Here is a 143,361-nt window from a genome sequence, read left to right as displayed (position 1 = left end):
GATGCAGTGAAGAGACGCAGCGGTTTGCTTGTTGGGCAGGCAGCGAAGAAACACAGCAGTCTGCTTGTTTGTGAGACAGCCAACATCCACAGTGGTCAGTTATTGTGCGAGGCAGCGAATGACTGCAGAGCAAATCACTTTGTCCCTTCGCCGCCTCGCTGCCTAGCAAAGCATCGTCTCCCTTCGGCGCCTAGGAAAGCTCCGTGTGCCGTCGCCGTCAAGCAAAGCGCCATGTTCTTTTTTCGCCTAGCAAAGAAGTGCCTGCGTTTGGCGCCTCGCCGCATCACAGCCTAGCAAAGCGCTGCGTGCCTTCGGCGGCTGGCAAAGCCGTGCGTGCCTTCGCCACCTCGCACACTGCTGCGTGCCTTCGCCGCCTGGCAGAGCAGCGCGTGCCTTCACCGCCTCGCCGCCTGAGAAAGCGCTGTGTGCCTTCTCGCCCTCGCCGCCTAGCAAAGCGCCATATCCCTTCGCTGCCTTGCCGTCTAGCAAAGCTCCACGTCCTGTCGCCACCAAGCAAAGCGCCGTGTTCCTTCGGCGCCTAGCAAAGCAGCGCGTGCCTTCGCCACCTCGCTGCCTAGGAAAGCGCTGCGTCCCTTTTCGCCCTCGCCGCCTAACAAAGCGCCGTGTCCCTTCACCGCCTTCCGAATTGCTTCGTCCCTTTACCGCCTCACTGCCTCACACAGCACTGTGTCCCTCCCTCCCACCGCCCGGCAAATGCCTGCCTCCTTCGGCGCCTCAGCGCCTCGCCGCTTCGCCACCTAGCAAAGCGCTGCTTGCCTTCGCCGCCTCACACACCGCTGCGTACCTTCGCCGCCTCACCGCTTAGCAAACGCCGTAGTAGCGCTGAAGGAACACCGCGCTTTTCTAGGCAGTGAAGGCACGTGGCACTTTGCTAAGGCACGAGGCAGCGAAGCCATGAAGCAATTTGGTAGTCGTTGACGGCATACAGTGCCTTGCTAGGCGTTGAGGAGTCGAAGGCTTTGCTAGGAGCCGAAGGAACACGGCGCTTTGCTTGTTGGCCACAGTATGCGGAGCTTTGCTAGGCGGTGAAGGGAGACAACGCTTTGCTAGGCAGCGAGGCAGCGAAGGCACGCAGCGCTTTGCTAGGTGCTGAAGGAACACGGCGCTTTGCTAGGCGAGGATAGGAGGCGGAGCTCTGCTAGACGGCCAGGCTGCAAAGGGACTGGGCCCTTTGCTAGGCGGAGAAAGGAGACGGCGCTTTGCTAGGTGGCGAGGCGGTGAAGGCACGCAGTGCTTTGGTAGGCAGCAAAGGAACACGGCACTTTGCTTGGCAGCAACAGGACGCGGAGCTTTGCTAGGCAGCGAGGCGGCAACGGGATGCGGCGCTTTGTTTGACGGTGAGGGTGAAAAGGGACGCATTGCTTTCTTAGGCGGCAAGGCGGCGAAGGCCCGCACTGCTTTACTAGGCGGTGAAGGGACGCAGCGATGTGCGAGGTGGCGAGAGCGCAGAGTGCTTTGCCAGGTGGCGAGGGGACACGGCGCTTTGCTTGGAGGCGAGTTGGCAAAGGCACTCAGCGCTTTACCAGGCGGCGAAGGGACGCAGCGGTGTGCAAGGCAGTGAGGGCACACAGTGTTTTGCCAGGAGGCGAGGGGACATGGCGCTTTGCCTGGCGGCGAGGCGGCAAAGGCAGGCAGTGCTATGCCAGGCGGCGAAGGGATGCAGCGGTGTGCGAGGCAGCGAGGGCACACAGTGCTTTGCTAGGCAGTGACTGCACGTGGAGCTTTGCTAGGCAGCGAAGGGTGACGATGCTTTGCTAGGCGGCGAAGGGACGAAGCGATTTGGGAGGCAGCAAAGGGACACAGTGCTTTGGTAGGCAGTGAGGCGGCGAAGGGACACGGTGCTTTGCTAGGCGGCGAGGGCGAAAAGGGACGCAGCACTTTCTTAGGCGGCAAGGCGGCGAAGGCACGCGCTGCTTTGCTAGGCGGCGAAGGGACGCAGCGTTTCCTTAGTTTGCCAGGCAGCGAACAGCTATGGTGGTTTGCTTGTTGGTCAGGCAGGGAACAGCCGCCGTGCTTTGCTTTCTGCCAGTCAGCGAATACACGCAGCGGTCTGCTTTTTTGCGAGGCACTGAACACATGCAGCATTTAGTTTGCGAGGCAGCGAAGAGATGCAGCAGCCTGCTTGTTTGCCAGGCAGCGTGCAGATGTATGGGCTAGTTAGTTTGCCAGGCCGGGAAGAGACTCAGTGGTTAGTTAGGTTGTGATGTGGCGAACAGACGCAGTGGTCTGCGTGTTGCCAGGTAGCGAAGAGACGCAGCGTTTCGTTATTTGTGAGGCAGCGAACAGACTCGACGGTTTGCTTTTTCGCAATGCAGTGAACAGGCACAGGTATTTGCTTGTTTGCGAGGCAGTGAACAGGCGCAGCGGATTTTATGTTCGTGAGGCGGTGAACAGATATAGCGGTTTGCTTTTTCACGAGGCAGTGAAAAGGCGCAGTGGTATGCTTGTTCGCCAGAGAGCAAACTGGTTCATTAATCTGCTTGTTTGTGAGACAGCGAACATCCTAAATGGTTACTCATTCCGTGAGGCAGCGAAGAGATGCAGCACTTTGCTCGTCCACCAGGTGGCATAGTGGCATCGTGGTTTGCTTTTTTGCGTGGAAGTGAAGCGAGGCAGCACTTTGCTAGCTGGCGAGGCAGTGAACAGATGTGGAGGTCAGTAAGTTTGCGAGGCAGCAAAGAGACCAGCGGTTTGTATTTTCAGGAGGCGGTGAAGAGATGGAGCGGTGTGCTTGTTTGTGAGACAGCCAACATCCACAGTGGTTAGTTATTCTGCGAGGCAGCGAATCACCGCATAGCAAATCGCTTTGTCCGTTCACCCCCTGGCAGCCTAGCAAAGCGCTGCCTCACTTCACCGCCTCGCTGCCTAGCAAAGCGCCGTCTCCTTTCGCCGCCTAGGAAAACTCCCCGTCCTGTCACCGCCAAGCAAAGCACTGCATACCTTCGTTGCCTAGCAAAGAACTGCATGCATTTGCTACCTCCCCGCCAAGCAAAGCGCCTTGTCCTTTGCCACCTAGCAAAGCAAAGTGTCCCTTTGCCACCTCACCTCCTAGCAAATCGCCGCGTCCCTTTGCCGCCGACCAAATTGCTGCATGCTTTCGTCACTTCCCACTTAGCAAAGCGCCCTGTCCTTTCACCTCCTCGCCGCCAACAAAGCCCCGTCTCCCTTCGCCGCCTCACCTTCTAGCAAAGCGCCGAGTCCCTTCGCTGCCTCCCAAATCGCTTCATCCTTTTGCCGCCTCACTGCCTAGCAGAGCATCGTCTCCCTTCGCCGACTAGCAAAGCTCCGTGTCCCGTCACTGCCAAGGAAAGCACCGTGTTCCTTCGGCACCTAGCAAAGAACTGCCTGCGTTCGATGCCTCGCCGCCTAGCAAAGCCCTGCGTGCCTTCGCTGCCTCGACACCTAGAAAAGCGCTGCGTCTGGTTGGTGCCTCAGCGCCTCGGCGCCTAGCACACCGCTGTGTCCCTTTTCCCCCTCTCCATCTAGCAAAGCACTGAGAGCCTTTGACGCCTTGCTGCCTAGCAAAGCACCATCTCCCTTGGCCGCCTCGCTGCCTAGGAAAGCTCCGTGTCATGTCACTGCCTAGCACAACGCTTAGGGTGTGACGTGGGTGGTTTGAAAGTGATGCTTGTGTGACGTGGGAAAATCGAAGGTGACATGGGTGTGACGTGGGTGTGACGTGGGAAATTCGAACATCACGTGGGTGTGACGTGGGTGGTTTCGAGGTGGAGTAGGTGTGCCACCCTGCTGCAGATGCTCCCCCACCCACCAGGGCTCAGAGGCAAGAACACTGGGAAGGCAGAGCTTGCCTCTGCATGCCTAGGGCAGTCCCTCCACAAGTGCCTGGCTCCCTTGCCTCCCCTCCCCAAGCCTACACCAGGTGTCCTCACACCTTAGCACTAGGACTGTGATGCTGCTGCAAGGGACAACTGTGATTGTGTCGTGGGTGATTCGAAGGTGACGTGGGGGTGACGTGGGTGGTTCAAAGGCGATGTGCATGTGCTGTGGGTGATTCGAAGGTGATGTGGGTGTGACGTGGGAAATTTGAACGTGGCTTGAGTGTGACATAGGCGATTCGAACGTGATGTGGGTGTGATGTGGGTGATTCGAACGTGACGTGGGTGTGACCTGGGAAATTCGAAGGTGCCGTGGGTGTGCCGTGGGTGATTCGAGCAAGACGTGGGTGTGATGTGGGAAATTCAAACGTCACGTGGTTTTGACGTGGGTGTGACGTGGGTGGTTCGAAGGTGACGAGGGTGTGCCACCCTACTGCAAATGTTCCCCCACCAACCAGGGCTCAGAGGCAAGAGCACTGGGAAGGCAGAGCTTGCTTCCGCATGCCTAGGGCAGCCCCACAACAAGTGCACGGCTCTCTTGCCTTACCTCCACAGGCCTACACCAGGTGTCCTCACACCTTACCACTAGGACTGTCATGCTGCTGCAAGGAAGGATGGTGGTGTGATGTGGTTGATTTGAACGTGACATGGGAAATTCGAACGTGATGTGAGTGTGATGTGGGTGTGACGTGGGTGTTTCAAACGAGTCGTGGGTGTGACATTGGAAATTCAAATGTGTTGTGGGTGTGACGTGGGAAATTTGAACTTGATGGGGGTGTTACGTGGCTGTTTCAAATGTGCTCTGGCAGCTCTCTACTGTGAGGGCCACAGCTTTGAAAGCTTTGATGCAAGTCCATAGGCAGAAGGGATTTCCCTAAGTGCTCAGAAAGACCCAGGGAGGACTTATGGATGCCAAGAGAAACCCATCCCACCCACACCAAACCCACTGCTCTTCCCAGTGACCTTCCTGGACCCTTTGGCTGGGAGCTGGAGGGGTCATAGGGGCACTGCCACATCCCAGATTTGCCTCCATTAGGCCTTCATTGTAATCACTGATTACAGGTAGACAGAGGAAATGTGCAGGTGGCTCTGATGCCATGTAAAGCCTTCATGTGTTTTATCAAGCAAAAAAGCCAAGCGCTGACACCAGGCCCCTGGGAAAGGAGACCCTTTGCCCCATGCGTTGCCCAAGGCTCCTCCTGAGGGCAGTGTGAGGGTGGGGACGTGCAGTGCCAAGTGCAGGACAATGATATGACACCTCTCAGGGCCCCCTGGGGGGCCAGGGGTCAATGAGGCCCCCCCCAGTGTGTACTCGTAGGCCTCGGTGGCAGAGACAACAGCCATAGCCAAGAGCACAGAGACCTCAGTTCTGTCAGGACCCTTCAGCCTTGGCAGTGCCCTTTGGCCGTCTCCACTCCCCCACTGCCTGGCCCCTAGCCCTCCCCAAACATTGTATCCGTCTTCAAGAAGGACAGGAAAGAGGATCTGGGGAATGACAGGCTGGTCAGCATCACCTCGGTCCCTGGGAAGCAAATCTTCCCGGAAGCTAGTTCCAGCCACATGAAGGGGTTGGGAACAGGCAGCAGGAAGTCATCAAGGGCACGTTGTGCCTGACCAACCTGACTGCCTTCTGTGATGGGATGACTCCAGAAATGGGGACATAAGGGGGCTGAAGGGAAATCTCTCTGCTCTTTCTCTGGACCTTCCATCTCCATGGCAGTGACCAACTGAGACCCCAGATGGCATGAGATGAGGTCACAGTGGGATGTGCCGCATCACAAGGAGGTCTCCCTGCTGCTGCAGTGATGCCCTCCCTTCCCACAGCTGCCCTTTGGAGCTGCTCCACGGCAAGCAGTGGGGACAGGAGGCAGCAGGGCCACACTGTGGCCCCTCGCCAACACGCACAGCAGCAGGAGCATGTCTGAGAGCAGTTTTGGGTGATGAGATGGGAAGAGCATCCTTCTTCCCCAGCTGGAGAGGCAAGACAAGGGCAAAGGGGCAAGCAAGATGGAGGACTGCTGGACCCATACCATCAGCCTGGACAGCAGTTCCTTGTTCCCAGTGCTCGTGCGGCTCTCCACCAAGGGTAAGGGCTTCGGGAGCTCCTTCCCGAGGTGTCGCACAGAGACTGTTAACTGCAAAAACTGCTGTGGTTCCCGGGCTGTGGGGGTGGCTGGACAGGGCTGGGGCTGCTGCGAGAGCCCTGCCTGAGGGTCCCCTCTGGCTCGGGGGACGATGTGGCAGCTGGGACTCCTGGGTCGTGGGGCTGGGGCTGCCCTGAGCCCCAAGGCTTCTGTGGCGTTGGGGGCAATCCATAGCCAGGTTTCCCTGGGAATGGGTCCCCCTTTGGGATGTGGCTCTGGGAGGAAAGGGGCCTGCATCCCAGAGGCTGGGGTGTCCTGCAGCCAAGCGGGGCTCTCCAGAGCCTGCTGCAAATGCCTTTGTTGGAAAGGGATTCTTCACCTTGTAAAGAAGAGCCCCCAAGCGGGGCAGGAGGGGTGAGAGGACACTGCCCTGCCCTGGGGGCAGCAGGACGCTGCCTGCGGGCTCCGGCGCCCCGGCCATGCCCAGGGCCCCCACGCCGGCACCAGGGCTGCCACCAGCACAGGCCCCAGCGCTGCCCCCCCCCACGCCCGCCACGGCCCCCAGGGCGCAGGGCAGCGAGCAGCCCCGCAGGGCCCCTGCGGGAGATCCCAGCCCCGGCGGAGCAGCAGTTGCGCCCCGGGGCCCCGCACTGCCCGGCCACATGGCGCCGCACTGCCCCCAGGCCCCGCCATGCCCCGGCCCCGCGCTGCTGCCCACAAGATGGCGCCCGACCGCGGGGGGAGGGGGCAGAGAGGGCCGCCAGGGCAGGAGGGCCCAGCGTTGCCATGGCACCGCCCAGTGCAGCCCTTGGCTGCCTATTGGCTGGCATGAGGAGGAGGGCGGGGATGGATTTCACTGATGGCTCTGCCAGCCAATTGGAGCCCACCATGGGAAAAAAAAGCGACGTGAAAGAGGAGCGGGAGCAAAGCAGGCGAGAGGCGAGCGGGAGAGAGAGCGGTGGCGAGGGCGTTTGGTGGGGGCTGCGGGCGCGTTCAGCTGCTGGCGGATGCCACGGTGCTGGTGACGGGGCTGCTTTGCTGCAGGAGCTGCATCAGGGGCTGGTGGGGCCGTGAGCATGGCACAGAGCGACCTGGGCCAGAGGGGGGAGCTGCCCTGCAGCCAGAGGTGCTGGCCTGCCGCGAGCAGCTGGGCCGGGGTGGCTCGGTGGGGTTCGGGGTGCAGGAACCTTTGGCCCTGTGGTGGGTCTGGGATCCATGTTAAAGTGTTTCCCTGAGCTGCTGCTGCCACCGCAGCCCCAGGTGCTGCTGCGAGCTGCGTTTGGGAGCTGCTGGGCCAAGTGTGAGCAGGCTGCTGGTGTCGTCACGAGGTGCCCTTCCCAAGGGCGTCTTTTGTTCTGAAAAGTGCACTTCCGAGTGGCTCTGAGAGAGGCTGTCCCGCGTGTGATGCCGTGCCTTAGCCGTTGTTTTTGCTGCAGGCCTCTTGCTTCGCCCCGAGACCTGTGAGCCTGGCAGCAGCCTGAAGGGTGTTTCGAGAACAGCTCTGTAAGTGTGAGCTGTTTTGCTTGTGAAGGGCCTTGAAAGTTGATGAACGACCAGTGCTTGCACTTGCCATTGTTGTTTCCGTACTGCTAGGTCAGGGTGAAGAGTTGGTGAATTGTGGCTTTGCTGGTTTCCCCAAGCCGGGCCAGGATGCCCTGGCCTGAGTCCTTCCGCATGTCTCAAGCTGTCAGGGCATAAAATAGGAGCATGCTGGTTGTCCTCGACGCCCTCGACACGTAGAGGATTTTCTGGGTTTGTTCAGCACTGGGGAAGGAGCTAGACTTCTGGGTTGCAGGAAGTCTTCTCCCTCTGACTGGGCCATGAGGCCCTGCTGTCTTCAGGTTCGTAATTGCTGCTCTCATGCAATCCTGCCACTAGAAAATGTTGCTAAGAATTACTGGTAGGCCTTTCTGCCATTCCTAAGTGTCCTAGACTAGGTGTAGGTGTCACCTAGGCCAAAGCTCATCTTTTTTTGGGGTAGAAACTGGTCCGTAATGGGTGTTTTGCTGCACTATGAGCATTGAGAGGAGCACGAAGTGAGTGAGGGTGGCCATTCAGTAGGTGGCTCAGCCTTGGGGGAGGGCATGGGGAGCTGCAGGTGGCAACAGGCACATGGTCAGGGTGTGGGTAGTGAGGTCATGGGTGTCTATGAGAGCCATGCCAGAAAATCCCCAGTGTCAAATGAATTCTGTGTAAAAGTTGCCGATAGGCCTGGAGGAGGCACGTGAGTCGGCCATTGCTGATGAGGTCACTTCTGCCAGAGTACGTGATAGGGCAGCTGGAGGAACAAGGCTTGGCTGTTGATTATGAGGTCCCTTCTGACTGCTGAACCGATTGGAGAGCAGCAGAGATGTGGCTGGAAAGGTGACTGTGAGGTCATTCCTGCCTGAGCAGTTGATAGGGCAGCAGCAGGTCCGTGGCTGGGATCTGTGTTTTTGAGCTTATTTGTGCATGAGGTGCTTGCTGCTAAGGCAGGATTTGTCTCATGGCTGGGGAAGTTCTAGTGAGGCAATTTCTGTCTTAGAGGCTTCTAGGCCAGTGACAGAGACATGTCCGTGAAGGTGAGTGTGAGGTCCTGTCTTTCTGAGTCCCTGCTAGGCCAGCAGCAGGCAGTTAGGCACGGGCGTTGATTGTGAGGTCCCTTTTGTCAGAGTGCCTGGTAGGCCAGCAGTAGCTGATGGCTGGGGAAGTTACTTTGCGGAAACTTCTGCCTCTGAAGCCCATAGGCCAGCAGCAGGCACTTGGTGGGGGCATGCACTTGGTGAGGTCACCTCGATGTGAGCAGCTGCTGGGTGAGGAGAAGACACATGGCTTGGATGCTGGTGGTGAGGTCACTTCTGGGTTTGCTGAGTGTGCTCAGAGGAGGGCTTGACCCCTGCAGAGCTCTACAGCAATACAGAAATGCAACTAATCAATCAAGCAGGAGTAGATGTTTCACGTCATCTGGCACAAATTTTCTTCCACTCCTTCATCATGAGTTAGTACTGCTCCATTGAAAATGCGGCTGATGTTCTGTGGTGAACACGGGCATGGAGTTGGCCTTTCCACTTGTTGCTAAGTAGAAGCTTGCAGCCTCCTGCCGGTCAGCTCGGGAGTGCAAGCAGCCTTTTTCGGCTGCTAAATTCATCTAGCGCTGGTGTGAGCAGTGGTGTTAGTAATCTGTTATTGCCAGGAGGTGTGTGCTTTAGAAATTGCCCCTGTCAAAAGAGCAGGGAGCTTGTGAGATTTTCCTGCAAGGTCTGAATGCTGTGTCTGTCTTTGAGGTGTCCACCTGCTTTTATGACACGTTAGGAAGTGTACCATGTTAGAGGTCTCTGATTTTCTGTCCGCGTACGCAGTCATTGGAGAATGGGTGCAACGGCTGTTGGAGGAGACAGAAGGAATGTCACTCTGCCAGAAATGGTATGTGCTACGTTTTCCAAGAGATTTCTTGTGCAGAGAAGTTGAGGCACAAGTGAGAAGCAAGAGCTGGCCTGATGAGCCGCTCTGAGGGCACTTCTTGTCTGCTTCCTGGAGGTGGGAAGTGAGCAGGCCCCAGGCTGTGAGTGGATGTTCAGAGGCAGTGCCTGTTGCAAGGCCTTGGAGGCCTAGAAGGGAATGGAGGGGCTGGAGAGTTGGGCTTTGTGCGTTGTGGGGCGCTTGGGGTGCCCTGTGTGCTGCCATGTGTAGTGCTGTGGCCTGTGTGTGGCTGATGCAGAGGCACGTGTTGGCTGCGAAGGCTCTGTGAGGTGCGGGGGTAGCGGCGTGTTGCAGTGCGAGATGCCCTGTGGTGGAGCCAGGTGGTGGCGCCAGTGTTTTGCTGCTCAGCATGGGAGGAGGTGGCTGGAGAGAGCAGTGCTCTGCTCCTAGAGCCCAGCATGCCATCACAGTGTCCTTCTGGGAGACGTGGGTGAGGACTGTTGGTGACCGTGTTCCCTCCTTGGAGCATGCTCGTGTGAGCCAGAGACGCTCGCAGTTTGGTCGTTTCTGTTAGCTGAGTTTCAAGCTTGGAGTTTCTGAAGGTCTTGACGCTTCTGTGAGTCTTTGGGATTTTACTGACTGCCCTGGAGAAAGTTGTCTTCTCCCTGCTTAAAGGCTTTCTGTTGAAGCTGGACCGTCATTGCATCTTCCCACCTCAGACCCTAATGCATTCCGATCCCTCAGAGAGATGGGTAGTTAATCAAAGCGGTCAGAGGCATTTCTGCAGTTTGTGTCTACGCAGAGCCTTGCAGAGAGGGGAGATGCCACCTCACAAGAAGTCAGGCCCCTGAGGACGATGGGTGGCTCTGAGACAGCTGTCCTTGGTCAGCAGTGGAGGGGGCAGCTGTAGAGCCGCTGGCGCCTTTGGAAAGAGTCTCAGAATAGCAGATTCCTTGAGGCTGCGATGGGGGAGACATGTGGAGGTAAGGCTCCAACGCCCTGGTCAAAGCAGGTCGCAATAGAGGAGGTATCTCTGGGCCTTTTGCAGTGCAGTTTTGATTATCTCCAGTCTTTGATTATCTTGGAGATTTCAGAAGCCTCTCTGGATCCCTGTGCCATGGTGCGGCCACCGTCCCAGAGAAAAAGGTTTCTTCTTAACATCGAAGAAGAATTTCCCATTGTGCAATTTGTCCCGGTTGCCTCTCATGCTATTAGTGTGCACCTCCAAGAAAATCCGGCTCCGTCTTCTCTGTACCCTCCATAAGGTAGCTGTGCACAGCATGAAGATCCCCGTTGGCCTTCTCTTGTCTAGGCTGAACAAACCCAGCTCTCGCAGCCTCTCCTTATAGGCCCCACACCGCAGCCCCTGACCATCTTGGTGTCCCTGTGCTGGACTCCCTGCAGTGTGTTAGTGCCTGTGCAGAATTGGAGAGCCCAAATGGGACCTGGTATACAGACATGGTGTCACCTGTGCCAAAAAGAGGGGTAGAACGTCTCGGTGGCCCTGCTGGCTGTGCTCTCACCAATACAGCTCAGCATCGAGGGGAGACATTTGCTGCTGACTGTCACGACTATGTAAGACCAGCAGAACTGATAGTAACACTCCGGTTCTCTCTTTCTCTCTCTCTTTCTCTCTCTCTTTCTCTCTCTCTCTTTCTCTCTCTCTCTTTCTCTCTCTCTCTTTCTCTCTCTCTCTTTCTCTCTCTCTCTCTTTCTCTCTCTCTCTCTTTCTCTCTCTCTCTCTTTCTAGGTTGCTGCACTCATGGAGGCTCCCAGTGCAGTCCTAGAGCCGCTGAGGCTGGAGGCAAGATGCCAGGATGTGTCCGTGTACCTGTCAACATCTTTACCAGCATCGTGAGCCCTCTGTGAAAGCAGCTGCAAGTGAATGAGATGAAGCTACGTGTGGATGCAAAGGCTTCCATAAATGCACCTGGCTTCCATGGGTGACTTGGGGTGTGGCTTCACCTCCCGGTACCTCTGCTGTGCTGCAAATTCCTCCTCCCGCAACTGTTGTTCCTGCCAGCCCGCTCAGCAAATGCTCTTGTGCCCCGTGCTTTTCCTAGGAGGTTGTGGGGCCATATAGGACGAGTGCAGGACCCTTATACTAAATGCCAGCATGTCTTGAGGGCCTTTGTGTGAGCGCTTGTGTGAGTGTGAGTAGCTTGACCGGAGGAAGTCTCAGAGCTCTTGGGCTGCTGGCTCTGCGAGGGGTGAAGATGTGCCCAGGGCCAGGTTGCCTGTGGCACCCAGCCCTCAGTGCTCTGTGAAGCCAGCGGTGGAGCCCGGAGGGCTGCTGCAGAGCCTGCGCAGGCAGGACAGCTGTCATTTCAGCAGATGTCCAGTCTGGGGCTGTCTCATTGCTTGGGTCTCATGTCAAAGCCTCTGCACACTTTTCCCCTTCACAGGGGCTCCTTGTGCAAGTAACTAAAGGAAAGGAAGGGAGGTTACTTTGGGCTCAGGAGGCCTTCAGGATTCTCAAATGATTCTACATTGTATGTGTACCTTTTGTATTACTAAACAGAATCCCCATCCCTAGCTGGAGGTTCCTGAGGGGATGGAGGTGGAAAGAAGCAGCCTGCTGTGCCCAAAGAAAGCAGGATGCTTCCCTCTGAAAAGAGCAGCATCGCGCAAGGAGCCAGCTAAGTGCCTGACCTTGTGCTGCTCATTTGCACAGACCTTGTGAGCCTCGAGTGCCTTGGCCACCTTGTGGTGTTACCGCAAGAGCTTGCCTGTGTGTCTAGGTTGAGGAGCCAAGAGATGGCATCGAGCAGAGCAGTGGCTGGGGAGTGTGCAAGTGGCGAGTGTCCTGCAGGCATCTGTTCTTGCTGGCACTTGGTTGTATCTAGCAGAAGAGGCAGCTGTGTGGGGCAGAGGCAGTGTGTTTGTAGAGCAGGTGGCAGAGCAGAGGTCTGGCATCAGGTTGATGGCTGGTGCAGTGCCGAGTTGATCTGAGAGTGTCAGAAAGCCTTTGCAGTGCAGCTGCTCCCTCAGCTGATCTCTGTCCCTAGAAATGCACTAGAAATGGAAGTGGCATCCTGCTGCCATTGTGTAGGTGCTGCAGTGCAAAGGCTCCCAGCTCGGACTTGATAGTACTAAAGGAAAAGCGAGACCAATTGTTCCCTTTTGTGATTTGTGCGCAGGGTGACAGAGTGGCGCTGTGCCATGATCTGGAGAGAGTCTTGCCAGGAGATGAAAGCTGTTTGCAGAAGACTGTTCTGTATGGAGTGATAACAGCGTAATCAAGGGATGTGAGAGTGGCCCAGGTGAGCTTGCACTTTTCAGATCCCTTGTGACTCGGTCCCAGATAGGGCAGCAGCAGGCATGTCGATGCCATTTGTGCTTGTGAGGTGAGTTGTGCCTCTGAAGCTGGTAGGCCAACAGCATGCCCATAGGTTTGGTGATGCTGGTGAGGTCCCTTGTGTCTCACTACCCCATAAAGCGGGAGCAGGCCCTTTGCTGCTGTTTGTGCTTTTGCGGTCAGTTGTGCATCAGTATGTGACTGGTGATCAGCATGCACATTGCTGCTGTTTGTGCTTGTTTAGGACAATTGTGCCTCAGTCCCTAAGAGGCCAGGAGCAGATATATGGCTTCATGGCTGCCTGTGAGGTCACTTCAGCCTGAGCACCTGACAGTCCAGCTCGATGCATATTGCTGCTGTTTGTGTTTGTGGAGTCATTCGGCCTGAGTATCTGCTAGGCCACGAGCAGCCACAGTGCTCATTTTTGTACTTGTGAGGTGAAGTTGCTTCAGTACCTGATTAGACAGCATCAAGCACATTGCTGCTTTTGTGCTTGTGAGGTCACATATGCCTCAATGCCTGATAGGCCAGTGCTGGTCATGTGGCTGCTGTTAGTGGTTGTGAGGTCACTTGTTCCTCAGGGCCTGATAGGCCAGTGTTAGGCCCATGTCTGCAGTTTGTGGTTGTGAGGACAGTTCTGCTTCAGTGCCTAATAGGCCAGTGCTGGTCATGTGGGTGCAGTTTGTGGTTGTGAGGTCACTTGTGCCTCAGTACCTGATAGGCCAGTGCTGACAATGTGGCTGCAGTTTGTGGTTGTGAGGTCACTTGTGGCTCAGTGCCTGATAGGTCAGGGCTGTTCTTGTGGCTGGTGCTTGTGGTTGTGATGTCACTTGTGCCTCAGGACCTGATAGGCCAGTGCTGGTCATGTGGCTGCAGTTTCTGATTATGAGGTCACTTGTGCCTCAGGACCTGATAGGCCAGTGCTGGTCATGTGGCTGCTGTTAGTGGTTGTGAGGTCACTTCTGCCTCATAATGAGAAACTGCAGGCACACCACCAGCACTCGTCTATCAGGCAGAGAGGCACGCGTGACCTCACAACCACAACCTGCAGTCACATCACCAGTACTGTCCTATTGTTACCAAAAGGCCCCAGACAAGAAAGAGTCTCAAAGGGGTGGGGGGAATGGGGGAACTGTTACCAGCTCGGACAAGAAGGAGTCTCAACAGGCGCCTCAGGTAAACATACCCAAGGACACAGGTGCAGCTGGGACTGATACATTCTGAGAAAGTACAGATAAACCAGCAGAAGCCAGTTGGAGCCAAAATTAGGACCAAGACAGCTTTTCTCAAACAAGGAAGCAAGCCAAGCTGAGACCATGTATGGAAAAATAGAGCAAAGTTCATGGCAAGATGCTGAGTGACACCTCTTCTGACACCACGAGGGACCACCAGAGACCACCAGAGACCCCCACAGAAGACCCCCCCCGAGACTCAGACCACATGCGTAATGATTATGTAAATGTAATAATTAGTTCTAGGAAATAGAATGAATATGTATAATCATTCCTGGAAATTTAATGCATATGTATGTGATAGAGCAATATAAACTTTAGATGATGTGACACATGGTGTGCACATTGGGTGGAGCTTTACCCTGTGCACCCGGCGCCATAATAAAGAGAATGCCTGCTTCTTAATGCTCCATTGGTGTTAAGGAGTTTTTCTCCCGATTTCAGTGACAAAACGATCTCCAAACCCGAACAATAGTGGGCCCTTGCAAACCATTGGGCCTTGCTTTTCAGCAAAGGAAAAACTCCCTTTGCTGAAATGGGATTGTTTCTAATGTAAATGCACGTTCTGTGGGTATACTGTCTCTTTTCTCTGCAAAAGAGTATTTTACCAGGAGACAAAACAAGGACTAGAACCGAGCTGGAATCTGATGGACTTTACCCAAAAATTCTTCCCCGGGCAAAGGCTGCAGCAGCAATGGGGGCTGCTGAAAGCAGGTTTTGGCTCTTGGAGTCCTGTGAAGTGGAAAATGCCAGAGGAACGGGGTTGCACTGTGCTTTAAAGATGGGAGTGCAGGGAAAGGTTTGTGTTGTTTGCCCCCAGGAACCGGGATTGCTCTCTTGCTTCAGGGCTTCCCTTCCGCTGTTCCTGCGGGGCCAGGTTCACACAACTGCTGCTTTATCCTCTGCTCATGTTTTGTCAAGAAAGCAATGTACTCACAGCAGCTGAAATATGTATACCAAAGCACATTTTTGACAATGGGGAGTTCCAGGTCCTGTGATGTTTTCTCATGTCGGTTATACAGCTAGTTCTGTTGTCCCCAGTCGGGGATTCGTTACACGGTGTGCAGAAAATCAAGCTACACACAGAGTCTAGATACCGTTTTTATTTTGAGATAGCGCGAAGTCGGGTGCTAGGTGGTAAATCCACAAAGCTAGCACACCAGGTATTTCTTTATCATTCCATTTATACAGCTTTTCTCAGCCAAGAGCTGCCTCTTGTTCCGCCCCTATTACATGATTGGTTAAATTATTTGCATATTACTTACACTGCAATTCTCACTTCTGCATGCCCAGTGGGGAAGGGTCTCCCCACAATTAGGGGTCTTCAACCTAGGGGTGTGATTTTTAGCATTATAATGATATTATAATGAAGATAGATTACTCTCAGTCAGAGCTAGTTATTCTTTTTTTGCTGACTGATTAGCTATATACATGTTCCCAGGATGTTCCGAACTTGAAGGAGGAACATCGTCTCCGACACTGACTAGGAATTCCTCCTTGCTCATTCTTGGCAACTTGAAGGATAGGTCCCCCGGTCCTAAATCTTAACCATTAAAATTCCTTCCAAAGTAAAATTTGCAGGTTCAGTTAATAATTTCTCCTAATTCAGATAACAGGAAGGGTGTGAGCTGCAGGTCGAGGCAGGTGTTCCTTCCCCTGTGCTCAGCACTGATGAGGCCACCTCTGGAGTGCTTTGCCCCGTTCCGGCCTTCCCAGCAGAACAAAAAGGCATGGGCCTAGTGGAGCGAGCCCAGCCACCAAAGGTGACTGATTAAGGGCTTGGGGCATGTGTCATATGGCGAGAGGCTGAGCAAGCTGGAATTGTTCAACCTGGAGAAGAGAAGGCTCGGGGCAGGGGCAGGGGCAGGGGATCTTATCAATGTGTAGAACATCTGATGGTGTTATCTGAGTTAGGAGAATTATTAACTGAGCTTGCGAATTTTTACTTCAGAAGGAATTTTAATGTTTAAGCCTTAGCTAAGAGGCAGCTTTTGGCTGAGAAAGACTGTATAAATAGAATAAGAGAGAAATACTTGGTGTGCTAGCTTTGTGGATTTACCACCTAGAACCCCATTTTGCGCAATCTGGACATAAAAAATGATATCTTGACTCTGTGTGTAGCTTGACTTGTTGCACACCGGTAACGAATTCCAGATTTGGGACAACATTTTCTGGCGACCCAGGTGGGACTAGCCTTGCCCGGCTTGACTCGCTGCGCTTGCCAGGGAGCCCAAGAGCTGCGTGGACTCCAGCGCACACCGACCTTTTGATTGGGGACTCCGGTGGCTCGGGCTCCGCGGCTGGACGGTGAGCGACACAGTGGTGCAACGCTGGAAGAGAGATATCGATAGAGGGAACAAAGGGGAGATCGATGAGTAGGAAAATTTGTTTCTGTAGCTCTACATAAGTCGCCCCATTGAAGGACCGCAGCAGTAGCATAAATTGGCTTCTACCCATAGACGCGGAGGAAGGAGAAGCAGGAGGCTCTCTTCCTAAATAGCCGAGTGTATGAAGTCTTGGTTAAGGAATTCTGGAAAATAATTATCCCATGGGGTCGGCTTCCTTCACTGAGATACTCCCCTTGTTCTCCCTTAGGATGCATTGTGGAAAACTGGAAAAAAATTGGTGGGGATCCACTAATGAAAATACAGTTGAAACGGTATTGTAACCAATGGTGGCCCATGTATAAATTAGATTATGAGGAAAATGGCCTGAAAATGGAACTTTGAATTATAATACTATTTTGCAGTTAATGTTGTTTTGTAGAAGGTTGGGAAAATGAGATGAAGTACCATATGTGGATTTGTTTCTCACTTTACGAAACGATTATGAGGCGAGAAAAAAAATGTAAATTGATGGATAATGACTCTAATGGTAGATATGTCTTGGCTGAAAAGGGGCAGAAGAAACGGAGACCGGAATGTTGTTCTGCATGTGACATTGTGCACGTGCCTTTTACAACCTCAGCTTTGCTAAATTGGAAGCAATCTGTAGGGTCTTATCGAGAAAACGTATCAATTGTTAGAAACAATTATGCTTACGCATAATCCAAATTGGAGCAATGTCCAGGCCTTACTAAATACTTTCTTCTCCACGGAGGAGAAACGTTTAATATTGGAAAAGGCTAGGGAGGAAAATGAATGGCAAAGTGTTGATAATAAGCCTGAAAGACACATGCCCAAACCAGAACCAGAATGGGATCCTAATAGCAGTGCTGGGAAAGCAATGATTAAACAATATCAACGATTGATCCTGTATGGAGTACAACACGGGGTAATGTACTTGCTAAGGAAGTGGAGGACTGGCAAGGTAGGAATCCTTCTGTTACTTTGTTGCAGTATGTGGATGATATACTATTGGGATCTGAGAGAAAACGAGAATGTAAAATGGCTACTATAGACCCGCTGAATTTCTTGGGATTAGCCAGATATTGGGTGTCCAGGAGAAAGCTCAGGTGGTGCAGCTTACGGTAACTTATCTAGGTTTTGAAATGTCTCAAGGAAAAAGAAAATTGGGGATGGAAAGAAAAGAAGCCATATGTAGAATTGCTCTGCCGACCTCAAAACGAGAATTGAGAGGCTTCCTAGGAATGGCCGGATGGTGCCAGCTGTGGATACCAAATTTCAGTCTGACTGCTAAACCATTGTACGATGCTATGAAGGGACCTGGAGAGGTCTTAGAATGGACCCCTGAGTGCCGTAAAAGTTTTGGCACTATAAAGACTGAATTAATGAGAGCGCCCGCGTTGGGCTTGCCAAAGCTGAATAAGCCTTTCTCATTAGATGTGCATGAGCAACAACATGCAGCATTAGGAGTTCTGACACAGACCTTGGGAGAATGGAAGAGACCAGCAGCCTACTTTTCTAAACAACCAGATGATGTGAGTAAAGGATGGCCAGCATGCCTCAGAGCAGTCGGTGCAACAGTATTATTGATTAAAGAGGCACGGAAATTGCCCTTAGGACAACCCATCACCGTATAGGTACCTCATGCCGTTTTAGCAGTATTAGAACAAAAAGGACATCCCTGGCTTTCACCAAGTAGATTGATTCAATACCAAGCCGCCTTCATTGAACAGGATGATGGTTCTTTAAAGGTATCTTCCGTTTTGAATCCTGCTACATTGCTCCCGACAAACCAGGAAGGAAAATTGGAACATGAGCGTTGGCAGGTTATTGAGCAAGTTTATTCCAGCCGGCCTGACCTGAAAGAGGAGCCCCTGACAAATCCTGAATGGGAACTGTTTACGGATGGAAGCAGCTTTGCAGTAAGGGGAGAACGGAAGGCCGGATATGCAGTGGTGACTTTGCAAGGAGAGATATTTGAATGAAAGAGCTCCTGTACCTCTGGACACCCCGGTGCATTCATTTCGGCCAGGAGACACGGTTCTTATCTGAACATGGAAGGATGAACCTTGAAAGGAACGCTGGAAGGGACCTTATCTAGTATTGTTGACTACTTGTACTGCTGCTAAGGTTCGAGGTGTGAACTCCTGAATTCACTATACCCGAGTAAAATTTGCTCCAAAAGGGAACTGGATATCTGAGGAAGTCCATTAAAACTGAAGATTTCCAGAAGCTAACTAATGCGGTGCAGTCTGGCTGTACCAGAAACATACTTTGAACTAGACTGTAAACAAGGACTTGTTGTACTAGTGTTAATAGGATGATTATTTTGTTCAGCATCACTGTTTTGTTTATGCCGATGTACTGATTACCTGAAGTCAAAACATGGGAGTCCGAGGGAAGGTAATACCCCTTTGGTACTTGTTAATTCACTTACGAACTGAAGATACTAACCTAGTATTGAAACGAATCCAGTCATTTGGGAGAATTCACAATTCAAGTAGTATTACTGCCTGTCTCCCCTTACCTAAATCAGCTGAAAATCTGATAGACTGGGGAGTTTTAACAATAGACTTGAATGAAACTTTGGCATCAATGGTTAGCCAAACGGGAGTATTAATTATGAAATATAATAAAACAAAGGTGGTAGGCCATGGACATTGGACACCCAAACAAATGGGATATTGCCACGTAGAAGAAAGAGGGGAAAAGACTCTAACTATAAAGCCACAAGAGGGATGTGAAAATTTCCCCTGGGGTGAAACCCTCCCTTTGATATGGAAGGAATCTGTTGACAGAAGGTGGACGCATGTTCAACCCACTTCCTGGTGCATTTCATGGAATGGTACAAAGACAGGCGGAATTGACGACAAGTTGAAATTATTACGAGATGTAACTGATTCTGGGAAAGTAAATAGGATGCCCCAATGGAATTGTACCCGGATATTTGATTGCCAATCAACTGAAAAATCAATACAGGTTTTGGCTCCGGTCGCACGAGCGTTAAGGCTTGGGTGTACGTGCAGGAATCTGACTAGTAGTATAAAGAATACCTGGACGGGGAGAACCGTTGAAGATCTGATAGATGGACTCGATTGTGAGACACTTGCCCTACCTACTATGGATCATTTAGTTTGGGTAAGCGAAGACGGAGACTGGACAACTGAACTGCGCGTAGCAGGTAAAATCAAACAAGGGACTTTGGGAATGTTAACCTTATGTCCTCTATGGAGAAAGAGACCTCTGGACGGTAACTGGTGGGGGAAATTAAAAAAACAAGATAATTCAGATCCTTCAATCCAGATTCTCCCTGACTGGTTGGCTAGCTAGCTTATTACAATCCCTAATTGTTGTAACAATAATCCTCATTATAATATGTATCACTTTAAGTTGTGTAAAAAATTTAGCTATTCATACTTTAAGTAAGTACTGAATGGCGAGACTTGTGAAGATATGTATATATATTTCTCATGTCTCAAAGGGGGGAATTGTTATCTGAGTTAGGAGAATTATTAACTGAGCTCGCAAGTTTTTACTTTGGAAGGAATTTTAATGTTTAAGACTTAGGGCCAGATGACCTATCCTTGAAGTTGCCAAGAATGAGCAGGGGAGGAACTCCTAATCAGTGTTTGGCAACGATGTTCATCCTCAAGTTAGGAACATCCTGGAAATATGTATATATCTAATCAGTCAGCAAAAAACAGTAACGAGCTCTACCCTAAAGTCTACTATCCTCATTATAATACTAAAAATCACACCCGCTAGGCTGAAGACCCCTAATTGTGGGGAGACCCTTCCCCACTGGGCATGCAGAAGTGAGAATTGCAGTGTAAGCAATATGCAAATAATTTAACCAATCATGTAATAGGGGTGGAACAAGAGGCAGCTCTCAGGCAACTGTTACCAGGGGCCTCAGGCAGCTTTTCAAAAGGGGGTGGGAAAGGGGGGAACTGTTACCAGGATCTTCAGACAAGAGTGCACCCAAGGACACAATTCTCGCAACTGTAACTGATGCATCCTAAAGGAGTACAGAGAAACCTGCAGAAACCAGGTAAAACCAAGGTTAGGAGGAAGACAGCTTTCTCAAGCAAAGAAATGAACCAAGCCAAGACCATATATGGAAAAGGAGCTCAGAGTTCATGGAAAAGGCATCTCTTCAGCAACCACTACGGACCACCAGGGACCACCAGTGACCCCCATAGAAGCCTCCTGGAGACTCAGACCGCATGCGTAATGACTATGTAAATATGATAATTAGTTCCAGGAAATAGAATGAATATGTTTAATCATTCCAGGAAATTTAATGCATATGTATGCAACAAAGCAATATAAACTTTGGCTAATGCAACAGACAGCATGCATGTTGGGAGGAGTGTTTCCCCATGCATCTGGTGCCGTAATAAAGAGAATGCCTGCTTCTTAATGCTACATTGGTGTTAAGGAGTTTTACTCCCAATTTTGGTGACAGTTTTGGCGACCCAGGTGGGACTCTGCTTCTGAATCTCGACAGATCTGCGGGACCGCAGGACCTCCAGCCGGCACCGAGGTATTCTAAGGGAGAACCTCCGATCCCCAGACCAAAGAGCTCTGAACAAGACCCCTGGGAAGGTAAAGGCATTCCTTTCTTAAATTAAAAAAATAATAATAATTAAAAAAAAAAAAGCAACCTTACAGGCTAGGGGCTAAGCAGCTGGAAAGCAGCTCAGCAGAGAAAGACCTGGGGGTCCTGGGGGAGAGCAAGTGGCCAGGAGTCATCAATGTGCCCTTGTGGCGCAGAAGGCTGCCAGCATCCCAGGCTGCATTAGGAATGTTGTCCCAAATCAGGGATTCGTTACCCGGTGTGCCACAAGTCAATCCACACACCCAGTCGAGATGTCACCGAAATCGGGAGTAAAACTCCTTAATACTAATGTAGTATTAAGAAGCAGGCATTCTCTTCAGCCCTGCCGCTCTCTCCAGCACGGGCACGGGCACGGGCAGAGTAACCTTGGGTGCGCTCACCGCTCGGTGGGAGCCCCGCGGGGCTGCGGCAGGCTGCGGTTCACACGCGTGAGGCGTCTGGCTGCAGTGCCGCGCCACGAGCACGTGAGGGCGCCATTGCGGGTCTCGCCTCGCTCCTGCTCCCGCTGCCCTCCCCTCGCTCTCCCCACCCCCCCGCCCCTCCCAGTCGATCTGGTCTGTAGCCAATGCATGCGCGGTGCTCGAGCGCCGGGCCGCCGCTGCGGCCACGCTCCGTTCGCGGCCAGCGCATGCGCGGTGGCAGGGAGCAGCATGGCGGCAAGCAGGGTCGACGTTTTCGCTCCGTGGCGGCCCGGTCCTTTAGGGCCCTGGTTCCTCCCCAGCACGGGCTGGGGCGTGCGCTCGCCCCTGCGGATGTGGCCTGGAGGAGTGGGGAGGCGGGCGGGCCCCGGAGCAGGGTTGTGGCATGGTGTCGGCGGAAGGACGGCTCCTGCTGTGGCAGGCACGCCCGAGAGTGCTGGTAAGTCACGAGGAGGTTTAAAACCACTGGACCAAGCAGATTGAAGGTCACTTTGAGTCAGGTACGATTAGTGCAGCCCCAGGTTATTTGCTTGAGAACTGTGGCTAGGCAAGCAAGAAGACGGATAGAAGAATGACGCTCCCAGGCACCTGGAGGCCTCCCCCACCCCCAGGCACAGACTGTGGGCACCAGCCAACGCGGGCACCAGTTGACTGAAAGCCCCGCTGAGCCCTGCTCCCTCCTGTACAGCTGCCCCAAAGCCATGGGCTTCCCCACTGCGGTATGTGGTGATGGGACCTCCGTTGCCTCTGACATCTCCCCAGGCACAGGGGAGCTGCGCATATGCTGCACAGAGGTCTGGATGTCTCCAGCAGTGGCACAGCAGCCTGATGTTCCCTAGCCCCAAACAATCCTAAAACCACTCCCAGACCCAGTGCCCACAGCAGTGAGGTGTTCTAATAAATATGGGGGGTGATCTGTGTCTCCCCTTTGACTCAGTCCCACTTTAGAGAAAAGGGAATTTACAGCACTTCTTGGTGAAGAATGTTGATGGGTGGGTGCGCAGATGACAAACAGACTTTTCTCTCTTTTCTTCTGAGCCATCTCTTAGAAGCCTCTGTGCGTGCAAGAGGACTCTGTTAATGCGGTTGGTCTCGGATAATTGTGCTGTGCACAGTGCTTAAGGGGAACGTTAACATAAAATTGCAGGCTAAGGAATAACCTAAAAAAAATACAGGGCTTGGGAAGAGCCTAAGAGAACACTGGTGGGCTATGGGAAGCCCCAGTGATGCTACTACAGAAAACAGCATGGCTTTTAGGCACCTCCTCAGAGCAGGAGAAATGACTTACTCCAGCCCATAGGACAATGGATGCTCTTAATTCCCACCTTTAATTACCAAAAGCATTGTGATAGCAGAAGGGACTAGAGATGATGTGTAGCAGGTTATGGACTACATGTAAAGTTTCAACAAACAGCAATCCCATCTTAAAATAGAAACAGCAACCTGAGTATTTCCTTTGCCTACCTGTAATCAGTGATTACAGTTTTCTGCTCCAATCGGGTCCTGTGGAGCCTTTGTTGCTAATGGCCCTCAGTGGGACCCGGTAATGCTCTATGAACCTTTGGGGTTTACTTCTGACTTTGACTTCTTCGATGTTTTGTTCACTTTCCTCTCAGTAGCTGAGGTTCATGGACTCAGCACCAAATACACCATGGGGCTCATTAAAATGCAAAAAGCCCTGACAAACCATGTCTCTACCTATAATTTTCTTCAAGTCTTGCATGGCTAATTGGAGAGGTTTGGGGAGCGTAGCTGAAAGATGGAGACTTCAGTAATATACAGGTATTTTTGCTTTTAAAGGGTATTATTATTATTATTATTAACATTATTCAGCTACAGCATAAGTGCTAATTGCATAGCACAGAAGTTGCCAAAGAAATTTAGCAAAGCGTACCCCACTAAGTATTTGTCGATCAGCTGCTTTCATTAGTTCAGTGAAGACTCTATCATGCGTCAATTCTCCAGCACTAAGTTCGTCACAGAGGGCAAAAGGAGAGAGCAGCCCCGTTCTTGGGAAAGCCTTCTGGAGGGAGAAAGTCAAAGCATGCACGCCATGATGAGGACGCACGCTAATACTAACGCGTAGTAGCGTCAGGCTTTTCTGCTAATTCCTGGAGACAGGTGAGCTTGTGCCGAAGCTCCCAGAATGACTTAAAAGTTTTCTGGAGTTCCAAGGTCTTCACGCAGGCTTGCTCGTAAGGGCTGTTGAAGGGCTGTGTTTCTCTGGTGCCAGTATTGCAAAATCAGCCAATTGCTTTCCCTCCTGTCCTTGACAGAATTCCTTGAGAAGGGCCCTGTAGGACAGCAGGTGGTGTGCTCTACAAGTCTTTGGGACAGAGTGGCGGACACCAGAAGAGGGCAGAAGACACCCCGCGCCAACGTGAACATGCCAGCGCAAACTGCCCAACAGGTACGGTGTCAGCAGCATGCCTTTTTTTCTTAGTAGGCTGCTTCTGCCTGGGAAGGAGGCGTGAGCTGTGCTGGCGGAAGCACAGCCCCCGCCCCCGCCACGAGTGGGGCAGCGCAGCGGCCGCAGGCTGCGGAGGGTGCCCGGCGGTCCCTGGCGCCAGGGGAGCGCATCTCCGCCGCGGCCTCGCGTCATAAAGGGGGCAGGGCCCCAGCAGCCGCCCATCACAGACACTCTGCGATCCGATTGGCTGTGCCACATCAGGACCGGCCCACTCGACTGCTATGAGCCTCCTCATTGGCCGAGCTGCCCGCCATCACAATGGCCCGCAGGGCTGGGGTCACTCTCCGGCAGAGAGGGCGGCGGCGCAGCAGCTGCTCGCGCGCTCTCTGCCCGGGCGCTCGCGGACGCGCTGGCGGGAGCGAGCGTGGGCTGAGCGAGCCTTCTGGATAGCTGGGCTCATTCCTTTTCCACTTGGAATTGTATGTGCCAAAAATGGAGTCACGCTCTGCAAGCTGGGGTCGGGTACCACCTGCAGGAGCTGGCCGAGAAAGGAGCTCCTCCTGTGAGTAAAGACTTCAAGAGTAAAGGGTAACTTTGTGACTCCCCGAAGGCAGCGGAAGTGGCTAGTGTTTGTTGCAAGGCTGACTTTCGATAGGTTGACAGGCTCTGGTGGATGCTGGGGAGTTTTCTGGTAATACAGAGACTTCTGCAGGTGTGCACGACACTTGAAGACTACATTGCCTAGAAAAAGACCTGATCCTGGGAGGGCTGCTGGCTTCTTTGGGGGTCTTTGTTCTTCCCTTTATTACCATGTAATTGCAAGTCTAAGGGTAAGGGTTAAGGTTAGGATGAGGAGAAAGAACCGAATAATTGCACTGCCGGATGAGCGCCTCGAGATGGAAGGGACTCAGCAGCAGTTCCTGAAGGCCGGGTAGTAATTGTTGCCCATGAGAAAAAGCAAAGCAGAGGAATAAACTCTTCTTCCCCAACCGTGCGCTGGCCAGCCAACATGAGCGGCAGCCTTCGTGGGCCGTCTCTACTATGTACTTGTGTTCTCCAGGGCAGCTGGTTCTTGTGGGGGCTGCTCTCCAGAACGCTGCCTCTGAAACCTGCGTTCCTAAAACAAAGGCAGGCAGTCTCTTTTACGATCTGATTTCCTTGCAGTCATTGCCGATGGAATTGCTCCGCCACAAAGGATTCTTTTCCCACCCGAGAAGATTTCTGTGGCTTGGCGGCAAGGGCAAGGTGTCGGAGCTGGACTCTGCAACCTGGGCAATACGTGTTTCCTCAACTCTGTTCTACAGTGTTTGACCTACACTCCCCCTCTGGCCAATTACCTGCTTTCCGGGGAACACAGCCAGTCGTGTGAGTACTTGTGAACATGTTGCTTGCAACCTCCTGGACAGCTCTGCAGGTGAAAGAACAAGAATGGCTCTGTGAAGCAAACTCTGAGTTTTCCTATTTTCCCTGTGGGGGCTGGCTTTTAAACGCGCGTTCACAGCAGGCTCAGGATAGCTGGTGGAGTGCTTGCTTTCATTTAATGCCCTGCGCTCAGATGTCAAAGAAGGGTTCTTTCTTCCCTCATGTGAATGATCAAGGGCATTGGGAAGTAAGGCACTTCATGAAAATTTGGCCCGTGGCTTTCCAGCTGGTAGGAAGAGGATAAAATTTTGGAGGAGGGCATCACAGGTTCTCAGTGTTCCTTCACAGCCGGGTTTCCCTAATGCACGACCGCTGTGAGAACTGATATGGTCACTGTTGAACCGTGAGAAGAGTAAAAGTCCCGAAGAGCACCGTGAAAGCAGTATGAGCTGGTCTGGCTACTCCTGTGCACCTCCCTGCAAAAGAGGGCTTGGCAGTAGTCCTTCAGGAGTTTCATCAGAAATTGCGTGCCAGTACAGACTGAGTGGTTAATGCTTATGCACACGGGCTGGGCTGTTGGCACCTTTGGAGAAGAGAGCGTGGAATGGAGAGCAGAGACTGCACTTACAACTTCAAGACTGCTGTTGCTTCAGGTTTTCCACAGGTACGTAGGTGTCTTTCACTAGGCTGAGGTGGTTTCTTCCTTGACTCTTGACAGGTTGCGAGCAAGGCTTCTGCATGCTGTGTACGATGGAAACCCACCTTAAGCAGGTCCTGTTCTGCTCTGCCAGTGCCGTCGAGCCTACAGCTGTCTTCAGTAACCTTAGACGTAAGTCATTTCAGGTGGCGTTCTTTGCAGAAATGTCTGAATTTTCAGAGGGTTATTTCATGGGTGCAAAGGGTTTGGAGAGTTTAATTTTTTAAGGAAGAGAGCTTTCAGAAAAGTACGCTTTCTGTCCCTTCTTATGAGATAAGCGTTGTACCCTTTGTATTTCTTAGGAATAGGGGAGCATTTCTGTTTTGGCAGACAGGAAGATGCTCACGAATTCTTACGTTACACCGTGGCCGCTATGCAGACAGCTTGTTTGAATGGAAGCTCCGAGTAAGCAGAACCACGTTAACCTTTAAGTGTTCTCTAGCACGTTTGACGCCTTCGTTTCCTACCCTACGTGAAAACCTTTGTCCAGGGTTTTCGTAGAAAAGAAAAGCTCTTTGTTCAAAGAGCTAACTCTCTGCCTCAGCTCTTCTGAGCGCTGATGATCATTTGTTTCCAGCTTGGACGCACCGTCGCAAGCCACCACGGTCATTCACCAAATATTTGGAGGATTTCTAAGATCCAGAGGTACTTTTTAGAACTATTACCGTCCTTAGAACTGATCTGTGCCTTTGTGTCCATTTGTCGCAAAGAGCTTGCAGTGTGACTGTAGTGGGTCTCAGTAATGTCAAGGGGTGAAGTGAGTCTCCTTCGCATTTTGTGACGTGCTTCTGTTTGGATTCCAGTAACATGCTTGAGCTGCCAAGCAGTTTCAGAGTCCTATGAGGGGTTCCTCGATATCCCTTTGGAGATAGAGGTAAGACATTTTGGAACTGTGGCCAAAGATGCGGTTGAAGGTGCCGAGCTTTTGGGGTTTGTTCTTTCTTCTTGTGGCTTCCTAAGCTCGACGGAGTTCACCTAGGAATGTATGCTGTTCACAGCAAAAACGCTTGGTGGTGGCTGGCAAGTGGATTGGACTCGGTCCTCCTCTGGAAGCCCTGTGAATGGTCTCCATGTATGCATGGGGTTTAAGCTGGAGAGAGGTCAATTAGCATATCTCCACACGCATGTTCAGCCTATGATACTTCCCAGTTTTGGACTACCTCGATACACTTCTGATCGGGATACGATGGCTCTTTTTGCTTTTGTTATTTATGAGACGGCATACCACAGATAACTTAATTGTGCGCTACCGCAGACAGGCAGCTCTTTGTATCAGAGTCCAATCATTTTCAAACAAGGTCGGTGCTCAGCATGCTCAGCTTCTGCCTCTTTCTTCATGGTGTTTGCGGCTTCGCAGTACGTCTCCCACGTGTGAACGAGGGAGGCCCTGCAGCAAAAGAGTAGTCGTGGGTCGGGATTTGCGTTTCCAGGAACTCAGTGTCCTCCTTTCTTCCTCATTCAGGCCGCCTCCTCTGTCCCCGGAGCGCTAGAAGGATTTGCGAGACCTGAGCTGCTGGATGGTGAAAATTGCTACAAATGTAGCAAGTAAGATTCTTCCTAATGCCATCTGAATAGGAGATACTGGCTGAACCTATTGCCTGTCTCAGAGCAGAAGTTATCCTTTGACTAAATTCAGAAAGACAAACGAGACAACGAGACGCAGCTTTTTGTTGTGCAGCCGATAGCCTGAAGTCACCCAAAGCCTGGAGTAGAGCGCATGCGCTTCTAAGAGCGGGATCTTTGTCATTCTGTTCAACTAGTTGGAAATCTTTGATAAGAAGCGCAGACGCTAGCTCGCAGGCAAATTTTATTCCTAGTGTTGTCTTCCCTGGGGGTGGTCAGCCTTGCTAACTGTGAAGCTGCGCACCGACCTATTCCTACGGCCAGAAGTTAAAAGCCGTGTCCTCTGTGCTTGAGCAGTGAGCTCAAGCAGGAAGGAGCTGTGCACAAGGATTTGGGGTGGGAGGCCACAACAGCTTCCGGAAGGTCCTCGTGTTCCCTGTGGAGCGCACCTGTGGGCCTAGGTGACTCTCAGCTGGCTCGCTGGTAATGAATGTTAGCAAGCTCTGCTGGCTCACTAGCAGAACATCTTGCGCAGTTCTTGAATTGTAAAAACTGCAGCTAGGCATTCTGTTGACGGGTTTGGAACTCTCTGCCTTGTATTTTGACCTCGGAACTGGGGAGGAGGCTATTTCAAATAGCTCTTTCCACTTAGTAGCTATCAACAGTCTTTTTCCTGATGAGCTAAGCCAACACCTTTCAGGGTGCATCTGTCACATATCCTTTGTGATAGCAGTTGAATGTCACTGGCTACCCTGTATGTCCTGCCTTTGAGCGGGCCATGGAGCAAGTTTACAGTGAACCAGTTCATTTCCAAGGATTTCAGCTGGTTCAGTCTCTTTCCAGGTGACTGTTGGCATCTTGTATTTTTGATGCTGATAACTGATCCATTTGTGAAGTTCTTTGTCGTTCCTAGTCCTGAGGACTGAGGCTCCCTTTTTCCAGCTCTCTTTCAGTGTTGGCACTCCAGCAGAAAGCGGGTAGCCAGGCCATGAGTTGGAAATAGCCACTTCTGCGTACCGGGAGACATCACCCTTGTGTTGCATTCTGGAACCGTGCTCTTGTGAGAGAGTCAGGTTCCGGCTGCCTTACGAGTTGTTGGCAAGCCTTACTTTTGGGCACAGCTCAGGCATTTGTTTGGCTACCAAAAGACAACGCTCCCAACCCGTATCGAGCTGCCCTCATACATCCTGCTACGTTCTCTGCACGAGCAAGGCTGAAATGCGGTGTGCGGCTTTAAGAAAAGAAGCACCGCCTTAGGCAAGGAAATCGCGTTCAGCTAGGATGAGCGTTGTGAGAGACATGGAAACTCGTCTGACTTTGGCGTGAGGAGGGAGGGGGAAAGATGCCTTGAAACAATTGCCTGTGCTTGCTTTGAAGGTGTGAAAAGATGGTTGCTGCATCCAAGAGGTTTACAATACATCGCTCTTCCAATGTTCTCACCATAGCCCTGAAAAGATTTGCCGATTTCACTGGTGGAAAGATTAGCAAGGTATCTATGCAACTGCCATGCCTTCTTGGGAAGGGAGATTTCCCAAGGCAGAACACTCTTTTAAAAGTTGTTAATGTCCGTCAACTGTAACCGTAGTGACGGAAGATGTCTGGGAAAAATCAGCACAAGAAGTAGGTCTTACTCTTTTTCTTACGGTAACAGCCAAGTTCCCGTGTGACGCTAAGCGTATGCTCTGCTCTTAAAGAGCTGATTTTGCACTGAGCAGTTCTCTGCAACTGAAATGATTAAATGTTGTCTCTGGGAAGACCAATTTCTGAGGAAGCAAAAAATGTCTGTCTAAACTTCCAGCCCATGTTCTTAGAAGTGTTTTTCTCGGGCTCTTTCATAAAGTGTTCCCAGTTGAGTTTTGAATCCTCTTGCTCTGTCTTCAGGATGTGAAATATCCAGAGTATTTGAACCTTCGAACATACATGTCTCAGTCAGTCGGAGAACCAGTCCTCTACGCCTTATATGCGGTCCTGGTGCACAGAGGTGACAGCGGTCATGCAGGACACTATTTCTGCTTCACCAAAGTAAGCATCAGCTTCATTTCTTGCAGGGTAAAATCTGCGCTGGTGAAGAGAAGCTTGCCCCAGTACATTACTGGCAACCACTGTTTTTAAGGGGAGAGGACTCGTTACATGTCTCCTTTGACTAGTCTCGGTGTATCCTTTGTCTGGCAGTGTTCTGTCTGGGTTTTCCTGTGGAAAGCATGCAGCTGCTCTAAAGACCTCGTTGCCTTTATTTGCAGGCCAGTAATGGACTGTGGTATGAGATGAATGATGCCTCGGTAGCCCTTTGCAACATCAAAACTGTTCTCAGCCAGCAGGCGTATTTACTTTTCTATATCAGGTAAGAGCAAGTATTGAGATGGGTTCAGGCTACATTTCCTTTTTGCGCTACTGAAACTTCTCTTCTTCTCCTCTGACGTGTTTTTCTTTCTGTGCTGGGAGGAAAGGGCTATTGGTAGAATTCATTTCTGTCCAATCTGGAATTCCCCATGTCGTGTATTGTCTTTCATTGCTTGGCCTTCACCTGCTGCACTTGCGTAACTTGTTATGTGCGTGCTCTCTGTAGCTGGCGAACGCGGAAGAGAGGAGAAATTTAGGCCAGAGGTGGTGTAAGGATGAGTTCTTGCTATGAAAGGGACAGCCGTGGTAGGGAGACCAGTATCTGTTTTTCAGCTTGTAGTCTTGGTTACATTTTCAGTAAGGCGTATCAGCTGCTCCTAGAAAATGGTAGGATGGGATTCAGCCCAAGAGGAGGCTGAGAGAACATGTCTCAACTGAGGTCACTGTTGTTTCCCAAGGTGCTATGATGAGACACTTGGAGAACGCTCTTCTTACGCGCCCGTGCCATCTTATCCCCCTTCGTTCCTTGGTCAGCAGGGGGCTGATAATAAGCAGGCTGGATTTCTGGGACCACAGCATCCTCCTCATATGATGAAAGTAAGTGTGTGTGGGGGGGGGGGAGGGAGAGGAGGGGAAGAGAGGGAAGGATAAAGGCACCAAATTGAGAGCGGGATTTTTCTTTTTCTTCCTTTTTTTTGGGGGGGGGCAGTAGTGTCTGCATCGTATTTTCCCTCCCACACTGCAGCTTTCTTCACAGCTCTCCTGCTGCAGCCAGAATCCTTCAAACAGTGGCTAATGCTAAATTGTGTGCAGCCCTGCTGCTTCTTTAGTTGCAGCTCAGCTTCCTGAAGCACTGCGAGACATTGGAAGTAGAGCCTAGTCATGCTCAAATCATGAAAGAAAAGGAAAGATTGCTTAGTTTATTTTTAGTGCTGTCACTTTAGCTGAGACAGCAAAACCGGAGTGGCTTATTCGTGAGCACTGGAACAATTATGTCTGGAATTACAGGGACAGTTTAAAGGGGAAAAATGAACACACATACATATGTACATATGTAAAGAGAGAGAGATATATATATATAGAGAGAGAGAGAGAGAGAGAGAGAGAGAGATCTGGGACCATCTTTAGCCTGTGCTCAGCTGTTTAGATGGGCTTTCAAAAATGATGCTCATTTGCTTCCAATAGACCAAAACCCAAAAGTAGGAATGAAAAACACTTGCTGGCCTTGCACTTAGAATTAAAGCAGAGTGTTGTTTTTTTTTTTTCTGTTCAGCTCCTGAGACAATTTGTGGGACTACGCGGTAGGAGGGGTTTGTGTTTGGAGCTTTTCAAAGCTGTGTGTTTGCATATAGCCACCTTAGAATCTCTTCTTTTGAAATACAGAGCTCAAGTCATTTAAAGAGAAATGGAGCCCTGAAAGAGGATCCAAAGGCCATTGGTATCACAGAAATGGGCGATCATTCTCACAAGAAGAGGTGCTGTCGCAGGCTGGAAAGAAACAAGCAAAACTGCCGTCAGCAGCAGTATTGTAATGGCAGCAGGTGCCCATCTTCCTGTAGTGACAGAAACTGCCCGGATAAGGGCAGAAGCTCTGAAAAAAGTCCTCATTACCGATCCCAAAACAGAGGACGAACAGAGCAAGACAGGTCACATGAGCATTCTTGCAAAAGCAGGTGGCTCCACCTGTCGCCACTCTCCAGAGGGGAAGATGGGCATCACTTCAGCAGCCACCGAGCAAACTCGTGCTGCCGTTCAGTACCGGAGCAGCAGTCTGAAAAATATTCTCATCAAAGACGAGCACCTTTAGCTGTATCAGTTCCTTCCGGTCTTGAGGGCTCTTCCTGGAAGACTGAAAAGCAAAGAAACAGAAAAAGAGGACATCCCCATGCAGAAGGGAGCGACAACAAAATAGAAGGGAAACGGAGAAAGATGGAGAAAAGAGATTTCAGCAGTTTGCTCCTCGTTCTTCTCTGGCTGTTCCTCTTGTCCGCCCAGTTGGCTTTAAAGAGCTCTCAATGATGTGGAGTCTGACTGGAGAGCACATGGTTAGGTTGATCAAGTGAAGATAGGAAAGATACTGCTGAATTGTGTTAGAACTTCAGAACGGGACTGTTAATGGTGCTGACACTTGGAATACACAGAGGTAGAAGACACCACTCTGGAATAAAGTTATTAGATGTTTATTGCCTTGAAATCCCTGAACTGCAAGGGGAACCCAGGAACCTTGCGGACAGGTGACTGGGCTGTCCCAGGCACTGTGGAGCATTGACCCACAGCGAGGTTCAGGGGGGTGTGGTGGATGAATGGCACGGACACAGGAGGATTTGCGTCCTGAGACCTTTATTGTTTATTTCTGAGCATATTTAAAAAGTTAGCTGCTTCAGTGGTTTCACAGATACACTTTGCTAGGCCAATCACCATGCAGATTATGTCACAGGTAGCCAATCATTACACCGATCACGCACGCAGCGATCATGCCTTGTACCTTGCTACTTGTTTAGAAAAGCTGTCTTGCCTTAACCTTGGTTCCCACTGGCTTCTGCTAGTTTATCTGTACTTTCTCAGGATGTATCATTCCCAGCTGCACCGGTGTCCTTGGGTACGTTTGTCTGAGGCTCCTGTTGCTTGCTACTTGCAACTTTCCACCAGTTTAACCCTGTCATGACCCTCCACATCTCCCCCTTCTTTTAATAATTGAAGGGCTAAGGCTGTATGGATCTGCAGGGTCATGACTTGCTTCATACTCGGTCAATCATTCTTCGCACACAGCTCAACAAGCATGGTACACAGATTAGTATTGCAACAAACATAAAAATTACAATAAGTCCTAGAATCAGTATGCGTTTTAACCAAGGCCCTATAGCAAGCATATTCAACCAATCAAACAGTCCCCACAAGTTTTCACCATCGTCTTCTTGCAGTTGTTTTGTTAATTCCTTCAATTTTGTAATGCTTGTATGTACTGACTCAGAATGATCACTCAGGTTCATACAACACATTCCCTCAAAGTCCTGACAGCCATGGCCTTGGGCCAGTAGCAGAAAGTCAATTGCAGCCCGATTTTGTAAGGTGGCGTATCTAATTGAATCTACGTCTGTTAATCAGGTGCTTAAAGCAGTACTAGTAGCATTTGCTTCTTTTGCAAGCCAGAATCCTAATCTGTTAAGTTGTGATAAAGCATGAGCAGTCCCTATTCCTGCAAAAATACTACTCAAGATACGTTTTGCTGGATTCCAAAATTCTACGTTACTATCGCAACCTGACGTAAAGCCGTGGGTGGACGGCTTTGTTTAAGTGTGGACAGTTCCGTTAACTAAGAATTTTTTGGGATGAAACATCATCAAAAGTCCAAAGATACATGGTCCCCCCACAGCTTTACCCGGTATGCCCTTCCAGGCTCTCTGATCACAAATTAAGAATATTTTAGCAGCCAACCCTATGGGTTGTGGTCCAGGTGTTATTTGACCTGAGGTGGTGTGATTACACCATACAGATGTATTGGCATAAATGCCTGAGAGAGATACATCAACGTCACCCTCTTTGGTAGGTGCCCTCGCAGTATAATTTAGATAAAAGCAGACTGCAGTCTGTGTAATTCCCAATAAGTCAAGTTCTTGCGGCTGCAGTGGCAAGGCAGGAAAATTGTGTACATTGTGCATATTGTTATACCACGTGGAAATATTCCGTTCCTGTGTCTCCATTCTGCATCGCACCACCATTTGGGCTGAAGTGTACCTGGTGCACTACAATTTGCTAACACAGTATCATTGTAAAGAGACCCCCATGCACTGTATATAAAGAAGAAGTCCGGTCAAGCAAGTGCGGAAAGGGTCTGATGGCGTCGCCATTGATAAGCACAGGGTGTCTGTATTGGTTTCATTCGCAAGAGTCACCCAGACGTTGCCACGTTTCCAGGTGCCTGGTCTGACGGGTGTACTTGTTGCTCCGAGGATGAGGCAACATAAGGTCATACACGTCGCGACGGCACCCATCGTAACCGAGTTCCTGTAGAAACACAAGCATTTTCCCTCCCCCAGGTTATCAGTTCCGTTGGTCCCACCCGTTGGCCGGAAACCAAGTCTTTGACCAAACCTGGGGGCTTTTGTATTGATCTTATGTCTGTGGCTTGCTGACGTTTGGAATTATTACGACCTGTTTCATCACAATTCAAAAAATTAAGGACATATAACGCTTTGTGTAGTCATTCTTGTGGGGTGAGCAGTGTCTGCCCCTTTTTTTTGTTTTTGTAGCATGTCTTTCAGGCTGCGATGCGACCGCTCAACAATGGCTTGGCCGGTTGGGGAGCGGGGTATGCCTGTTACATGAGAGATGCCCCAGGCATTGAGGAATTGACGTACATGGCCTGAGCAATAGGCTGGGCTGTTGTCCGTTTTGATGGTTATTGGCACCCCCAAGACCTCAAAGCAGGCAAGCCAATGACGAGTCACATCCCTAGCCTTTTCACCAGTGTGGGCAGTGGCCCACAAAAATCGAGAATGGGTGTCGACTGTGACATGTACATATTTGAGATGTCCAAATTCTAAAATAGGCGTAACATCTGTTTGCCACAGTTCATTAGCCTTAAACCTCTAGGGTTCACCCCTTCCTTCGAAGGCATTGGGGCGAACTACTGACAGTCTGAACAAAACAAAATAATGTCTCTGGCCTGCTGGATGGGTAGTTGAAATTGCCTCTTCAGTGAGCGGGCGTTTTGATGAAAGAAGGAGTGAGACAGTCTGGCTTGTTCTAGAAGGTTGGGTACCACCGCTGGCATGGCTGCAGCATCAGCGCGTCGATTTCCCTCAGCAATGGGTCCGACGAGGTCCGTATGTGAGCGTACATGTAAAACATAAAAGTCATGCTTTCTGTGATTAATAAGAGTCCAAAGAGCATAAAGTTCTGCAAAGAGCAATGGATTGGAGACCTCATGGAGAAAGGAGGCCTCTAACCTTTGCACAAGGCCCGCGGCATAACAGGAATCAGTAACAACATTTACAGGTTCATTGGCACAAAGTTCAAAAGCCATATGGACGGCCACCATCTCCAATACCTGTACCGACCTTGTTCCTGTGTATGTACTGTTGTTTTCCATTGTTGTGTGACAGGGTCCTGCCACGTGATAGCAGCCCTTTTAGATCTGCCCGAAGCATCGGTGAAGACAGTTAAACCAGGAACCGGGACAGGGCGACAGCGGCACCGAGTGACTAGGGATAGGCTGCCGGCCTCTGCCCATAACTTACGTTGAGGATAATGAATGGAAAGTTGTCCTGTGAAATCAGCAAGGGCTACTTGAAAACCCCAATCTTCTGAAATTAACCAGTTCAAGTTGTCTATAGTGGCTGGGATATAAATAACTTCAGGGTCACAGCCATTCATGGTTTGCAGTCTCTCCCGTCCCTTAACGATAAGCTTAGAATACATTTCTGTAAGAGTCCATAAGGTTTTCGGTGGAGTATGTTACAGAAAAATCCATTCCAAAATGTGCAAGGGATCTTTGTCTCTTAGGTCCCATTGAAATAATACTGAAAAAGGCTGGAAGCAGTTAGCAATCAGAGCTAAATAAAAAGGCAATGAGAAATCATGTCGCCAACTCTGGCGTTCCTCCAGAGCGTGGGCACATAACTGGAGTGCCTTTCTCGCTTCAGGTGTCAAAGTTCGAGTGGAGGTTAGGGAGGTGTCCCCTTTGAGCATTTCAAAAAGGGGCTGTAGCAGTTCCATGGAAAGTCCTAGCACTGGTCGGAGCCAATTAATGGCTCCTAATATTTTTTGTAGGTCATTAAGCATGACAATATCGTTTAATTGCAGTTGGACTGGCTGCAATTACAACAAGAAGTGAAGGAAGAGAATTAGAGCCATTATCTCTGAGGGTCATAGTCAAAAGGTTGTAGCATTACTTTGAATTTGAGGTCGGTGAGCAGATCAAGCACCAGGATCTGCTCGTGCTTAGCCCGAGCCCCGGCGGCCGGCATCTCGCTCACTTGCTATCGTGGGGGGGGCGGGGGAGGAGCGGGAGGGGGAGGCGGGGAGGCCGGGCGGCGGCTCGGTGCTGGTGCCGGCGCTGAGGGGCGGCCGCCACCTTGCACACCCCCCCCGCCCCCCGCGGTGCTGCCCCACAACGGAAACATGCTTTTTTCTTTTTTGTTTCCCCTTGCTCGTACATCTGAGCAGCCAGGGCAGCGGCAAGGGATTCGGTGTTGTGGTGTATAGAGCCTACGTTTTGACAAGCCCGCACCATCTCTGCAATAGTGCAAGTTGCTCGGTTCTTAATCGCCTGCAAGGCTCTCGCACAGTCAGCATTAGCATTCTCAAAAGCAAGCTGCCTCAACAACAGTGCCCGAGCCTCCTCATTCTCAATCTGTCGCTCAGTTGCTGCATATAACCGATCAACAAACGCAGGGTATGGTTCTGTAGGTCCCTGCAATACTTTCGCAAAGGACAAACTTGAATCGGCATTTGTACCTGTCAGTCCGCGCAAGGCTTGTAAAACGAACTTTGCAATCCTCTCATATGTTTCTCTATTATATTCTGTCTGGGTTGCCGGATCCGCATGCAGCCCCTCTCCAGCGAATTGGTTATAGCCTACTCCTCGTCCGTTATTCAGGTTATCAACCGCCTGTACAGTACATTTGTCTCGAAAGTCCGAAAGCCACACAGCATACTGAGTGTTAGTCAAAACCATTTTCATTAACGCTTTCCAGTCATAGGGGGTCATCACATACGTAGTAGAAAGCGCTTCTAGGAATGTGATAGTATGAGTAGATTGAACTCCGCTTTCCTTTACCAATTTCCGCAATTCCTTGACTATCTCATAATTAAAACTCTGATAAGCCAGATGTTCCCCTGGTTTATAGATGACAGGGAATGCAGTAATAGCTTGGAAGTCCCCTGCTAGTAAGGCTTCCTGACGGCACTTGACCCATTTATCTTTCCCTTTTCCTGCCCGTAGCCCCTGCTCGCCAGCAAGGGGGTCCACAAATCCCGGATCAAAGGAATCACCACCTTCATCAGGACCGTCAGTTTCAGAGGGTAGGGTCAGTTTGCAAATACCCCTCTCGCCTTCCCTGTTCCCCGATTCAGGGATCAATTGGGCAGGATCCAGGTTGTGGGGGGATGCCACGACTACCAGGGGTGGCTCCTCAAGGGAAGGTGCCAAGGGTAAAGACGTATCAGAGGCGAGGGGAGCAGGAGGCAAACTTTTTTGCGTGGCTTTAAGAGTACTCATAATCGTCCCCCATGTAGCCAGATGCTTCCAAACTGCAACATCTCCAGTCCCTACTTCTTCATGTAATCTTTGACCTATTTTCACCCATTCATCAAGTTGAAATATCCCATTTACAGAGAAGTCAGGTACATTTCTCGTAATCCAGTCCAAAAATGTGAATAATTTGCTGTCTGAAAGGACCCAATTCTGTCTGTCCAGAAGCCGTCTCAATACATCGAGACTTTGTTTCTGTTCTAGGGATAACCTTCCCCTTTTGTTCAATATCTTAACTAAAATATGCACGATCGCCTGTTCCTCTGTAGATATCTGCGATCCCATTTTCCGTTCCCGCGTTCCCAGCCGCTCACCTTAAAATCGGTGCTTAATTTGTCCGCATCCGGACTGCAGCTCTCTGGTCCGCTGTGCAGCTCTCTAGTCCCGGGTCCCGCTGCTCCCTAATACGTTCGGCTGGGCTCCACCACCGATCGCTCTGTTTACCGTGATTCTCACCCCACGTTGGGCGCCATTTGTGGCGGATGAATGGCACAGACTCAGGGGAGTTTGTGTCCTGAGACCTTTATTGTTTATTTCTGAGCATATTTAAAAAGTTAGCTGCTTCAGTGGTTTCACAGATACACTTTGCTAGGCCAATCACCATGCAGATTATGTCACAGGTAGCCAATCATTACACCGATCACGCACGCAGCGATCATGCCTTGTACCTTGCTACTTGTTTAGAAAAGCTGTCTTGCCTTAACCTTGGTTCCCACTGGCTTCTGCTAGTTTATCTGTACTTTCTCAGGATGTATCATTCCCAGCTGCACCGGTGTCCTTGGGTACGTTTGTCTGAGGCTCCTGTTGCTTGCTACTTGCAACTTTCCACCAGTTTAACCCTGTCATGACCTTCCACAGGTGCGTGCACCAAGTGCTATGGAAATAAATAGATGAGGTGCAGCCTGTGGTCCCCAATTCCGCTCACTGTTGCTATTCCAAATTACTCCATTAATCTCCAGGAATGCTGAGGGAAATAAGTAGAAAGATGTGTCATGAGTAATGTATCATCAGTGAGCTCCAGTTGCTGGTAAATAACCATTCCTTACCTGTCAAGTGTTTATCAGTAGGTACCGTCACAGTGCAGGTGCTCTCCAGCAGTAGTAACCGTACACGTTACAGCTTACAGTGCCAGCATAGCCCCACACTTGTAAACCTCAGGAATGCTTCAGGACAACCAAGGTAGAGATTTGAAGAAATTAAGCTTCTGAAAGGGTCTGATCTGGATAAGTAGGAACGACAACAACAAATCCTAACACCCGCCTGACCCCCAGGAGGGGTGGGGAAATCTCATCCCTGAAAGCAGTTGACGTAGGAAAGAGCACAGGCAGGGTCATTTCTTGGTATTCTTGGCCAGAATACGAATGCACCATTAGGCCAAAAACTTAGATCTGAGCTTACAGAAAAGCTTATTAGGGCGTGAAGTAGGCAAGCACTTCCCATAAAGACCTAGCTCTCTCCTAGTGATAGCAGCCACCAAAAACAACTCTTCGCTGAAAGGCGCAGGTGGGAGCAGGCTGCCATAGGTTTTTAAGTGTTGATCCACCAGTGAGCTCAGCACAGTAAGGGAAAAGAAAGGAAAACTTCCTAAGGAATCTTATGCTGGTAGGTGAGAATACCCTCTGCAGATTCAGGATTCAAATGGTTGAAGGGACACCTGCATCAGTTCGCTTCAGGAAAAAAAGGAAGAGCGACGAGCACAGGCAGGACACTCTCAGGAAAAGACTGGCAGCAGGAAGGCGAGCCACTCTTGCATGCGGCCACATTGCTCTGTCCCGGGTAAGGCTCTCTACTATTGATCACGCTGCTTTAATAGGGCCTCACGCTGTTGAGCAGGTGGCTCTGGTTTCTAGAGCCTTAAACATTTGGCCCGTGAGCTGAGGAAGGCCAAGGCTGGGGTAATGACTGACCTGCGTGCACTTGAGCAGCTCCAGGAACCGCGTGCGAGTCCTGGGATGTGCAGGAACAGGCACGTCACAGCCACACTTTTGCTTGACCTTCAGGGGGACTTTTATATGAGGTAGGCTCACAGGTAAAACATACATAAAACTTACCTGGTAATCAAACACGTATCTACCCTTCATTAGCCATGAATGATGATGGAGTCCATCTGCTACCACGTTCGAGTCTTCGGTCAGAAAACATGGCAGCATTATATGAAGTAGTCGAACAAAAATTTCTACTGATCCATTGCTTCCCACCACGGAGAGGCTGTCACTGCTCAGATACAGAGTCGCTAGTGCCACCGAGCGCGCAGCGGGTGGGAGACACAGGTATGCTGTTCTTCCCACTCCAAGCTCCAGGCTATGGAGGGCAAGGCGGGTTTCTGCAAGGGATCGGCACTGCTGCGTGCCGAGACTGCTGCAGTGGCTTTCCTGCTCCGGGACATATGCATCTGCTATCCTCAGCCCAGATGGCAGAGGGAGCATTTGAAAGGGCTTCCTCTCAGTGATACTGTTGAGGATGTCATATAGGGAGCTTTGGGTTGCTTGAGAAATAACAAGTTCATCGGCTGATGCCCAGATGACCGTGCTGTCCAAAGCCAAATCTGCATTAACCAGGCGAAGCCAGCCTTACGCTGCACGTTTAACTCGCTGCAGGAGCAATGGGACGTGCCACGGTACCTGCTGCACGGAGGCCAGCCTGCATTACAGAGCAGGACACACGATGGTCCTGTGAACTCCTCACGGAAGACTAGGCCTAAGGTCTGGCGAAAGAGGCAGTTTGGTCAACTAAAATTGATTGTCTCGTTTCAGAAATACCTGCCTGCCAGCTGAACTGCTCCAGACAACTACACTGTTTTGCCCACATTACTCAGACATTTTCTAACACTGGAATAGCTTCCTGATTAACGCTGGTGCTGATGCTCCGATTAGCGAGGAAGGATGGAGTGCACGAATAAAGAATGAGTTCCTTTCCTTGGCCTTTCCAGGTTTGGAGTTCTGCCGTCCAGAGGTCAACACAGAGAGGTATTTTATTCCTCCACCTCTCACCCCTCTTGAAGAATACGCAATCCCTTTTTCCCTAGAACAGAGCGGCACCAAGTGTTCCCATTCTTTTCTTTTTTGGGGGGTTTGTTTATGATGACGGAAATGTCAGCAGGACAGCATACCTTCTTCAGCTCCTAACAAATTACAGAGCACTCAACAGCCTGTGCAGGCCAAGCGTAACCGACAGCCTACAACAACGTGCACCAGGACGGGGGGGAAAAAAAGGTGTTTGCCTGCGCACGGCAGGGGCAGCAATACCAACCTGAGTACTGCTGAAGCTAAAAAATTATTCAGTTTGCAGTGCTTGTGCATTCAATGCACATGTAGGCAAGCACTTTAAGGAGAAACTGAGCCTTAAAAATTTGGGGACAAGGACAGAGAGAGGCAGACAGAGCCAGAGAGGCAGACAGAGAGAACAGGGGCAGCATTGCATGACATGAAAACTTACGCCTAGATTTCACACACAGGATCAAAACTCAAATGGAGGATGGGACCTTACCGAGTGACTATTTCCTGCTGCTGACAGGTACCTTGGGATTTTCATTCCCTGGGAAATGTTTGTTCTATTCATGTTTGTCTTTGGGGGGGGGGAGAAGGGGGAGGAATGGGAAAAGAAGACGTAATATTTCACTTCTCTTGCAGCTCTTCCCTCCCTGTAAGACCCAACGTTGTCTTCAGAACCGCTGCTTATGAAAGCAAAATGCTCAGTGGGGACCACAGCTGCATCTCAAAACACATCAGGAAAGAGAATAAGTAGGTGGTCGGTCCTGTCACAGGATCTTCTTGCTATGACCAGTAACTAGAAAAGACGGGACCTAGCAAATGACAAAAATGAAAAGGAACATGCTGGATAAAAACAAACACATGTAGGGGCTAATCCCCTGCCAATGAGATGAGGTGGAAAAGAAAACGTTCTGAATACAGTAGGACTTTGGTTTTGTTATGAGTTATTTGCTTCCGGCATTGGAACTGGCAAATTCAGGAGAGGCACCTTGAGCCAGCTTTCTGCAGCAGGAGAGAAGAGATGAATTCTCTACTCACTGACTTCTCAAAATAGGATTTACATGAGCTGTGACAAAGATACTTATAAGTATTTTACTATTAAAACAATTAATTTTGTAAGAAATTAAGACTATCAGAGAAGTGAGAAGTTTCTATGAATGGCTTTTATAGTGGATGGGGTAAAAATGAGGGGTTCAAAAGCACTGTGAAAAATAGAAATTTATCTTCATATTTACTATGGCAAGAAATTCGGTAGGAAAGAATGAAGACATAAAGATGAGGATTTCTGTGATCCTCGGGGAGAATTAAGAAAGGGAAGAAAAACATGATTTCAGCTTTGCATTTGAAACAACTTAAAGCATATTTTTTTCAGACTCTTCATAAGGAGAAAAATAATTACACTGGCTCCAGCTGAGTAGCAATAACACTGGAAAAAAAATCAAAAAGGCAAACCAAGGAGGTGAAGAAATTGTGTCAATGACAGTGATGGAGTTTCTTTGATTTGCTCAGAAAAACAAAAAAAAAACAGGCTTGAACCTGTCCCACTTGTTTTCCCGTAGATTTTAAGTGCAATCACCTGAAATGTGCATGGTAAGTAAAAGCACCTGTCAGTTCATGCTACATCCTCATTACAGGCAAGCTTAAGGCATTCTGAATTTTTCAGCCGTTGCATGTTCATTTAATCAGCGAAACAAAAACTAAATAAAAATATTATCAATAAAACCTTCATGTTATATTCCACGCTGCTTGTGACTGCAGAATTGACGTTAGCCACTTTCAGTATAAAATTAGGCCTGGTGTACCTTTGACCTGGTGTACCTTTGTAGCCACTTTCAGTATAAAATTAGGCCTGGTGTACCTTTGTAGAGTGCTGAGCACACAATTCTCTCATTCGCACTGCTATAACATAATATAAATATCAAACAATGATTGAAAAGAGACAAAGGACAGAGTCAAAAAATGTGCAGCTAGTAATAAATTGTATGCATTTTGAAGATGAGAAAAAAAACAATGACAAACATTTCCAGGAACATGAAACACTTTGGCAGCTGTAATACATTAGCATAACCAAGTGGTTGACTTCAAATACAGTTTTTCTCTGGTTTGAAAATGTCGTTGAATTCATGTCTGCTAAATACAGTTAGCAGGCTTCCTAATCAATTGAAATACCCTCTGATGCACCACCCTTTGTCTCCCCTTTGAAGCGTAACTATACATCTTTCACAGAGCTTCTAAGTAAGTTTTTAATTTGTGTAAAATGGGTAAGACAAAAATACAGAGCTATAATATATTACACCGCTTCTTTTAGGATGCTGTTAGAAGCAAGTTATTCAATGCTTATCAAAAGGTGATTTAATTAAATTATAATGAGCAGATATAGACACTTGATACTCACCTTAACAGGTTTTATTGACCTGGTAAGTAGAAAGTAATGTTCATCTAATAAGAAGTTGGTGTGTGTATGGTTACACATGTTCCAGGCATTTTCAGTTAGTATCTAGCAATCTTCCTATTTTAGCCTCACTTGCAAAACAGCAAGTTTGTTCTTTTAAAAAGAATATTCTGAAAGGGAAAAATTCTTCTAAACGGTTGCAACAAACGAGGGTATTTTTATTTGTGTATTCAGTCTGCCTGGCTAAGGTTATCTCAGATCTCAGTAACAGACTTTATAGGAAAAAGATTACTGCGTGTGTAACTCTACTCAAGCAAACACCAGACAACGTTCCTCGTGTATGAAAATAATATACCTTTAATTTATTTACAAGGCTGACAAACTGGATGAAGCGGCTGTACTTCAGACGCACTGCAAGAGCTTTCCTTATGAGCTATGTTGCTATTCATATGTCTGTATTTTCTTTCTATCAGTTATAAAACATACAACCAAAAAAGAATCAGGAAAGGACTGTGGAGTGAGATAAAAGGAACGTACACAGTTATTAGAAGTTAAGAGGAAAAAACAATGAGGATCTTTCTATACCCAGTTTTGAAAATGTCATTTTAAAAGGTGAAGATCATTTTTTCACTACTTAGTAATATGAAGGGGCTGATTTTTTTGACCTGTCAAGAGAGGGTGATTCAAAATATTGCAAAATGTTAACATCTACAGTAAAAGCCGGTATGTCTCAAATTTGCACGCTAGCTAGTAACGTCTGTCAATTGTACAGAAGTTTAATACATATTGAGTTCTTTAGGGAGCTTTAACATCGCTTAGCCGTAAAACACATTTGACATTAAGATAAGTAAATGTAAACTATAGAGAAAACCTGCACTTCACATTTGTTACCTTCTGGTCAGCAATTTGCAACACCAAATTAAGAGGCTGTTACTGTTTTCTATCATCATTTTATATCTCCCATAAAAGTGCATGTAAAAAAGTTCACAGAGGTGCTAGGTAGCATACAATTACAAAAAAAAGTCTGTGTTTCTGATACATTCAAGTTGCTAAATTTATGCACTAAAATGAAAGATACGATGCAGACGTGGTATCAGTTCTTTATCTTTGGTAACATCTTTTCATTTGATTATAGCCATATTTGCTCTGATATCCATTTTGTGCATGGTCTGCTATTATTTAAGCCAACAGGAAGCATTTAAATGGATTTAAACAGCATCAGCATATTATTTAGTACATTCATGACTTTCTTCGTACATTCTTTGAGAATGTTGCTAGAATATGGGGAAAATGAGCAAATGCTACTATCTATTATAATCTACTCCTGCTTTAACATAACACACTTCTGCTAATTCTTGTCATTAGGAAAAAATGTTTTGCTTTTTGGTTTTTTTAAAAGGAGGGATCAATATGATTCTAAGAACAATAAATTCTAAAAATCCGAAGTAAAAATACCAACTATTTTGTACTTCCTTACAAATGCTAAAATAGAAAATTACACTGGAGCTGACTTAAAATTTGATACTATGAGCCATCTAAGTAAACAAAAAAAAAAGGACCACAGAGAACATCAACAATTGCTCCAAGGCTTTCCAGAGACGGTGTTAAGCAATCACTGTCTTTACTGACCTAAAAGTGAAGGCCTGACTCTCTCTCACCATATACATCAGTATAAAAAGAAGAGGAAAACTAATTTTTAAGCAGCACTCTCCAGTGAATAAATCATACAGCAAAGTCACACTGGCTTCCTGGTGGTCTTGGTTATGCGCAAACATATTAAGGATGTAAACTTGATCACGTGAACCTAAGTTATGCTGTTATGCCTCCACATACCTATTAATTGCACTGAATCAATTTGGATAAAGGAAGGAGTTCACATATCCCTAGACCTGAAAAATCCAGAGAGTGCTGCATTTATGCAAAGAATGAGTTACATTACCATAGCTCGTAAGTGGGGACCCTGCAACACTTCATTTCATCACAAAAACAATCTTTGCGTGTACTTCTTACATAAATTAAATATTAATACTGGAAACCTTTGGAATAGTAATTTTGATAGAGAGCAAGGTCTAATTTTTTTTTAAGTTCTTGTTTCAAGTCTTTTGGTTTTTTTTGTTGTCTCTGCTATTTTACAAATAGAGTGACCAGCAGGCAATGGCACTACCTTCCATGGCTATAGGCTTGGGGGTGCTCTGCTAGCTTTGCCCAGACAAGCCATCCTTAATTGTGCCAGCAGTGATGCTGAACACAACAAAATAAAAATCACGGGGGCAGGATTAAGCTTGTGGTGTCAATGCAGAAGAACATTTACATTGTGTCTATTCTCAAGTCTCAGTTCATAACTATAATAGTTCATTTCTTATTTATAGAAATAAAACATGGGTAACAGTTAAAAACGGAAAGTATACCATTCTGACCCATTTTTGACACAGTATTATTATTTTCAGTATCTCAGTATCATCAAGAACAAAAATAGCGTATAGCTGCAATTACTGTAGAAGCAAAGACTGCTATTCCAATGAACATGGCACTTTCAAAAACCGTGAAACTTGTAAATTTAAATGAAGGTTAAACTTCAAACTTTCAATTCACTAACATGCCTGTTTTATAAGGGTATAATGAAAAACTGCCCCTGAAGAGCACAATGATGTAGTTAAAAAAAAAAAAAAAACTTTGTTATTAGAAAGTGATAAAAAAGGAAGATGCAGAAATGGGGAGTGGACTAATACAGTTTTAATACATGTATTTGCACCAGTGAAAGTCATGTTCTTAATGAGTCATGAATAGCTCTATCACTGATGACTTATGATCTTTACCCATGCACAAACGTAGTAAGCCACTTCCCACTGCTGCAGTGCCCATGTATATGCGACACACACACACATTAACAAGCAATAATCTTAGTGCCTAACTGTCCTAGCTGCTGAGCGCCCTCAGCTCCCGACAGGCCCCTCAGGGAGGTCTAAAACAAAGTGTAATCCTGACAAATAATTTAGTGGTCAAAGTCTTAGGAATTTCAAGAGCCAGTCACTTTCTTGCTTTCTTTGCCGCCTTCAGTATATCACCCTTTTTCCTGTTAGGATGCCGGCATCTTTCATCAATGCTCGGTATACATTCGTAACGCCACACTTCTTCCTTTTTCTCCACGGGGTAAACTGCTTCCACGTAATGACAGATCAGTCTCAGTCTGATGGGATCGAGTTGTTTTTTGTTACAAGCACCTGAGTGGTTATATTGCAGTCTGAGATTCTCTGGAGTAAAGAGTTCTGGAAAGAGTCTTACCAGAAGCCGGGCAGCGAAGTTTCCAACTGAAAGGCTCTGCTGTGCTATCTCTTTTACCTCCTTATCAGACAGCAAATACGGAGAAGGCACAGGGAAGTCTGGATTAGGAGCTTCTTCCTGCTCTTTATCCTCAATAAAATGAGAGGATTCTACCTGTTCAGTCTCATAAAAACTGGATGATTGCACATTCTGTTGACTATTTTCCATCTCCCTTTTGGCCCAAAATCTATGGAAAAAATCACTGACTTGAGGCAAACACTCCACATGCCACACAGCTGTGTTCTTCACAGAAGGATAACAAACTTCCACATAGTTACGGATAAGCTGCAGATGAAGAGAATCAAGTTTCCTTCTGTTGAGGAAGCCGCACGCACTGCAGTTTCTGTTGAATTCATCATCGTTGAAGAGCTGCACTAGCAACCGGCAGGCTAAGTCTCCACCTGATGTGCTTTGATCCATCATTTGTTTGAGCTCTGCAGAAGTCAGCCGGTACTCAGGAGGAGGCTTGAACTCTGCGACAGACTCTGCTGGACTGACTTGCTTCTTAATTCGGCTGACCTCCAGAGACAACAGGTCAACTTTGCTGTGAAGCTGGCTCACATTGGAATTGAGGGTGTTAAGTGTGTAAAACATTTTCGGTATCAAAGAATATATATTTGGATCGGAATCTGTGGTGGCAGCTGTCACAGCAATGGTTGCAGCAGAGTCTCTTGTGCGCTGATCGTTCAAAGTTTGAAGATGCGAGGGACTGCTGGGACTGATTTTTTCAAACAAATCGTAAGAAGCAAACTGCTATGTTCCTGGTGGGTTCTTCTTCTCTGTAATTTTGTGTGAGATGCCATAGAGAGGTTTTTTATAAGATGGAGTGCTTATGTCACTGAAGGCTTCTTCTTCACAGAGCCGTGCTGTATTAGGATTCTTGTTCTTGTTTGGCTGCTCTGTATTTACCTGAGTGGGTGAGCCAGTGTCTCTGTTCTTCATGTTTGAATGGGGGCCCTTTGAATGAATAAATACTGTATTAGCAAAACTGCCTTAAAAATATTAGCTATAAATGCGTGCCTCTTAAGCAGGTATCATTACATAAATATGCACTGCCAAATTTTCTCCAGAGGACTTAATTGTGTTACATATATCAAATTAATAAATGCATTAGAAAAAAAATCAATTAAAAATACAGTAAAGTATTATTTAGGGGTTTTTTTGTTTTGTTTCATTTCATTGTTTTTTGTGTTGGTTCATGGCTTTCCCCATAGTATAGAAATGCAATTGTAATCCTAAACACTTTTACCCCACAGAGCTCTAAATACTCTCCCAAATTAAGTGGCATTATCCTCCACCTTGCATATGAGGATCTTGGGCTGCAGAGAACTTGGGTGGCAACAAGTCAGCAACAGAGCCAAGAACAGAATCCAGATTTTCTGACTCCTAGTCCTGTGACCTTGCCACTGCCTCCACCAACTGCATTTAATGTTTCAACATTCTCTTTAGGTTAGCTTTTGAAAACACTGCCAAGGCTATCAGACACCAAAATTATGCTTATTCTCTTCTTTCTGATGTGAAAGGTTTATATAGCTATTTTTATCTTTGCAACGTTGTACAACTCCTGAACAGGTTTCTGAGAATGAGTAAAATTAAAATATTATTCAATTCAAACAATAAAAACCTAAAAACATAGTATCTTGATACTGTCTTTTTAAAAAGGGGAGTCTAAGATTTCTTTAATTCTGAAAGGCAAGGAAGTGTAGGTTCACTGGATTTCTCATCTTCTAAATGGTTTCTATAAAAAACAGCACTAAGTTCTTAAGAAACTCATGTTCTCAATCATTTTCTAACTCTTCCTCATTGTTTGAAATCTGAAGCAAGCATTTTATCAACTTACAGTAAATATTTACAGTAAATATTTACAGTGATTTTTCTTTTTTTTTTCTTTTTTTTTTTGCAAACACATGGATATTGCAAATAATTCTTAGGAAGTAGATACAACAAAATCAAAATCCAACATATAGAATTCAAACATGAGAGGTGAAACACTAGAATAGGATAACTGAAAAGATTATGGACTCTCCTTCACTGGTTAGACAAATGTCTGGATTGTCACAGCTGGGATGTTGCACCAGTTCAGAAGTTGTAATACCTTCCATTCTTATCTGTTGAAATCTTCTGCATGCCTGCATTTTTATCTTTCAGTCAATATGTACATTCATACCTGCCTCACTGACATCAAAATCCGTTCATAGATGGCAAAGTTACAGCCCTATTTCTCCCACTGAATAGCCAAGGACTGTGTGACATGAGAGGGGCTATAATCAGTCAAACTTAGTTAATCCAAACCACTACCTGTTCCTATGTTCTATGAAAAGCAACAAAAAAACTTCCAAATGAGTAAATGAACCTATAAATGTGTTTCATAAATATGACAGCTCCCACATCATTTAAAGAAATAGCCAGACAAGTAATGTGTGCAGATTGTGTCAAGATTAGCTATACTTGACTCTAACTCATTACTAATGTAAAACTAGTTAAGTGACTTGCATTTTGCCTGTAACAGCAATAAATTTAGCCTACAAGATGCAAACAGAAAAATCAGAGCTGTGTATAGAGAAGTCATCTCTTGTGCAAAGCGTCTTTTCTTCACACTGGGTAAGACATCTTGCTGGCTCCCTGAACCATCACAACCAAGCAAGGTCTGTTTCTGTTTGTTGGATTCCTGTAGGCAACCAACTGCGCCATCCAGCGAGTGTTCCTCAGAAGATCTGGGTGTTACCGAGAAGTCTAGAGCTTCATCTTCATTTTCTGTTTCTACTTTCACAATATCTTTCCTAGGAATTTCTACTGGAAAAAGAGAAGGTTTAGAATGATAAAGCACTCTCTCCAGAAAACCATGATACCCTTAAAACAATATCTTTTGTGCTTTGTTTCTTTTTATGAAAATGTATTTTGAACAACATAACTCTTTTTTATCACTTATATAATAAGTGCATGTTAAGGCCACCCCAAAGTCAATTTTTTATTATGCAAGGAACCATAAAAACATCTAGTAAATGCCATTTTCTTCCCCGAAGAAAAGCTGAAAGTATAAATAAATAAAGTTACGGTAGGAAGAAGGGTTTTTTGGAGTGGGAGGAAGGAAATAGAGGAGAAAATACCATGAACAAAAAAAAAATAGTAGGATGTTTTAGATAGCTTTTCAAAAATCATTAATACAATTTTCCTTGATGCAGCTGCATTCTTCATCAGGTTATGAAAGTTTTCATTCAATAGATATTTTTGCCTGATTATAAATTACACAAAGTGTAACATTTTACCTTCATCATCATCAGTGATTTCAGCTGAGTTCATCTTCCATCTCACTAAAGAACAAAACAAAAACAAAGTGGTATCAGCACCTTCTGAAATCAGGACGTATATTTTTATAACTATTTTTAATCTACAGCCACTGGTCATTAACAGCCCATCGGTGATTTCCAGTCTGAACTTTTGCACTAGCCAGCTATTTTAATGACTTTCTCAGCCATCTATAGTCCTATCAAGCATGTAAACTATACTGCGAACAATGTAAGATAGCCAGGAACTTGTTTAAAACTGTACATCTTTTTCTGATAAGGAGAAAAAATAAAAGTCATTTAACCTTCTCCAGAATAATAAACTACCTTGGCAAGATATAGATGGAAGTTGTCTGCATTAAATTCTCCACCCTGTACTAAGTGCCTACTTCTTATTACAGTCAAACGCTTTTATATTATCATTGTGGGTCATAATCTAAAGTCATCACAGAAGCAGAACTCACTGTAAAGTGCAATATACGTGCTGGAATAAATTTTCAGTTAAAAACCCTGTCTTTTGATATGGATTGCATTAATTCAAAACAGAGGAATCTGTAGATTTGCATTAACACTCATTTTTTTCTTACTGGCAGCCAACAGCCTCTAAACAACACAAACATGCTTTTTGTAAGGAAAAAAACAAATATTTGTTTTATTATAGCATGATTTTAGCCTTACCTCTCCTATAAAAGACCGAGTTGTATTTCTGTTTCCCTGAAAACTGATTTTGCAAATTACTTGAGATAAACATCTGTGGACATGTCCATAAAAAGATATTTTAAATCTGTTGGGGATCTACAAAGCAAACACCCCGATCAGATCTCACTGGCCATCATGAGTACACAGCTGCAAACTGACGCTTACAATTGATAAACTGTCACATGCTGATTATGTTCATCTACACCCAGCATTATGTTTACTTGGCCCCAGAATATTTTACATTTTCCACAGTTACATTCCTTTTTCAAATAGCTTTCGTTCAACTCTTCGTGCCTATCCTTTAGCCAAGGTCTGAAATTTGTCAATGTTACTAAAAAAGACGGGCCTGGTTCTGTCCGGAGCTAGAGAATAAGGCAACTAATCTATCAAAACTGTACTTACAGCGTCCGTGTGGGAATTGTGATGAAATAAAAGAGAGAGAGAATCTGTACTGGAAAAAATAAAAAATTTAGTCTTAGTCTTCCTTTCTAATACTGTTGTATAGAAATTTATTTAAAATAATCTCAAAATATTGTTAAAAAACCCTGCAAACACTTGAATACTGAGTAGCTGTGACTTCTTTCACATTCAGGGTAAGATTTTGTACTACAGCACCACGACAGGTAGCACATACATCCAGACAAAGCAAAACATGGATGGAGTTATAAAAGCTGCTCATACTGGACCATTTGAGGAGCCAAAATAGCCTCTGACACGTTCATCTTCAGTATAGCCCCAATACATAGCCTTGCAAACAGCATCCTTAAGAGAACTGCCTTCACCATTTTGCCACCGGAAAATCTCCTTCAGGTGGACGTAGAGCCACTATAAACGCCTTAGATATCTACTCCTTTTATCCCACATAATTCCTTCCTTCAGGATTTGCATTTATGAATTGATCTACATATAAATTATGGCAGCTTAACAGTTCTAAAAATCACTTCGCTTAAACTTGTGCAAACTCTGTAAAGACATACCAATGTGAAACCTAACTGGCCCACACCAACCTGTAAACCACCCGATAAGTACTGGCGAAGGTCAATACCCAGTGTTACTAACTCAATACTACTTATGAACTTAGGTTAAGCCATTACAGTTCTTTACGAAAAATCCCAAGAAGATAGTGTATTTCCTACTGCGTCATCAGAAAGCTATGTTATACTTTAAGAAAAGTATGTAACACTAAATGTCATATTTTGCCCTGATATCCCATATACACTGATAGTCAATTTTTGGATCTTAGACTTTACTACACCGTATCAGGCTTAGCTCTAAGGGGTGTGGCACAAAATGCGGACATGCACAAGACACACAATCCTTTCGTGCCTGAGGTGCAAGTAAGCAAATCAGCTGATCCTACTACAGAATATTTTCAAATGGAAATCAAAATGTTTAGGTTTTCAAGCCAATTCCTATACTGCAGAATTGGAGCAAACCACTAGAAGCTGGTAAACTAGTAATTACAGAGCCAGAAGGGAAGAAAATAAGGGGGAGCAGGGGACAACACAAAATATCTAAGTGGGGATATACAACAGAATTTTTTTTTTTTTCCCTCCTTTTCACTACTCAGCGCTACTACTGCTACTCAGATTGGAAGAATGCTTTAGGAGAATTCCTCTAAGGTAAGACAAGCAAGCTGGAAGGAAAAGATAAAGGAAGATCTGAATAATCATTCCTTAATAAAAACTGGAGAAAAGTGAAAACTGAAGCTCAGAACATATCTTGGTTAACAGCTAACTTTCTAAAAGATGCAACATCAGGAAAACCAAAGCTATCCCAGACTCAGGTCAAATAAGATGAAATTAAAACATTTTGTTTCACACCTTTGAAACAAAGAGTTATTATTTTGGAATTATGTTTTTGATTTGAAAACTGCCAGCATGCAATTAAAAGCAAATGGTCCAATGAGCATCAGAACTAATGAAGCTTCGAAATACCGGATTTTATATTTGGTGCCAAATAAAAACACAATACAAAGACGAGAGGTCTTGCTGATGATACATAATAAAAAGAATCTTGTGATCAAGGCAATTCTCTGCCCCTGCAATCATTCTTTAAGAAAGTCTGACTGATCATTTTCAAGTTACAACTATTTATATACATATATACCTACTTATATATGACTATTATATATAAGTATACATATATTTATATACTTGTAAAAGTACAAAAGTGCATACATACCACATACAGAATACAATTCCATTTTCACAACAGAAGCGTATTATAATTACAAATTAAAATGAATCATTATCTTAACTAATATACTGTAATATAATAAAAAATACTGTTACCAGTTTTATAGAAGGATTTGTTATTCAGTAATTTAAACGCTTGCACAAGATGGTATTGTTCAGTTCGTTAACGCATGGATAAGTGTGTAGCTGCTGTTTCTTGAATGCAGATTATCTACGAAAAACTTTAATATTAATATGTTCATGAAGGCTGGAAGAAATGTCTCTAATTCTTCATTATCAACTGTAAGAACCTGCTATTAAAAATACATGCTTTTAGACATTACGCATTATGAGATGTTTATTCCTTTTATACCTTCATGGTGGTACATTGCTTCCTATATAAAACTCACAGGCCTCAGTGAAAAGTATTCTACTTGATTTTTTTGTGTGTCTGATGAGGTGAACTGTTCCCTACATTTTGGCCAAAAGATAAGATACGTGTGTTTGCTAGTAACATTAAATATTCCGTAGAGTACAGGGAAAAAAAGTTCAATCTCCTCACTTTCAGCACGCAGTGAAAGACACACAGCAATTTCTTTGAAGTAAAGGTAACCTAGTAAAGCTAAGTAAATGATGAGAACACCAAAAAAGCTGCTGTTCTAAGGAGATAATATTGGCTAAATTTCACAAGCTCTGTGTATCGAACTGCTGTTATTTTACTTCATACTTAAGAATAACATGAAAAAGTCGCTCCTTCTCTTACACATGCCCTCCCGTAACACAATGTTAGCAGAACAAAATGACAATATTATTACACTAGATAATTAAAGCATAGTCCGCCCTCAGTCAACCGTAATTATTGTCTGTTTATTAATCTTTAGCAGAGGATGACGACTAATTAATCTAGCAGATAGGACACTCACCGGACAGTAGAGTGTCCGCGGTTCTGCTCCTCGCCTACAGGTCTCCGCCGTACGTCACGTGAAATGTACCGGGCCAAGCACCAAGTGCCCGATCCTTCCGCCTCCCCAGCCGTAACTGACTCCCTCCAGCCTTCTGAATTCCCACGTCTTTGCATCACAGCAGCCAGGTTCCGAGGGGGAGCCCAAGGGCAGCCGTGGGCAGGTGGGAGCAGTGACGGCAGGTGGGGGCACCTCTAGCCGGGAAACTTTGTCCTGCACGATGTTTTAGAAGAAGGACCCCCCCACATACATAAAGGCATTGAAATAATGAGCGCAAACTCCCGTTCTCAAGAGGATCCCACCAGCCCTTTCGGGCCCGGAAGGAGAGCGGACCATAGGCACACCCCTGTTTTCAGCCTGTCCAGCAGCTGCCCGTTGCTCGGGGAACACGATGCTTTCCAGGGTGTCTGGCTCTGCTGCTGGACGGCAGAAGGGAACCTAGAGAACCAAGAAGTCTGGGTTGTCCGTTGGGAGCCAACTAACTTAGATCTTTTCCTTCCTAGCTTCAGTGCCGGATTCGGCAACTTCAGAATTACACTTATCATTACGATATATGACATTCCCCCCATTTGTAAAAAAACACTGCAACTCAAATTCAATTCAACAGAACTACCACATATATACTACTCCAAAACGGAGCCTTAAAATGCATTTATTAGAGCCAATGTTTGCTTTCTGCTCAGTTCAATGGGATAGTGACTTGACTTTAATTATTGTAGAAGATCTCCTCAAATAAAACCCAAAACAATGCAAATAATTTTTCCGGACTTCCTGGTATTGTTATTAACATCCTTATTTTCTATTTAAGTATCCTTTTATTGTTGAAAACCTCATCACCATACTCATTACGATCATACTCACAATCTTTAGAATAAGCAAATAACTAGAAAGGGTCACTGTCAGTGTACTGCACTTCTGCCTGAAACATCTTCACCGACTAATGCTACAAAGTAACACCTAAACCTATTATAACACACAGAAATAATAATAATAAAAAAATCTGTATTATTTGTTTTGTACACCTCACCGCTTTGTATATATTCAGTCAGATATCCTTACAAATTGTGATTTTTTTTTTTCCCCTAGAGAAACATTTTTTAAAAGGGTTGTGAAGTTACTTGAACTTGAGAGGTTGAGGTAGCAGGTTAAGGAAGTTAAGTCTGGTACCTGAAACCACCTTAATTAAAAAAGAAGAGAAAATAATATTTGATTTCCAATCGACTGTGCATCTTAAGAAACTCTGAAATAAGAATGTTGCTTCAGTTGTCTGAACAAAGAGCAAAATGCAAGAAGACAGCACGAAGAATAGCACAAAAAGCATGTTTTCTATTCTATCAATCAATTTTAATACAGCAGGGTGCTGCTAGCGACCCAGCAATGGAGTTTTTGAATAAAATTTATTCTTGATATTCGGTATTGATATTCAAAATACTAAATAACTTAGAAAACATTACAACCAAGTAACAACTATAAACACATGTATAACACAAGTTTTTAAACTATGAAAAAAATATTTTTAAAAGAACCAGTAGATGTTGTTGGAAGCATTACCCCTATGGACAGAAAAATCCCTATACTTAACATAGTTCGAAAACCTCCTTTGCTGCAATAAAACCTTGTTTTCCTTCAGTAAAGTAGAAGATGCATTCTACAATAATGAACTCCGGCTGAATGGAGAAAAACTATGGAAGAAAAGTAGAACTGTAAGACTTTTTGAAATTTTAATACTTCTAATACAGTGCAAGAAAATAGCCAAGGCGTGACCTCTTCTCACTCCTTTTACTTGGGTCAGAAGAGCTAGCCACTAAATCGCTCTTCAAAGGTGACTAGCATTGCTAAGACCACATCCAGCTCTGTGTGTGAGTGACAGTAGTTCCCCAGGTAAGACACTATTCCTAAGAGAGGAGACATGCGGTATTAGAGAGTAAAAACTAAGGGTGAAAGTGGAGAGAAGGCAGATGGCAGCAAGGACACAACTTTATTAGTTGCTGAAGGAAATTATAGTTGCAGTTGACGGAGCAGAAATCGTTAAATCTACAAAAGATACTGGTGGAGCAGGCACACGATTAAAGAAAAAGAATGTTTCGTGATAGAAAGGGAAACTGGGCTTGCTCAGGAAAGGTTATTGGATCTGTAATAGAGCAGGAAAGGAAGCATTTGGAAGACGAGTCAGAGGGTAGGAGACCCAGCTGCTCATGCTGCTTCTCAGCAGAACTTCCCAGAAGGGCGACAAACGCAGTCCTACACACCCTCCGTGCAAGGGTGATCCAGTTCCTGTGGTCAGAGGGCTGCAGGAAGAGGAGCTTTAATTCCTGATCACTTCAAGCTGGGGCTAGTTTTTGAGAGGTATAGTGCTGTCTTTTGTGAACTTTGAAAGGAGCATAAATAGTTGACCGGTACTCTGTTCTTTAAAATACTTTAAACTGTTTTTAAGCAAGGAGGGAGAATTTTGAATTTTGCTGTTTTATGTCTGTGCTGATACAAAAGAGGTTGGTAGGAAACGTCAGTCAGTACTATCTATCATGACTAAAAATTACTACATTACACCTTTTTCACAGAGTTAGGATTTGGTTCTTAGAGAGGAAGGGTAAAGACCTTGGCAGGGAGGGTCATGACGAGACATTTTATTGCTTAGTGCCTGGGCTTTCTTAGAAAATCATAGCTGGAGGATCCATAACAGGGCTAGTAGAGCCTTCCTTCCTCCTCTCCTGTGAGATAAGAATAATAAATGGAAAGAAAGGAACAAAATTAAAATTGCACGAAAACTGTGGGAATTTGCTTTCCCCAGAAAATATTTATGATCGTTCATCTTCTCTCTCTGTTTCCAGGTGAAAATTGGTGACATGCTGGATCTTATAGCAGGTGAAGACAAAGAAACAGGAACTGCTGCAGTTATGCGTGTTGTCTTAAAAATATATATCTAACAAGACTGAAAGTGAAAAATACCAAGTAATTTTGAGGCATTGGAAAAACTTAAAAGCGCCCAAACAGGATGTACTTAAGTAACAGGAGTTTGCATGTGGCAGCATGAGATGTTTTGTAGAAAACCATATCATTTGTTGTTAAATATGAATTTTGGTTAAACAGAATTACAGTACCCTTTTTAAGGGCTTGTGCTAGAATGTAATTTCCCTCTGCTGTGTGCATCAATATTCCTGTGCTAAGTCTGTCACTTTTTGCTGTTAGTTCTGTTTCGTGGCATTGCAGGAGACAAGACCCAACTTTTACATTTCCAGGTAGTTTCTCCATACAGAAGTTATATATAATGAATGAATGAAGACTAATTTGATCACGGTTTAATTGCTGTCTGATTTTGTTAATTAGCATTAAAGTTGGCATCATAACAAGTAGGATAAATTTCTTAGCTTTATCTCTAGACTCATAAAATACTTATGTAAAATTCTGATTATGTAAAACTACTTTTTCTTTTAATTATTAATTTGATTTTGGTTAACAATACCAACTGTGTGTTTATCTACACTGCTGCTGTAACAAAAATACAAAAAGATACTGGTTGCAGCTGTGCATTTCTAAGTGGGAAACAGTGACAGAGAATGAAGGCAGAGATACTCTCTCCTGTCATAGAACGGGCACATCAGTGAGGACAAGTGTGCAGTATTGCTTTTTTTTTTTTTTACTGTTACTGAACAAAATCAAATCTCAGTTTCTGTCACATACTCATTTCAGTGTGGCGTTTAAGAGAATATTTAATACTTATGTTCGGTGGCTATAGAGATCTGAGCAAAGGTCAGGCAATACTGCCATAAAAAGCTCATGTCTGTATTACTACAAGAACAGGCATCTCAGGATTAATCACCCACACTTGTAGTATTGAACATATGCTTCTGCCAACACAAAAAACTTTTGGGGATGAATTGTGGTTCTACAGCATTTTTATTCTGTTCATGTGTATTTAAACAGCCGCACAGAGATGTGTGTATGGAGGAAAGCTGGCCAGTCGGAGCAGGTGGCAACTGTTCATCCAGTCCGTGGGCTGTTCCCTACCTGGCCTGAAGAGCCCGGAGGGAAGAAGACAGCCCAGAAGAGGCAGCAGCAGCATGCTCCAGACCACTTGTTCTTGCACATTCCTCAAATCTAAGTGAGCAGGGAACTAGGCAAGAAATTACTGCTCATAAAGTGAACCTGACGCTCTGGTGAAGCGCTGAACTGTCAGGTACACATAAAAGCTCTGGTCATATAACGACTGGGCTTTCACTGCAGAAATGTCCCTGACAGGAGAGGAAGCAATGGTACGCACTTAGTGAAGAGTTAATGGGAACCATTGGTTTAAACTACCAATAGCTACACTATGGCTGTCTTCAGCCAAGCTACACCTGCCGCTGCCCATTGCCTCCAAAGTGCTGCTGCTGACTGCGTTATTTAAAATGTTGAGGAAGGAAGGCAGGATTGAATACAGCATATTGAATTATATTGAATATAGCATATTGAAACATAGCATATTGAATTCTTCTCAGAGTCTCAAGCTAGGAGAAACAATTTTAGCACTGCAGCTTTGGGTTTTTCTTTTTTTTAAAAACCTCTTGATCAATATAGCTCTTGTTTGTGCTGCTTCTGCAAATGCATCTAAGGGGAAAATCATTCCGGAGGAGAGGACTTGCACAGAACTTAAACATGGTTATTATGGGTTTGTTTTACAGTAGCAGCTCAGGGCCCCATTATACCTAACTCTGTACAATGCCCTTGTCTTCCGATGCAACAGGCTTCCAGTGCAATAGGCAAAGGATTTCAGTGGTGCCTGTGTAAGACATTTTATTGTTGTCTGTGTGGACAGGAATTTCATCTACATGTTTTTTTGCTAACTTTCACTGTTACCTTTTGTTCAAGATATTTATTACACTTACCAGAACAAATGTGCAGACGTTAACAATTCAAAGAGTGACCAGAAGGATTTATGATCTCATGTACAATGATATTGCAACAGAAAAAATTAAAAAAAAAAGGGGAAAAGGATCATCATGCCTCCATTATACAGAAACGGGTATTAAAGGCAATGTTCAGTTGCTGGAATAAAAGGGTTGAGTAGTTTCAAATCTCTGCACTGTAACACCCAATAACCCTCAGATGTGTGAGGCCAGAAGGCAGAACAGAGCCAGTGTGTTTTGTGTTGTCCATTATCTTTCTATATTTCAACCCTCTAAGCTCTCCTATTGTCATCTCTAAATTAAATAGCTTCGATTTCAAGGCTTTGAACAACTTCACCTCAGCTCACATCTGTGTTAGAAAATTAACTCCTCTGCTTCTCTAACTGGCAGTCTTATTTTTCTTTTCCCCCTATTTTTTAAAGTGGAAGTACCGCCTGCTTTTTCCTCAAAACCCACCCACAACTCTGATGTCTGCACTTTTTGCAGAACAGACTATCTTTGAAAACCTAAACGAGATGTAAATAGTTAGATGTAAAAGGACTCTAGTCCCATCTGCCCCCATACTGCTAAAGGCTACTGTATTATGTTTACCCCCATATTTTGTGAGAAACAGAGCTACCATTACAGTGCAGAGATGTTGCAGATGTCATACCCTGGAACAGATTTCAGCATCCCTTTCCAAGTATATGAAGGACAAGAAGGTGATCAGGAGTAGTCAGCATGGCTTCACCAAGGGGAAATCATGCCTAACCAATCTGATAGCCTTCTCTGGTGGAATGACTGGCTGGGTAGATGAGGGGAGAGCAGTGGATGCTGTCTCCCTTGACTTCAGCAAGACTTTTGACACTGTCTCCCATAACATCCTCATAGGCAAGCTCAGGAAGTGTGGGTTAGACGAACAGACAGTGAGGTGGATTGAGAAGTGGCTGAATGGCAGAGCTCAGAGGGTTGTGATCAGTGGCACAGAGCCTAGTCGGAGGCCTGTAGCTAGCGGTGTCCCCCAGGGGTCAGTAGTGGGTCCAGTCTTGTTCAACTTCTTCATCAATGACCTGGATGAAGGGACAGAGTGCACCCTCAGCAAGTTTGCTGACGATCCAAAACTGGGAGGAGTGGCCGATAAACCAGAAGGCTGTGCTGCCATTCAGAAGGACCTGGACAGGTCGGAGAGGTGGGCGGAGAGGAACCTCAGAAGTTCAAAGAAGGGAAGTGCAGGGTCTTGCAGCAGCAGCGTGGCATTGCTGCAGCTCCTGGCTGACAAGGTAATCTCCTTGCAGGATACATTAGGAGCTGCAAAATATTGATCTGTAATTTAAAACTAAGACTAATGTTTGTTATTGGACACACGTGCTAAGGTCTGTAATTACATTATGTCTATTTTCAGATGATCATTTCAGCTGTTTATCCTATTTTGCAAAACAGTATACAGTTTCTAATGCTACTTGCCGCCTGTGTTATTTTAGCATATAATTACACTGATCATAAACACTGCAAAACAGACGTGGGGTTTTGGTCTCTTCTCAGTATAGCTGGCACTGTACACGGTGTCTGTAAATAATGCCTACAGCAACTGTCTTCGCCTTCCAAGCCTTGACTTTAAAGTTGAAAAGATATGTTTAATCCCTAACCTCCTTCCATTTTCTAGCTGCTTTCTCTCACTGAAAGAATTTGCACAGCACATGAGATCTTCAGCCTTATGCATAGAAACATCCATTATGATTTGGAAGGGTTTTCCTAACATCATTTAAATTGCTCACCTAGTCAAGTTTAGATTAAAACTATAATATACAAGTAGACACTGGGAAAAAGGTTCAGGGAGAAAAATGAGCCAGACCATTCCTGCCATGTAAACAGAGAGGAATTCTCAAAAGTTCACAAGATCCTGAAATTACAGGAGAGAATCTTGCAAAGCATCAGATATTATAGCACTTATTAAAAAAAAAACAAACAAACAAAACAAAAAAAATCATGAAGTGATATACTGAGGACATTTAGAATATGAAACTGATTTCTGATTCAGCAGTATAAGAGATGGGAATAAATTAAAAGAGGGTGGTCGATCATCTTTTGCAGGAAAGATGAGATGGTGATGGAGTTGCATAATGAGATAGAGATTGAGTAATATGATTATAGGTATAATCCAGTTTAGGAACAGAACTCTTTTTCCTGCTCTGACACTGTGGGGCATCATTTTTCTTTGGAGCCTTTAATATTTTCAGAAGAGAAATGAACATTCAGAAATAAACTTCCAGCATTGAAATCCAACCATCATGCAAATTCTGCAAATCAAAAGCTGAGCTGGTAGCATGTGCAGTCTGAAGTCACACACCCCTTTCAATTCTAACACTGAGTTCTCACATTGCTATTTGAACTTTACATATAATAATTGCCTACTTGTACACATCGGTCATTTTTGCCTGCCATCACTCTGCATATGTTGTACTTTTAGAACCAACACACCGTAAGCTCAGACTTCTGGATATTGTGAATGAAATACCTGTAAATTAAGGCATTTTACCTCTATGCAAGACCTCACAAGTGCTTTGGGTGGTAAGCTCCATTATTTCTAGCTACTTTGCTACAAAAGCCACCTTCATGATTTCTTGCCAACTTCAGAAGTATACTAATAATGCAGAAACCTTACAAGGTATGGGATTGTCTTTGCATAAAAAGTTGAATTGATAGCAACATTGGTACCTTCCTGCAAACCAAAACCTTGAGCGTAGCAGAATGCTGGAACATGCAATCCAGGAAAACTTGGTTTCCAAATGCTAAATGGTGCTGGGATTCCTTTGAAGGTGTCTTTCAAACTGCTGTCAGAGAAAAAGAGATGAAATCTTACTTTTAGAATATATTACATTTCCAGAATCGGGCTGAAAGGCAAGACAGGCACTGATTGCATTAGCAATTCTGTGTGATGGCAGCAGAGTCTTTCCAGGTCCAGCCTCTCCTTAAAAGCAAATGAGCCATTCTTCACACGTTGTTGCTCCTTACCCCCATGCTGACAAGAACGCTGTGAAATATTTGTGCTGATAAATTTTAGGTGGATTTTGTATTTCATTTTTGTCTCCCTTTACAACCTCTAAATGTGAACATTTCCATAAACATCTTTACCAAGGTACACATAATTTCTAAGGGAAAGACCACCATTTTTGAAGAGAGGCATACTTTTACGCAAATATCTTTTGATGTGGAAATAGCCATTTAGAGTGACATTTTTGCTTAAAAGGCAATTTCAGCAGCAGGAAGTCGTACAAAATTGGGAAAATGGACATTTAGAGTCTGAGAAAATGGAAGAGTGGCACATACCACACTGATCTACAATAAGCTATGTACCTCTGGCCCTAGAAAAAGGTGACTACCATACTAGAAGATCACTGTTGTTCAGAGAGTTTTGGTTAAAACAAACAAGAAACAAACCCTTAGAAACCTTTTTCGCTAGCTGAGGATCACAATCACAGCTGAATTAGCAAAACATAATATTGAACAGTATTTTCTAGGCTGTAATTCCTTCATGTGCAAGAAAGAATACATTTTAAAAAAAAAGAAAAAAATCTCAGGAGAATGTTCTTGTTGCTTTGGCTAGTCCCTCTGAAGGACCTCAAATCCTCTTTGTGGAGAGTGGCAGAGCTCGTCCCACAAACCACACAGAGAAGGTAAGGATCACGGCAGGAACACGTATGGTCCCGACAAACCAACCAGCTGCAGCTCCTGTAGCATGAAATATCTGTATGTGCACATCAACATTTCCTTCAGAGCAATAACATCACGATCAGGCAATGCTTGCCGTCAAGGAGCTTGCTCCTCCAGACATCCCTCTGCTCCAGGCTTGCTGCCAGAGGCTCCTCGGGGAATTTTCCAGGAGCATCCAGCAAAGCAGGTTGCCCCAGCACCCACTGAACAAAGGTACAAGCCCATGCCATTTTCTTCAGCCAGAGTTTCTCATCATCCCGTGCAGCCGTTTCACCAGCACCGCATGCCCACGTATCCCTAATGACATCCAGGGCGGCTCAGCTCAGGAAGCCACCGTAAAACTTTATTGCACGAGTGGAAGCGAGAGCAGATTCAAAGCACCCATTAACATTACCCTCTCCAGCAAACACACACTTCCAAATCCCCTAGTTGGTTCACAGCCAGTCCTGGGTGTCTGCTTTATTAGATGACAGGGAACTCATTTTCTGATAAAACAGAACTTGCCAGTTGTTTTTAAAAAAGGTAAGCGCAACAGCTTCATTAGAGCATCTGGCATTTTGATGCTACTTCTCATAGCTCACCTAGACTGTCACATCCTCCCTCTGATAGGAAAAGGAACAGCAGCCATTTTATTTATTTATTTTGAGAGGCAGCATTTTTCTGTAATCAAGTATTACATTTTAAGAAGCTGATTTTCTGAAGCATGAAATGGGTATATAAATACAATTCCATGACCTGTAACATCCAATTTCAAAATCTTTTATTGAGCAGCAGCTATCTAACAGGAAACTAAAGATTCTCATTTATTGGAAAGTTAACCGTAAATTATTCAAAAGCATTAATCATGCAAAGTGAATTTTGGAACCTTACATTTATTTCAGATGTTTTGGTTTACTTAAAAATCCAAAATGCATTTTTTTTTCCAAAGCCAGGGCATGCATATCAAATCACTTTTTCACCCCTTTTCTTCATGTATCATACACAAACATAACAACAGATCAAAGACACAGCTGATAGCCTGCACCCGCGGAGCACGCAGCCTGGCATTCCTGGCATCAAGCAAGAACAAGACAGACTCCGTGGCATTGCATGTCCCAAATCTTTGCTGAACTGCATCAGACCTTCCAGAAAACCATGGTCTATTTGAGGTGAATTCCTGCCTCTGTTGACGCCATTGACAGAACTCCTGCTGGGTTCGGGGAGGCCGGGATCATGCCAAGGGCGAGAGGCGCTGAGGCATGAGAGATGGATTTCAGTCTGTGCAGAGCCTGTGTGGGGACTTGGACGAAGCTCCAGATCCTAGCTGGCCTGGACTCCCAACATCCAGAGCTCTCTTTCCTACAGTTAGCTTATTGCTTCTGTCCTAGATGGAATATATCTTTGTTTTATATTTTTCCCCAAAACTGCACATCTTTTTTTCTCCAGCTAAATGGTGCATTGCTTTTTCTCCAGCTTGAATCTCAAAAGAGCCTCCTTTTCTATGAGCGGACTGACTATCTGGGCCTTTACTGCTGGTGATTATTACTTTGATTACAGTGGCATGTAGCAGTCCCAGACTGCAATAAGGATCTCAGTGAACCAGGTTACTTGCATCCTTAAATACAGGAGATAAAGCACTTGTTTCTGCATATTCTTCCTCATAAGCAGAGATGCACATTTGCTAACCCAAATCTTGGCAACAGTTTCAGGTTTTAATGTTTCTCTTCACTGAACAGCACCATTGAAATTACTTTAACAACTAGTGGCATTTTCCAGCCCAGCTCTGCAGGGAAATCATTACTCTCCCATCCTGCCATGAGGCATCCTCCCCAAACCTAGCCATGAGGCAAGGGATGCGCCCAAGTGAGGGTCAACCATTTGATTGTGAACAAAACTTCCCGTGAAGACAGGTGGTGGAGCATATTCCTCAGAAATATCTTTTTTACTTGCTGACGTCCAGCTCCCTGCCCCTGAGAGGAAGGATTCAGCCTTCCCACCGCCATCCTGGCCCTGGAAGAGGGGAGGGAAGAGAAGAACCCGGCAGGTTGCCTTCAGTTTTGGTTTCCAGAGCATTTCTGCTGGTAGCACAGCTTTTACCTCTGTACGCTCAACTATTTGTGCAGTCGCAGGATGAACTGGACTGCAAGACAGATCTGGATTATACCAATCACTTTTCTTGGGTTAAAGCTGATCTCAGGTTGGTAGTTCCCCAGTCTTGTTTATCTGCTGATACTACTGCTACTACCGGGTACTGCAAGAGAGGGAACAACAGGGAGGGGAGAAGGTCTTCGTCTCCTCAAATCAGTTTTGTTGCCTGAAGAAGCGTCTGCAAAACTACATCCTGTAGCCTCTTATGTAGCTTAATTGGCAAATGAGAGTTACAGAACACTGACCTAAGCATAGAAAGATAAAAACAGATCCACAAGGTATTGAGATGGGATTTGCTTTGTCACTCCTCAACAACACAGCGCTTTGCACGAGGTCACATTTAAAAGGGAAAGGGTCATATTTTCTTCCTCTGGTTCTCCAGCATCTGTCCGTTTTTATAATTCAAGCCAAAAGTAGCAAGGGAAATTTCTGGAAAGGTTAAGCTGGAGTTTAGTGTATTGTGGTCCCATTAAGAACTCAATGGCAATAATCCCACTGATTTCAATAGGCTCCAAATTTCACCCAGTTGATTACTTTATGCAAAGCCGAAAAAGTTTGGGCCGCTACCTGTGTGACTGCATTGGGCACCGGTGTGGTAAACACACAGCCAGGTGCGAATGACTTCAGCCAGACGGGAAAAATATGTATGCTCTTTGCCCCCATGATAAAGCATCCAGTCCAAGTTCGACAAAATGTGTTGTGGAAATGCATTCTTCAAAAATACCGGTGAGGATGCATGTATGACAGCCACGTTTCCAGAACACATGAAAAATCATCAAGCACCAGATGTTCTGCAACTCTGAGTATATTCCTTTTGGGTGAGCAAAACCAGAAGACCTATTATAAGCATTCTTCGTGAGGCCTGCAGTAATGGGAGAAAATGCTAATTCGGCAGCTCATATTTCTGAAACGACTTGTCTTTTCCTCCCTGCCGCTTTAGTGTTGGATTTATGCAGTTCCCAGGAGAACAGGACTGTGCCTAGGAAAGACTGAATCATAACAGGAGACGCTTCCTTTGCGTGACAATTTGAAGAACTTTCTTCCTTTCATAAACTCTGTGAAGAAAAAGCCTCCACATACGAAGGAATATTTTCATTGATTTTTCTGTAGGAGATACTGGGAAAACAGACACATAAAATCTCTTTTGCTTTGAAAAAGCAGGGAAAGAAATGTGTTTGTGCTCAGTTAAAATAAGTTAATATAGTAATCCCACATCCACATGGCAAGCTTTCTCCACAGAGCTCCTCTCTCTTGCTACCATGGAATAGGAATTGCTAGAATTAGATGCATGGGGTATATACAATCATTTTCTAATATTTTGGGTATTTTAGCCTATGATATAGCACCCTAGCGCATAGTGGGGAACTAGAATGTTAACTTACACATTTACACAGTTTACACATCTAGTTTTCATTCAAGTAAATAGCTCATCAAGTCAGGAATCGTCATCAGCGCCACTTTGCACGAGAAGAAACCGTGGTAGTGAGGAGTCACACCCCTGGTCTGAGCTCAGACAGGAGGGTGGTGGCACAAGTGGGAACATCACTCTGTCCTCTGACCCCTGGTGCAAAGCCTTCATCTCCTAGGTTAGAGTATGAACCACTTCCCTTGCTTCCCTCTCCAATCCAAAACTGTGTTCCAGAAAAGGAAATTACCATCTTTCATACGCAAAGATTTCAAGCATAACTATAGAAAAAGTGAAAATGTTTGAATCAAGTTTTTATCACTATCATAAAATGCCTTGTACTGGAAGGATTACACAGAAAAGGAACTTCACATCTGCCCGCACTGCTGCTATAACAGGAAAAGGAAGGTTTTGTAGGAACCAGGCAGACCAATCAAACCTTTCCCCAAGAAAAATGTGATCTATGTCATGCTACTTTCTTTCCGTGCTAGCTTTCTTTCCAGCACTACCAGTCATCTTATCACACTGATGAGAGGAGGAGAGAAGAACATCAGGGACTGATTTCGAGACTGAAGTGGTGGTCCAGGAGAGACCCCAAGCGAGCCTGCGGAGGCTGCCTGATGGCATTCTTCTTCCAAGGGCTCTGCAGGAGGAAAGCTGAAGCCTGCTTGGAACCACTGCAGCACGAAATGAGCAGGCAAAATATTTTTGACAGGTAGCCAAACCAATCAGTAGTTGCAAGAAATTCAAAACCATGTTGGTGCAAAGTGGTTTTTTTGTTTGTTTGTTTTTAAATAACAACTGATGCCAGAACACAGAGGTGCAAGACTCTTTGGCAACTGAACTTCATTATAGTGAAACATTGTCCATTTTGATGGATGCTATATTTTATAGAGGACAGAAACTACAAGCTTTGGTAATTAGTATTTGCTGCTTGTGTGTGATGCACCTTAACCTTAAAAGTCTGAATAGCAACTGGGGATTTCAGAAGTGCTTTTCCCTCAACCAGCTCTACTTATACTCAAAGGCAAAAATTCCTGCAAAGATCCTACCTCTTATTCTGCAGCACTAATAAAACCACCTTAGCTAAGCAAACAGCACAGTCACTGGACTGTTTAAAATTCAAGCCACAGCTTAGTCAAAAAGCTGTTGATGGAGAAAAATTTTAGTGCAAGCTAATGAGGCATAAGGAGACACTCTCTTCCTCAACCCTATTCACACATCTCTATTAAAAACTTACACTTTGAAGAAGTGGAAGACAGAGTAGCCTGGGACAGACTTTCTGTGATCACACCAGCTTGTAGAAAAGGCATATAGGTTTTATTTAAAACTAGGTTTTCAAAAAGGCTGAAAAATAATAATAATAAAAAAAAACCCAAACACTCCCATCATTTAAGCATGCGCAAATCAAGAGTAAGCCCTGCTGTTTCTTCATGCTCGCATTAATGTCGTACAGAATAGAATTTGATATGCAACTTATTATTGTTAAACAGGGAAACTAGAGAGCTTTAGAGGGGCCCTTCCATCACACGCAGTGCGGTACACATTGCGGCAGCACAGAGGGTCACCACGACAAGGGGCATGCTGCTCCAGAAGCCCACAGCCTTTCGGCAGATCCCTTTCTCTGCTGAAAGATGCCATTTTGACAAAATCCAGGTGTCTGTACAGAAGGCACAGACATCTGTTGATGGAAAGCAGGTATGGGATCCTTCCTGCTTGCTGCCAGCTCTTCCTGGGAATGCCCAGGGTCACTGCAAAGAAAGGAGCCTGTGCAGGGGCAGCTGCCCAAGGACACCACTAGCTCTGTGATTCCCGCAGAAGGAGATTGCAAACTTACAGGCCTCAGGCTGCAAGAAGCCCTTTCACTGATTTCAGAGCCCTTTTCCACTGATTTTCATAAACAAAAAAATTCCTCTTGCCCACCTGGGATAGCTAGAAGAACAGGTATCTGAAGGAAGACAACACTAGCCAGACAAATGCAAGAGGACCACTGATTACACAGATTCATAGACCATCAGGTCAAAAGAACTATTGAAATAACTGCATGACACACCATAGAGTTGTAACATTTCACTATACATCCAAACTGTAGATTGAGAGCAGAGCTAGTCCAGGCATAGGAGAAACTTACCTTGGTGGCATCTCAGCCTGGGTAAACAGCTGCAGCACCTGCACCCCCAAAGTAATTTGCTTTAAATTAACTTAGGAATCTACATCACCTGCTACCAGCCTACCCTAAAGAAACCACCTGCAGTTGCAAGCATTAGTTTACTGGGGATGAGGAAGGTCTGGAAAGTCTGTTATCCCTTCTTCTGCACTTATGCTGAAGGCAGGTGTGCTCCCAGCCACCTGATTGTGAAGGGACTTTGCAGGCCTTGAGAGCCCCTTCCACTCCAATTGAGGCTGCATCTACCAAATTGAATTCACAATTCTGGGTTGAACAACATTTGGAGATAATGTCATCTGTGTGAGGGAGTCCTTTATGCACTTGAATGGGGCTGTTTATCTGATAAAATTAAACCAGACAATAAAAAATATATCTTGTTCAGTGTTTGCCTGAATGCCTGTAAGAAAAAGAGGAAAGGGGGAAAAAAAGGGAAGGGAGCTATTTTCTCCCAGGGTACACAAAGTAAAATTCAGGAAAAACTAATGAATGGGAAATTAAAGCATTTTACAGTCAGATTACAGGATTTTATTGTCTGGCCAGAGACAATAATGATCTTAGGTAACACAGGGAGGGATCCTGCCAAAAGTATAATGAATCTAAGCCAAGACCCAGAATTTACAGGGCTGTCAGGATTATTGTTCTGCCTCGAATTTGCCAGTTATCTTAAAATAATACATTAGCTTTCTTCTGCATCACTACTAAGGCCTGATGCTGTTTTTGCTTTCACTGATTTCAATAGCATTGAACTACTGCTTTACACCAATGTAAATGAAACTAGACTGAGGACCAAAGAATCTCATGGTACGAAATGTGTTTTTACATGATAATAGTTGCTGAGAGAAAGATCTCTAATACCTGCTCAGGAAGTTTTTTTTTTTTTTTTTTTTAATACTCAACCACAGTGCATGTTAAAATGTTGGAAATTTTTGGATTCATGTACAGGGAAGCAGGTTTTAATGTTGCAGAATTTCTCTACCCTTTCACATGGACTGTGATTCTCTCCTTTGGCCTAGAAGCACATAGTTGGGTTATTGAAAAAAGAAACATGAAGGCTATATTGCCCAAAATGCAGGGCGTTACCACCACTTCTGCACATCCTCTGTCTGATACCGATCTTGGATCAAGTATTCTTCTGTGGTCTAATCCTGATTTAAAAGAATCAGAAGGAATCAGAATTTATCCAAAAACACAAGCCTCATTTAAATGAAATTCAGCAGCTTCTCTATTTTTGAAGGAAAGTATATTCGACTGGTCTGTATTTTTCAGTTTGGAGATATATTTGTCAATAAAGAGAGTGGGGTTTTTTTAATTGTTTTATTCTTGAAGAATTTTTCTTCTCCAGTGTTTAAATACTTCTGAATGTCAACCCTGAATATTATATTAGACTGTTTATTAATAGGCATTTATCTTTAAGAGAAACACACATTGAAAACAACTCAAAGAACCTTTCATAGGTCTGAAAGAGAAAGTGATGAATTAGGTAAGAATGGAAGAACAAACTGCCTCTGAGCACCTACGAAAGTGCATAATAGTGTCCGGCTGCCTGTAGAGCATTAATAATAAGGAAGAAGAGAGGGGCTGTTTCGTACGCAGGAATGTAACTCAGAAAGAATGAGTTGAAATAAGGGAGGGAGACCTGAGGCTGAATACCCTAAAAGCGCCAACCCTACCTTGGCAGAGGGAAGGACTGAACGAGCTGATGGGTCTGAGCCACATCTATCCACAATTACCCTGTAGCTTCAGATAAAGAGGGGGCCAATTATTTTGCCTAGTTGAGGTGAAGCTTTGCTTTGCTTTGAAGCAATACGCACAATATTATGAACATCTGAGGAAATGCAAAGTTGTTCAGACTAAACTATTTCGCTTTGGTTTAAATATAGACTAAACCGTTTGGCTAAACTACGTTAGCTGCAATTAACACGGTATGGTAGAGCCTACCGGTATAAGTTATTACTTCATTTAGACAGAGAAGTCAACATGTCGGTTTTTATTAAAATAATAGCAACAAAACCAGTAGCGGCTTCCTGGTGGCATTCGTTTAACCCTGTCGCCAGTGCTCTGTAGCCAGGGCGTTTCAGAATGTGTCTGCTTTTGCACTCTTTGATCTCCAGCTATTGAAGAAGTCCAATTTTTTTTTACCAATCTGTTTCTTTTTCCCTTTTATTCCTTGATAATCAAGTGATCAAATGACAAACCGCCAGCCAAGACACGAGCAGATGAGAAGGGACGCATCGTACTGAAATAGGGAAGCCGGACTGGTAAACAGAGGCTTTCGACAACTGGGACTGGCCCAGAGGAGTGCCGGGGAGAAAATATTAACTAAGAACACACAAGCGCTCATTCTTTGCTTCTGTCCATCGTGGCAAATCCTCATCCCCAGCTTCACGTGCAAGTGGCACGCAAAGACGTTCCCGAGCGTTGTGCCTGTACAGGGGAAACTAAATGGCACAAATAAGTAACTTCCACGTGGCCCTCGCTGAGTTGTTCCAGTAAGCGGATGGGCAACGGGACTGGGGTTTCGAGGCAGCAATAGCGGGCTGCTGGTGTGAGCGAGGATCGTGCGCATGGAGGTAATGCATCTCCGCTGATGTGCAGCAGGAGGGGGATCGGGGCCCTTCGCTGCCAAAAGGCAGAATAAAGAGCACTAGATGCGTCTCCTCTAATGCGCTTCTCTGCAGAGCTTATTGCTTCCATTAGCATAAACAAAAAAATGGCATGCTAGAGTGGGCAGAACGAAGAAAAATGGCAGAGGGATTTCCATTTCTAAACTATTCATAGCACTCAAAAGCATGCTATAAATGCAATAAAAATGCACCTTTGATTCCTCATCTCAGAGATTACCACTAAATGTTAGATGTGGGACAACAACTAATGGTGACGAATGTCAAGGAGAATATGGTAATGTGAGGGTTACAACAACTGTGATGTGAGCATTTAGCTATCTGAGTGTGGAAAATTGGTGTTTGAAACCCTAATTTCTGTTGCTGTCACAAAGCTTTATAGCGTGTTTGCGGCAGTGAGACTTGCATTTACTCAGGGAGCCAATTCCAGCAGCATCTAACGGCTCTGCTCTGGAGTACCATGGAGGAGATGAGGCAAAGATGACTCTCTTATACCCAGAGGGAGACAGACAACTGTAGCTTCACTCTGCCTGACATCTCAGCTGGCTGGATGAAGGCCAGTTCTTGTCCAGATATTATGTGGCAGTCATGCAGGCTGTATCCAGCCTTCCAGAGCCTGGCTGGCTTGTGGCATGGATGGATGCTGCTGCCCAGTTAAACACTGGGTGGGAGGAGGATTGGAAGAAGACACAACATTTCTTATAGTGCTCTCTTCTTCTCCTGCTTACCTAAAAATGTCTTTATGTGGCACTGTGTCAAATACTTCAATAAATTCTGCGTAGTCTGAACCTAAGGTTCTTCTCTTCTGTAAAAAAAATCATTTTTTGCTTACAGAACAACTACCTGTTTCTTTTTCAGACAGTCTGTCTCAGAAAAACTGTGTTTAATTTTAAAAAGCCATCTTTTCCATTTATGTCCCCTCTCTTCATTTATTCTTTCCTTCAATATTTGCTGTACAGCATCACATACTACTAAGGTCTCGTGGGCCTGTCATTGACCACATCATTTTTTCTCCTTTTCCTAAATGTAGATATTCTGCTTGACGCTCCTCACTCACACTGTCCCACCTTCGGTTTAGAGTCCTAATATTGATGTTCCAATTCAGACCATATAGTTACATGGAATAAAGGCAAATCATGAGGTATTAGAAGATATCCTAGGCAGTGACTAATAAAAGTCTGTTTGTATTAGATGCTATCTCATACTTTCTGTTCTGCACAATACGCATTACCAGTGCAGGAGGTCCGACAAAATCTATTGCCCTTATTCTGAGACAACATGGGAGCTTTTTGCCTTCATTCTTCCTGCCAAACAATCCCCAGTGGTGTGTGCATATTTTCCCCCCCAAAAAGTTACTCTCTTTTCCATTAGGAATCCTACCTTTGTAACAAGAAATCATTTTGTCCCATCGAGCCCCAAACGTCATATGTTAGCAAAGAGTAAAACCAAAACATTATCCCTTTTAGTTGTCTCCCTCTTGACTAAAGTGCATAAAGCTTGAGCTGTTTGGATTTGGTTCGGTTTAGTTCATTTAGGTATTCATTAGGCTATGATTTTTTTATTTCCTCATTGAACTAGACAGATTTTGTTTTCTTCTTAGTTCAGAGAATTTGGAATAGGGCTAGATCAACAAAGTAATCACAGATCTTTCTAGAATTCATTTATCACCATCAAAATAAATGAATACTCCAGTCATTTTGAAATGACACATAATATAGATAATGGGCTTCACAAAATCTGGCATGTAACTAAACCATTATCACTGAACGTACAAGGACTTTACTTTGCTTCCCAACACAAACGAGAACTGCTCCTCAAGAGATTTGCTAATAAATTACTGTGTTGAAAGGAGGTGATTAAGCACAAAGATAGAGCACAACTATGAATTCCTCTCTGTGTAGTTAAAGAGAGTTTCTAATGAAATACTCTTGTTTGAGTTACTTCTTTAACAACCATATAAATACATTTGAGATTAATACTTTGGATGGAAGGGTTATTTTGGATAAAATAATAACAACAAAAATGTCTAAACTTTTTCAAAAACTCTTAATGAACGAGAAGTTTTAGATGGCTTTTGTTTGTTCGCTTGTATGAAATTTGGATTTTGAGTGAACAAGCTTTTAGATTTGGATGTGTACAGCTCTGATGTAAATCAATTAATTTTTACCATTTTAACCTCTGGGTAAACAGGAGTGTGTCATTAAAGCCAGGCCTGAGTCAGCAAGCGCTTGCGGGAATGCTTATTTCCACAGGGCCACGGGCAAGACAGATGAAGAAATGTGAGTTAAAGACCAAAGAGCGAGTCAGTAGCTGAGCAGTTTGGTGGTGCTGTGTGCATGCTCTCTATCAAAAAAATACAGCTTTCCAGGAAACTGATGCATGAATATATAAAAAGCTGGAGAACCTCTAAGATGAGGTGGCTGAGAAGTCTTGGCAATGGGGAAACCAGCTGAGCTGCTGCAAAACAGCACAGTGCGGATCTTGGAAAGGAGAAGGGAAAGTCAGTGAAGTGCCCTAGTCAAAACAGCCTTGCTCGAGTTCTAGCATAAAGGTGATGCCTAAAGCTCCCATCCCTACCCTTTACACCATGGACTGGCTTGCTTCATCCGCTGGAGCATGGGTGACTGCCAATCCACCCTCTGTACTCAAAGTCACTAAGATCAAAATCCCTGGCAATAACAGCGTTAGCAGCAAAAGGCAGCACAGCTGCTGTAAATCAAATGTAAAGCAGGAGCTGAAGGTATTATTGAGTATGGTATATTTCATGGGTAGAGAAATATTAGGGATGCTAGATGAGTACAAGTGATACAAGCGAGGTTGTCTCATCTGACCCTGGAACTACAGGCTTTCTGACCTGCCTTCACAGATTATATTGATGTGGCTTTGATGTTCTTGAACCTGATTTCCTCTGTATAGAAGATATTACAGCACTTCCCAACCTGAAAGGATTTTTGAGGAGAAACGCACTACAGATGCGGTAGTGATTTGGAGCTCTCCTTGACTGTAGATCTGTCTGCTTGCAGTTCCTGCTGGCCAGACTCTAACAAGGTGAGGGCTGAAGCTGGATGGGTCTCACCAAGACAGCCTGGGTAATATCTCACACTCTGCGCTGTGCCAAGACGGGCTTCCAAAGCACATTGGGTGTTCGGCTGGCTAACCTGGAGCCTGGTTAGAGCATTTACAGGACAACATGCCCTTCAATGATTTATATACATCAAAGAAGCAAGGATTAGTGTCAAGATACCATGATGAATTATTTAATTTCCCTACTGTGCTAATGTCTGAAGTTAGCTGTGACTATATAATTACTGTATGCAAGTGTATCAGAGCTCTGTTAATGTTGGTGGGTGCTACTGTAAGAAAAAATAACAATTGTGCTGTATCTTCAGAATATATTTCATATTTTCTTTTTCCTTCTAAATGCAGCTAATCTATCTATCACAGCTTACCTGAGAAAGCCTGACATATCTTGGAGTGTTTTTATTGTATGCAAAATGCACAGGAGAAAGGTATTTGAGGGTCTGAACACTAAAATCAAACACAGAAAAAGATGAAGAATGTTGATAGTGTCTCTTGTAGATTGAGAAGACAAGAACACATACAGCAGCTGAATTGGTTGCAAAACCCAAGAGCTGCAAAGAATGGAAAAGCACAGGTGCATTGGGGCAGAATTCAAGCGGAAAGAGTTTTAAGAATACCCTGAGATCAAAGTTCAAATACATGCTCCAGAGAATAAACTACATTCAAATACAGGAATGGGCATTTTGTCCAGGGGCAGATATAACAGCATTTCCATTCACACTATCCACAGGGACCTGTCCTCCCCGGTTACCTGTACGGTGATGGATTTGCTCAATCACTGTCATACAAATGGTATCTGAGTGCAGTCATCTGCATCCAGCCTAGATGTGCAACTACTGTGTAAGTCAGATTTATATCTAAAATCTGCTATATTCACAAGTGAAACATGAAGACTGAATAATCACTGCAGCTGACTGAAGCAGAGGAAAGCATTCAATTGCACTAGTCTGAATCTAGTATCTCCCTTTAGCTAATATTTAGTTTTAAATTAGCGTAAATCTAGAACAATTCCTCCTGACTTACTCTGAAATCACAGTGATATAACCCAGAGAGAATTTGGCCAAGGGAAAAAAAAAACAACAAAACAGAACTAAATAAAGATTTTCTACTGAAAACACTGAGTTAAGAACTGAAACTAGCAAGCAATGGGAGAAAAAGGGTGGGAAAAAAAATGAAATAAATTAAATATTGAAAAGGCACTTTAAAGTAGGCTAACATTCTTTTTTCTTGTTGAAAGTCAAACATCTGATTTGGTTCCATTCCAGCAGTAATGTTTGAAAACAGTGGTACTGCATTCTGCAACAGTCCCATGACTGCAGAGGTACTAACCTTATGTGACTGCACTGCTTAATCTTTATTCAGGAGATGTAAAAGAATGTGTAATCTCTGGTGCTTTCCTGTGATCCCAGCCTTCTCTTGAATATATACAGTATGTCCTATGACAATATAAGTCATGACCTTCCTCCATGAGGAGGACTGAAGGAAGATAGGTCAAGAAAACTGCGGAAGCCCACATTGGGGAATTCTTTTGCTAGGTACAGCCATAGAAGGAAACAGTGCTTGTCTGGCATGCCTGTCAGGTCTAGAGAGTCTGAACTGGACAAAACAAGAAAGAAATATGAATTTCCACTTACTTTCTGATCCAAAACCATTGCTGAGACAGAAAGAGTAGTCAGTGTCTGGTCGGTGATTTTAAAAAACAAACTTCCTGTCAGCACCCATAATTTACAACCTAGCATAGCCTGATGACAGAAACTATTTGCTGATGTAAATGCAGAGGCACTGCTCGTGCTCCAGATTGACTTGGACACAAGCCCACTCTGAACTGAAAACTCGGCACTGCCGGTGGTGCAGCAGCGTACCCAGGCTCCTACACCTTGCTGAAGGGCTCATCTGCTTTGCTCAAGCACAGCCCCACACGAATCGAGCTGTGAGGCTCCTTAGGAGTGACCTTAGCTCTCAGTAGCTCTGAAGTCAGGCAGAGGTTCAGGCCTGTTTCTGTCTGGGTAGCTAGGCCTATAATCTAATCCAAGGAGAAATTACACTCTGTTATTAAGTAACTGTTTTGTCTTGGTAGGCATGTTCTGACACTTTGCCTGTACCCACTCTATGGTTGATACATAGTTTTCAGTTTACATCCTGTTTACACCTGTTAGTTTGCATAGATAGAGAGTTATTAGTTCCGCAGCAGCCTATTCTACATGCCTCAATATTCTCATGCAAACCTCCTTTTCAGCAGCACGCAGGAAGCCCAGAGGACAGCACCAACTATCTTTTATACTCCACATGGCCATGTAGAGTGGGGGGCTCTTGGAGTCTCACGGGAAGCTACATTTACTACATTTTTACAGCACAGTCCAGCATAGGCACCAGTTTTGGTGCTTGCAACATCAGATGTACGTCATGCAAATCTCCCCAAGGAGCTCTTCCATTGGTAGCTTTCCTTTTTCAGTTTCAGATTCATTTATGGATCTCTTAAGCACCTGAATGCTGTGCTTTCCCAAGCAAATGCATACTGATACCACTAGGACACCCTGCCTGAATCTCTTAAAATTTGCTTAGGCAGAAGACAATACTGAAAACACTTGTCTAAACTGTTTTCTGACTCAAGAGATTCACGCTGACCCAGCCTTCCCCCCTCCTCCCCACAGGCTTATTAGACAGATGTATAAGTTTGCCTAGGAGAAGAATTCCCGTGACTTTGAGATAGTTACTTATATCCTGAGTTCAGTGCATGTAATATGTGCAATGTAAAAGGCAAGCAAAGTACATTCACCAAAAGCCTACCTTCTGACAGTCTGCCATTGCAAAATATAGTTGTTACATTGTTCATAAGAGAAATCCAGTTAGCATTTCAATGCCTTAACCAAGATGTCAGTTCTTTCTTCATGAAGGCCAAGGCTTGAAAAATTGGGAAGCTCAATTCCACCTTGTGTTTCAGGGACTTTAGCAAGACAACTACACCAATTCCCATCAGCAGACTTCAGTAGGAATGCATCCTTCGCCTTCTAGACTTCTGAGAGTTCACGTTCAAGGAAGGCGATAAAAACATCGAACAGGTTACTCTCATGCTGACGATTTCCTCCTGAATACAGAAACAAAAATCTTGACTAGGTGTGCTTACCGTCCAATACTTTGAAAGAGCGGAACTTGGAATTTCTACAAATTTGTTCCACTGTTAATAAATTCCTTCTAAATTGAACACTGCACTTCCAGCCATGTCAACAGTTGCTGGCATCAAGGCAGTTCCCTTTTCTCACAGAAGGCTCCAGCAGTTCAGGCCTAAGCCCCCAGGTCAGGGCTCAGTGCTGTCCCTGGAAACAGTCCTCCATTTCCTCAGGACTGCAGAAGCCAGGTTGCTCTCCCATGGAATACTCCAGCAGCCAGGGTGCTAAGTTTCTACCTTATTTTTCCAAAGACGATGACAAAAAATGGTGTTAGGATACAAGAGTTAATATTGGCCTCCTCAAAGAGTACAAAGCACTTCAGCCCTAGTAGCACTACCTCAAACACTGACATCTTGGAGTCTCTACCGGAAGCCATTCTTGCAGTTCCTTCAAATGATAGCATGAAATATCATGACTAAGGCCATCCTGCTATCTAAAACTTTGCAGCTTCTCCCCAAACTACCGCTGTTTCCCCCTAGTGGCCCATCTGCCTCCTCCCATTTCTATTTCTGTCTTTAACAGTTCATTGAGCTCATTCACAGGTCAGCCCTCAGCCACGTATCTGATGTCTCTCTAGACAGACAGGCAAGACTTGATAGTAAAGCCTTCGGTTACTCTTTAAGAAGATGCAAGTTCTTGGATTTTCTCTCCCGGAATTTGTCAGCAAGAGTTGAGCAGAAAGTCTAAAGCTGGGGGAAAGAAAAAGGTATTCTGCATCTCCAGATAATACCTAAGTATCAATAAGAAAAGCTAGCCTGCTGGTGTTTAGAAAAGAATTACAAGGAATAAAGAAGAAAAATCATTCAAAGCTTTTGGTTTTGTTCTTTGCAATTCCTTTAAACTTGCTGAAAGCAAAGAACTTAAAGTCATATTTCATCATACTGTGAGTTGAGTTTTGCTGACAGAGAATAGCTACAGGTAATCATTACATCTACAGATATTGTGCCCATACAAGGAAACACCTGGTCTTTCAAGCAGCAAATTAGAATTGACTTCCAACAGTTAAACCTGTCGTGCTCATAAACTAATCAAGTGTACCTAAAATGCTCAAAAAATCCCCACATCGCCAAACTCACCTTTTTAAACCAGGACACTTTCGGAGTACAGTCTCCTTGTAGTACACAGGACACTAAGCCCTTAGCTATGAGAAGGCATTGCATATGCTTTGACTCTACATATATTCCAGCTTTTATCCACCCTTAAGAAATTACTACCATAAAAGCTCAATACTGATAGAAGTTTTCTAAGCACGCAAATGTACTGATTCCTCAATTTAATATTCTCCTGCAAACAGCTGAGTTTGCATGGATAGTGGTAATACAGTCTCTGTTACCTTGGACGCCACACTTTGGATCTGTCATAGGACCTCTGGATAAAGCAACGGAAAAATGACCATCTCTCTTTTTACATCTGAACTTTGGTCAGAGAGGCCACCCACACCTAAAGATAAATTCAACAGAACACATACCACAGGTTAAAGAAAGGTAAAGAAACTCCATCATTGCCTCTATTTATAATTTGGGGGTTATGGGAGTATTCTTTCTGAATAAACTACTGTAAAGCAGAGGGGCAGTAGAATTTTACATTCAAACATTTAGAGTTTACTCCCAGCCCCTCCAGCAAAGTCCAATTGCTCTTAAAGAATCACTTCTAAAAGGCCAGGTGTAGACAGCCCAGCTAGAGTCACCAGTCCCAAGAGATTAAATATTATGCCAAGAGATTCAATGCTGACACCATTTAGAATCTGTACAAGAGCAGGGAGGAGAGCACTTCACAGCCACGCAGTTGCTCCTCCACTTCAGCAGATTCCTCCCTCCCCTCTTCTCTAACCGCACTCACCTTCTGAAAGCTCTGCTAGGGCTGCGCTTCCCGCGCCTCGCAAAATCTTCCTCATCCTCAGAAGAGGAGGAGGGGGAATCACTGTAGGAGACTGCATGTTTCCATCTGCCAGCTTGTCAACAACAACAACACAAACAAGATTAAGAACACACTATGTCAAAAATCAAGAGAAGTCTACCTTGGAACGCACTGTGAGAGAGATCTACAAATTGTCCAGCCCGTTATGTTCCTCAGGCATGTGATTTCAAAAAGCGTTACATGTTTTTCCTTGTGAGAGCAAAATTCAGTCTTTGCTGGGAAGGCAAAAGGCCTAACTAGTTTGCAACCAAAATTCAGCTCAAATTGCTCATTTTCTCCAACGCAACTGACACAGAAAGCACCCAGTTTCACTGAGCATGAAGTATCCACTCTCTGAAACATAAGCCACTTGCACATACCAGTCTGTCTTCCAAAACTGAGGCCCCCTCTTCTTTCCTAAATGGACTGCTCTCAAGAATGCTAAACAAAGTGCTCATATCATGCAATAGAGAGCATTTTCCAAGTTCCAAGTGCTTACAGAATGCAAAACAACCTCTGTCACCACACTCACCATTACCGCTTCTTTTTGGACTTGTTCTTGTTTAAGTAGGCTTCCACAGAGAAACAGTCCAAGAAGAAACTAGGATTGGCAGCTGAGGGATTAGAAAAGAACATTGCACTTCTGTTCAGTCTGACTTTTGCATACAGTAGGCCAGAGCTGTGCAAAGGCACTGTATTGTGCTTGCGAATCTATTGCCCCTGGTTTCCACTGAACTTAATGTTCAAAGCGGTTACCAAAAAGAGCAGGAAAAGGAAAGAAGGGAGCTCCTGAGACAGCTTCAATTAATTATGATGCATACAGGAAAGGCTTTTGCCATTAGCTTCTGCAAAGTAACTTGAAATTCTTTCAGGAATGACACCAAGAATGCAAAACACTGAGTGTACTTGTCTAGCCAGCTTTTAATAATACCTTCTCAAGTAAGCAGCCAGATGCCAGCAAAGGAACATACATGCTCTGTTTACCTACCTGCCAACTAAGAATAATTTCATATTATTTCTCAGTTAAAAAAAATTTTTTTTCAAAAAAAGAAAATTGGTCCTGCTTTCTGAATGCAAGATAAATGATATGGAGTATAGAGACAGAGCACATGGAAAACTGAGAAATGAGTCTGTGAGCACTGCCAAGCCCACGCCTCACTCCTCCAGCACTCTTCTCTTTGATCACAACAGCATGAACTTCTCTCCTCTTCTGTTCTTTACTCTCCTGTTCCTTGAATCCCTCCACTTGGTCCAGTGATGCCATCTAACTTCCTTTACACCAACACTCACACATGCTTCCCTGTAATCACGCATTCTCTTCTGGCACTCTTCCCACTAGGAAAGCATACTTCAGTTTTTCTCCCCATTTCAAATTCCACAGTTTTCACTTTGCACCTTAACGAAATGCCGCCCCGTACTCTTTTCCTCCATTTGACACACTATTTATAGTGCCTTTATGCAACATTCTCCCGTCCACCTCCCTGAAATCCACACACTTGAACCAAGTCACACCGCTCCACTCTCTAGATCGCCCAGGCCTTGTATTGAAGCCACTCTGCTTAAAATCATAGGGTAACTTTTCTGAATTAGACTTCCAGACCATTAGTCAACTCTCATTCTTCCTTACTAGTCTACTGCCTTTGGCACATTTCACCATGCTTCTTTTTAGGCATCTCTTGCCCTACCTCCATTTCTTTCCGCCACCCTCCCTAGCTTCCTCCTTCCCTCTCAATGGTCTCTCACTGTTCTACAAGGAGTCCTGATGCCAACGTGCTTCTTTGGGTGGCATAAAAAATGGCCGTGCACTCTTCCCTGGCCTGTTAATGACTAATAACAAGATTACCCCAGGGCTAACTAAGACCTCATACCTGCACGTTTGCCTTGAACTTTTTGGTAGGTTTTCGTTCCCCTCATTCAAAGTTTTGCACAGCCTGCAGAACATGTGCGAGGAACCGCCTTCACGAGGTATTGCATCTCTCCCTCAAAGCCTGATCAGCTCAGCTACTGCAACCTGCTCTTCTCTCCTGAAATACAGCCTTGCCCCACTCACATCCTTTCAGAAAGGTGCTGCAAAGCTCATATTCTGAGCTTAGTGCCTTAATCACAAAGAGCATTCTCCCCAAACCCTTCAAGTTTCTTCTCTCACAGCAAACATAAATTTGCTAAGGCTTTTCACGATTTAGCCTCGTTCCTACATTATTTCCTACGGAGTACCCAGAGGACAGCTCTGAATTCCAAGCCGGCCCTGACAGCAGCTCCAACTGCCTGCCTGCTCAACACACAAATGCAGAAGCACGTTCTCTTCTCCCCTGTCATCTTCACGCTTCACAGGAGCTTTTCATATGCATCTGGCAGTTTACCTCACCTCCTGAATATTCTGGCTGGGCTGCTCAAAACCCACAAAAACTGTCAGGCTGCTGCTGTAGTGAGAGCAGTGCTTATCATTCAGAGTAGTACTCTCCATTTCCTTGTATTCCCACCTGCCCTCAGACAAGCCTTTTCTCTTGTGTTCGGTTGTAAGCATTTTGGAAAAGGACTGGTTCCTTTTGAGGACTCTAGGTCCTGAGCTTACTAGCGGCGCCTTGGAGTCCATGACTATGGCTTTTAAGCTCCTTGGCTATACAGAAATATGAAGAGATGAAGAGTATCCAGTAGTTCAGCTCATTTCTTTAAGATGAGGTTCTGGCTGGAACATGGTAAAGAAAACTGAAAGCCGGAACAAACCTACACTGCCATCCTGAGTGTCAGCGATTTCCTCATCCGTTCTTTAAGTTTCTTTCTTGTTCTTTCCTCCTCGGGAGTACGTACCAAGGTTTTCCTAATTGCAAGAAACAAGGCGGCTCAGACACAAACATGCAGAAAATCTGACACGCACACTTGGTGCCTACATAGGAACTTTATCAAGGCTCTGCATATACACAAAAGATTAGCATACAGTTCCACTATGCAGAAAGCAAGAAAGAATCCCTGGAAACCAGCCATCTAGTTTTACTTATTTTCACAGTAGGCAAATTCCAATTTAGGCTTGTAGCCTTCCATCTAATAGTGGTGAGAAGTTGGAAGCGTATTTTAATAAAAGAAATGATTAGCAAAACAAAAAGCAGGACATCCACAGAGATTCCTGGAGTATATGAATCTCTCTTTCTTTTTCATCCTAGAGTTCTCGAAGAACAGGGCAGTGATCCCCGCAGAGAGCACCCAGGAGGAGAGAACAGGAACATCATTCTGGCATCCAGGATTGACCACAAGAATTTCTGCTCTAAACTGGGGTTCAGTAAATGGGGAAGCTAGCATGCATTTCTTATCCAGATACAAAACTGAGTGCACCAGCTAATCACACACTAATAATCCACCAGTAGAATCATGAAAAAAAGCCATATTTAACCAGCGGATACAGAAGTATTCATACTGGCACTTGACAGATATCATATGAAGCATTGTGGATAATTCTGGTCTCTTCTGAAAGGAAAATAAAGGGAATTTATATTCAAACAAAAAGCAACAAAGGCAGGCTGTGAATATGCTCCAGAAATGAAGTGCCTGTCATTCAAAAGGACACTAGGAGAATTTAACCTAACAGAGCACAGTGAAGACAGAGGAAACATGATAGTTACATATAACCGAAGGTGCTCTAGGCACAGAGAACCACTTAAGCTCACGGGAAATGCTGGCACAAGAACAAACATCCATAAAGTTGCCACCAATAAATGTAGTTGGATTTGAGAAGGCTTCAAATCCCTGAAAAGAAAATTCTGGAAGTAGCTCGCAATCAAGGGAATCTCACGAGGGAGCTTAAGTCCATTTCTGAAAAAGATTCTAGGATACATTTGCCCTGTAACAGGTGACTAAACTACCGGACACAGGAGATTCTTTGGGAGGTGATGAGATGTCAAGGAAAAACAGGCAAACGGGAATCCAAACCTGAGTTTCAGAGAGAAGCACAGGAAACAATACACTGCCTTTTTAGCCTGTAGGCTAACCACACTTCCCAAGCGCACATCGTTCTTCAGTGCATGATGAACAATAAGAGTCAGTAACTGCGGAGGAAAATCACGACACATTAACAGCTGGTTGTGCCTATGCAACGGAAGGCATCAGGCCATCTCTTAGCACGTTGCAACCCCAGCCATCATTTTGATAAGTTTTAGAGTAAAAAGGCAGGCCCTGGAACAGCTGTTTGTAAACAGAGTGTCCATTCCAAAAAAAAAAAAAAAAAAAAACCACAGAAAGGGCATTCAGAGAATGCAGCATAAGGTGTATATGCCAACTTGTCCCTGTGGGATCTTGCAATGGCACTGTCATTTCTGAGGTCTGACAAAGCTTCCTTGCCATAACTTGAGGGGAAATCCCCCTGAAAGGTAACACAGTACCTGCCGACATTCTGCTACTAGGAAGATCAGGCTCTTGCCAAGAAGCACATCCGTACTTCAGAGATGCCGACACGCCAGGCTCCCAAACATCTACGTGCGACTCTGCAGTGACTGACCAAACATGTTGCAGGTTGCCTACACGGAGCAGAGAGAGCACAGGCAGCTTCACTGACTAGCATCATCCTCAAGCCCAGCAGGAAAGGAGAAAGCATCCTTCCTTACAAAGAGCAGCAAACCTACGTAAGCCTCACCCACTGTCACTGGAGTACAGAATCGCAGAATGGCTGAGGTTGGAAGGGACCTCTGGAGATCCTCCTGTCCAGCTCCCCGCTCAAGCAGGGTCACCTAGAGCACGCTGCCCAGGATTGTGTCCAGACGGCTTCTGAATATCTCCAAGGAAGGAGACTCCACAAACCTCTCTGGGCAACCTCTTCCAGTGCTCTGTTACCCTCACAGGAAAGAAGTTTTTCCTCGTGTTCAGCCGAAACTTCCTATGTTTCAGTTTGTGCCCGTTGCCTCTCCTCCTATCGCTGGGCACCACTGAAAAGAGTCTGGCCCCATCCTCTCTACACCCTAAATTACGGAAAGCAGGCAAAAAGTCATGGGAAGGACAAACTATCCGGCACAGAAAGGTTAGGAGTGCTGCTCTTTTCTGATTTTCCCCTTCTGATTAGAGGCCTCCATGAACATTTTTGCTAGTACCCCAGAGCGGCAGGAGGACACAACTGAAGCCTGTTCATTGCTTGCTTCCACCCCGGCCAAGGTTTCACAGGGAACACGCTCAAACCTGCTTTCCTGCAGCACAAGTCCGGCTTTTCTGACCGCCTTCTACGCTTAAGCAGAAACCCCAGCCATGAGGAGGGCTCTGATGGCTTTCCAGACTGTTGGTATTGTCAAGAGAGAAAAGACAGTCTGCACTGCAGTCAGTGATATGAAGGAACAGGAATAACATTGGGCTCTGGATCCAAAGACGGGGAGAAGGGAAAGCAATTCAAAAAGAAGAACGAATCTCCTCGCTTTGAGAGAGGCCTGTACTCCACGACTGTCACGCAGACACTGCAGGACAGACACATGATAGCAAGAGAAGGGTCCTGTACAAACCTTCTAGGGCGTGTTATATTCCTTTAGGGAATGGGTGCTGTAAAGATGAGTGGGTATTTCCTCCCAGTCTGGACAGCGCAGAAACAACTGGGCAGAAAGAAGAATACCCTAGTCACTACCCTCTCATCTAACATCTCAAAAGGAGTGATGAGAGACCTCCCTTATACCGTCCACAGAAATGACTGATCATTGCCCTCGCAAGATCAAACTGTGAGTCAAGGCAAGGGAAAAGCCTATCCTGCTTGTCCAGGATTGGCCTTCAGCAGTTAGAGGTAGTTGGAGATGTCATCTTCTGAAATGGCTTTCAAGCCCTTCCTTCCTTGCAGCATATTTGAACCACCTTAAGGGAAATAACCTGACTTACTTACTCTGTGACTTGATCTTACTCTGTGACTTGATCTTACTTCAGGAAGATTATGAGTGAAGGACCAGGGGGCAGAGAGCAAAGAAAGGGAGGGAAGATTGGGTCTTTCGGGACCCCACTACATCTGCCCAGCCAAAAGAGTTCTCACTTCAAAATGATTTCTAAAAAGGGAACCAGGGCACGCAGTCAAGTGCTGCCTTAAATATTTAGGCTGAAAAATTATTAGTGAAAATCAGTTTTCTGTTCCTCTTGATGTTTGTCCCAACAAAGAAATACAATCTAAACACATTCAGAATCAGAGCAGGAAGATGGCCAGTAAAGCCTTTGCTTTTTTTTTTTTTTTTCCCTCCTCCTGCCTCCCTATCTCTCCAATCAATTTAAGCATTCAGCTGCCAATTCTTTCAGGTGACAAAGTTCATCTGAAGAACACGCCACACCTGCCACTTTGGGGGCAGCATGGCTTCGCCCATCCCCCTCCTACATGCGTGCAAGACAGGACAACCCAGCAAAACCACATCGACTTCACTAACAACAGCTTGCAAGCCCCTGAGCAAAAGCTGCTCCTCGAAACAACTCCTGTTTTAACAGGTCAACGGGTTAAACACATTTCTCCCCAAAAGACACAAAGACCACATACATTACAAAGCCATTGGCTGCAGGCCTTTGCCCAAGAGGAAGTGCACAGCTTCTGCTGGCAAGCAGGTGTCAGAAATCCAGACAGACAACACAGCTCTGACCTGCAGAGGCCTCTGGAAGTCCCAGCCCTCATCCTACACACCAAATATGCAGAGAGCTGCAAAACCCCAGCCCCTGCCCCAGACACTTCACACCTACACCACTTCCCCACTTCTGCCATTTGGGCAAGACATCTGCAGCTGATGAGGAGCTGCACTCACCTCTGTGAGTCTCTGCTTTCCTTCACCTGCTTTGTCTCTGGACACACAATCTGCCCACATGCACAGAAAAATCCCCACAGGCACTTCCATTCAGGTGTCGTGGAATCTCCTAATGAATGGAAAAGAGAGGGAGAATTTGCCTCTCTCTTGGCTGCCTGGCCCACTTGCCCTCTCAACTGGTCCATTAAGAAGAGGACAAGATGCCTTTGGCCTTTCTCTAATGGCTTGCGCTCATTAGTACGGGTTCAGGCCTTACGAGGAGGAATTCCATTCCCTTTCCCAAGCCAAGTAATGCTCGCATACACGTGACTCCAGCTGCTTAAAACAAAAAAACAAACACAAAAAAACCCACTCACTCATCTCCGTATGGTAGGCCAAGAGAAAGAATCAAAGGACACTGCCTGGCTGGGCAATAAAGTGTCCGAGGATAGTCACTGCAGGACAAGTAAAGCATCTGGGGGAGAAAACCCCCAAATCTTAACTTTACATGCACAGCAACAGGCTGTGACCTAATGGTTATTGGTCAAGAAGACCCAACCACTCAAACAGAGATGGCCAGGAAAAGACATGCTCCTTGCTCTGCAGAGGTCAAAAGAAGCAGAGCAAACGGTATTAGAAAAGGAACAGAGAACCCAAGCAAGAAATTGCATTAGGCCCTTCCAAGGACTCATGGAGGGCCTTCAGCCCAAAGACTGGGTGCACCTCTGGAAGAACAAATACAGCCAAGGCCATCGGGCTACTACGTCTGCCTGACGAAGCTCCCAGGTCCGTCACAGCCTGCTGGAAGAATACTCTAAGGAGAAAAAAAAAGTCACTATATACTGCCCTCTTCTGGTCCTGCTTCCTCGACAGCTGCTGTTCAACACTAGCCAAGAGAGTATCAGGCTGAAACAACATCTCGTTCAACCCAGTGGCCCCTCTGCTCCTGCTCTCTAAAGCTGTTGGAGTAATCATCTTCACTACCTCTGCATCAGGGGCCAAGACGTACAAGCGTGTCAGCTGAGCTAGAGATTTGTGCTATGCCAGCTAACACACGCAGAAATGTTTGCTAACACTGAAGAGCTGCTCTTGAAGTGGGGAGAGCGGGGGCCGGGAGCAGTTACAAAGCTCTTGGAAGAACGCAATGCCTCCCATGGATAGCACGCTTCCTCTTACACTCAGGCTGCTACTAGGAAGCACTTCCTTGACATTCTTCCCTCTGCTCAAAAGCCTAGCTTTACTGATTGCTCTGTAAAGTTAGCACATTTGTGCCAGAGGCTACCATGGATTTGACAGCAAAGTTTTGGCTCTGAATATACTGGGAAGGTGGCAGAACCCCGGCATCCAAGACCCCGCACGGAGGGCACAATGCCACACAAGATCAATAACTCGGGTCCCACTCCCTCCAACTTGCAGCAAGTCAATCACAAAGATTGACGGTCTGCATCTACTAAGAGAAAAGCAACAACATCTAATCCTGCATTAAACAGACAGAACCTGACAAATCCTTCTGGTGAGTCAAAGCAGAAAAGCACTGACTGAGCAGTTACTTACAGCAAAGCTTCACAAAGCTGGCTGCCTTTTGGTCCCATTGCATCAAAGCATTTCCTGGCCTTCTTTCTGACCCGTTATTAAGATACACTTGTTAAAGGAGACACAGCACAACCTTGGGCTGCACACAATAAAACCAAAATGGACTATCCTTACTTGCTGGTGCTCCTTACCCAACTCTAAAGAAAAGCCAGTTTGACTCACCACCAGTGCCCAGGGCGTTCTCAAGTGAATGGGCACTAAGATGCGGTCCTCTTGGAAGACGTACACTCCTCCCCTCCATCTTCTTACTGCTCCATGGCCCCCACAAATTAGTTTGCGATAGAACGAAGTACCCAAAGCATGAACCACTGGCTAGCCTTCCTTCTTCTTTCTTTACACCACAAGATTCACGTAGCAATTGGTGATCTGTATAACAAAAAGAAAGCTTGAGGTGAAAAATGCAACACTGCTTTACCAAAGGAAAAGTACACCAACACTTCTCTGCTGGCCACCCTGCAGCAGGCAGCTGCCTGAGAGAACTCCAGGCGCAGCTTCTCTTCCCAGACTTTAGCACATGGTTACCTCTTCAGAGTTTGCTAGGAACACTTGTCACCCACTCCGGTCAATCTGGACTTGAGTAGGACTAACTCCAGGAAGCAGCACCAGAGAAGAAGGACAGGTGCTTTCAGAAATACTGCGCCCTTCGAGGCTGAAAACAGAACCTGAACACAGATACTTCGGAGATCTGCAGTGGGAGGGGGGGGTCAGCAACGAATTGGGAAAAGGAAACTCACATACACCCTCAAGGGGTATTTTTCAATATATACTGGTGGAGAACACCACTGCACTGCAGCAAGTTTTACCTCATCCTTCAGCCAGCCAAGCTCCTTTAGCCTGTGGATGTGCTCACAGGTGACCCTGAGGTTGACAGCACTGCTCATCATCTCCTCTGGTTTGCCTTCCTCCAATGCAGCAAGGACCCCTCTCGCCATTCCTGCAAAAAGCACAGGTACAGGGGAAAGGGCTCAGGAGACAAAGTCCTCAGCACAACCACCTGTGCGCAGCAGTCAGCTGAAACAAGGCCTTGCAAAGCCTGTCAAGCTACAGCTTGGAAACAGCAGGAGTGCTTCGGAGCACCGGATCACTGGCTTCCTCAGTTTGCTGCTCAGTTAGCAACAGCAGCCTGGGTTTTTTTTTCCTTTCAGAGTCCTAATTTGGAAGGGCAGGGTTGTTTCAATCTGTTTTCATATCAGTGCTGACAGGTGCAAGAGAGGAAGCTGACAGAAAACATGAGCGCTAGCAAACACAAGGAAACGGCTGAGGAATGAACACAAGAACAGCAAGAGCCTCCTCTCCCACATCAGGCTGCAGCCCTCACAACACTGAGCTTTAACCTCACCGCAGCAGGCATTCTCCACACTAAGGCACCTAACACAGGAGCCTGGAAGAACTTGAAGCTTCAAAGGGAACAGAGCTGACAACACAAGGGCAAATGGACATCACTACACGGGAGTTCAGGCAATCAGAAGTCCACGCTGGGCGTTTGACTCGCTGCAGTAGGGCTGCTGGCATCCAAGTCTGCTTAAAGAAACCATGGGCCTGTTAGCATAAAATACTCTGATCTGCAATAGCACCTCCTTCTTGCTTGAGGCTGGGTTCACAAAATTCAGAAACCACCCTTTTCCCTCAGATTGTAGCATTACTCTGCAGGCTTCAGTAAACCCTTGTTTTGCTAGTCCTTTCCAAGCCAGATTGGAGCAAGTAAGGACAGACTGCTCGACTAGCACACAACGACAAAAGTCTTGCTCACGCATAAAAGTGCAAGAAGGATATTTTGTGCACACAACCAATCAGCCAGCCAATTCCTCCCTTTTCAAACTCCCAAGTGCCTTTTTAGGGATGGCCGCTTTCAAACTGTGCACCCGTGTGCTACAGAATCCAAAGCCAAATAGAGCCAAGAAAGCCACAGCGCTGGCTGAGTTTACACAAGCATTAAGAAGCTCAGCAAAGCCTCTTCTATAGCTCTTCAGCTGAGATTGAGTTCTCATGATAATTCTCATTTCCACGGTTAAGCTTGTATTTCTCATCTCATTCCTTATCACAGCTGAAAATCCAAGAGATGCACCACATATCTCACAACACACGGAAGAGCAGACTAAACACGTGTTGCAACCTTGTACTGGAACTCAACTAAGCTGGTGCACTGTGCACTTTCAAGCATTACCCCACAGGCAAGAGGGAAAGAATGAAAACAGCATAGAGTGGAGTTCTCCGAATGGCACAGCCACAAAAGAAACGACAGCAGGAGACCTCTGTCAAAGCACCGTTTGTTGAAGAAGGCCCCCCCTTCCCCTGGGAAAAACAGCTGGCACCACAGAGCATTCTTTACTCAACAACATACTCACGAGAGGGCAAACAGTTACAGTTGAAAACACTCAATCAGCTTTCCCTAAAAAAAGAAATAATAAAAACAATAGAAAGACCTTGTGGGAGACAGCGTGGCGCCTTCCTGAAGTCAGCGCAAGAGCAGCCCCTGCTCTGCCCTCCTGCACCGAGCTGGGCAATGCTGCTGCTGCCTCCCCAGGCACGTGGTTCCCTCCTGGCCAGGCCCTTCCCACCAGCACACGTCCCCAGGGCAAGGACCAGGCTGGGGCTGCGCTGCCAGCAGCAGCCTCACGGGAGCCTGCTGCCAGCTCCCCGCTCCGAGCCCTGGCCTGTTCCCTGGAGCCCAGAGCTGGGCACCAGCAGCTCCCTCCCCTCACCCACCACCAGGAAGGCTTTGTGCCAGGCAGCACCCAGCTGTCTGGGGGAGTGTGCGGGGAGGGCTTGGAGGAGCTCTGCAGCTCTCCTGGACCTGGGAGGGAGGTGGCGAGGGCCACGGTGACTCCCGGAGATGCCTTTTGTGTCCTGCTCATGCTGACGTGGCAGAAGCCCCCCAGCGCTGGGGTCATCAACTGCGTCCAGTTCTGGGCTCCCCAGTACAAGAGGGATGTGGCACTACTGGAGCAAGTCCAGCGAAGGGCCACAAAGATGATTAGGGGACTGGAGCATCTCTCTTATGAGGAAAGGCTGAGAGAGCTGGGCCTGTTTAGCTTGGAGAAGAGAAGGCTGAGAGGAGATCTTATCAACGTGTACAAGTATCTGAAGGGAGGGTGTCGAGAGGATGGGGCCAGACTCTTTTCAGTGGTGCCGAGCGACAGGACGCGAGGCAATGGGCACAAACTGAAACACAGACACTTCCATCTGAACATGAGGAAAAACTTTTTCACTGTGAGGGTGACAGAGCACTGGAACAGGTTGCCCCGAGAGGTGGTGGAGTCTCCTTCTCTGGAGATATTCAAAACACGCCTGGATGCAATCCTGTGCAATGTGCTCTAGGTGACCCTGCCTGAGCAGGGGGGTTGGACTAGATGATCTCCAGAGGTCCCTTCCAACCTCAGTGATTCTGTGATTCTGTGATCATGCGTGGGTGTCGTGCTGCTTGCTGCCCACACCTGCATTTCGGAAAGGAAAAATGAGTGTGGTGTGGGGCCAGTCACTGCAAGTGCACGAGAATAACTAACAGGCATTTTCCAAGGCAAAGTAACTCTTCTTGTCCTGTTGGGTGCCCAAGAGATGGCTTCTTTCCTCAGCAGCATCCCTCAAAACCTGTAGCTGCATGACGGCCTGCGCTGTGTCCCAGGCCCTGGGGCCTTGGGGCCTTGGAAGGCCTGAAGGAGCCACACGCCCCCCATGTTTCTGTCTAGAAAGGAGGCCGGCCCACGGGAAGGGTGCCAAGGAGAGCAGCCCGCAGCCGTGCGGCCCCCTGCCCACGGGGCCCCCTGCAGCCCCCAGGATCCCCCCGCGCGTGGGGGCAGAGCCCGGCAGGGCCCCCGCGCGTGGGGACCAAGCCAGGCATGCCGTCACCATGGCGCGCGCGTGTCAGCAGTGAGCTCAGCGCCGCTGTTCCAGAGCCGTTGAGAGGCCAGTGGTGGGAGAGGGCCCGCAGCGAGCTCTCCGTCCCTGCCGCCATGGGCCAGCCAGAGCGGCTGTGGGCGAGGAGGAAAGCGGTGCTGCGCATCAAGAGGAAGGTGGGCGCAAGTGTCTGGGAGCGCCGCGCCGCCCTCCTGCGCAGCGCCGCAGCCGTCCCGGAGCCCATGCAGGTGGAGCCTGCGGAGGAGGAGGAGGAGCCCATGGAGGTGGACCCTGCGGAGGGGCAGCCCGCCCCACGCCCCGTGGACCTGCCCCAGGGGCCGAAGAGGAGGAGGAGGCGCTAGCGCGGCAGGAGGCCCCCGGTGGCCACCAGCCGGGGCACGGCCCCCCAGCAAGAGCAGGCTGGTGCCGCCCCCAGCCAGGGCAGCGGAGCCCAAGGCGCTGGGCTGGGAGGCCGAGGATCGCCGGTCCGCGCAGCGCCTCCACGCCCGCCCCTGGCTGCCGGGCACCAACATCTGCCCGGCAGAGGCAGGGCCGACCGCGGGGACACGTCCCTGCCAGGGCTCCCCCCCGCCTCCGCTGCGGGACAGAGACAGCGCCCGCCAACGGCTCCCACCACTCCGCCATGGCTCTCTTTAGGTTATAGGGAGTAAAGTGTAATTAATATATTAGGATTATTTAGTAGGATGAGCATAAAGATTAGTGTAGTTGTAGTTATTTCATTTTTAGTAGTTAGTGACAGTTAGTTTGAGAATTCTTAGGGCAGTTGGGGGGGTTCTCAGTTCATAGGTATTTTGCTAAGAGTAGGATAGAGTTCTTAGTTCCCCTTGCGACAGTTATTTGCTATAGGTATCATTAGTCATAGTTACTAGTTCTAGTTGTTCAGTATCATTAGTAGCATTAGTCATAGTTATTAGTTATAGTTATTCGGTATTAGTAGCATTAGCCATAGCTATTAGTTATAGTCTTTCAGTATCATTAGTAGCATTAGTCATAGTTATTAGTTATAGTTTTTCGGTATCATTAGTAGCGTTAGTCATAGTTATTAGTTATAGTCTTTCGGTATCATTAGTAGCATTAGTCATAGTTGTTAGTTATATTTATTCGGTATCATTAGTAGCATTAGTTAAAGTTATTAGTTATCGTTATTTGGTATCATTACTAGCATTAGTTATAGGCATTAGTTATAGTTATTCTTAGTCAGACTAAGGGCATAGTTCTTCTTCCTGTAGCACAGTTAATGGTCCAGTGTAGTTTGAGGCTAGGTAGCTTAGAGCTGGTGACAGTAGTCTTAGTGTGTAGTTAGCTACAGTCAGTTCCAGTATTGTTAGAAGACTGGAGGGACGAACGTGGGCCAGAGCTTCCCAGAGTGTGCGCTTGCCAAAGACCGTGCAGCAGGGAGGTGGCAGCACCTCCCCCAAGGAGCATCCTGCGCACACATGCATGGGGTGCCAGGGCACCTGGCCTCAGTCACCTGGGCTACGAGTGGAGGCAAGAGTGCGTCTGTGCGCAGCTGCTCGTAGGACTGGGCCCCCCAAAGCAGACTCTTTCCCTCTCCGGAAAAGCAGCTGGACTCTGGCATCTATTGCACAGGGACATGAGGTGAGGGAGTTTCACCAAAGACGCGTCTAACGCCAGCATTTAGGAACAGGAGAAGGTGCTGTGCCAAGTGCCTGCGGCCACAACGGTGTGGTTCCTATGTGCCTTCCTACAAAACCTGCTGAGGAGCCTTGAGGAAGCGCAAACAACAGGAACTTGACTTCATGCCTCTCCTGCCAGCTTGCATCTCCATCTTCACAAGTCCACAGCACGGACACAAAGACTTTTCCCCCTTCTCTGCTAGAGCACCCCCTCACAGGGCTTGGATTTTGCCCATCTGCACAGCACTTCCTGAGGATTCTGCATTGCACACTCAGGATTTCCTCTTTTCTTCAAGACCTGTGGCAGTGGGGTGGAAGGTGATGAGTGGGCAGGTGTCGCAGCCCAGCAGGCAAGAGCGGGCCTCCTGGCTAGCAGAGCTGCGATCCCAGCAGGCTGCGCTGGTGCGTCCCAGCAGTTGGCTGTCGCCTGGGGTGTCCACGGCCTGAGGCACCACACTGCAGGGCTGTGTGGGAATGGAGGGATGAGAAAGGAGGCGGCAGTGCAGAAACGCTGCCCTCTGGCACAGCAGTGGGAAAATGAGTGATAAAGAAGTCAGACGAGGGAGTTGTAGGGAACAATGAAACCCCATGGGAAAAAAGACATTTCAGCTGGTGATTGGTTTAAGCTGCTACCTTCAGGTGGGACAAGGGGGAGTTGTTTTGACATGCCACATGGTGTGGACCCTGCTCTGGACAGCTGGACTGACCCCAAGACCCCACACGGTGGGAAGAGGATGCCTGCACCGCGATTCCTCCATGACTGATGGGACAGCGAAGGATCGGGATCCCTAAGACAGCAACTTGGTTGCGAACCCAAAGCATGTGCAGAATATTTTAGTGTTTGGCTATAGCAAATTGCGCTGCACGATTGCAATGTAGGAGTGAGCAATAAAATACATATAATGGAGAGCCGGGCTGCACCCGGAGTCCTTGCTCTGGTACGGTTCCCCTTAAGTTAGTGAACATCCCAAGGAACCCCGGGTGCAGCGCCACCTTGGCGCAATGCCACATTTGTGGTGTCTGCAGCGGGATGTTCCAACATTAAGGGACTGATACCGCTGGTCTCCTAGTGTAGCGGCCGGAGTCCAATTAGATGGATGCACATCTTGCTGGTGCTGTTTGGTATATGGTGGCCCCTGGGTGCAGCCGCCCCTCCCATTGAGGAGAACACAAGGGTGCCCGGGACCATCTCTGAGGCCTCTCTATTTCTACCTCAACCTTTTAGATATGGTCGGAGACAACAAGAGGAGGAGGAGGAGGAAACCCCCAATTAGTGCTGCTTAACCCTCTGCATTGAGAATTACACAATGCAGGATCGATGAAGTACCTATTGGGAAAAGCTAGCGCTAATTTTTGAAGCAGCAGCCAATCCTGCTAGTGACGCTGTAAAAGTCCTTACTGCTGCAGGATCAGCAATACAGCAAATGGTGTTGCAAAATCGGATGGCACTTGATTTCATCCGAGCTGTCAAAGGCATTTTTTGTACCCTGATTGGTAAAGAATGTTGTACCTTTCTACCCCCAAATGATGAGGAAGTGTGCCATGATATTCAGAAAATACTTGTCGGAATAAACCCATGACATCAAAGTGACAATTGGTCCTTGTGGTTTTCGGGAATACTTGGACATGGAACTTGTTTTACAAAGTATGTTTGCTATCATCATTCTGCTCTGTGTGTGTGTGTAATAGTTGTATTAATATGCACAATAATTCCGATTTCCCTAATATGCTAATATGTGTGTGTGTGTGTGTGTGTGTGGGCATGTCTGTGTGTGTGTGGGGGGGGCATTCACGTGTGTGCTGGGGGGAATGTTTGTGCACGCGCCATGTTGTACTGCGTGTTAGGATGCGCAGGTGGGGGCACATATGGACATGATTCCCTTCCGCTGCTACAAATAGTTCTGGCACCACACATGGGGTGTCGATAATCCAGGCACACCAAGGCATCACCAGGCACGCATTGGGCACTCCAGCTGGGAACAGCAGCACTGCTCTTTATTTGGCATTTCTAGGGGGACTTTTGCATTTGGAAAGCCCCCCATCCCCTTTCCTAAGAGCCCCACTGCCGCAAAGGCCATGGCACTGACAGCACCAGCAGCAGTTCCCACACAAAGACGTCTCCACTCGGCAAGGGAGGTGCCGTCCCTTGGGGCTGGCCAAGCTTTAGGGCCAGGCACTTGCCAAGGCAGCGGCCGAGCACCTGCCTTTGCGCTTGCTCATGTTGGTCCCCTGTCTTTTGCACCGCCGACGTTCTTTGTACTGCCCCCTGCCGTGCCATACCAGCAGCTTCTCCGAGTGCTAGAGAGTTAAAGAGAAAGAGGGACAGCTGGGTGAACAGGGAGAAGGCAGAGAAACAGTGCAGGCCTAATGCAGGCCAAATCTTAGGCTGTCTGCTTCCAATGAAGTTGCAAGCTCTCTGTGATGAGACACAGGCCCCTTGTGCCCAAACATCAGACGGATCCTTTTGTCAGCAGGCAGCACTGTCATGGCCCATCTGGAACACCTCTGGTGGTGCCCAACAGCTGTCCCTTGCATTTCAGGGACATCCAGCTCAAGGCCAGGGTCAACAGCGTGCTCCTGTCTCCGCAGGGCTGCCCGAGAAAAAGCCCCTTTGCCCACCTAGAGGGCTGTGCTGCCATTCAGAGAGACTTGGACAGGCTGGAGAGGTGGGCAGAGAGGAACCTCATGAAGTTCAACAAAGGCAAGTGCAGGGTCCTGCACCTAGGGAAGAATAACCCCATGCAGCAGTACAGGTTGGGGGTTGACCCGCTGGAAAGCAGCGGAGAAGGACCTGGGAGTGCTGGTGGACACCAAGTTAAGCATGAGACAGCAATGTGCCCTTGTGGCCAAGAAGGCCAATGGTATCCTGGGCTGCATCAGGAAGAGTGTTGCCAGCAGGTCGAGGGAGGTGATTCTCCCCCTCTACTCAGCCCTGCTGAGGCCACATCTGGAGTACTGCGTCCAGTTCTGGGCTCCCCAGTACAAGAAGGATGTGGCACTACTGGAGCAAGTCCAGCGAAGGGCTACAAAGATGATTAGGGGACTGGAGCATCTCTCTTATGAGGAAAGGCTGAGAGAGCTGGGCCTGTTTAGCCTAGAGAAGAGAAGGCTGAGAGGAGATCTTATCAACGTGTACAAGTATCTGAAGGGAGGGTGTCGAGAGGATGGGACCAGACTCTTTTCAGTGGTGCCGAGCGACAGGACGCGAGGCAACGGGCACAAACTGAAACATAGACACTTCCATCTGAACATGAGGAAAAACTTTTTCACTGTGAGGGTGACAGAGCACTGGAACAGGTTGCCCAGAGAGGTGGTGGAGTCTCCTTCTCTGGAGATATTCAAAATGTGCCTGGATGCAATCCTGTGCAATGTGCTCTAGATGACCCTGCTTGAGCAGGGGGGTTGGACTAGATGATCCCCAGAGGTCCCTTCCAACCTCAGCGATTCTGTGATTCTGTGACCTGCTGCCACCAGGGGCAGCATGGGCATTGCAGCAGGGGGAAGCACCCTCCCTCTTTGCACATATTTACCAGGGACACTGCTTCTGCTCCGCTTGCTGCTGTCTCTTCCTCTCCGCAATATGTTTCCCGACGGGCTTTATAGGGCTCCAAGCTTTTCAGAATCTGCACCGCTCGAGGGGAAAGGTGGCTGCAACAACAGGGCAAAACTCTCTCACCCCCTGCCTCGGCCCCTTCCTGCCTCGGCCCTGCTCCAGCCCCGGCACCCACCCATGCCCGTGTGCACCCACAGCCCCTTTCAACCTGGGGGCACTTTGGGGGCTTACCTGTGGACTGCAGAAAGGCCCCTGGCAGGAGGCATGCCTAACCCAGCTCATTCCCGGGGCACCAGAATGCCCAGGGTCTTGTAGGCAACACCAGGCCTCAGGGATTTGGTGCCAGAACACCCCGGTGGCGTCCTGAGTGCTCAACTGCCCCAGGCTGCCGCTGGGGTCAGCGCACACTTACCGGGGCTGCACTGTCTCCACCTTGGCTCCTGCTTTCTTCTCCTCCACTGGCGGAGACTTTTCCTGCCTTTTCCACCTCACGCTGTGTTCCTTTCTCCTGGGCTGCGCTGGAGGATGGGGAGCCCAAGTCTCTTCATGGCCAAAGTCCTGCCAAGAAGGAGACACTGTCTGCAAACCAGATGGCAAAGAGAGGAGCCCTTTCCCAGAGGCCCTCTGGCAAGGACCCTGCAGCAGCAGCTGCGCAACCAGCACGTTCTCCACCCCAGCTCCCAGGGCAAGGTCAGTGGGGCAGCAGCCCTTCACTGCAATTCCCAGATGTCCCTCCGCTTTCCTTCTGACATCACTGAGACCATCAGAAATGGGCAGGAGGGAATTGCCATTTGCAGGGCAGCAACTTCCCACGAGTTCCTCCCTGGCTTTGGCAGGGCACACCAAGCGATCCGAACCCTTCTCACCTCAGGTTTTACCTGCACCTTCCAACAGTGACTGTGTGCATGTGTACAGATGGTGGTGAGGCTGAGCTGCAGACCCAAGCTCATGTGACAGCCTTGGAAAACCCATCAGTCTGTGCTCAAAAACCTTGGAGGGGGTGTGCAAAGTAAGGAGGGAACCACTTGCACCCGAAACACTAAGTGCTGGGCAGGGAAGGGAGATCCAATTACAATTGAGTATTAGCTGGGTGGGAGTCACGGGAGTCACCTGTGGGACCACGGGTGGTAATTAGTAGGGCTCCAGTTGCAAAGTGTCCCCTTGACTGCGCAGCAGCCCTCACCCCTCCGCCTGCAGACCTTCCACCCTCGGCTCCCTGACGCAGAGGATGGCTGTTGTTCTGAAGGGTGTCCAATGGTGCCACTACCTGCGCCTGCTCTGCACCCTCCCCTGCACTCCAGGCATCCCACGCGGCCTGTTCTGCCTCTGCTTGTTCGTGCCGCTCTCTGTACAAGGAGCCCAGGCTCTGCCTTCGGTCCCACTGTGCACACATCTCGCCAGTTTCCTGGAGGGCCACAGAAACGCCACAGCACACAGCATTAGTCTCAGCTGCTGCGAGGGAAGGGCTTTCTGCAGGTCGTACCCTCACTCCTGGGCTCTCTCTTCAGCCCGCCTGTTGACAGAGTTTGCCTCCACAAAGGCTACGAGGCCTGAAGTTACGCCAGGCTCCTCACTTCATTACACACACAATTGAACGGTCTGTGAGGAGCAATGATCTCAACTAGCCAGCGTCTAGAAAAGACCTGCGCGTTTTCCACAGCCTCACAATGCACCACGTCCTGCTGCTAGAGCCAGCAATGCCCCAGGGAAGTGTCCCTGTGTGCTTCATGCAAGTACAGGAGGGAAGAACACACTGGAAAGGGAGAGCACAACTTCTGCCTACTAAGGAGATCTGAAGGAAGGAAGGGAAATGGTCACATGAACAGCTCTTAAGGGATCTTGGCAGAATTGCTATGCGCACAACGGGGCTTTTGCACCCTTTCCAACAGCACAGGCATTACAGCAACCCATGGCATGTACCTGCAATATTCTCCTACAGCTTTCGGGAATAGCGAGTGCAGCCGTGGAGCTGGCAGCAGGAGGTGGTTGCTGCTTGCCGGCCTCCTTCGTCCTGGGGGAGCTTCCTGGACACGGTGGGAGCAGACTACAAAGAAACACCAGGAGGAGTCTGCATGAGCACAGGCGCAGGCTGTTCTTCGGCCCGTGCTCCCAAGCTCGGCCCCTGCCTCTGCAGCACGAGGCACTTCTGCCAAACATGCAGCTCTACTGCACTCATCGTGGTCACATCAACAAAAACAGAGGTGACCCCCAGCTACAACACTCACCTAGGGACCAAGGTGGCCTCAGCAATGCACACAGAGCCCCTGCATATGCCCCTCTTCCTGCGCTCCAAGGAGAGCAGCAGCAGCTTTTGCAACAACAGCCTCCTACAGCTACTGCTCTACCCTGCCTGCCCACTGCTTCCACTTCTGCTCCGTGCTCCATAAGGCACTGTGTTTAGTGATGGGGAAGAGATTCTTGCTGGGCAGCCAGCGTCAAAGAAGGAGCAAGGGCTTACTTAAGAAAAGCAATCCTGCCATTTCCCTAGGCCTGGCACTCTCTTGCGCCTGACACAAAGATGGCATTTCAGAGGAAAGAAGAGGCTAAAAGGAACTCCCTCCTCTGCTGTCAATACTTCCCAGGCTTGCAGAAGAAGCAGCGGAGATGGGGCTGCTTCCCATTGGAAGCTGGCAGGTGGCCACTCTCAGGGCCGCCTTTGAAGAGTTTTGAAGAGCCTTTGCTGTGCCATGTCACCTAGACAGGCAGGAGAACCAACACAGCCGTGGGGAGCGCGTCAGCAGTGCCCAGCAGCGCCCAGGCCTCGCAGCGAAGTGAGGGCACTGCTGGGCACCGCGGAGACCTCCCTGAGATGCGGCACATCCCACTGTGAGCTCAGCTCCTGTCACCTGCCGGCTCGTGAGCTCAGCGCCACCGAGATGGCATAGCCCGGGAGAGAGCGCAGACATTGCCCCTCACCGCCTGGAAAGCAGTCACCTGCCTTCGTCCCTGGTAGTTTCCAAAACTCGATGATAAATCCTTCCGCACCCTCTGCAGACGCTGACAAAGGCTGACAAATCTCTCCCCTGCGGCACTGCTGAAGGGCCTTCTGCAGCCCTGCCCTCACACCTCTCTGCCCTGGGCAGAGCTCTGCGCCAAGCCGGGCTTTGGCACTTCTCTGGGCCTTTGCTCTTTTGCAAAGACAGCACCAAAGTCACGGGGCACGAACCAGCACAAAGCGTGCCCACCGGCTGACATGCTTTGCTCAGCCTCCAAACTGATAACTCTCGGGGGAGGCCTGGCCCGGCACGACGCCCCCTGCTGCCCACCAGCCGCAGCACAGCCCCCCCACCAACACCAGCGATAAAACTCTCTGCTCTCTTTTGTAACGAACAGCAGCAGTTCCTCTGCAAAACTCGAGCAGAGTGGAAATTGCCTTAACACTCCCTCCTTTTATTTCATACATACCTGCTTTCAACAGTACGCTGGTCTATGCTTCTATCCCCTTACATGGGAGAAGCAAGTTGAACGTTTGACCCATACACGAGACACAACAGCGGCGAGGTGGGGGCCCGGGAGCGCCGCCGCCGCCTCCTCTCCCCTCCGCTCCGCTCCCCTCCCCTCCGCTCTGCTCCATGGCGCTGCCAAGGCCGGGGCCGGCACGGGGGTCCCCGCGCTGCCGGGGCACGAGGGGCCGCCAGCAGCTCGCCAGCCCCGCTGCCCCACGCTGCTGCCCGCCAGCGCCTGGGCCTGGCCCCCACAGCCCCGCCTGCTGGCCAATCAGCGCACGGCTCCCCCATGGCCCCTCCAATCAGCGCTGCGGGGCTGCGCAGAGGCGGGACGCCGGCGCCCCCTGGTGAGCGGGATGGGGCGGATCTCCCCCTCCCCAGGACCCGCCCCCGAGGGCCCCGGCCCTGCCCCCAAAGCCGCCATTTTGTGCTCTCTCCCCTCCCAACGGCCGCGGCTGCCCTTGCGCCTCTGGCGCGCCCCAGGCCCCTCAGTTTGGTTTCGGCGTCCCCCGAGCTCTGCACTTGGTTTTTGGGTCTCCCTGGGGCCCTACAGCTGCCTTTTAGTGCCCCCCACGTGCACACGTGTGTTTTCGTGCCCTCCCGGGTGCTCCGTCCTCTTTTTGGCGTACCCTGGGCACCTCCGTTTGGCTCTAGGCGTCCCGGGGGCCTCCGTTTTCACAGCTCTGTGCCCCGCAGACCCGCGGGTTTGCCCGGGCAGCACTGAAAAGAGCCTGGCCCCATCCTCTCAACACCCTCCCTTCAGATATTTAAACACATTGATACGATCCCCCTTCAGCCTTCTCATCTCCAGGCTGAAGAGTCCCAGCTCTCTTGGTCCTTCCTTGCAGGAGAGATGACCCTCTGTCTGGAAAAGATAGAGCCAAACACCGGTGCAGTCCTTTCCTCCTCAGGCACCCGTGCCCCATCTTGCAATCTTACTCCCAGTGCCCCGCACCAGCTCTGTGAATAAAGGAGTGTCTGATCCGCAAGCACAGACTGCAGAGGCTGCTGCTCTCCCTCCAGCGAAGGCTGCATGAGAAAAACCCTCTTTACCCTGGGTGCTGCAGGGAGAGGAAGGAGGGGCTTTGTGGGAGAGGGGAAAGCCCATCCATTCTTGGTGGTATTTGTCCAAGCGACTGCATGGGGTCATTTCTCATCTGTGTGCGCATCTCAGCCTTCCTCCATGTTTCCAGCTGGGCTGCACACATCGCTACCTCTTGTCAAATCTGCCTGCAAGCATTTGAAAAGCAGCTGCAACAGCAGGCACAAACTCGCTCTCACGCCCTGGCTGAGCCCCCCTGCCTCCCACAGCCGTGCACCTGCCGTGCCAGGGTTACCCAGAGCCCCTTCCCCTGGGGATGAAGTGCCGGGAGGTGCTTGGGGCTGCAGGGAGGTGCCTAGCATGAGGGTGTCAGCCAGGTCGTTCCCATGCCAGGAGCAATGAGAGGAGGCACAGTGAAGCCCTGGCCTCAGGGATGTGATTCTGGATCGCGCAGGGGCATCATGGAAACTTGACAGTCTCTGGCCTTTGCTGGAGCTGGCACACGTTCTTGGGGTGACATCTGCAGCGTGTGGACCTCTTCCTTCTGAGCGCATCGCTGCTGTGGGCCTTGGCTGTACTCCTGCCCCCTGGTGTCAGCGGCAGCCCTGAGCATCCTCCTTGAAAGAGGGCTGGCCTTCTGCCAAGGAAGAGACTCTCCCCAAGCCGTGCTGCGAAGAGAAGGGACTGTTTGTGCCTCAGAGGAGTGAGCTCCAGAGTTGTAAGAGAAGGGCTCTGCAGCTGTGCCTGTCCTAAGTGAGGAGCCAAACACTGCTGTCTTGAGAAAGGCTCATGCTGGCATCCTGGGAGTTCCTGAAACACAGGAAGTTCCATCTGAACAGAAGGAAAAACTTCTTTAGCGTGAGGGTGAGAGAGCACTGGCACAGGTTGCCCAGAGAGGTTGTGGAGTTTCCTTCCCTGGAGATATTCAAAACCTGCCTGGACACAATCCTGTACAATGTGCTCTAGGTGATCCTGCTTGAGCAGGGGGGTTGGACTAGATGATCTCCAGAGGGACCTTCCAACCTCAACCATTCTGTGATTCTGCGATTCTGTGATTCTGTGATATGCGACTCCAGGCGCTGAAATCCACAAAGCGAGGGGGAGAGAGACAGACACACAAAATGAGGCTCTAATTCCTAGTCAGGAGAAAAATGCAACTGATGGGAGAGTCTCCCCAAAGCCTGGCAGGCGCTTGCTGCTCCCCAAGCAGACGTACCTCCCTGGGAAATGTGTCCCTCACTGTTCCCAGGTCACACAGCCATTGTGCCTGTGGGAATCACCTCAGTCCCCCATGGAGCACAAGGCCCCCTTTTCCCTTTCACAGAGTGTCACCTGTCCAGAGGCTCTTTTCCCACCCCTTTCTCCCCAGATGGATTGTCGGAGTGGGGGGACGGGCCCGGAGTAACGACGGAGTCTCAATATGAGTATGGTCGTTCTCCCTTTATTAGAGCTTACACAAAGTATATATATCGACAAGCAATACGCATGTGCTAGCAATAGTTACAGGATTGGCTACAGTTTCTGTCCACACGCATAAAGCGGATATATGATTGGTGCAAGGTTGCTGTCCACGCTCCGTCGACATTTATGGAACCTAGTTCCTTCCAGACTTGTTTACCAGTTTTGTGAATACCCTCTTTTGTAGTGCTCAAGGCCGCTGCAAGGATCGCTTGCCTTGGCCTACATTCCTTCCCTTACCCTGAGAACGGGATTGCTCATCCCAATCAGATCATACCCTCTCTCGCTTAACCATTTCTGCATAAGCAGTGGCCTACTTTTCTGAACAACTGAATGATGTGAGTAAAGGATGGCCGGCATGCCTCCGAGCAGTTGGTGCAACAGTATTATTGATTAAAGAGGCACAGAAATTGCCCTTAGGACAACCCATCACCGTATAGGTACCTCATGCCATTTTAGCAGTATTGGAACAAAAAGGACATCCCTGGCTTTCACCAAGTAGATTGCTTCAGTATCAAGCCGCCTTAATTGAACAGGATGATGTTTCTTTAAAAGCGTCTTCCGTTTTGAATCCTGCTACATTGCTCCCGATAAACCAGGAAGGAGAATTGGAACATGACTGTTTGCAGGCTATTGAGGAAGTTTATTCCAGCCGGCCTGACCTGAAAGATGAGCCCCTGACAAATCCTGAATGGGAACTGTTTACGGATGGAAGCAGCTTTACAGTAAGGGGAGAATGGAAGGCCAGATATGCAGTGGTGACTTTGCAAGGAGAGATAGAATCATCCGCTTTCCCCGCAAATACGTCTGCCCAGAAAGCAGAAATTATTGCCTTAACTCGAGCCTTAGAACTGTCTAAAGGGAAAAAGTCAATACTTATACATATTTATACATATTTATATATTTATTCACCATTGCACTCCATTGCCCTCCTCAGCCCCCTCTACCCCTGACGACACCCCTCTGCCCCCTTTGCCCCCATGACACCTCTCTGCTCCCCTTGTGCTTCCATTGCACCCCATTGCCCCCCAAATCACTCCATTGCACCCCTCTGCCCTCTCTGCCCCCCATGGCAGCTCATTGCACCCCTCTGTCCCCCATGGCACCCCACTGCACTCTTCTACCCCCACTGCCCGCCACGGCACCACTCTGCTCCCATGGCACCACTTTGCAGCCCTCAGCCCCCCATGGCACCCATCTGCCCCTATGGTACCCCATTACAGGCTTCTGCCCCCACCGCCTCCCATTGCACCCCATTGCACCAAATGGCATCTACTGCCCCCCATGATACCCCTGTGCCCCCTCTGCCCACTTTGCACCCTGTTGCACCCTTCTGCCACCCCATGGCACTTCCCTGACCTCTCTGCCCCCCATTGCACCCCTCTGCTTCCTTTGCACACCATTGTGTGCTTCCGCCCCCCAGGGTGTCCCTCTGCCCCTGCCTGGGGCCTTTGGTAACAGGATGTGCAAAGCATGGGGTGCAATAGTCGTCATGGAGTATCCCAAGGAGCAGAGGGGCCTCGCCGACATCACTTGGCTCCTGTGCCCAAAGGCAGCTCCCGTTGATGCAGCTGTTGGTCAAAGGGCTTTTGGTCTTTGTGGCTAGGGAGCCAAAGGCAGCTTTGGCAAAGGCCCCCAGAGAATTCCCCTGTTGGCTACAGTGGTTCGGGGGCCTTAGCCTTGGAGGCCAGGAGGGCTGGGCTGGCCCCGTGCTTGTGGTCGGGCGCTCTGGTAGCTGGGTAAAGCAGTTTTCCGAGCTGAAGGCAGAACGTGGCGCACTAAAGCAAAGCCCTCTGCTTTCTGTGGGCTTCTAGTCTTTGGAGGCCTGCCAAGTGCGTGTCTGGAGGTCACCTGTGTAAAGGGACAGGTGGACTGACAGGGCAAGTCCTTAAGGAAAGAGATGGAGGGAGACAAAGGCTCTCTGGAGAGGAGGGAGGGGCTACATCTCCTGTGGGGTACGTTTCCATTTAGGTCTTGTTCGATCGTGGTGCTTCTTGCACTTGCAAGAGCAAGCTGAGAGGGGCTGGAGCACAGTTTTAGGCAACTCCTTCCCCCTAGCCCTTGCTTGTGACCGATGTGTAGAGCTCCTCTGCGTTTGGTGCCCCTCTCTTGCTTTCCTTCGGCGTGCTGCAAGTGCCTGGAAAGAGGCTCCCAGAGGACCAAGGCCTCTTTTCTTAGCCAGAAGCTGGAAGTGGGAAGGTTCAGGCCCATGTGTGCTGAGTATTGGGAGCCCGGCTAAGCTTGCTGAGCATCACTGTCCCGTCGGCCCTGGGCCACCCCCTTGGGCCCAAAGAGAGACCCCCTTCCTCTCTGGGCAAGTGCCTGGGCTCCTCCTCCCTGGGTTGTCTGGGCTGCTTAGAGGCCAGGAAACGGGCACGTCCTCTTCCTGGCACCCCCAGGCTGCTCACAGTCCCATACTGCAGTGAGCCAGCCCCTGCCAAAGAAATCCTTGTGTTTCTGCTTAGAGGCAGTTGGAGGCTTCTGTGGCCTTTGGGTCTTTCCTCTGCACCAACGGCATGGGCCGTCTCTTCCTGCCCACGCGTGCCAGCAGGACAAAATGCTTCTGGTTTCTGCAAGGAAGAGCTGAACGCCACGCGACGGAAGAGCTGCAGATGGCCAAGGATGGCCAATGCCTTTTGCAAGTGGCAGCGGGCCCCTCTCCTTCGGCTGCCTTGCGAGGAGAGTGCCCCTGCCGACAGGGGCCGACGGAGGGGGCACCTTCCCTAGCTGCAGCCTGTCAGCATGCGGCTTCTGCCGCTCGCGGCTCCTGCCAGGCCAGGTGCTCTCCTGCCCCTTTCCTCAGTGTCCGGGCAACAGCCGCACCCGGGAAGCAGCAGCCCTGCCGTGCCCGTGGCCGCCTTCTCTCGGACGCCCCTTCTGGAGCAGCATCACCTCTCAGCAGCTTCTCTCTGCCCCTCCCTGGGGACTGCTGCGCTCGGCGGTGGCCCTTGACTCCCTGGCACAGAGCCATTGCTTCCCCAAATCTCCCTTGCCCTCTCCCACAACAGCAGCAGCAGCAGCAGCAGCAGCAGTGCTACCGCTGCTCAGTGCCTTGCCCTGCTGCTACAGCGATGTGCACGCCAGGGCATGCAAACAGCCCCGCCGCACCTGCAGAACCATCCCAAAGTCGGTGGAGGACATTTGGCGCCCGAGTGTTGCAGGGAGAGACAAGGAGCCGTCAAATCGTCCTGCGGAAAAGGGCTTTATTGCAGTGAAGTTACACGGGCGTAAATCCAAAGTCCCCCTGCTCCTGGTCCGAGGCTCCCCGGGGCCCTCAACGGGGAGGTCAGTGCTAACCACAGACAAGTTCCCACAGGTAGAAGCACACTGCCCGTCCCGGCAGGGTTCCCGCTCTTACAAGGGGATGAGGATGCCGCCAAAGGCGGGGTTGGGGGGGGGGAGGGGTTCCTTTCCTTTTTGTTCTTTCCTTTTTTTCCTTCCTTTTTACCTTCTCCTTTTTCCTTTCCTTTCCTTCGTCCCTTTTGTCTTTCCTTTTGTCTTTCCTTTTTTCTCTTTCCTTTCCCTTTTCCCTGTCCTTTTTTTCCCTTTCTTCTTTGGCCCCTTTCTTTTCTTCCCTCGCTTTTCTTCCCCTTCCTTTGCTTCCCCTCCTTCTCTTCCCCTCCTTTTTCTCCCTGCTTCCTTATCTCCCCCTTGCTAATCTCCCCCCTTATCCGCCTTGCTCATCTCCCCGTTTCTTTTCTCCCCGCTTTTCTCACCAGGTCTTCTCCCCATTTTTTCTTCCCCTTTTTTCCCTTCCCTTCTCCTCCCTTTTTTTCTCACCTTTCCTCCCTTCCCCCCCTTTTATCATCTTCCCCCTTTTTTCTCCCATCTTTGTCCCCCTTCTCCTCTTCCCACTTTTTCTTCCCCTTTTCTTCCCTCTTTTCTCCCCCTTCCCCCCGTTTTTCTCCCCCTTTTAGCTCCTTTTCTCCCTTCTTTGATGTTCTCCCCATTTTTCCTCACCTTTTTCTCCTCCCTTTTTGTTCCCCCTGCTTTCCTGCCCCCTTTCCTCTCCACCTTTTCTCCCCCTTTTTTCTCCCATTCCTGTCCTCCCTTCTCTTCCCCTTTGCTCTTCCCTCTTTTCTCATCTCCCCCTTTCCAGCCCCCCTTTCCCCCCACCTTTTCTCTGCCTTTCTTTTCTCCCCCTTTTCTCTTCCTCCCCCCCTCTTTTCCCCCTTCTTTCTTCCCTTTTTTCTCCCTTTCTTCTTTCTCCCCCTTTTCTTCTCCCCCCTTTTCTCCCCCTTCCTCCCCCTTTTTCTTCTCCCCCTTTTTTCTCCTCAGTTGCTCTCCCCCTTTTCCCTCTCTCCCTTTTTCTCCATTCTTTTCTCCATTTTTTTCTACCTCTTTTTTCTCTCCCCCTTTTTTCTCTTGCTTTCTTATCTCCCCCTTTTTCCTCCCCTTTCATCTTCCCCTCTTTTCTTCCCTCTTTTCTTTTCTCCCCCTTTCCCACCATTTTCCTCCCCTTTGTCTCCCATTTTTCTTCTGCCTTCGCTTATTTTCTCCCTTTTTTCTCCCCCCTTTTTTTTCACCCCGTTTCTCTCCCCGCTTTTCTCACCCTTTCTTCTCCGCCTTTTCCTCTCCCCCTTCTCCCTCCCTCCCTCCCTCCCTTTTTTCTCCACCTTTTATCTCCCTTCTTTTTCTCCCCTCCTTTCTTTTCTCTCCATTTTTCCCCACCTTTTTTCTCCCCCCTTTTCTCCCCTGCTTTTGGTCCCCCTCTTCTTTGCTCCCCCTTTTTCTCTCACCCTTTCCTCCTCCTTTCTCTCTCCCCCTCTTTTTCTCCTGCTTTCTTTTCTCCCCCCTTCTTTCTTCCCCCTTTTCTCTCCCCTTTTCCTCCCATTTCTCTCCCCCTTTTTCTCTACCCCTTTTCCTTCCCCTTTTTTCTTCCCTCTTTTCTTAGCTCCTCCTTTCCACCCCCTTTTTCTCCCTGTCTTTGCTCTGCCTTCCTTTTCTACCCCTTTGATTTCTCCCATTTCTCTCCCCCTTTTTTCTATTCCTTTCCCTTCTTTCCTTCCCCTTTTCCTTCCCCCTTCTTTCTCCCCCTTTCTTCTCCCTTTGCCCTTTCCCCTCCGCTTCTTGCCCCCTTGCCCCTCCTCCTTTTTCCTCTCCCCTCTCCTCTTCCCTTTTCTCTCCCTCTTTTTCCTCCTCAGGCTTTCTCCCCCTTTTTTCTCTCCCCTCTTTTCCTACCCTTTTTCCTTCCCCCTTTTTTCTCTCCCCCCTTTTTGCTCTGCCTCTCTCCCCGCTTTTCTCCCCTTTTAGCTTCCCCTCTTTTCTTCCCTCTTTTCTTAGCTCCCCTCTCCCACCCCTTTTTTCTCCTCATTTTTCTCTCTGCCTTTCTTTTCTCCCCCTTTTATTTCTCCCCCCCGCCTTTTTGCTATTTCCCCCTCCTTTCTCCCCATTTTTCTTCCCCCTTTTTTCTCCTCTTCTCCCTTTGCTTTTTCTCCCCATTTCTCTTCACTCTTTTCTCCCCCTTTTTTCCTGACACCTCTTTTCTCACCCTTTCTTACCTCCCCCTTCTTCTCCCTTCTTCTTCTCTCTCCATTTTTTCCCTCGCTTGCTTATCTCCCTCCTTTTTTCTCCCCTTTCTTCCTCCTCTCTTTGTTCCCCTTTCTCTCCCATTTCCACCCTCCTTTTTTAGTCCCCCTTTGCTTCTCTCTTGCTTATTTCCCCTTCCCCTCCTTTTCTTCTCCCTTTTCTCACTCTTTTTCTCCCCCTCTCTTCTTCTTCCCTTTTCTCCCTCTCCCTTTCCTCCCCTTTTCTAGCACCCCTTCATTTGGCCGCTTTTTTCACCCTTTTGCTCCCCTTTCTTTCTCCCCCCCCCCTTTTTTCTCCCTCTTCCTTTTTTCTCCCTCTTCCTTTTCTCCCTCCTCTTTCTCCTCTTCTCTTAGCTCCATCTTCTTTGCTCCCTTTGCTTCTTCTCCCTTTTCTCCCCCTTTTTTGCCCTCACTTTTCTCTCCCCCTTCCTTTCTACACCTTTTTTCTCCCCGCTTTTCTCTCTTCACTTTCTTGCCCTACCCCTTCCTTTTCTTTCCCTTTCTTTTCTCTCCATTTCTTTTTACGCCATTTCTTTTCTTTCTCTTGGTTTTCTCTCCATGTCTTTTCTTTCTTTCTTTTCTCCTCCCTTTATTTGCTCTCCATTTCTTCTCCTTCTCCTTCCCTTTCCCTTTCTCTTCCTCCTTCTCTTTCTTTCTCTCTTCTTCTCCTTCTCCTTTGCTTTTGCCTTCGCCTTCTCCTTCTCTTTCGCCTTCTCTTTCACCTTCTCTTTGTCTCCCTCTTTCTCCTTCTCTCTCTCCTTCTTCTTTTCCTTCTCTGTCTCCTCCTCCGTCTCCTTCTCTTTCTCGCAGCTCTCGCCGCCGGCAAGCAGCAAGCGGGAATGGCAGCAGCTCCCAGGAGGCTTATGGAGGGGCCCTGCGAAGCAGCCCGGCAGCTCTCCAGGGAGCACCTGGAGGACGGTGCGGGTGCAGAGGCAGCCGAGAGTGGTGCCGCCTCCATGGCAGGTGGCTTTTCCAGGGCCCCCTTCTCCATGCCCAGCTGTTGCTGACCATCCGCAACACTGGGCGCCCAGCTGGTGCCCCTCTGACGCCTTCTGCAGCCTCGCCAGCGGCCCGGGAAGGACAGGGCTGCCTCCGAGAGGCTCCTGCGCAGCATGCCGAGCTCCTTGCTCTGAGCAGGCAGTGGAGGAGCAGAGACGCAAGAGGCATTTCTGCGCCTCCCGCTGGGGCTTCTGCCTCTGGGCTGCTGCGTCTCAGCGGTTGGGGGGCCGCAGGCAGCTTCAGCCTCTGGGCTGTGGAGGGCAGAGGCGTCCTCCAGAGCAGCACCTGGGTGTGCTGTGGGGAGAAAGAGGCTGTCAGCTCCTTTTTCCTGGGCCTCTGAAGGGCCAAAAGGGCACTTTCCCGGTGGGAGCACGCAGCCCTGCACATAGCACATGGCACATGGCACATGGCAAGGGGCAACCTTAGCAGCTATGGAGGTGAGGAGCAGTTCAGGAGGAGAGCCAAGTGCCCGCGGGGGCACTATCCTGCCCGGGGAGTGCAGCTGCAGTCCCTAGTGAGCAGCGCTGTGAAGAGCAGAGGGCTACAGAGGTTCAGCACGTGCGATGCCTTTTGTGCAGTGAGTCTTGTCATTGTGAACTTCTGGGAAGTGTGGCAGGAGGCAAGCACTGCCAGAAGGTCTCGAGCCCTCTGCCCCCCTCGGCATGGCCACAGGCGCCTTGCGATCTCCAGCTGCACAACTGGCACCAGCAGCCCTGCTCGGTGCCAATGCTCAGTGCATCGTCCTACCTGCGGAGCTGCCCGTGTGCTCGGGTGCCTCCGGAGCTGCTTCAGGCACGCAGAGAGCTGTGAGCAGCTGCAGCGAAGAGCCGAGGTCATCACACTCCTGTGGAGGAGATGCTGGGCTGCAGGAATGGCCCCATGCAGCAGCGACCGACCGGTGTCTGCAGGGCTTCGGGCCCTGCCACGTGCCCTCCCGAAGCTCCGATGCCTCCCGCCAGCACCCAGCCAGGGCCGGGGCAGAGGCAGCCCCTACTCACCTCCGCCACAGTCAAGGCCTCCACGCTGCGGGCAGTCGGCGACCCCGACTAGGCAAGAGAGCAGAGAAGCCACGTGAGCAGCTGGTGGCGGGGGCCCCTCCCCAAAGCCCCGTGGCGCTCGGGGCGCAGCGGAAACCCCCGGGACACTTACGGGAGCGTCGAAGCCGACGGACTTGATGAGGAGCCGAAGGCAGGGCAGGCGGCTGAGCCGGGTCTCCTGGGCTCCTGGGCTTTGCCTGGGCACAGCGCAGGGACGAAGGCAGAGCTCGGTCACAGGCAGCCCCCTCTGCTCGCAGCCCCGACACCAGCCCCGCACCCCCACGCCACCCTGGCACAACAGAGCTTCGTGCGGCGCTGGCTGGCAGCAGCGCTCTGCAGCGCCCCCGGCCCCGCTGCCTCCGGGCCTCTTGCGTCGGGAAAGGGGCAGCGGCAGCTCGGGCTCCCCATCCACGCAAGCCAGGAGCTGTGGGGCCAGCTCCAGGGTGCTGCTGTTCGTTTGCCGTGCCAAGGCGAAGCAGCTGCTGCCGCTCGGCCCCAGAGCTGCCCCGCGCAGGCGGCGTCCCTTTCCCCCACCTCCCGTGCTGCTGTGCTGCAGGCAGCTGCCCCGGCAGCTCTGCACCGCCTGCAGCCTTGACGCCGCCGCAGGCAGGCTGAGTTCCCCGGCAGGGCTCACCTGAGCATGGTGTTCAGCCACCGCTCCTTCACCTCCTGCGACCTGCAGCGAGAAGGAGAAACAGCCTCAGAGCCCGCTCCTGCTGCTGCTGCTGCTGCTGCTGCTGGGGAGTGGCACAGGGCCCCAGACACAGCTGGCCTGCTTGGCACCGCTCCACACCGCCATGCAGCAGAGCCCCCGCTCGGTGTCCCCCCACAGTGTCGCTGGGCTGAGCAGAGCTGCAGGGTCGTGGCGGCAGTGGCGGGTGGCTTGTGCACGCCTGGAGGTGCCCGTGGGTGCGTCTGAAAGCCCAGCGGGGCCTCTGCTTTCTCTGCCGCAGCCGGGGCTGAGCCCCAGCAAGCCCGGAGAGGACTGAAGGCGAGCACGGTGCCCTGCACCCCCCCAGCCCTGGACGCGCCCCCAAGACTCACCGGAAGGTGACCACGCAGACCTTGGTGGTCCAGACCAGGACGAGGGAATTGGTGCATTTGAGGCCAAAAACGTCCTCCTCATCTTCACAGCCGCACGCTGCCTCGTCCTTCCCACACAGCACCCACAGGTCGCTGAGAGGCACCCAGTGCTTGAGGGGTCCCGAGGGCGGGCGGAGGGGCGGGGGAAAAGGGCGGGATGGAACGGAGTCGCCACAGGGTTAAACCTCACGGAGTGCTACACCCCCCCGGCATGCCGGGAGCAGTAGTCTTCCAGTACTGGGCTTCCGGGTGGCCATTTTAGCCTGCACGGCATGCCGGGAGTAGTAGTCTTCTGTCATCAGGCTTCCGGGCGGCCATTTTAGCCTGCACGGCACGCTGGGAGGTATAGTCTTTTGGCAATGGTTTGTCCGGTGGCCATTTTAACTCTGCAGGGCATGCTGGGAAGTGTAGTCTTCCCATCCTGGGCTTCTGGGAGACCATGTTGTGCCGGCCGTGTTGTGCTCTGTGGCAGGCCAGTAGCTGTAGTTGCAGGTGCCTGCGCCTTCTCCGCCCCGCAGCAGTGGCCTGTTGTGTTTGGTCCTTACTGGACATGTTTCGCTCATGCGAGAGTCCCCGTAGGTCATCGGGGACAGTGGAATTTCCCTATTTTTCCCTGGTGGTACAGGACAGGAAGTGTTTTCCATCTCTGGTGTGACCAGGCAGGGTTGTCCCCAGGGGCTGGGACTGTTCCTCTCAGTAACGGGGAGGGCAAGGAGAGTCTGAGGGCCTGTGTGGACTGGTAGTCATAGCTTTGCTCAGAACTGAGGCTAGTTAGGCATCAGCTATGAGGAGCAGCAGCACTGGGAGGGCTCGGTGCAGAGCTGTCCTGTTATGCAGCACAAGGGTGTGATATGTGCTAATTTGTTGCATCAAAGTGAGAAACAGCCTTGGGAACATCTTGTATTGTGGTATGTACTAATTTGTTACATCAGCGAGAAACAGCCTTGGGAACATCTGTGGGAACATCCTACAGCCTGTGGGGGGGGGGCATGTACCCTGCCTGAGAAAATTGAGCTGAGCTAGCGAAGCGGCAATGTTAGTTTAGATAGCCTAATATGGCACACAATGCAGAGGAAGACTCCAGCCTTCATCCCCACGACCACCAGAGGGCTGAAGAAGACCCCCTAGCAACAGCCGGCGCAACCGCAGAAGTTACAGGAGGTGCCCCGTATACCCGGAACTGGAATCACATATAAGGAGACTGTGAGGGGGGGTTGTGCGTGCCGTTGGTGGAGCAGGAGACTCCCCCCCGGCCGCCCAGCGCTGTTTTGCTTACTTGTGACTTGCTCAATTATTTTATAAATTGGAATTTATGCAACCCGGCCCGAGTGGTTGTCAATTTGTCACGTTTACCTATAACAAGGGAAAGTCCTCAAGGAAATGTGATCAGCACTGTTTCTCTCCAAGGACCCTAGAAAAGCCTGAGAGACCCTGGAACAGCCACAGGTACCCCACAGCAGCCCCAGGGACACTGTGTCACTGCCTCCCAAGGTCACTGCATTCAGGTACCTTTAACCATGCGGAAAGAGCCTGCAGGAGGCCTGGGCACGGATACAGAGAATCCCCAGTTGCCTCTAAGGACCTGGAACTATAAGTATTTTCTTTACAAAGATACGATCTCTTTGATGCCTTGCTGCTGCTTCTGTGTTGCTCGGTGCCCAGGTCTACTCTGTTCAGATCCACCCTTCTTCCTGCCCTCTGCTCTGTCTCAGCTGCTGGCCAGAGCAAAAGGGGTGTGCGGCTAAACACCAGGCCAGGGCGTCTCGGCTGCCTGCTATAGGACAAACAGGAAGGGGAATCGGTGACAGGAAATGAAAGTACATGCGGATGAGAAACAGCTGCTTTAGAGGACTAAGATGCAACTGAGATGCAACAGGGGCAACTGAGAAGAGTAGAAGTAATGAGGGAAAATGGTGATGAGGAAGATGTGTTGTTAGAGGCAGTACAATGGAGAAGAGAGGGAAAAATTGCTCCTATGATGAAATAAAAACTGTTCTTAAGAGATATTTGCTTTTTGCCCTTCAGGTTATGAATCTGCATGACTTCCTGAGAACTGTTCTGAGCATGTGGTGTTGCAGGTCATGACTGCCTGGGCAGTGATCCCCAACTTGTCTGCCAAGACTACACAGCAGCTGACGGCTGCCTGTGGAATGAAAGCAAAGGCCAACTTCTCAGAGGTAAGAGACAGGATCCAAGCAGGAAGATTATGGTGGGTGAGTTAATGCCCCAGAATCTTCAGTTTTCCCCCTTGTCTCCCCAGGACTCACACATTTGCTCCCTAGTTCCCTCAGGACCTATCCATTTGCCTTTAGGTGTGCTCCAAGGCACTACATTTGTTCTCTTGTCCCTTAAGAAGTCTTTGTTTCTCTCTAGATCCTGCAAGATTACAAGGATCCCTCTGGAGCCCTTCTTCATGCCCAGGAGCCCTCTGTTGGCCCTCCAGCTCCTTTAGCAGCCGTCCGTTCTGCTTTGGCCCCCTCCTTTGGCCTTTTAGTTTCCACCCACAGACCTCTCTTGGCCCTCTAGACCCCTTAGCACCACTCTAGTCCCCTCGGATCCCTTCCAAAGGCCTTTGTCATGCCCTAAAGCTGTCTTGTGGTCCTTGAGTCCCCTTAGAGCCCATCTAGTCTGCTCGGAACTCCTCTGGAGGCCTTTGTTGTGCCCCGGAGCCCTCTTTGGCCCTCCACATCCCATAGGACCTCTCCTGTCCCCTCAGAGCGCCGTTGGAGGTCTTTCTTGTTACCCAGTTTTCATTTTTTGGCCATCTAGTCCCATTAGGAGCACTCTAGTGTGTTCTGGACTATACTTTGGGCCTTCCTTGTTTCCCAGAGCTGTATCTTGGCACTCTAGATCCCTTAGTACCTCTCCAGTCCCCTCAGAATTCCTCTGGAGCTCTTCTTCATCCCCTGGAGCCCTCTGTTGGCCCTCCAGCCCCTTTAAGCAGCCTTCTATTCTGCTTTGGCTCCTCCTTTGGCCTTTTAGTTCCCCCTGCAGACCTCTCTTGGCCCTCTAGACCCCTTAGCACCTCTCTAGTCCCCTTGGAATCCTTCCAAAGGCCTTTGTCATGCCCTAAAGCTGTCTTGTGACCCTTGTGTCCCCTTAGGACCCGTCTAGACTGCTCAGAACCCCTCCTGACGTCCTTGTTGTGCCCCGGAGCCCTCTTTTGGCCACCCACATTCCATAGGACCTCTTCGGTCCCCTCAGAGCACTTCTGGAGATCTTTCCTGTTGCCCTGTTTTTATGTCTTGGCCATGTAGTCTCCTTAGGAGCCCTCTGGTCTGCTCAGAACCCCCCGTGGGGTGCTTGTTGTGCCCCAGAGCTGTCTGCTGCCCCCCCCAGCCCCCTTCAGAACCCTCTAGTCTCCTCAGAAGCCTTCCACGTTTCTTCCTTGTTCCCCAGAGTGATGTTTTGGCCGTGTAGAGCACTTAGCACCCTTCTAGTGCATTCTGGACTACTCTTTCAGCTTTCTTCTGCCCCAGAGCTCTATCTTGGCCCTCTAGACCCCTTTGAACCCCTCTTGTTCCCCCAGAACCCCTCCGGAGACCTTGGTTGTGCCCCAGAGCTGTCTTCTGGCCCTGCACACCCTGCAGAACCTCTCTTGTCCCCTCAGACCACCTCTGGAGGTCTTCCTTGCTCCCCAGTTTTTACTTTTTTGGCCATCTAGTGCCCCTAGGACCCCTCTAGGGTGTTCTGGACTACTCTTTTGGCCTTTCTTGTTCTCTAGAGCTGTCTTTTGGTTTCTAGCTCCTTTAGGACTTCTGTAGTGTTCTCAGAATTGTTCCTGAGGCCTTTTTTATGCCCTAGAGTGCTCTTTTCATCGTTCAGTTGCCTGAGCACCCCTGTTTTCCTCTGGGCCCCTTGGGAGGCCTTGGTTGTCTTCTTCTGGCTTCTTTTAGTTGCTCTCTAGTCTCCATAAGAGATGTCTGATCTGTTCTGGATTCCTCTTTAGAGCTTTGTTGTTCTGCACAGATCTCTGTTTGTCCTGTAGAGCCCTGAGGAGCCCCTTTATTTTACTTTGGACTATTCTTTCAGCCTTCCTTTTGTTCCCAAGCTCTGTTTTGGCCCTTTAGACCTTGTAGGACCCCTCTAGTGCCTTCAGAACCTCTTTTGGAAGCCTTTTTTGTGCCCTAGAGCCCCGTGTTGGTTCTCCAGTCCTCTTAGCACCCCTCTTGTCTCCTTGTGTGTCTCATTCATCTAGAGAAACAGAGCTCGTGTCCCCCTGGAGATCTACCCATTCTGCTCACTAATCACTTTTTCTAATTACTCTAGGTGCTATATAGGAAACATCTGTCTTTGGAAGTACTCACATTACAGAAGCATACATGTTCCAGGAGTTTATTTTGATATCTTGCTTTACCCTACAGGAAATGCTGCCCTGCTAGAACAGCTGTGCTATCTGCAGGCCTGAACCAATTACAGGAGTGTGGTATAGTGTGCCCTTTATAGGTTATGTGGAATGTTGTAGCTTTCTTCCTAAGCATAAGCAGAAGTGATTTCTAGTTTTTAATGCAAAGGCTAGTGCTAGTTAGGGTAAAAAGTTAACATATCTCCTGATATTATGGATACAGTACATGAAGTCTCAGTAACCAAGTAGATGGTCCATTTCATCAAAGAGGTCTGTTTATCCTTTCTATGCTCTCCATTCTAGATACTGAGTGGAAGAAAAAGCCTTGTTTCTGCCTAGCCCTGTGTATTTATGGGTGCCATTGGTTTGCCCCTCCCCTTCCAAGGGCTTGTGGGTGGGTCAGTGGGTGGGATTAGGGTTACATAAAGCCAGGGTCTGGGGCCAGGGAGTTCATTCTGCTTTTGTTCTGCTATGGGAGCAGTGGTCTGGAATTGCCTTGGCAAATAACAGCATTTGAGGAAGTGAAGCTACCCAGGAAGATTTATTGCTGCATTTGGAGAAGTAAAGGCCATTCCTTAATGTAAGAGCAAGGGGATGGCTCAAGCTGGAGTTGTGAGCATGCTAGACAGCTGCTTGTAGCAGACAGTCTTTTTCTTGGGTCAATATCTTGGTGTGGGGTGTTCAGGGGTGGAAGAAGGCTTCTGCGTTTCCAGTTGTATCTTCTGTTACCTGTCAGTATTGTTTTCTGGTGTTTCTGTGTTTACTGTGGAAGGGATGGAGCTTCATCACTGGACTCTTCCAAGATGATCACACTTGAGGAGTTGTTTGTCCCTCTCCTGGACTGCAGACAAGTGGAGACAGCAGAAGTCCTGGGAAAACATTTCCTCCTACATTTACACCCTAGGTGTGTGGGGGTTTTTTGTTTGTTTTTTTGTAGTATCTCCAGCAATTGGGGGGGGAGGTGAGGTATCACTCTCATCAGCTAGTCTGGTTTCTGGCTTGCTTGCTGGATGTTTTGCTGCTCCTCAGAAATATTGTCAGCTGTGTTCAGGGAGAAACTGTGTGGTTTTTTTGTGGTATGTAGACTTGTAGAAGAGTCCTGACTTTATCTGAAGGGGAAAGAAAGCACCCTTCCACCCTGCAAGTGCAGTACGATGAGAAAGGAAGTCACATCATTGGACACCAAACGCAACTGTGAGTAAGTGCATGTGCCCCAAGAGCTCAGAAACTAACCTACAAACAACTAACAAGCTCACCTCTTTTCCTGCCCAAGCCTCAGTGCTGAGAGGGAAGAAACTGCTGGACTTCTCTGGACCACAAGGAAACCATTGGCAGTCTTGCCTGCCAGCTCCTTTGTTATGTCCGTGCCCCTGAACCCACTGCCACGTGCTCTTCTGTGGCTCTGCTTCTGACGCCTACCCTGGCTTTTGGGGCTGTATGCTTTGCTTTTTCAGGTAGTGTGTGGGCCTTTTGCAGGAATGGTTGAGGATTTCAGGTGAGGTAGAATGGGTGATCAGAATGGTGTTTCAGTTGTTCTAGGGCTGGTCAGTGCTGCCTGGCAGCACAGAAACTTTGTTTTGTTTTTCCAGGTGCCGTGGGCGTCCCCCCAGCCCCAATGTTGGAGTTTGGAATTGGCACGGCGCAGGTGAGCAGAGTGCCCATGGGGCTTTGATGTAGGGTGCTCTTGCAGACGAGGCTGGAGCTGACTGGCCTGGGGGGTGACTGCTTGCGCTCTGGTTTGGCAGGTGATGATGGCGAATGAAGTGACTGAAGGAAGATCAGAGAGGATGTGGCTGCCATTGAGGACAAATGCTGACCTAGAGCACTGCAGAAACTAAGTTGAGGGGCAAAGGGTGTTGATGTCAGCGCACACACAGCCAAGACTCAGTGTAGTATGGGCTCTTCTGGATGAGTGCTGTGTGTGAGACAGAGGCGGTGGGGTGTGCATGGCAGAAGGTGAGGGTGTGCTAGGCAGGGCAGCTCCAACCTGTGTCTGTGTTGTTCTGTAGTCTCTGTGGTGTGTGTTGTAGCTGTGCTATCTTTTGCTCAGGTCTTGATGTTGCTCTTGTTCCTCGTGCTCAGGGAGCACAGCCCACACTGTGCAGCACTAGCGCGGTAGGCATCCGTTGACTTTTGCTTGGTCTGACTCATCAGCTTTGTGCCAATGGATTGTGTCCCTTTCTGTGCAGTCAGCTAAAAGCAGCGGTCTGTCCCACTGGCTTTGCATTGTAGCTATTTGTTGCCAGTCATCTTTGCAGCCATCTTTGAGATCCTCTTGGCCGTTCTTCTTCCGTGTGTTTCTGGTGTTCTTTCAGGGTTTTCTTCCCTGTGTTGTCATGAACTCAGGTCTTTCTTGCTGGCCTCTTGTGCATCAATATTCCTGACTTTGCCAGCCCCTTTCCATCATGGGTGGTGGCGTTTGACTCTCTTCTGGGCTTGTCCAGAGCATCAGAGCCGCATGGTTTTAGCATTGTAGGGCTTTCTGTCTGGCAGCGTCTTATGTGTAGGAGTAGTTCTTTTTGTGTGGGGCTCTTCTCCATGTTTGTGTTTGATATTTGTGTGTATGTCTGTCTGTGTGGGGCTGGAGCTGCCTTGCCTGTGGGTGTTAGCAATGGTAGCGTGCAGAGTGTGGCAGTGATGAACTAGAATGGTGATTGGTCAGCTTCTGCGTGTTCCACCTTATGTTGTTTTTTTGTAGATGTGGCGCAGCATTCCCAGCGGGCCGGAGGGAGATGGAGGAAGAAAGGGTCATGCCCTAGGAAGGTGAGCTAGAGATTTGTTGCTGAAAGCAGAGTATTGCGGTCAGCGGTTCCCTGGTTAATTTTTGCTTTGTGCTTGTAGGCGTGGAGGAATGTGGAGAGCGGGTCGTTCGCGTGCAGGAGGAGCACGGCAAGGTGAGTGTCGGTCTGAGAGCGGTGGCAGAGCCTAGCATAGGGCTGTTGTCTCATTGGTGCTGTCCCCATTGCCCACTGCTGTTCTGGTTTTACAGGTGCATGACAGGCCTTGGCGTGGCGGCCGGTTGCATGGTAGTTGGGATGGGCGAGCAGAGCAGGTGAAGGTGTGGGAGCAAATGGTTGATGTGGGTGGGCTGTGGTTTTGCAGGTGTGACCCGAGCGCCTGCTTTCTGTTTGTGTTTGCAAGTTTTGCAGGAAGTTGTGGAGAGGCAAAGCTGAGCGTTGACAAGAGCCTGAGCAGGTGAGAGGGGGGCGCTTGTTGGGTCAGAGGTTTCTTGTGCGGTGGGTAGTGCTGGGCTGCCTGTCGGTGATGTCTCTTGCTCTGCTTTTTCAGGTCCTGTGTGGGCCTTTCCCAGGCATGGCTGAGGATGTCAGGTGAGCAGATTCCTGATGGGTGTTGTGGGATTGGTGAGTATCGCCTGGCAGAAGAGTCATTTTGTTTTGCTTTTTCAAGGTGCTGCGGGTGTCCCCCCAAGCACAATGTTGGAGTTCAGGATCGGTGCGGTGCAGGTGAGCGGAGCGCCCATGGAGCTTTGGTGGTGGGCACTCTTGCGGATGAGGCTGGAGCTGACTGGCCTGGGGGTGACTGCTTGTGCTCTGTTTTGGCAGGTGATGAAGGTGAATGTGGTGACCAGAGGAAGATTAGAGAGGATGCAGCTGCCATTGAGGATGCCTCTTGAAGACAGATGGTGACCCAGAGCACTGTAGAAGCTAAGCTGAGAGGCCATAGGTGTTGGTGTGTCTTGACTCTGTGTGTGCGCGCATGTGTGTGTGTGAGTGCTGACAGTGAGTGTAGTGTGGAGGGCTCTGTGACGGTGTGCTGCTTTCCCCCCCCACCACTGATGTGCTCTGTCCCCCTCAACCTGATTTCCCTGTAAACAGCACATATGTAGGGGCTAGTTGAGCATGTGCCAACTAAGGCCTGTCTAGTATGCAAATATGACTGTGAGTCAATCATTCCCCCCCCCATAAATAGGGGGCAGGGTTAGGTTTAGGGTTGTTTTGGGGCTAGGGTTGTTTTGGGGCTAGGGTTGCTTTGGGGCGGGGGGGCAGTGCACATGTGCATGTGTGTGTGCTGGGCTACATGTGTGCATGTGCATGAAGGGGTGTGCGTGCATGTAAATGTGTGCATGAAGGGGTGTGCGTGCATCTGCATGTTGGAGTGTGCATGTGTGCACATGTGCACGTGTGTGCTGGTGTGTGTTCATGTGCATGAAGGGGCGTGTGTGTGCATGTGTATGCTGTGTTATATGCAGGCATGTGTGCACTAGAGTGTGTTTGTGCAAGTGCATGATGGGGTGTGTGTGTGTGCATGTGCACTGGGGTGTCTGTGCATGCCTGCATGTGTATATGTGTGCTGGGGGGGGAACATGTGTGTTTCTTATGTGCCTGTGTCCGCTGGGATGTGCAAGTTCGTGTGTGTGTGCGCACTGGCATGTGTGTTTGCTGCATGTGTGTGCTGGGCTGTGTATGTGCTTGTTCATAGTGGGTGCCCTTCATGTGCATGTGTGTGCTAGGGTGCACATGTGCACTGGTGCATGCATGTGCTTGTACATGTGTGCATTGCAGCATATGCTTTCATGTGCATGTGTGTGTCACCAAAATCGGGAGAAAATGCTACACCAACGTAGCATTAAGAAGCAGACATTCTCTTTATTATGGCACTGGGTGCACGGGGCATAGCTCCACCCAACGTGCACCCTGTGTGCCTCATCATCTAAAGTTTCTATTGCTCTGTCATATGTATATGCATTAAATTTCCAGGAATTATTATACATATTCATTCTATTTCCTAGAACTAATTATTACATTTACATAATCCTTATGCACGTGGTCTGACTCTCTGGGGGTCTTCTGTGGGGGTCTCTGGTGGTCCCTAGTGGTGTCAGAAGAGGTGTCACTCAGCATCTTGCCATGAACTTTGCTCTACTTTTCCATACAGGGTCTCAACTTGGCCTGCTTCCTTGTCTGAGAAAAGCTGTCTTGGTCCTAATTTTGGCTCCAACTGGCTTCTGCTGGTTTACCTGTACTTTCTCAGGATGTATCAGTCCCAGCTGCACCTGTGTCCTTGGGTATGTTTGTCTGAGGCTCCTGTTGAGACTCCTTCTTGTCCGAGCTGGTAACAGTTCCCCCATTTCCCCCCCCTTCCCTTTGAGACTCTTTCTTGTCTGGGCCTTTTGGTAGCATGTGCTGGGGTGCACATGTGCGCAGGGGTGGGCATGTGCATATGTATGTGGGTGTGTGCACCGGGGTGTACGTATGTGTATGCATGTGTGCACTGGGGGTGTGTGGGATGCAAGCAGGCATGTCTGTATGTGCACAGGGGTGTGCATGTGTGCACTGGCATGCATGTGTACACATGCATGTGTGCATGGAGGGGGCCGTGTGCATGCCTGTGCGTGCTGGAGTGTGTGTGTGCGCACATAAGCATGTGCATGGGGGTGGGCGCATGCGTGAGCAGGCACATGGACGTGTGTGCGCTGGGGTGCAGGACTACGTGCGAACTGGTGTTTGTGCAGGTGCATTGGTGTGGGGGGGGGGGCCTGGGCACATGCGTGGGGGGCAGTGCACGGACACACGCGTTGCGCGTGGGGCCGCCAGGGCAGCATGCGGGTCTCGGCGCGCTCCCTGGCTGCACCGGGGGCCCCTGCCTCCCTCCGCTCTTGCGGAGGGGGAGGACAATGTAATTGGGGGTTCTGACATCATCATAGCCGCTCCTGACGGGCGAGCGAAGAATTAACAGGACTGAAGTTTGGCAACTGATATGCAAAAGAACTGATATGCACAAGTACTGATGCATGCAAAGCTGTTGAACAGAGGAGTTAACAGGACTAAAGAAGTCTACCAACCGATATGCACAAGGATTGATATGCGCAAGGCTGCAGATTGGAAGCATTAACAAGACTGAAGAAGTTTGCCACCTGGAATGTGCATGGACCCCCCCAGGGAGGGAAGAAACAATACGGAGGTCCTGTGGTCTTGCCTCGCTAGCAGGGTCCTCCCAAGCAGACAAACAGTCCTGGGATTGTGAAACTCTCAGAGATCAGCAAAAGTGTTGTTTGCCCAAAGCCCCAGCCGTATAAAAAGAGACTTGGGAGTGAGGAGAGTCTGAGCAGGGACGGGAACGTGACCTGACCATCCTCTCCAGCTGGACCGTGAGTATTCCCCCTCCTCCCCTTTTCCTGGGACACTGGGTTAAGGGAACTCCTCGAGGCTGAGAGTCCTCTCACTAAGAGAGTGAACAAGAAAGCTTTCAAGCAGGAATAAGCAGTCCTTCCAATGAAGAGCGCAGTAATCGGCGGTTTCGGGTTATCCTTTCTAAATTAGTAACAGAGGGGTTTGTGTTATCCTTTCTAAATTAGCAATCGCATTATTTTAATGGATGTTACTAATCTAATAATTTGTGTGAGGAAATAAACATTTTTTTACTATTATTATGCTATTGTCTCAGTCGTTGCTGTGGAACCTTCATAGCGTGACAGTGTAACAGCTCCTTCTGACATCACCCCAGTTCTGCTCCCAGCTTCCACGCCGGGGTGCACCGCAGGGCGCAGTGGCACCTCGAGGTGCCGGCTGCTGAGCGCCGCCCAGAGCCCCTGGGCTTCCCAGCACGGGCTGGGAACCTGAAATGCCCGCCGGCACCTGCGACGCACCCCGGGGCCGGCCCTCGCAGCTGCCCCAGCCCTCCTGCCACCAGGTACCGGCACCTGATGCCCCGCCGCTGCGCGCAGCCGCTTGGGATTTTACCGGGCTCTGTTCTCCCCTTTCAGACCCCATGGAGTGGAAACCTGTCCCCTGGGGCACCGCCATGCAGCCGCCGCCAGTGCCCGTCCTGCCGCCAGGGATCCTGTGGGAAGGCGCTGCAAAGGAGGCGTGGGTGACCAGGTGCGGAGCCACCGGCGGGCTCTTTCTCCAGCTATCAGGGCGCTAAGCCGGCCCATCTCCCCCTGGCCGGGCCCAGGCCCGCATCTGGTGGGGCGACCCCAGTGGCAGCCCCCACCTGTCGCACCTGGCCGAGGACCTGAAGGGTGGTTTAAAGCGGGGGGGGGGGGTGGTCCTCGGTCAGGTGTGATGCCTTCGCTGCCCCCTCACCTGGCCAGGACCTCCAGTCCCTGGCGGCGAATTTGTGCCTCGCAGGAGCTCACTGAGGGCCTGGCTTCACCGGCGCAGCAGGTGCAGGTCTGCGCGGTGCAGGCGAGGGGGCGGCGGAGCATCGGGGGGGGGTGGCGAGGCCCCTGGTTGCGCTGCCCTGCTTTGCAGCCGGGACAGGGAGGAGGGAAGGGCTTCGCCTGCTGCCACCCCAGCTGGGCACCCCGGCCCGGGCTTTCTTCTTTGCACCGGCCCAGCCCCGCTCCGACCCCCCTCTTGCCGGCTCTGCCCCCCAGGCCCTCGGCTGCCTTGGGAGTACGGAGAAGCCCGTCCTGGCCACTCTACTGAACACGTACGTAGTGCTGGCGGCAGCACCCGTCCCTGATGTGCTTTAGGGGGGTTTCCGCCTGCTTGGTGCCGGTGGAGACCCCGGGCTGCGGGATCAGCCCACAGCTGGGTTACGGGGAGAAGGGGGTGGTGCGGAGGGCGGTGGCAGAGCCGCCGGGTGCTGGGGGCTTGGGTGCCGCCGGGCTCTGCCGGTTGTTTTTTGTTCCAGCTGCGCGGATGCAGCAGAGCGCCGGTGCAGTATGAAGTCACCCGGAGCCTCGTCCACCTGGGCGAGCCCGTCCCGTCCCATCCTGTCCCGTCCCATCCCATGTGGTCCCCATGCCAGGGGGCTCTGCCGGCCAAGGCGCATTATCCCTCACGGTGCCCCCGGCGCAGGCTGCCTGGCGGCGGCGGTGGTGCTGGAAGAGGTGCTTGGGCACCTGTGGGACAGAGGCCCCATGCAGAGCGTGGACTTGCTGCTGGCGCTCGGCAGCGCCCTGCATGCCCGCGCTGACACTGCCAACCTGCTGCGGCTGCTGGGGCGTGAGCCCCTCCGCTGGGAGCGCCTGGAGGACGAGGCACAGGCGGCGCTGCTGGAGCGGCTGCACGCCGAGCCACTGCTGGTAAAGCCAGGGCCGCGCCACCGCTCGCCCCGCCGAGCCCTGCCCTGCATCTCCCCACAGTCCGTCCAGCAGAGTGTGGCCGCGGCCGTGGAGGCTCTGCAGATGGAGGTGCAGATCTGGGGCGTTTTGGAGAAGTAGGTGGCGCGCGGTGGCGCGGGAGCCCCCAGGGCGGGAGCCGTTGCCTCCTGCCTCTCCGCTGCTGGGCACCTGCTGGAGATGCACGATACGTGCCCTCCCCCTGGGCTCGTTTGCCGCTCTTTTGTTTGTGCCGAGTCCCATCTCTCCTGGCGGGATGGGGTTTGGCTGCAAGGGGCTGCGAGGCAGGAGGCCAGGAGAGACGGAGACAACTCCAGTGGGATGACACCACCATCCTGGGGGACCTTTCTGTGCCTCCACAGATGAAGGGAGAGATCTCCAGGCTCTCCGGGAGCCAGGGAAACGCTGAGCTGCCTTTGGTGCTCGGCTTTAATCCTCCCTCACACCATGCTGCAGGGGACCCTGGGGGGGAAGCTGGGATGGCAGGATTGTGCCCTGTGCCTCTGGGAGAGGGGGATGCAAGTCTCCTGCTTGCCTTGCTCCTTGCTGATTTTCTCCCCCTCTTGACAGGCAATTGCAAGCGAAGCATCACCTGGTCCAAAAGCAGGCTGTGGTTTTGCTGGTAAGTCACTTTTCCCCCTCTAAACGCCCAGAAATTGCAGTGCTGAGTTCCCCCAGCTGCACACAGGTGGTGGCACAGGCTCTCCGGCCTCCAGAGTACCCACTCCCGCGGGGCGAGCGTGAGCCAAGCTCCTGCCATCCCTCTGCTTCCCAAAGTAGATCACCAAGATGCTGTCCAAGCTCGGAGCCAGTGGGAGGCACTGCTGGAGGACCCACGGCTACCGTGTCCGGCAGATGAGGCTTTCGGCAGGTAGGATGCTCCGTGGCACTCGGAGCCGGATGGCTTCGTCCCCGTGCAGCCGCTCACCGCTCCCGTTTATCCTCCTGCCTGCAGGGAGCGTGCGAAAGCCCGGCCAAGCCTGGAGAAACCCCCTGGAGCTGCGAGGCGATGGGGACCCCTGGCCTCTGGGATCCCGCCGGCAGCTCAGGGGGGCTCTCGGCAGCAGGGACCTGGTTTGGAGCGGCAGCAGAGGAATTAAAAGATTTTCTGCTATGGATTTTGCTTTTTCTCCTGGAAGAGTATTAAATGCAGCATGTGGCACGCTGGGGAGAGCTGTATGGGCTGTGCATGTGTTTCCATGAATAAGGAAGGGGAGGCCTCGCGGGGGCAGATTGGGGGTTCTGGCTCCTCGGGCTGATGGACATTGTGAAGGAGGAGACGCAGGCCAAAGCGAGCAGGGGAAGGTGCAGCACAAACTCCAGCCTTTTGCCCCCCAAATCTGCCCTCAGGTGGGACGCAGATTGAGTTTTCCACTTCTTTGCAGCACAGAACTTCATTGCTTTAGATCAGAGGGAAACAGAGCCTGGGGGGGGTCTTCGAACCCAGGAGAAATCGGGGACTGTCTGAACCGGGCTGTCCAGGCTCTGCTGTTCACAGTGGGATCGAGCCAAGGGTTTTGCAGCAGCAGGGTCAGTGCAAAAGCATTTTGCCTCCCATTGCCCCAGCTCTGCCGCTGCAGAAGGGTGGGAGGGGTGCACGTGTCCACGCTGCCAGTGGTGCTTTGACTGGAGAGCCAGGAGAGAGAAAAGAAATTAAAGAAGATGAAGAAAAGCCTCTATTGCATAATTTAAATAATTTAAAATGAGCTCTGCATGCATCTGGGCTGGGGGGACGGAGGGGAGGGCTGCCCCGAGCTGCCCGGCAGGGCTCATGCCTGGGGCAGTGGCCGGCCGTGGAGCCAGGGGGACCACTGAGCGCTGACATAGCCTGACTTTGACGCTGCTGGAGGAAGGGTCTTTTCGGGTGCCTGAGGGTCAGTGCAAAGTTTGCTGCCGCCTCAGAGTCATGGGGCTGATAGTGAAAACAACCCTAGTGGCAAAAAACACCTGCAAGAAAGTGGGGTGAGGGGAGAGGATTCTGCGTAAAACCATCTGGCTGCTAAGTTGTCTTTAAAAAAGAAAAAAGAAAAAGAGAAAAAGTAGAACCACCCCATTCGGGTTTCTGCTGTATGAAAATCTGATGAGATTCAGATCCTCTTTTGGGATGCCCATGTGGAAAGATCTGGGCAGCCTCATGGAGGGAGCCCTGCGCCCCATCGCCGGCCCTGCAGCAACGCACCCCGAGACGCCCAGCGGGGCCGTGGCAGCCTGCGGTGGTGCGGTATGGAAACCGCCACACTAGCGCGCACGGTTGGTTTTAGCTGCCGCCAAGCCGGTCCTCTAGGCGCAGCCTCTTTTTTTGCACGTCCGCTCTGCTGTCTCCGCGGTATCACTGCCTCCAGGGCTAAGTCACAGCAAAGTGGAGGCACCTGGCAGGTAGCATGAGGTTTCGGTTCATCCTCCATTCATATGCTGCCTCCTGCGAGCCTGTCGTCATAATAACTGTCAAGTTTAGACATTAAAAAAAAAAAAAAGGCAATTGGGAACAACACGAGCTTAGGTGCTTCAAGAGCTGCAGCGTGCCTGGGGTTCCTGGATGCGGTGTGGGAACAGGCTGCTTCTGCTCTGTGCTGCAGTAAAGTCCTGCTGAGCAGCCGTGGAGCGCGGCAGCTGAGGTCTGTTTCTAGCATAGGCTTCAAGGTATTGCATATGTACAAAACTATTCTCTTACTGACCTGTTTCATCCAGAAAGGCAAGAGAAGATACTGTAGGTACCAAACCAGTTTATTCCCCCCTTGAGCCAAATCTTCAGAAGTACTTGCCCATTTCAAGAAGCAAACAGCAGGATTAAAACCAACCTATAATGGTTAGGTACACAGTTTAAGTGAGGAAAATGCTTACCCTGCTTAGTTGCACAAAAGACCAGACTGCCTTTACACACTGAGTTGTCTTTGCATAGTTGGCTGTTGTTTACCTCCAACCTACCCAACATTTTCTGCCCTAAAGCACAGCAACTAGCCCAGTTAATTTTCAGAAAAGGGCTTCAATGAGCTTGCTATCAACAGGTTGCTCTCTTCCATGGACTACTTGGGAAACTGAAGGAAGAAATTTCCCTCTCCTGCCCCAATGTGAGTGATCAAACACTGGATTAGGTGCAAATTTGTAGAATCTCCATCTGTGCTGATATTTAAAATTCAACAGGATCAGGCTGGAGCAATCTGATCTGACTGAACCTGCTTTCACAGAATCACAGAATAGTTGAGGTTGGAAGGGACCTCTGGAGATCATCTAGTCCAACCCCCCTGCTCAAGCAGGGTCACCTAGAGCACATTGCACAGGACCGCGTCCAGGTGGCTTTTGAATATCTCCAGAAATAGAGACTCCACAACCTCTCTGGGCAACCTGTTCCAGTGCTCTGTCACCCTCACAGTGAAGAAGTTTTTCCTCATGTTCAGATGAAACTGTCTGTGTTTCAGTTTGTGCCCGTTGCCTCGTGTCCTGTCACTCGGCACCACTGAAAAGAGTCTGGCTCCATCGTCTTGACACCCTCCCTTCAGATACTTGTACACGTTGATAAGATCTCCTCTCAGCCTACTCTTCTCCAGGCTAAACAGGCCCAGCTCTCTCAGTCTTTCCTCATAAGAGAGATGCTCCAGTCCCCTAATCATCTTTGTAGCCCTTCGCTGGACTTGCTCCAGTAGTGCCACATCCCTCTTGTACTGGGGAGCCCAGAACTGGACACAGTACTCCAGATGTGGCCTCAGCAGGGCTGAGTAGAGGGGGAGGATCACCTCCCTCCACCTGCTGGCAACACTCTTCCTGATGCAGCCCAGGATACCATTGGCCTTCTTGGCCACAAGGGCACATTGCTGCCTCATGCTTAACTTGGTGTCCACCAGCACTCCCAGGTCCTTCTCGACATAGCTGCTTTCCAGCAGGTCAGCCCCCAACCTGTACTGCTGCATGGGGTTATTCCTCCCTAGGTGCAGGACCCTGCACTTGCCTTTGTTGAACTTCATGAGGTTTCTCTCCACCCACCTCTCCAGCCTGTCCAGGTCTCTCTGAATGGCAGCACAGCCCTCTGGTGTATAGGCCACTCCTCCCAGTTTTGGATCGTAGGCAAACTGGCTGAGGGTGCACTCTGTGCCTTCATCCAGGTCATTGATGAAGAAGTTGAACAAGACAGGAGCCAGTACTGACCCCTGGGGGACACCACTAGCTACAGGCCTCCGACTAGACTCTGCGCCACTGATCACAACCCTCTGAGCTCTGCCATTCAGCCAGTTCTCAATCCACCTCCCTGTCCACTCATCTAACCCACACTTCCTGAGCTTGTCTATGAGGATGTTATGGGAGACAGCGTCAAAAGCCTTGCTGAAGTCAAGGGAGACAACATCCACTGCTCTCCCCTCATCTACCCAGGCAGTCATCCCATTGTAGAAGGCTATCAGATTGCTTAAGCATGATTTCCCCTTGGTGAAGCTTAAGCATGCTGACTACTCCTGATCACCTTCTTTTCCTCCACATGCTTGGAGATGGCCTTCAGCATGAGCTGCTCCATCACCTTTCCAGGGATGCAGGTGAGGCTGACTGGCCTGTAGTTCCCCGGGTCCTCCTTCTTGCCCTTTTTGAAGACTGGGGTGACATTGGCTTTCTTCCAGTCTTCAGGCACCTCTCCTGTTCTCCATGACCTTTCAAAGATGATGGAGAGTGGCTTAGCAATAACGTCCACCAGCTCCCTCAGCACTCGTAACTCAGCACTTTGAGGAGGAGGTTGGACTTGATGACCTCCAGAAACCCTTCCCAACCTAAATTATTCTATGATTCTATCTGCAGATTGAAAACGATCTTTTTGATCTCTAAAATGAAGAAATAGGCCTACCTTCCTTGCATGAAGGTGCAAGATATTTTATGCCATATTGACCCCAGAAATAAACTCTTATTTCAAAAGCTACAAACATTTCATGTACCTTCGTAATAGTGAGTAGCTTCCTTCTTCGCTTCAAAGACATCTTACTGAAACAAATCAGAAGATTTATCTAAATAGAAAAACTTTAGGACTTCAAACTTGCAATAGAGCCCCTCCCTGCTCCAGACAAATGCCCAGATAAATGTTATTTGCTTCGATGTTTGCAGAACTACGCAATTCAGTACTGCCTTTGGAGCAACAGCTCCTTCTTTTCCCTATATGTTGCAGCTGACCTGCAGCCTGGGCGTTGTGAAACATTAGTGGAGTGACACGCTGAGAAACAACTTCAGTATGAAATGTGATATTCTAAATGTGATATTCTAACACTCAGCTTGCCGCTTTGGAATTCTTTCTTCAGAAAAATGGTGTTACTGAAGTACTTGGTGTATTTATGACTCTCGATGCAGTTTAATGTCTGTAAATTAGATCTCCTGCAAGACACCAGGCCTTAATTAGGAGTCTCAGCAGATGCACTGTAATGAAGAATCTTTCTGTGAACTAATTTCCCCTGCCCTTGGTTAGGGGTCCAGTCAACATCTATTCTAGGCTCCCCCTATAGACAAAGGAAGCAATGTCACCTTCAGAGGACAATTCATCCCATCTTAAGATAAGTGTGAGAAGCAGAAGGAATCATCCTCTAAGGGTGTCTTTGTTGTCATTGATTATAGGACATGCCCATCTCATTCCTGCCCTTAGTACTTTTTACTAGTGAAACTGATGACATAAGTATCCTAGCAAATTCAGGGAACCCTGGTCTGTCCCTATCAACTCACAAACAAAGCTTAACAAAGCTTTAGACTGCAAACTTTAATATAAATTCTTTTAATAATAACAAGACCATATTCATGTAAATAGCAGTACAGTGTAAGATATCAGAGTAATCAGTTCTGCTTATCTGATTCTGAAGAACTGCAGTGCAACTCCATGGAGTTTAAGTATGCCATCTGAATGTGAATCCACCTCTGTTATTAATTATGATCAAACTTGATAATTCTTCCTCTCATTAAAATGCACAGTCCTGATACACAGTTAGCTGGTTTTTCCACAGAAAACTCCTGTTGTCTCTAATAACACATCTACCCTTGGACTCGTGTCCTTTGTTAGATAACCTCTTTGGCTCATGGACCATCTAGTTTCAGGCAGCCTGCTCATCTGTGGAGCATATATTTTGCTGTGATAACCTGTTCATCTGTGGACCATCCAGGCTCAGATTATGTGTCCATCCATCGGGGTAGATTTTTCTTCAAATGCAGATAGAAAATTCTTCAAGTAGGTAATCGCTGGTGATTTGCTTAGAGTTCTGGTGCCTCTGCCTTAACACTGCCTTTGCACTGGCACCTAATCCCACATATATTTTTCTTCTAAGGTCCTTGAATAATTAACTCTTTTGAAGAAAAGAAAAATAATGGTCTATTGGAAGATGTTGACATAGATATCATGCTTTAGTAAACAGTTTGCCATTAACCTCTCTCTGTTCTTGCAATATCACTTGGCACTTATTGAAATTACTTTACGATAAGATGATGAAGAAAGCTGTTCTGGGAAGCTGAGGAGCCTTTGAGACATACGAACAAAGACCCTTCCCCTGATTCTGGCATGAGTTTAAGGACATCTCTACCTGCCAGAAAAGCTAGCTTATTTGTGCTACTTCGAGGGCTTAGAGGTTGTTCGACAAACTGTTGGCCTTCAGAGCAGAGAGCTGAATTGGGTTACTCAGCTGAAGAGTGATCTGCTCTGACTGTCCCTAGCAGGGAAAGTCATCAGTGGGGCTTAGGCAGGCAGAAATGTCCCAGGTAACGCAGCCCCGGTTAGACTGTGCTTACAGTGGCTGCTCGTGTTGTGGAGTGAGGGCGACTCCTGGGACAATGAATGTGCAGTGCCATGTGTAAGATGATGAGTGAGGGAAGCTCGTCTCTTTGGGCTGCACCATGAGGTCTGCAATGTATTTGCATTGGACCGAGTCCTCTTCCAGACTGGATTAGACTGGCAATGTAATGGCTTCCGGAGTTCTCGTCTAGACTACGTGAAAGCCGTGGTGTTCAGGAGATAGCTGGGTTAAAAGTGGATCAACAGGTATTGCTTGTCTGGGTTATTTATCTTTCTTTGCTGTAGTCCTCTCTCAGAGTTTAGTCAGGAATATCTGAAACCTCCATGGTATTCTAGGAAGCATGAAAATGTTTGCTTGCAGAAAATTTGTACTTCTAGATCCTGCCAGTGTTGCTCTGGGAACTGACTGGTTATTGTTTAATAACACCTGTCAGTCTTAATGATAAAGCTATGGATATGGAAGAGTGGAACATATTTCTTCCTCAGACACTACGTTTACACATTAAGGGCTCTAAGTGGTTCAGGATGGGCAGAATGGGTTGCTCTGAGTGATGACCCCCAGTGAGAGGGAGTGTAGCTTTTTATGGCACCTTTACTTGCAGTCCTTCCGAAGGATAGGGAAAAATGGTCTTACACCCATTTGTCTAATAACTCTGTGTATTGAGGCAGTGTTATGGCAGATTCCGTTTCCTTCTCTGTGCTACTTCCATGGCCATGTGACTGAAGTCTTTCTCTACTGAAGCCAGTGGCTTTTTGTTCTCTAAGAGCCAGCTCCCTGAGTCAGATGGAATGTGATCCAAAACCAGAACTCAGGGCAGCATTAAGCTGCATTAACGTGGACTTGAAATAATTCCATAAACCTGAGCTGGTCACTCTACACTCTTCCTGTAATTCATAGATATAAGTATATACCTTTCAAGGGAGACAGAGACAGGTGTGATCAAACTATGGAGGCAAACAGACTTTTATTTGCCTTCATGAGCTATAGAAAGAGCCTACAAGTTTGGTTTATGCTTTGGCAGCTCATTAACAGAAGTCTAAACTTAAGTAGGATGAATCCCAGCCTCAGCATTTGTAAAAAATTCTTCTGTGTGCACATTTTTAGCCTGCAATGCATGTGAATTGGTTCAAGGATATTCACCCACAACAAAAGAGGGTAGGCTGTCCCTCAGGACCACCTGCTGTGTGGTAACTTTGTTCTTGCATGGAAGACTCGAGTCGCCCACATCACTAATACTGTAAACAGTTTAAGGTGCCTGATGAATGTGACCTGGTTTTACTGAAAGGTTAATGATCACCTTCAGACTGGGAGTCAGGAAAAAAAAGACTACAAGGATGTATGAGGTAAGGGAATGGAAACAGAACATGGAAGCAATACTGCTGAACTGGTACTAGTTAGCAACAGTTGAAAACAAAGCTGGGATGTCTTCAAGGCATCAAACTTGAAAGTAAAAACTTAGGTGAAACTAATCGCCTTCAAAAGGGTCACAATTGTACTTTCTCACAGTAAAGCTATAGCTCTTGCTCTTACAGAAAAGATTTTAATGTTACAGTTATTTCTTTCTTCACTTCTGCATTCACTTTTCTCCTACTTCTGTTGCATAACGAGCAATTATTTCAGAGTAAATTCATCCATGAACAGCTGTACTCATCATTTTAATTTTTTAAGCACCTGTTCCAACTCCTTTGGAGGTTTTATTGACTGACAAACAATTTTCTCCATGTAACAGTCTGTTCAGTGCCTCATTTACCTCCTTGGTCCTCAAGCTGTAGACTGTGGGGCTTACCATTGTATAAAACACAGATATCACCTGGTCTTGGTCAGACAAGGAGCCAGAGCTGTGGGGTGTGTAGCTGGAGTGCCAAAGGATATGGCAAAAACTATCAAGTGCACAGGATGCACAGGTGGAGAAGGCTTTGTGCCTTCCCTCGCTGGAGTGACACCTCAGGATGGCAGAGATGATGTAGATGTAGCAAAATGCGTACCTCCAGTATGACAAAGATGTCACCTAAGATGCAAAATGCTGTGAGGATGATCTTGTTAACCCCGAAGTCAGAGCAGGAGAGGCTAATCAGGGGTACCACACCACAGAAGTGACTGGTGATGCTGGAATGGCAGAAGGACACCCAAAAGGCACAGCTGCTGTGTATCATTGAGATTAGAGACCCACAAGAATAAGAACCAAGTCACAGCTGGATGCTGAGACTTCATGACATGACGGCTTTGTACAGCAGTGGTTTCCAGCTGATCATATGCCATCACAGCCAGAATGAAACATTCGTTGGTGCAAAATGTAGAGAAACAGTACATCTGGGCAGCACAGCCACCAAACGAGACAGCTTTGCTCTCTGCTAAGAGACTGGCCACAGTCCTGGGGGTGATGACTGAGCAGCAGAGGTCTAAGACCTCTGGGAGGAGGAACTCAGCTACTGTGGTGTAATTTTCTGCTGCCGTTTTGCTCAGATATTTGTTCACATTAGGTAAGCAATCTTGTCTTGATACACTCTGGAGAACAACTGGCAAAAACTGATCATGATCATATGCTCCCGCTAGCAGTGAACAGCTTACTTCCTTTGGTCAATGAGGACAATACTGATTTCATCCAACATGCCATTCTGAAATGTAATCACTTGTCTGTGTTATCCCAAACCAGCTGTAACATACATTATCTACCTAGATTGTTCCAGTGTGAAGCTGGAGCACTATGAATGCCACTAAGTCACAGTCTAATAATGGGAAATACATAGGTATCAATGTTCAAGAGCTGTTAGTGGGAAGTAGGCTAAATGAGACTGGAAACAGAAGAAATAGTCTCTGACAGATCTTAAAGAGGTAGTAACATTTCCCAGTTCTTTGAATTCTTAAATCAAAATTACCTATGCTAGTGAGCATTTCAATTACTACTGTTTCCAGGGTCTGAGGGCACTAATAGGCCTTGATGGGCCTGATCATCCTCGCCTGAGGCATCCACTTGCACCTCCTGCCCATGGGCCCAGGAGCCCCATTTAAGCTCAACCCTGGGCCTTCAGTTTCTTCTGAGCTACCCTAGAGGAGCACTGATCTCCAGCTCAGCTCAGCTCAGCTCAGCGTGCAGACTCCATTGCTCTGGACCCTGCCCTGTGGACTGACTTCCCAGCTTGACCCTGGACCTATCTTGTCACTTTGGGCCTGCCCAGTAGTCACTGGACTGTCTCTGTCCCTGGTTACCTGATCCTGGCTCTGACCCGCAGGCTGACTTCTCAGCTTGACCTCATACCTGCTTCATCACTGTGAACTCTCCTGGTCATCTGGATTCTTGGTTGAACTTGGCTGCCATCTCTAGGTCTTCTCTGCCCACCTGGCTCAGGGCCAGAGGGACAGGCCCTGGCTGGAGCATCCTGAGCTTATCATTCTACACATCCTGAAATGAAGGTTTCAAATGCATTTGTCTGCATGGGATTACAATGATATTCCATAGTAGATGTCAACTGCACTTAAACTCCACGACTACGAAAAGAGTTAAATTCATATTCTTTTTCATTTATCATGTCTTTATTAAACCAAAGGTAAGTAACTGCAATTTGTTTGCACAGAAGAATACATCACTACAATCTGCTGCTGCTGTATCAATTCTATCAATAAATTGGACATACACGCCACAAAGAACACGTGTGAAAATGAGGCTATTCTAGGATTCCTAGACTGTAACATTCTAGTTCCACATTGTCCTGAAATGATGTTTTGCTAAATTTCAGTCTACTTTTAAATAGAAACAGACTTTATCTCTGTTATTTCTGTTTTGTATAACAGAGATGGTCTCTTTCCAAAATGTTGTGAAGATTTGGATTTATTCCACTCTTGGTAATACCCAGCACTCTGAAAAATAAGGAGATCTGAACAGGCTTTCATCTGGTTAACGATGGAGCTTCTATATGTATGTATAGACATCTGGAAATCAAGGGTCTATAAGCAAATCTGGTAAATAATCCAGTCCTTACTGAAAAAAAAAAAAAAAAGAAGACTTGCAAGCAATTACATAGCAACTTATGCTTGGATCATACAAGAACTTCCAAAGTGAACACAGATGTTACTTCCCAGTTGAGAAAGCAAGCAACTCCATCTGTGTTGAAATCGAGTGTTATAGCAGGCAGGATTAAGCAGTGGGTGTAAGAAAATGAATGGCCATACTTCATAGCAAAGAAACTAGAGATGGGAAATAGATCTTTCAGCTACTAATTTCTAAGGCCAGGAAAATGCAAATTTCATACTATCCAGTGCAACTAGTAAATTCCCTCCTATGCAATGTAAGAGTTAGAAAAAAGAAAAAGAGAAGTACTTTTTTTTTTTAATTTGATCTTAGTATGTAATATGGCTCAGATATCTTTCTCAGCTCCAATATTTCAGGATACGTGAGAAAGTAACCGGGTTATAATTACACTCAGTGACTTGGATTCCCCAATTGGAAGGACAAGATGTGAGGTTTTTGCTGTCTGTGCTTTGGCTGTCTATGATGTAAGATATATGATCTCAGAAGTAATCGCCTTCACCTAAGCTCTGCATCTCGTGTTCTTCATAGTTTACAAAGAAGATTCATGGATCCCGGGCTATGAAGATGTCTCTTCTAAGAAAAGATGAACAGCGCCCAAGAAGTGCTTTTTTTTTGCCTTTTTTTTTTTTTTTTAATTAACCTTAAAGGAAGATTAGATTGGTGAGGTCAGATGGACTCAAATCTGCTGCAGAGGTTTAAATTTGGGTAAGATAAATCAATGCGCCCACCTATGACTGGAATAAGCTGGGACAGCCTTTTGCTCAAGCCTATGACTAGATGCATAGTCAACTATCTCAAAAGAGCATGTCGGATATTTTTGTGCCACAACACTCAGATATGATGCAATGCAATGTTGTTCAGTACAAGATAATACAAGATAATACATTAAAACAAGTAGCAGCAGTAAACAATAAGTATCACCTATTTACAAAATAGAAGCTCTCCAAATGATGTGTATATATATATAACTGATGGTATTATCAACAAACATTGAAAGACGGAAACTTTCTCAACCATCTTACTTATTTAGAATCCCCATTTTCAAACAAATATATATGGTCCAAAAACTTTCTCAGCTCTGTGGACATGCTATGATCGTGCTTTGCCACCAGATGGCGAAGGCACAAACCTGAGTGTATATAAATGTGTATACACTGGTGCTGATGTTTTCCGGTAAGTTGAAGATGGCTATTTTATTTGTTGGATTTTCTTTAGCCATAGTAGGGCGCTATATTTTAAAAAACTTTTCTGAAAATTGTCATAATTCTCCTGCACAAGTTAATTATGAAAAATCATGCAAGGGGACATCCATAGGTAAAGGAGGAAGTGACACAATCCAGTATTATAGCTGGGGAGGCAGCACAAGTATTTTGGGAAGCAGAGTAAAGGGAAGACAAGAGGATTTTCTTCTGTGAGGTGAATCGAATAACTGTGAAACTTCCACCTTGCAGTAATTAAGTTACTGTGCTCCTTCAGCAAATTATCCATTATGAATGTATTAATTATGTCACCAAATACGTCAAAAGTTCAACATCTGCCAACAAGAGAAATACAGGGAGTTACATTATCTGTTTGTGTTAGAGTAACTGACTCGTAGGATTCAGTTCATCTCGCCTAAATTCAGGCATCCTACTGAAGTACCTCATGCTGGTGCCTAGGTGGTTTGAGATCTCTCAGTAGAGATAAAAGGGAGAAATTAGGGAGGACTGTGGGTGAAAACGCTCATGTCATCTACCAGGAAGTATGTAAAAGCTTTGTCTGAATCTAATCTAGTCATCTAAACCCCCTCTGTACTCAATGGAGAGAGACAGGCAGCTCCTGGAGATGATTCAACCCACCCTAAGGAAGAAGCCCTCTGTGAAGATGCTAACTTCTTTCTGATGAACACAGAGGAAGCCTGATTAGCTTTAAATAGGTCACTTGCATACAGCTAAAGCTCAGTAAGGAAGTCTTCCTGTATGTTTTCCCCAAGTGTTTCACACCTATGAGCATTTGAAAGAGTAATCATGGAGCCTGGCCTCCTGCATTGCTGTGGTATGGAAATACAGTGTGATGGCATGGCGCAGAACTGCAGGCTTGGGAGGGTAAGGCTGGTGGATTTCCGGGGCAGGATTTTTTTTTTTTTTTTTAACACATGCACGTGCAATTTCACACATGCTTTCTCCATGTCATGTTGATTAGGCTCCATGCATCCCAGATTTTGGGATGTGCATAGTTTACTGTGCACATAAAGACAGTCAGAACAGCACACGGTGCAGCTCAGTGTGATATTTCAGAGAATGTGAAATGCATCTCCTGGACATAGCTGTGCAGTAGATCCAGACCCATCATGGATCTTGAGCACATGCCACATGTCTATACAGCAGATGGGATTCATCTCCCTGCAGTTAAGCTATTTAAAAGTTAGGTGACTAAATCTAATCTAGTTGTCTAAACTGCCTTTGTAGTAAAGGAAGGAGACAGGCCGTTCAAGAAGATAATTCATCATCTCTCTCTTGCAAACTCATCTTACATGGACGTGGGACCTTTCCATTTCCACTAATTTCCTGCTGGTATTTTAAATGCTATCTTAAATTTGCCCTCACTCCCACACCTGCAGAAAGAGAAGGAAGGTCAGAAGCAGTGGGGGAGTCATTGATATTCCTGGTGGAGGCTGCTCTCCAAAGATCTCCCATCTTTGGGCAAACAGTGTTTCTCTTCAATGGTGAATTCCTACTTATCTAATCTTCCTTTTGCATGAGAGAGCAATGTTGAAACACTGAAATGTCTTCTGGGTCAATTATGCTAAATTTCAATTGAGAAAAATCAAATGCTTCATTTTGATCATTTTGAATCATTTAATTTCAATAAAGAAATTTTTAGATATTTCAGAATGTATACCATAGACATTGCAATACAGTCATATAGTATGTAATAACAGAGTGTGTTTTGAATTAAATGAAGCTAGAGAAGAAAGTAGGTATGAAAAATGCTTTGGAAACTGGAAGTGCTTCTCCATCTCAGATGTAACAATGGATCAAAGTCAAACTATACCAGCTGACTAGCTGGGCAGTTGGTTTAAAAGGAAGCGCTAAAAACCTGGGAATAGGAGCACTTACAGAGATGATTTATTTATTTATTTATTTATTTATTTTTCCTTGGGAGATGTTGTGCTGGAAGCGGGAAGGGGACCTGTGGGAAGATGGAGGCACTGTGGTATGTGTGGAGGAATACCGGGGCTATTAAGGTAGTGGTAATGCTGCATGTGTGTCCATCGCATGCATCTCTAAGCACACGAGGCTTATCAGCTGGAAATAACTGAGTATGTAATTACCTCACAGGAACAGCTTTTGGGAAAGAGGTCTTCAGAGATGCATGGGGGTGAGGGCAGACTGAAATAGCAGCAGGTGGCTATGGCCCAAAACTGAAGGGGCTCAGCTGGACTTCAGGGAGAAATAAAAGAATGGTGGAAACAGTGAATTTAGGAGCAGAGTTAGCCAGCTACAAACGAGGGACATGTCTGCAGAGGATGCGCAAATGACTTTTTTGCAATTTCTGATCGCCTCACAGTCTGTTATTGCTTGAAACAAGGTAAACCCTGGCCTCAGCTCAGCTCAGTTCTGCCATTACGAGCATTCACAGTCTGTGTCGTTACCTGTGGAGGCTAGGTTGAGTGCCAGTCTGGACTTCCAGCTGCTTGAGCTTATCTAGGTAGTGCCCTAAACTGCACTTCTCACGCTCACTTCTGTCACTTGCTCCAATTACTCATTTCTTCTCCTCCTGCTAGGCTGAGCCATGTCTCCTTTTAGTCCTCTCCTCCCTTCCTCTGCCTTCCCTCCATCCAGAGTCAGCGTCCTCACGCACAACCTAACCAGGCCACCACAGCGGGACCATTCTTTTCCCAAACAGCCCCTGGAGTCTTCCTCAGCTGAGTCCCTTGCTCCAGGAGCTCAGCCAGACCTTGGCACTTGCTTCACAGACCCCCTCGGTGTTGGCTGTAGCCTGTCCGGCCACCAACACATCCAGGTTCCCCCACCCCCTGGACTCTACCTTCTTCAGCCATGGCCTTGCAAAGGAGGCCACAGAGTTGTGCAGGGACAGCCCTGAAGAGCTGGAATTTACTACCCGCTGCTAAGGATACAGCAAAAAACAAAGACACAATTGCCAGTTTGGGGAGGGGGCTGTTCTTCCTTCCCTGCCCCACTCCTTCAGTGACCACCTCCATTTATGCTCCACTGAAATTTTCCAGGGTTCTGCTCTGTTGGGGTCTTGGCAATTTTGCTGCCATTACTTAGAAACCCAATTTTTAATTTAGTTTTAGAATAAAGAACATTCTGAGGGAGCCTAGCAGGGAGGATGGAGCCCACCTGCAATGTCAGCTGCAGCGAGGGATTATTCCCTTGCAACAGAACTACCTCAGAGCATCTTGTCTCTATGTCTGAAACACAAATGGCCATGAAAGAAAAAAGGATTGTTCTCAGCCCCATGTCTGAAGGCAGCAGCTAAGTCTGTAATTGGCCTGGGGTCATAACGAGCATCCTTAGTTGGACAGCTCAAGACCTGACAAAGCTCATTAATCCCACTATTAGTCACAATCAGATTGCTTTGATCGCGTTACTCCAGGAACATAGTCCTGGTGTGGCATGAGAGGGCTGAACAAAGCCCTTCTCCAGACAAACACTTGCCCCTCTGCTGCCTACATAAACCCCATAGTGACAGCTCCTCAGCTATAAGGCCGACAACCCTCGGTGGAAGCACCAGTCTGCAGGGTTACACAATGCAGTAGCATGCACAGTGCAAAGAAGAGGCCTAAACAAATCTCAACAGCAGTATGGCATGCATAAAAAGACTTTTCCTCTCCTTCCGAGCTTTCTATTTGCTTTGAGATCCAAAGCTAGGATTCAAAAACTAGAAAAAAAAAAACAAAACAGCCAGGAAATTGCGATAATAATGAGTGTATAGATGTAAAATCGTGTGGCTGGGCACCAGGGGGAATGGCTGCTTATTTGTCTTGTCCTGGTCGCTGCACTGTGGATCGAGATGAAACTCCAGAAGATTTCAGTTGCCCCAAACATCCTGACCTTTGAGAGCCTTTTGGAGAGCAAGTGCCTTTGGCAGGGCAGGAGTTTGGTAGGGAATCTGCAGTTTGAATGCAGATTAGAGACAACTGAGAGTTGCAGGACTTGGCCAGAGCGAGGCCTCTGAAGTGACAGAGGGAGAGAGACTCTCCTGGTGGGCCAAGAGGGCCAGGGCTGAGTTTTCTGCGACCAAAAATGCCACTGAGAGGTGTTGACCTGGAAAGCAGGGCTCAAAGGAAGAACTATTTTTCCAAGGACTCACTGAATTCAGAGATGCATGTTCAAAACTTTTTATTTAAATTGCTCCCCCAACAGGCCTGGGATTATTTGGGCCCAGCATAACATCAACTAGTGCATGAATGTATTCTCCAGATAGACTCCTGAGATTTTTTTTTTTTTTTTTGCTGGGCGAACGAATATCCTTTTTACAAGCAATATGTAACATCTACTTGCAACTGGGCTAAAGGCCTCTTTTTTTTTCCTGAGTAATACTTCACAAGTACTGCAATTATTGCATACGGACTGAATATTTCAGTATCTAGAATAGAGAGAGGCTAGTAATGCTATTCTTATGAAATATTTCTCTACTTAGGTAAAATTCACTAGGCCTTGGTAACCGTATGACAAAGCTGATAAAAAGAACAGCATAATACAGACACAGCTGAGGACGCTTTTGGTAATTGCTGATATTTTCCTAAGGCCTTAAAGTCGGCATTTGCATTTGGTACATAATAGTGGCACATACAGTTCACAAGCATCTTGAGGATCAGTAACATCATATTCACAAGCCTAGACCTTTGTAGTCTTGGGCTAACAACATCACAACCAACCTGGTTAGTTGGAAGGCCTCATTAGATATGGCTAAGAACATATCTCAGATACTGTCCTATGTTTCTACTTTCAATTACCCGGTACAACTAAGAATATGCCTACAATGACACATCTGAAAACTAGAGGTGTCACTGAGAGCCAGCAGCCCAAAGCTCTCTCCATAGTCATGGGAGACTCTCACCTTGAAAGGGCAATGCATCCCAACCTAAAAGAGATTTCTAAGATACATGACGTGAAACTCTCCTTGAACTTGTTTATACTTTTACATACAACTACACCACTACCTTTTAGACGTGTGCATTTTGATGAGATAGTTAGCTTTACCACGTACTTCATGCTGATGGCTAGCAATGTATGGTTTAGCAGAATGCCAGACATTGCATTGTGACAGGATTGGATTATCAGCACTGGGATCTAGATGTAAGGTCTCAGGTTAGAAGTTCCAGAAAGGGAGCATCTCACAGGCAGGAGGTGCATTCGTTTGGCTAGTATTAGCACATCGTCACTTGACTATCCGTACAGCACTGTATTTTGGAGCCGTGTATCACAGAGAGATTTTGTTTGAAGTATTGCCCTCTTGTGGCTGTCCAACAAAAGATGGGTAACCCAGAAAGTTTTCAGCTAGTGGAGAGCACATTAAGCCAGTTTGGGAAGATGGAAGGGCACAGCCCTAGTTCTACTCCTGGGCACACATGAAATGCATCTGTTCACTGTGTCTATTTCTGGCATCTGTTGGGTTTATTACATAATGACTAGCTCCATTCTCTGTTTCAAAACTTCATGGGATACGTGATTTCTGATGGTCCTAGGGCTTACTGCAGTACACACAAAGAGAACTGGACCTCATGCATTTATTCCAGCCGAAGGTCTATGCAAGCATTGCATAGGGTAGACCTGTGTTTGGTAATCCTTGGAGAATACCAGCATATCTTCTAACATATACATGGGAGTCTTAATTTTGTAAGAGGCACACACTGCAAACATAGAGAAGAGGCTTCAGGAGTGATTGATAAATGATATTATCCATGTTAACACTGCAAAAGTTATTGGTTGGTAGTGTTGGAACAGTAACATATACACCAAGCTGTGCATCCAGAGGGAAAGTGGCATTGCAATAAATAAATGCATGGATGCTTCCTGGAACAAGAGTGGGATTATTGATTGTTCTCCGAAGTAGTGCTGGTAATTTGTGTTCATTCTTATGCCTGGGTACACGTGCACTTCAGGTAGTGCATGGATTTCACAAGTGGTTTACCTTTTGTCATTTCTGGAGGGCCTATACAAAATTAAAAGGTTGCTCCTGTGAAAGAATCAGATATTGTCCATAAAGTCAACACAGAAGGAGTTTGGAGGATGCTGTGCTAGTTGTCCTTGCAAAGCCATTCCAACACTTCCACAGCAGTCATTCAGGCTCTGCTCTTTACTCTGCAAAGAGACTCTGAATGTATGTGTTACCACTGCTCTTTCCTAAGGTATGCTCCTTTGCTGGGGAGCTGTTGCCGCATTTATTTTGGCCGAATCTGTGCAAGTGATTGATTTCAGACTTCACACCAAGAGAAACTGGTTTAAAAAACCATTTGGGATCAAGCCTTCTTAAGGCTGTAGCTTACTGTAAAGAAGTCATTTAAAACGGTGGACTCTCTTGAGATATGAAACTTTGGTAGCCTGGAAGGGCCCATGAGGCAGTTATAGGACCTAAGGAAAAAGACACTGTGTCTTTCCTTTTCCTAAGAGTAGACTTAAGTTCCAAACCACCTATAGAAAGATCCTAGAATGTGAAAGTCCTAGGAACCAAAGGATTCAGGATGATGACATACTTTTATTCTGAAAAAGCCTCCCATACCCAATAAAGAGAGCATCCAAGAAAGCCTCATAGACAATCCTCCCCAGATACTATCCTCAGCACATGTTTATGAAACCACGTTAAAAAAAAGAGACACTTGCTCTCGCAATCAAGCAAGCGATTTTGCCAATATTTATGGATGTCTGTATGAATATTCCTATGTTGCCAAATCTGAATTGACCACTTGCTTAACAGATTGATGTTTCCTAAGTCAGCAGTGAAATAATTTTTCTGTCCTGTGAAGATATTCTTATCAGGTGTGGAAAGAAAGAAGAAAAGGACAGTTACATTTTCTGGAGATACAGATCAGTGTATATTACCAGTAATGAATTCCTTGTAGCAGTGAGTATTTCTGTGTTAATTTTCCATTGTATGTGACCTGAATAAGTTCCCCATTTTAAGAATACGTGATGCTGTGGTTTAAAGCACCATGTGTTCCTGCTGACTAAAACATTTCTTATGGTATTTTTCAGGTCTGACCTTAGTCCTTTTCAAGCTGGAAATAAGCTTCTAGGAGAAGGAGAGGCAAGAGATGACCCTGTTTTAGACTGGGTATCATAGTTACCTATTTTATGTTGATCCTTTGTATCTCTTACAAGTGACAATGTATTATGTTGTTTACACCATGTCATCATTGTGATCCAGATTTCAAAATAAGGATGTGAATAAGACTTTCTTTTTTGCCTGTGTTCCTTGGGTGTTGGCCAGGGAGTGCAAACGACTTGGCTGATCATAGTAATGAATTGCTAGAATGGTTATCAGTAAAGAATGTCCTGCATAAGATTCAGCTAGAATATTCTTGCGAGTTCTTGCTATAGAACCAGTGTGTAAGTCATTCCTGCAAGTACTGAGTTACTGTTTAATATAGTAATGCAAGGTATACGGAAAGATCCTTCAATGCCAAGTCTGCCTAGACTTCTATGCACTGGGAGAGGGGAAAAAATTAAATGTCTGAGTAGATCCTAAAAGTGATAATACTGTTGTTATGAAAGTCTACAGGGCAAAATTTATAGGAAGAAGTGAAGTCTTTTATCAGATACTGGATTATATATTCCATTTTGTATCCCACCAGATAAAGCCGAAAGAACAGAATGCATTCTGGGTACACCATCCCTTCCAGCGATTACTGGGGGTGGGATTCCTCTGTACTAGCATTACTTCATGTAAACATTAGGTCTCTAGTTTCAGCTAGTCATCTAACCTCCTTTGACGATATTAGCATCATGACATAATTGAAGCTGAAAGGACTTCTAGAGGTCTGTATTCCAAGTCCCTGTTCAGAAAAGGGCTATCTTCCAAGCCATATTGGGTTGCTCAGGGCCTTGTCTAACTGAGTTAGGAACAGCTCCAAGGATGAAGAGGCCACTACCTCTCTGGGCACTGCTTCCAGTGTTGTAGCACGCTGGTGAATTTGTTTCTTATCTCTAGTTGGAATTGCCCTTGCTGCAGTTTGTTCCTGTTGCCTCTTGTCCTTTCTCTGTGCATCTCTAAGAGTCTGACTTCATCTTTACAACCTTTACAACAAGTAGTTGAAGTCTGCAAATAGTCCTCCCCTTCACATTCTCTTCTAAGGGCTGAAGTTGAATCCTTTGATAAATAGACTTGACCTCTGCCTTCACTGTACCCACCTGAACTGAGGCAAGATTAACCCTACCTCTGACTACTCCTAACATCCTTACTGGGGACCACTGGGCTAGGCTTACACCCCTTGCTTACAACGCAGGGGTGTAGAAGGGGGCAGGCAGAGAAGAGCTGTCCCCAGGGCTGGTATGGGCAGAGCTGGTGAGGAGGAAGCTTCTCTCCTGAGTCCAGGATTGGGCTGCTCTCGCCACAGACTCTGCAGCCCCAGCATTGCAGCGACTGCTGGCCTGCCTACTGCATGCCTCCAGCCCTGTGTCACAGTGGGAGCGGGCCCTTCTGATGGGCTACTTTTCAGCGGTGACCCACACCAACCTGAGGGACCAAACCTTGCCTACTTCTCCCACATCGGACTGCAGTGGAGATCACATGGCCTCAGAGAAGGCGCCCAACATCTCCCAGAGCTTGGGAACAGAGGGCAGGGTTGGCACAGGGACACCAAGGCAGAAGACATCACCCCTGACGTGATCATCCAGCCCTTGGCCTCCGGCTTACGAGGTACATAACTCTGTCCCTTCAGAGGCATCCCCTCAGGACCCTGTAGGCCCCTGAGTCAGATGCCTGGTGCTGCTCACAGAGCAGCTCCCAGGGTTCCTATCCCCTGTGGAACTTCCCCTTCTCTGCCAGATGGGTCCGCAACATGATCTATACCATGCCATGGCAGGGGGGCTGAGCTGGACGGACAGAAGAGCCGGGAGAACTCACACCTGGAAACAGAGATGAGATGACCTGGGCCTCTGCTCCTCCTGCCATCTCTCCTGCCCCACAGCCTCACTCTTCAGTGCCGTTCATAACTCCAGCAGCAGTGTTTCCTCCAAATGCTCCCCTCTGCTCCCAGTCTCACCCAGGCCCTTTCTGCGATTTCTGTCTTCATCCCATCACTAACTCCTCCCTCAATCCCTCTCTCTCTCTACATGTCTTCTTGCTGAAATCCCACAGACAATTAATGGGGGGGTGGTGGCGGGGGTGGTGCCGAATGGGACAGGAGGTAGCACACACACTCACCCCTCACCCGCCAGCTCTGTCTATGTCCCCTGAGGGAAATTTTTACCGGTAAAAACCCAGGCAAAGAAAGCACTGAGGGCCTCTGCCTTCTCGGTGTGGTTCGATATACCGAATTATTGACAGATTTCACCTTTCCGTTTTTCATTTCTTTGCAGCAAAAAAGA

At 48.0% G+C, this 143,361-nt stretch overlaps 1 protein-coding gene across 1 annotated transcript; it reads left to right on the top strand.

Annotated features, from left to right (window-relative positions):
* Positions 1–24,843: 24,843 nt before the first annotated feature.
* LOC136996312 (ubiquitin carboxyl-terminal hydrolase 17-like protein 6) lies at positions 24,844–122,161 on the top strand (the record flags this gene model as incomplete). The annotated part of the gene is made up of 15 exons (XM_067317241.1): positions 24,844–25,030; positions 25,746–25,856; positions 26,027–26,129; positions 26,302–26,369; positions 26,528–26,598; positions 27,187–27,269; positions 28,665–28,776; positions 29,169–29,309; positions 29,528–29,628; positions 115,620–115,675; positions 116,872–116,924; positions 117,319–117,359; positions 120,755–120,869; positions 120,946–121,012; positions 121,797–122,161. Coding segments are annotated over 15 exons (1,674 nt in total), but the record flags the coding sequence as incomplete, so codon positions are not given.
* Between the last annotated feature and the right edge of the window lie 21,200 nt (positions 122,162–143,361).

Source organism: Apteryx mantelli, unplaced genomic scaffold (genome assembly GCF_036417845.1).
Source record: "Apteryx mantelli isolate bAptMan1 unplaced genomic scaffold, bAptMan1.hap1 HAP1_SCAFFOLD_34, whole genome shotgun sequence".
NCBI lineage: Eukaryota > Metazoa > Chordata > Aves > Apterygiformes > Apterygidae > Apteryx > Apteryx mantelli.
This window is presented reverse-complemented; position numbering and strand designations above follow the sequence as displayed.